Source organism: Coenobita brevimanus, chromosome 15, assembly GCF_032717465.1.
Source record: "Coenobita brevimanus isolate Jiangsu-jjx chromosome 15, ASM3271746v2, whole genome shotgun sequence".
Classification (NCBI taxonomy): domain Eukaryota; kingdom Metazoa; phylum Arthropoda; class Malacostraca; order Decapoda; family Coenobitidae; genus Coenobita; species Coenobita brevimanus.
In genome coordinates, this window is record NC_136968.1 from 2009710 (window position 1) to 2138538 (window position 128829).

The following is a 128829-nucleotide window of genomic DNA, read 5'->3' on the forward strand; positions in this document are numbered from 1 at the left end:
ACTGAAACAACTGGGCAAACCACAGGCTATAAAAATCTGCCCACGGTTCATCAAATACATATAATAACAATATTAATAGTAATAATAATAATAAATAATAATAATAATAAAAATAATAATGTCAATAATCATATGCATAATTCAGTGAGGTGTCTTTTAGGTGGCTTAGGAGGCTTGCTAAGAAATGGTGTTAGTAAATCACCACAGCCACAAAGAAGACAAGCCACTCTGACTGAACTAACACTAGACATTGTGCAACTGAGAGAAATACTGTACTACCAGGCAAAGGCAGAAAAAATTACCTGGGGAACCTTTCTGTTTATCTATCTCTAAATTTTAGCAATATATCTATTTACTTAACACTTACCTAGCAATGTGTCTATGTGTATCTGTGTAATTTTTTCTATCTATTTGAGTATTTGGCTAACTAGCAATCTATTCACTAGCTATCTATACATACTGGTATCTGTAATGTTTATCTATCTATCTGTGTACTTGTCTATCTATCACTCTATCCATGTGTATGTGTAATGTTTGTCTGTGTATATACTTAACTATCTATCAACTTGAAATAATGCTGAGTTGATGCAATAGCTTAGCAGAGAGACAGGCTAATCATGAAGAAGTGCAAGGGAAAGGTTTCAAAAGGATCTGCTACTGGTATATCTGTGGAACTTACTTACTATACTCTTTGTTACACTAACCTGGCATAAAATTACTATCTTTTAGCAAAGGGGATAATGCTAGTCATGAAGAAGTGCAATGGGAAGGATGCAGACCTGTAGTATTGTGTTATTCTACCACTGTGCTACATGAAAAAAGGCTGGTGAATGGACAAAAACCTGGGCCACGGTGCAAGAGGCTAAAATAAATAAGTAAATCAAAAATAAAGTAACATAGAAAGATTATTAAAAATCCTTAGACTCCTATGGATCACTCTCAGCTGAATAAAATCATCTGGTGTTAGCTGGAAATAAAAGACAGTTGCTCTCCCACTTACGAACTCAGAGATATGAGCTTCAAAGATAAATTTATAAAGTAGCTACTTACCACACAAAGATTCTATTTGGCTTATTGGTAGCACTCCTGAAATACTGTACATATATACACTCTGCCAGCCTAACTGCCAGGGTCTGAATCGTAGTGCCAGGAGATGACAACACTATACTCAAGTGTCCATTCACCCTTTTGTGGGCAGGTAGGTAATGCATCAAGAGTAATACCTATGAAAGAAAACTAGTAACCTGGATGTAGTGGCCTTGTTTACCACAGTGGCTGAGTAATCTGCCACAGGGTCAAAGGCTTAAGTTATACAGCACCACAGCTACATCTCACCTCCTCCTCCTCATCATCAGTCTAACCTCTTTCCCAGCCAAGGATGGTGTGAGGCACTCTCAATATCAATTAATTTCGTTTGTATGAGAGCAACTGTTTATATACTCTGACCACTTTAACTTGGCCAAAAATTTTAATTCCCCAGCTTGAATGCTTATGTGTAACAAGATATAAACACTAGAATATGGTGCTAGTCATGAAGAAGTGCTAAGGAAAGGCTATATTGGCATAGTATTGTCCGATATCTGTGAGGTGTGGGGAACAGGCCGAAAGTAAATGAAAATCTGCCAAGTTAATGTGGATGAACCAAAAAGGCTTAACTCACACCTCTGAGAAGGGTGGAGGTGGTGGCAGCAGCTGTGGGATGGCGCTTGTCAGTCCAATATACACACCATGGACACGAGGATGCACAGGATTACATGCGTTGGACTGAATACTGCACAACACGCACCCAACGGCACAATGAGGTATGAAATCACAGCTGAATATCACACAGCACCCTGAAAAAGAAAAATAACATGAAAGAACCATATCATCATCATCCTGGTCCTACCTAGGTTTAATGTAGGTTCTCAATTCACCATCATTATCTTTTCATCATCATAATCATCTCCCTCACTCCCACATAAAGACATGGAAAGGCAGGGTTCAGAAGAAGAAAAAAAACAGCATAAAAAGGTAAGAAGTAGCTACCGTATCAACAAGCCCAATGAAATGTCACACAATCACAAGTTACTTAAGCTGCAAAAAATCCTGGCTATACCTCAAAAATCTAACTGTACATACTTTACACACATCTTTATACTGGAGTGACTTGGGCAGGTGGCGGTAAAGTGGTGAGAGAAGGAATCTACCAAGTTCAATTTCAGGTTGGGACTGTTTTGATTGTTTTTTTTATACAGATGAGTTCACTGATGTTTTGAAAGACCTACTCACACATAAAATATCTGCTAATAACATCACACCATTCCTGAGTGACACAGCCCTAGCATGTACACAATACAGAGGGTGGGTGCGAGTGCTCAAACAGTGCCACGTGAAAGTGTGTGGCACAGACGAGGACTGCTGGGAATCAGTGAAAGGGTTAACAGACAAAAAATATAACTAAAAATAACTAAATAAATATCACTCATAACTGGCACTTGTGAACATGGGTAAACAAGATTCCTCCCATTCATCCTGAGGTCAGTCGTGCTTCATTCTTGCCGCCACCACGTCAAGCTACCTGGCTCTGGACGCAACTTTTACACTGGAGGCATCTAACACCTTTAATCTGGTTACATGCCTTATATTTTACTCCTGCTATCTCCATGCTATTTCATTCAGTTCAAGGGAAAAACAAACTACAGGGGTTAAAAAGATGCCTGTTGGTTTAGCGGTCAAAACTTCCCAACTGGGGCTTGTCAGGTCTCTGGGTTCAATTTCCTAGAGAGTACCCTGAATTATGACTGAAAAACCTGCAATCCCTTAAAGCCATCAGAAACCACAGACTTCACACCATCACTATTGGCAGAAACCAGCTTAGACATGCGATTTTTTTTTAAGTAACTAAAAAATAAGCGACAATGGCAGAAGTGCAGATTAATTTATCATCCGGCAGTGATAACAAAAACTGCTATAACTAAAGGATCGCTGTACTTGTATATCAGTGCCACTGCATGAAGACATTCCTCTCCATCACCACCATGATAGCAAGACACAGATATTGCCCTAATTAACCCCTACATTACTTGTACACTCTTCCCAAGTTATATTCACTTAGGTGACAGCTGCAGAAATAAAATAAATCATTGGGCTGAAAAGGTTAGCAAGAAATTTTTCTGAGCTTTACCACAAAGTTAACCCCTGCATGCTAACGATGTTTTCCCGATCTTCTTAACACAAACAGGCATGGATTTAAGGTGCAGTGTGGACCCATATGCTCCTTTATTTCTGGCATGCCAATGATACTATTAAAAGGTGGAGGGGGCAGTAAATATCTTATAAAATTGTTTGAATAAAAGAAGAACTATAGTAATAAATTCAAAGGGATCAGGTTATGTGTCATCATGAATTTCAGTTATGGTAATTCCACTAGGAATTATGCTCCCCCTTGAATTTATTTTTCTTAAGTGGTGGATCTGGCCCTGTCTAAAATAATGTTAAAGTGCATCATCATCAGCATCCAGACCTCCTTTCCATCCCAGGGTAGGGTGAGGGGTAGCACATCCAAACAGCCTAAGTTTGCCAGATCCAATGGGCCACACTTCCATTCACTCACAATTCAAGCCTCCGGAATCCTGGCTCTATCTGATCCGACAAAAACATTCCCCACATTCTGTAGCTTCATCTAAACGTAGCCAGTAGACTCAATCCGGATGCTGTCACGTTAAAAAGGGTGCAATATGCTAAATAAAATGCTAAAGAACAGTTGTCCATTTATTCCACCTACCTAATTGCTAACTTCAGCTGATTCCGTGTACTGATGAAGCCCAGGTTGGCCTCCTTTCACACAAGGTGGTAACTCGTCTTCCTCTTCCTCTCCAATGATTTTGTGAAGCGTGTTGTGATGACAGAACATGTATCATGGTGCCGGTAGGTCGCTGGGTGGATCACGACATCATATCTCCAGCTTCTTGCAAGTTTCCACTCTGGTTCCACTTACGTCCTGGATTTCTTGAGACAGTCAAACAGTTGAGGTCCACTGCGAGTGATGGAGTTGTGAATTTGTGTCCTCACTGTGTGGTACTGTGAGTTCCTCTGATATAACAGAGCCTCTTCTTGTATGATGGTTTACTGCTATCCCTACATACTGTCACTCTGCCCTCCACGATCTTCCACACGTATATTTATCTGTTAGGTTTCCTTCTCCTCCTCTGCAGGAAATGGTCTTGAGCTAAGCTAGTCATTTCCACTAGTGGAGGTGCTGCAGCCCCAGGATTCTACTTGTGATGATTCTTTTAGCAGCCTCTTAACTTGTATTTTGTGTCAGGACCAAAGCTGGCACCAGTAGTTTAGTCAAGGAAGTATGGTACACAAGACTTCCACAGGGTCATCATGCAGCTATTCTCTAGTTATAAAAGTTGTCAATATCCACCCACTCATGCTTCTGGCTGCTTCTACTACTTTGGAGATGTGACAGTTCAAGGTTGCAACGCTGCTCATCATCTATCCCAGGACTGATGTTATCTTGGTCTTGTGGTGGTTGGTGGTTGTAATGATTTCCCCGTTCGTTGTGCTCTGACGTCCATTCCAGTACACTATTTAGGTCCTCTTCAATTTTATCAATGTCTGCTGCATCCCTCACCTTCCTTCTTATCCTGGAGTCATCTGCAAAAGAGGATGCTTCAGAATATGGCTCTAAATATTCTCTGTATCTACACCTAACTCTGAAACATGACATAAGGAAGACAATATTGGCCATTTTAAATAGACAACAACTTTTAGAAAATATTGCATCAACTTTCGTAGTTATGGCTACACCATAACCTTCTGAGATTTAGTCACTTGAGGTTTGCCAAAATCTGCACTCTAATAAGACTTGATTCAGGGACACTGGCTACACCAGACTAAATTTGCTGCTAAGTGGATAGCTACCTAAAAATCAATCACAGTCATAAATCTGTTTTAAAATTTGAACCCACATGAAACCCTTACAATGATCCTGTGTGTACATGTTCTATGATCATGATAATTATCAAATAATGACAAACACTACAAATGGAATTTAAAAAAAAAAATGGGGGAATGGGGCGAGGGAGGATGGGGTCACATAATTCCTTCGCTCAGCTAGAAATATCCAAACTGTGGTGATGGGATGGGTGAGTGGGTGCCGAGGTGGTAGTGTGGTGTGGCAGGGCAGTGTGGGGGGACTTAACACTCAGTAGTCGGGGTGACATCCTGGTTGGGTGTGGCGGACTGCCTGGGGCCACCACAGCTGGCTGTGTCCAGTGCTGCCTTCTCTTCCTCAACCTCCTTCAGAGCCTCCTCAAAGTCCTGTATCGAGTGACAGCTGGAGCCTCCCATGTGAATCTATGGACAAGGAAGAAATGTGTAATTATGAAAATCAACAAAGTAAAGATTTACCTAATAATCATTATAATAATAATTATAATAATAATAATAAAATTGAACAGTACTGCAGTGCATCAAGCTATGCTTCATTCCTCGTGGAAGAATGAGTTATACTTCACTGTCGTCATCACTCTAACTTATGTAAATACTGTACACAGGCTGCAAAGACTCCAGAAATAAGAAGAGCAGAAAAGCAGAAGTTAATGTTAATAACAGAATGACTTCTGTCATCAAAGAAGTACAGTAAATGAATAAAAACACATAAAATGATTATCGCTTTCTACTTGGATCACTAGGGGTAGGTGGTGACAACTATCATCCACTCACTTGATGTGGTGCTTCCTACTTTTTCCTTCATCTTCATCATTCTTTTCCCTGTGTTTGCCCTCCTCTCTTCCTGTTTCTTCCATCCTTCCTATCAATTTAAATTACGTAATCATCTTTCCACTTCAGGTGGCTCTACACTGAGTGAAAACACTAATGGTTACCTGTAACTCAGGAAACAATTTAAAACAATGGGTGGTAACCATAGTCAAATAACAGGGTCATTTGGAGCCTACTGTGGCACCCCTGTTTACTGGGTGGAGACACAAATGTACCATCAATCTACGAACCAAACCTCCACACTCTTCCCAAACCTTGTTGTCGCAAGGCATTGTCTACTGCAAGGAAACAATGGATCATTACACGGACAGCCCTGCAGGGGTTGTCATTTGCCTGCAGTTCACGGATCTGCTTGGACAACAGTTATTCAACACCACCATCACCTTTATCATTTCACTTGTTTTGTTTATCATGGCTCCAACATGCTTGCATGCATCAGCCCTGGTTGCCTAACAGCAGTTCTCCACACTGCTACATCTCTAGCAACCTCCCTATTCAGTCCCCTATCCCTGAGGTCAAACTTTATGACCTTGTCCCAGGTCTTTTTCAGTCTGCCTCTCACAACACTACCCCCAACGTTCACACTTCTCACCTTTCCTACCCAACTGTCATCCTCCAGCCTCTCAGTATGCCCAAACCATCTCAATTTACCCCTTTTCATCACAACACTTATATTTCTCTTGCTCCTTTTGTAATGGACCAAACTGAAACTTAACAAAATAATCACTGGTCTAGCCGGGATTTGAACTCAGGCCCTCGCGCCTCATATGTGTGCACGTTACCACCAAGCCAAAGAGAGGATCCCCACTTTGCCTCTAAGCAATGCGGGCTTTTATACACCCCATTACATCAATCTTTTCTTCCCCTGGTGATTAATTTGGTCAGTTTCAAACAAACATGGTAGCGTAGTGCATTGGAGGCCACCAAATGGGGCACTGCAGACCACACCAGACAGCTCACCCCCGGGAAGTAAGGCTGTCAACATCATGCCCTCAAGGTCTCGCCTCACATCCCACAATGCTGCCAACCAATGTACTGGACCAAACTGCAACTCAGCAAATTAATCGCTGGTCTGGCCGGGATTTGAACTCAGGCCCACGGACTTCATACGTGCACATGTTACCACTGAGCCAAAGAGAGGATCCCCGCTTTGCCTCTAAACAACGCGGGCTTTTATACACCCCATTACACTTTCACCAAGTTTATGGTCATAAGGTATTCCATAATCATAATACTGATAAAGGGGTGACCAAAAACATGTCATCAAGCTGCCCTTCCCGATTCACACACCTATCTATTCCATCCCTCCATCTTGTCCAGTTTCATTATGAGGAGCCAAATGCCATGGTGCACATAGCCATGCACACCCTGCTACTCCACCCCTTCGTGCAATCCTCCAGGCAGTGATTCTTTTCTCTCTAACTAACTCTCAGCATGAATGATCAACTTCTTCCAGCCATGAGTTCTGTTGCCTTCCCCTTGCTCTTCTCCACCCTGAGTTAACTCTCTCAGATTACCCTGTAGGCATGGTCAGCTTCAGGAAAATGGGTTGCATGCCCATATACCTGGAGTTAGTCCTGACGTATAATGTGGGTCGTTTGCCCTCCTAAGACAATACACTCTCCTAGTCAGTTTCTTGGGTTACGTTCTCTCCACAAAGCCAATACATCTCAGGGTATCTTTTCTAACACTTTCTAGCACATCAGCATCAAAACCAGAACACTCCTTAGTACCCTCATAGCCACCACAAGATTTAAGCAGGATCCAGGAATTAAGTATAAGACAGCAATCAAATAATATAAATTACACAGAACTAAGTGACAGTGGAGGTACATCTCAATACAGATTGTTTACTGGTGCTAAAATGATGATAAAAGGGTAACTGGGTATTTATACATGGAATAAATGACCACCCTTAAGGAACAGCGGGATTCTACAACCTTTTCTATCCAACTCAAAAATCAGCTCTTCATATATGCAATGGGTCAACTCTGGAACTGTCTTCCCCAGTGAGTTTTTCCTTCTGTTTATAACATCCAGTATATTAAAAACAGTGTCCAGGAATCTAAATGTATATGGAACTTCAGCTTGGTATTTTTTTTTTCCCCTGAAGAGAATAACATGCAGGCTTTCAGCCTTTGGTTCTTTTATCCTTGCATAAAAAAGCGATTTTATTATGTGTGGGTATTTCCACTTCACGAAATCTCTACATATCTTGCAAACTTAACTGTTTCCCTACTCAAACATCTATCCCACAGGTTACCATGCAAGATGTCTTCTCATGTCTTCATCAGTCAACCTCTGGGCATTCTACCATCTAAATTCATACCTGTGTTCCTCCCCAGTCCGTCAGCCTCCTCCTTCCTTTCAACAAGTCCAAACCATCTTAACCTGTTGGTTTCCTTGCATCAGCTCTCAAGTATCTCATGCCAAATCTCTCTCACACCACACTATTCTCCATTTGTTCTTCACTGAGAACCTACTCTACCTCAACTTTCTCACTTGTGTTTCAATATACTGTACCTTAAATTTATTCTAGTATGGAGGTTCCCAACCTTTTCTTGGCCATTCCCCACATTTACCAGAAAATCTCACGATTCCCCCACCCTCAAAGGGGGAATCCCAACTTCCATGGGAGTTCTTCAACTCCATCAACAGCTGCTGCTGAACATACAACACAGCAAATAATCTCATGGTACTATGAAGATTGTACTATGTTTTGGCAACATTATAGAGATTTTCTCATTTCATACAGCATAACTATCAGGGGAACAAAATTCTGATCTTATGCTAGAAAACCACACATTAAAAACCAGACAACATCTGGATATAAAATACATCCTATCTACAACCAATAATGCATCAAAAATGGACGCTTGGCCCTGTCTATTTATTCCTCCCCTCTAAAGTCCAGATATCCTCCCCCAACCATTAGGGAACCTGTTCTAGATGGCAGGAGATGGAAGGTTACCAGGGTCCCTGGTAGGTACTGTCACAGGAGTAGTGTGGGGGCAAAAATCTGGTAGCTGGCTTTACACAACATTTCCAGGCAAGGACCTCTACAACACATAAAAGGTCTGGCCTAAGGCTACTACACTGGCATAGCTCGGGTGCAACAACAAATCCCTGAGACAAGCTGGAGTTGTTAGCCTTGGATGGCAGCTGGGTCAGAAAGAAAACTATGAATTCAAACCTATGGCCCTGTGTAGGGTTGTAAACAGTAAAAAATAAATAAATAAATAATAATAAAAAAATAACTAGGCATAAAATTATCATCTTCCTTTCCTGAATGTTGCGCTAAAACAGCAGGAAAAAAACTACAGTATGGTAACAGTCATGAAGAAGTGCTGTGTAAAGGATGCTGAGCCATGGTATTTTTATTTTGTCACTGATCTATGGAAATAAGGTACAAGAGAATGAAATATATCTGAAAAATTTGTTAATGAATAATGTTGTTGGTGATATATTAGTGGTGCTGGGCATGAACAAAGTACTAAAATATGTTAAAAAAATAGAATAATAATAATAAAAAACAGAATAATATTAAACTAGTGGGAGAACAAAAGCAAACCTTGGAAAATATAAATGCAAATATACCTTTATGTGGTTTTACTCAGCTCAGGAGACTCTTCATACCAGAGGGATTACAGTACATAATTATAGCCTAGTTAACTTCTTCCCCTACTTGAACAGAATCTACATGGGTTGGATATTGCTTTAACCCCTTTCCATACGTGGCGACTTCCTTAGCTGAATATCAATGTGGCTGCAGCAAGAACATAAGGTAATACAAAAGGAGATCATTGTGGTGAACAGGTTAACAGTGTACTATCAATTTTGTGAACAGATTAAAAGTATACTTTCAATTTTGTGGTGAACAGGTTAACAGTGTACTTCCAATTTTGTGAACAGGTTAACAGTGTACTTTCAATTTTGTGGTGAATATGTTAACAGTGCTTTCAATTTTGTGGTGAACAGGTTAACAGTGTACTTTAGTGGTGAACAGGTTAACAGTGTACTTTAGTGGTGAACAGGTTAACAGTGTACTTCCAATTTTGTGAACAGGTTAACAGTGTACTTTCAATTTTGTGGTGAATATGTTAACACTGCTTTCAATTTTGTGGTGAACAGGTTTAGTGTACTTTCAATTACTGTGCACCAAAGTATTTCATCTGCTTAAACATGGGAAGGAACAAAGGTATTTACTGAAAACTTTCCTATGGGTATTCCACACATGCCTGTTTTATAAGTGCTTAACTCTTTCAGTTCAGTGGCACAATGTTTTATTCTTGTCTGCTTCCGTGGAATTTATTTGACAGAGGAAAGACTTTTCAAACTGGAGGGGTTACATACAGCCTTCCTTAATTCCTTCACTAGACAATTTATTTTCATTTGACAAAGATCCCTAACCTCTTCCAGCTCAGTTGGTGGCCAAGTGCAGTCAGGTTGGAGACTGAATTTGCCTAGTAACCATGGAGACCAAATAAGAACATAAGAGAAGATAACTGCAGTAGGCCGGTTGGCCCACGCTAGGCAGCTCCTAGAAGAGTAACTGAACTATCTATCTATCTATAGCCCGACGCCCTAATCCTGCAAAGGATGGCCGCAGACAAAACGCCTCCAAGTCACTCTGTCACCCACCTTTCGACTACCCTCCCCCCAACTCACCCCCCCCTCCCTCATATACCTCTCAACTCCATCCCTCCACCTCATCCTCGGTCTACCCCTCCCTCTCCCTCCCTCCACCTCACCTACATACACCCTCTTAGTCAGTCTTTCATTCTCCATTCTCTCCACATGTCCAAACCACCTCAGTGTATTTCTCCTAATCTTTTCAACCACATCCACATCTACCCCACAACGTTCCTTCACTTCTTCATTCGTTAACCTGTCCCTCCACGTCACTCCACATGCTCCTCTCAAGTAACTCATTTCCACTGCTCTCACTCTTGACTTGTTCCCCTCTTGCAAGGTCCACGCCTCGCTTCCATACGTCAGGGTAGGGATCACAATACCATCATGCAGTGACTTCTTAACTTCCATACTCACCTCCCTATTTCTCATCACTGCTTTCAGTGTACCAACAACCTTTCTTCCCTGCTGTACCCTTTCACGTACAGTGGGGCACCAATTTTCGAGCCTAATTGGGTCCAAAAATAATGCGCGAAAGTGGAATTAGCGAAAGTTGGGGCATTGTCTTTATGGCAAAAAGGCTAATTGGTTCCCGGTTATCCTGAAGTAACATCAGATTTTCATTTTCACTTGCAATACAGTACATCAAATCACTATTGTACATTGCATTGTGAGATACAAACAATAAAAACTGTACAGTACACATTATATGAGGAGACACATACCACAGAGACCAGGTTGAGGTGTTTAATGGATGTTGGGGGTAAGTATCCGAGGCGCGTGGCGGGCTTATTTAGCCACGCCAGACGTATTGGCACCACCTCTTGCTGCCTCGCTACCACTCTCTCTGCCTCCTCAGATGCAACTTGATGCAACACTTCCACTCTGTGCTGAATTTCCATTTGTGCTAGGTTCTCTTGAACAAATCCATCGAAATCTTCATCCAGGTTAAGCTCCTCTATGGCACTGTCAGTAGGGATAGCACCGACTTTGAATGTCCCGGCCACTTTTTATCACCACCACTGCCTCCCGGCCCTCCCCCCACACCACCAGGCTCTCCTCCCACACCACCAGGCCCTTTCCCCACACTACCAGGTATAGTAGAGGCCATTGAACCGTGAGAATCCAACACAATGGAGCTAGCATGCTCGTACACAATGGCGGGAATGGGTGGACAGAGTGTTGACATGACGTCATTCAAGATGGCGGTGGGTTGCGGTCGGGCGGTGCAGGAAATTCAAAGTTCAAAATATTGTCCCAAACCCAAAATTTGTGTGCGAAAATTGATTTTTTTCAAGCAAAAGTGGAAGTTAGGGAATATTTGGTGCATGCCGCGAAAGTGGATTCCGCGAATCCTGCTGTAGCGAAAGTTGGTGCACTACTGTACTTCATCCCCCAAAGTTCCATCCTTACTCATCACACTACCCAAGTACTTGAATGCACTCACATTCTCCATATCCTCACCATCCAACCTCACTGCACACTCTGTGACTTCATTCCTCTCAAACACCATAACTTTACTTTTGTTTACATTAACTTTCAGCTTCCTCCTCCTACACACTGTCCCAAATTCATTCACCAAACCTTGCAACTCCCATTCATCTTCACTCAACAATACTGTATCATCAGCAAACAGCAACACCAGAAGCTTCCAAATCTCACCCTCATTCATTCAAGCCACCCCCACATCCACTGCCCTACCTTGCACCTCCTTTACAACCCCATCCATATATATATTAAACAGCCATGGAGACATCACACACCCCTGTTTCAGTCCCACATTGAGATCAAAGAACTCACTCAGCTCACCATCCACTCGCACCGTAGCCCTAGCTCCCTCGTACATACTCTTCACAGCACTCAACAATTTCCCCTCCACTCCATATATTCTTAATACCTTCCACATACCTTGCCTATCTATTCTGTCATAAGCTTTCTCCAGTCCATGAAGGCAGCATACACTTTCCTTCCCTTCTCTAGATACTTCTCCACTAAACATCTTAGAACAAATATCTGATCTACACACCCTTTTCCCTTCCTAAATCCCCCTTGTTCTTCTCCAACTAGCTCCTCTGTCATATGCCTAACCCTATCAATGAGTATTCTACCATATATTTTACCAGTCACACTAAGAAGGCAAATACCCCTATGGTTACCACATACTTCTCTCTCCCCTTTTTCTTTGTACAGAGGAACAATTATACCTGATTTCCAGTCCTCTGGAACACCTTCCCTCTTCCCAAGCCAATCTACACAACTTCCATATCCACTCCACAACAATCTCACCCCCATACCTAAGCATTTCACCACACACTCCATCAATTCCTGGGGCCTTTCCCAGCTTAATCTTCATCATCGCTTCCACTACTTCCGACCTACTGATCTCTTCCTCCCTCCTCTCTTTTCTTCTCCCAGCCATTCCCCAACCACTTATACTCACACTGCTCTCACTCTCTACATTCAACAAATCCTCAAAGTGCTCCTTCCATCTCCTCAATTTCTCTCTCTTCTCCACCAACAATCTATTATTCCTATCTTTCACTCCCCTACTATTTCCCCTTTCACACTGCCTTACTTTCTTTACCTCCTTCCAAAACAATTTCTTACTCTCCCTCCATTTCACACTCAGATTCCTCCCAAACTCTTCATCCACTTTCTGAACTACTAAATACCAAGAGTACCCCAGTTCGGGTGATGAAAACTAACTGCACTAGACTGCTCTCCATCTCAGCAAAATTGCCTGGAGATGACAGGAATAAATCAGTTAAATGTCAATGGACTGAAGGGCTCATGAGTCAGGTAAACTCCAACAGTAATTAAACAGATTTCCTTACCTGTTTCTGGAGCTATGGAATCCTGTGGGGTCACCAGCTGGGAATGAGGTGTGTGTGGCTTCATGGATATTGGACTGAGAAGAGTGGCTGCTTGAGATCAAGCAGACAGTGAGCCATCAGGTGACCAAGGCTGATGCATGCATGTTGGGGCTTTTAACACTGACCTAACAAACCAGCTGACTCTACGGCACTGCAAATCGTCAGTCCTGCACCCCCATCACATGCCTGGAGAAATAAAGAAATAAATAAATACAGAATAATCCTGACCCATTTTTCCACACATAAAGCAGGGAGAGGTAAAATCCAAAAATAAATAAATATATACGGCATACTATTCCACATTATTAGTCGCAAATATAACTGGGTTGCGGCCACCGGTGTGGCCTGTCACAGCATGAGGTTAAGGGCTCTTCACCACACTGTATCATGATATTTCCGTTTTTTTTTTTTTTTTTAATGGAATAATCCTAACTGATCGAAATACGTGAAAAACCTACCCAAACTGAACCTAACCTACCCCATCTAAAATATCATAGCCAAATTAAACCTAACCTTGCCCTAACTAGGTGTTTTTGCCCCCCCCCAGAACCCCCCACCCCCAACCCCGATGTCAAAACAACCCAAGCTTAACCCTGAAAGCCGCTCAAACCTTGAAAAGCAACTTAACTTAGGGAGGTGTGTTTTAGGCCTCTCAGAGACACCCTTGGCACCACTGGGGATAAGAGTTACTAACGGGTGAAGGCGGTGCATCACGATCAGAAACTATTTATGGGACAGAACTGAAACCTCCATAGACGCATGTGCATCGGAAATGGAGAAAAGGGTTCCTAACGACCCGAGAGCAAATGGCGGAAATACGAGAACCTCAGTCAGAGAAGAGAGAAGTTACATCTGCAGTGCCTTAGGTCACAATCTCAACAATTGACCTACCTTAGTCACCTCCCGCAGCCGTTTCTTCCAAACCATTAGTAATGTTAACTGGAGAAAAAAAAAATAGCATATCAGTTTCTCAGTCAGCAATGAGACTCTGAAATATAATTCTGGCGTAAAACAATAGGGCTTTAAAGGCTAATAACTGAATGAAAGGCAATTTACTGAGAAAACTTACCTCGGTTTCCTATTCAAGATGTCTGCCAGTCAGCTTGCTGCTGGGGTCGTTGTTTTTCCAGTCCTAAAATTGGGATACTTTTATTAATAATAATTCTATGCAAACGAGATAAGCATTGGCTTAGCATATTTATCAAAATTGACGATCTATTCGTAATCATGCCTTAATCTTTGAAAGCATGGGTAATCTTTTTAAGGATACAGAATAACAAAAAGCAAGATTGCACATAGCACCATCAGCTATAACTCTAGAAACCCCGGGAAACTTTAAACTGGAATAAAGTACCTTCATGATTATTACTTCCTTTCATCTATCTTTGGCTCCTTGAATGGGGATGACGTAATTTTTAATAGCTTACTCGTGCTAATACCTCACTATTTCATTCAATCCAGCAAATGCCTCTCAGTGGAGGAGTTTATTAAGGATTTATTCAACATATCCAGGTTAAAAAGTGTGTGCAAAGCCGCATAGCGTTGTCAGGAGATGGTAAGAACAATACGAATCCATCAGTGGGTTAAAAGGGGAGGGGGAAAGATTAAGAACAAGCTCTATTCTGCCGAGTGGGAGGGGGGTATTTTGACAAAGTGTGCACACCCAAACACTGCCGCCTACATTGCCACTCACTTCCCACACTCTCTCTTCCTGGGGAGGGGGGAGGGGGGAGGGGGAGAATACTTCCTCAGTATCCCTGCTCATCATAAGAGGCATCTAAAAGGGGCCTTTTTGTTTCCAATCTTTCTCCCCTTCATGCTCTTTTCATCTCTTCCCCCACTCTCTTCTAAACATTTCCGTGTTTCTTCCAGCCTTTATTTTCCATCTACTCCCATCAGGCTGAACATTTGGTTTCATTGCAAGGATAGTTTAAAGACTTCCCACACCAGTTCAACACTACACCATTTCTACATCAAAGCAGTTTCAACATCACTTTTTTCCAGCATCAGGACCACTATATTTTCCCTTTCTGCAGCTACCTTTCATTACCTTAGTTCAATATGGCCTTTGTTACCTGATTCTAGAATATTCAGTCAATCAGTACCCACATACCCTGTACTCCCACACAATCATCCACACTTCACCACCACCTGCTCCAGTTATCCCATTCTCACCCTCTCTGCCACCAGCATCCACACGCTTACTTTCATATTCACCCTGCCACCCTCATCTCCACACCTTCACTACCAACCAAACACCCTCACCCACGCCCCTCCATCCACATCCCCAACCTATCCCACACCCCAAGCACATTTCTACCCCTACCCACGCCAACCTCCATTCACCCATATACACAAACACCCAACACCTGTTCTCACATCCACACCCCCACCCACACCACAGCCTCACCCATACCGATACCCGCATCCTCACCCTGATCTCCAGTCCATCACACCCACATCCGCACCCTCTATCCACCTCCACACCTTCACCATAACTCTCAGTCTGTCAGCCACACCCATGCTCCCATTTCCAACAACACCCAAACCAACACACACACACACACACACACAACCCCCCTCACCAACACCCACATTGCCCTCAATGTTCTCATTCACACCCCCATCCCTACACCCTCAGTCACACCCACATCCCACTTCTTACACCACTACCCAATCCCACACCCCCACCCATACCCAGACTCACATCCCCTCCCACACCATACCCACACACTCACATTCCTACCTACAACCCACACACATCCATACCCTTACCCCAGCTCTCATCCATATCCTTTCCTACACTCTCACCCACACTTACACCCACCCCACCACCACCCTCATCCACACACACCCCACCACCACCCTGACCCACATTCACATCCACACCCCCATTCCATCCACATCCACACCCCCATTTCAGTCTTCTCCCCTCCACATGACTTTTTTTTTTTTTAATGCAAGAAAGAAGGAACCAAAGGCCAGAAGCCCACAAATGGTTAATGCAAGAAAGAAGGAACCAAAGGCCAGAAGCCCACAAATGGTTAATGCAAGAAAGAAGGAACCAAAGGCCAGGAGCCCATAAATCGCTCCTTCCAAGAAAAAAACAAAAACAATACAAAAGAGAGCCAAATTCAAGATCTGTTCATTTTGAGATGCCTGGACACACTGCATTTGAAAGACTGGAGATCATAGGCAGTAGAAAATACAGACAGAGGGAGACAGTTCCAGAGTTGACCTGTTGCACAAATGAAAGACTGGAAGTAACTGTACTGATGTTAGGAAATGTTAAGTTAATCATGTAGAGTTTCCGTGAATAAAAAATACGTCGCTAAAATGTATGAGTTAGTGAATAATAAACCAACTTAGCACCTTTACATACATGATATTGAAGTGCTGATGCTGAAAATACACAATAGTTGTTTTTATTGTTTATTAATGACTACATACATTTTTTACTGTGTTCATTGTAATTTCTGACACTGACATTTCTCTATCTCGAATACTGTGCTGTAACAAGAGATAAAAACTAGAGAAAGACAGAGACAGAGACAGTGACAGACAAACAGAATTTTTAAAAAGGATTTAGCATCATAGAATTATCTTACTCCATCACAGAGATAGGGGAAAATAAACTAATTACTTCATAGTAAAAAGGGACAATACCGCTTATACCACTAATACTAAAACTGTAACTGTTCCTCTGGGAATCTGATATTTCAATATACAGTATTTCATCTGAGATTCTTTTTCCTTATAATGGGAAAAAAAATTACTTTTCATTTTAGATGAAAAGAATGATTATGCAATTATCACTTACTAAGATGTGTTGGTTAACCCTTAAACCTAATGAGATGACTGATCTATTTTACTCTGGCTACTGTCTAATAATTTTACTTGCCACTGGAAAGCCTCCTGAATAAGCAAGGTTAAAGCAACATGTGTTTTATACAGTATCATTGCACACTCCAACTACAATTTTTATTTTCTAAGGGAGGAAATAAGATCTGTAATACTCAACCATCAACAGAACAACAAGTTTCGAATTAATAAAATAACTTTGCACATTTTTTTGCATTTAGTGGCAGATTTCAATTCAAAACACAAAATTACTTAGTTCTCTTCTGCATTTTTCGTGTCACAGCTAATATTTTCATGGCAACATGTATTTGCTTTTCCTGTGGAAAACCTTCAATCAACACACCAACCATATCACCAACTATTTTTGCAAACTGATCTGAATTTCCATTTTTTTGTTTAAGTATGTAGTCTATGGCTGAAATTATTGAATGTACGTATCTATCTGAATCTCTTTTTCTTTTCCTGCAACCACTTGATCTTGATGAACAGCAAGCATCTGAACTGAAGGACAAGGATGAATTGTCTGACTCTGAGGATGAGGATGGAGAAGATGATCGAGCTGGAGACTGGGGAACAAAGGTGGCTGAAGGCTGTGGCACTGACATGGCTGGAATCTGTGGTGCTGAGGACTGAAGGTGCAGAGATGTGGTGGGAATGTTGCTGTCACTGCCATGCCTGTGGGGAGGGCTGCTGATCGCTTTCCACTCAAAATCACCACAGGCTTTCAGTGTAATTGATGGCACCATTTCCTTTTCACATGCTGACTGAAAGAAACAGTCTAAATTAGTCATCTATGAGGTTATCTATGAGGCTGCAGCATGCTGTGTAAGTCTCGAGAAGTATTCCTATAAAGCAAACCAAAATGAAAAAATAAAATAAAATAAAATCCTTGGAAACAATGAATGGGAAAAGTGTGAAGTGGAAAGATGGCTGCCTGATCATGGAGGAAAAGGTGACATGGAACTACATTGTTTGCAGCCATCCCCTCTAGGATGTATCTATATAATTACAGATACAGTATACATTACAGTATAAAAAAAATAACAGCAGGTTTTAAATATTCATTTTCATTCATTACCAGACGCCATGTATCCCAAACAGGGTGGCCAAGGGCTTAGAGGTAATTGTTTTACAGGGAGGGGCACTAATCCTCCACCAACCCCACTTGACACGTAGGAAGAACGTTATGCCAACAGCATCTGGTGTTCCCAGGCGGTCACCCATCCAAGTACTAACCAGACCCAACGTTGCTTAACTTCGCTGATCGGACGGGAAGCAGTGTTCTCAACGTGGTATGGCCGCTGGCTCATACAGTATATATACAGCATATATATATGTGTGTGTGTGTGTGTGTGTGTGTGTGTGTGTGTGTGTGTGCACAGTGGAAGCCAGATTTAATGGAGGTCAATTTTGTGGAAGCCAGAAAAAAAAAAAAGCTTTTGCTTCTGGTATTTCTTGTCCTCTTTAACGGAAAATTTCTGTTAAAGCGAGTATAATTCCGTTATGAAAATTCCGTACACAATAATGCATTTGTGGGGATATTAAATTATGGGTTCAGACTGCTGTGTGTAGCACTAAGAATTAGCATAGTTTGCTAGGTTTGGGTTGCCTTCAGAAAGTACAGTACCTCCAAATACTGGAAAAGTTTCCCTTATATTGAGCCTTGGTTACAGAACTTGATTTTGCAGAAAATTAAGAATAATAGAGTGGGGTTTTGCTGAATTAGTCCTTTAAATCAGGCTTCTACTGTAAATATACTGTATATTTTCATCAATGAACTGTTGTATCTCCATAACTTCACATGGGTTTTGGATTTTATGTAGATGTACTCTCTTGGAAAAACAATGAAAAATAATGTCCTGTAGAAAGTGAAGCTTGGATATTGTTGGAAGGACACAAGTCAAGAGTGAGAGCAGTGGAAATGAGTTATTTAAGAGGAGCCTGTGGAGTCACGTGGAGAGACAGGCTGACGAATGAGGATATAAAGGAGCGTTGTGGTGTTGATGTGGATGTGATAGGAAGCGTTGTGAGGAACACACTGAGGTGGTTTGGCCATGTGGAGAGGATGGAGGGTGAAAGACTGACGAAGAGAGTGTATGTGAGTGAGGTGGAGGGTGGAAGAGGGAGGGGGAGACCGAGGATGATATGGAGGGATGGGGTGGAGAGGTATATGAGAGAGGGGGGTGTGAGTTGGGAGCAGGGTAGTGAAATGGCGGGGGACAGGGCGACTTGGAGGCGATTTGTTTGTGGCCACCCCAAACGGGATTGAGGCGTCTGGCAATAGATACATAGATAGATAGAAAGGGAGAAACAGAAATATACAGGTCCTAGTTAAATCAAACCCTCACCCACCACTCTAACTTTCTGGGTATGTAAAAATGAACTCCTGTGCTTAACAATGTGCACAGAATTGCACATACACAGTGGACCCCCCAAATGTTACCCAATTTACATCACTGTCTCTTCAAGGAATATTCACATTTTTTTTCTATTTTTTAGATGAGTTGAAGTGTAATACTTAAAGTCTTGTATGAGCTCAACATGAGTCTTGAATAGCAATAATCTGTGCAAGAGAGTCACGACTACTGAAGCATCCATTTGACCAAGTTCGTCTCATCCAGCGTCAAGTCAGGAGGGATTTCCAGAACAAACATGCTCCTAGTACACTAACAGTCATGCACCTCCAAGACAAGTTACCAGAAAGTGAAATGGGCAGTACTGGAAACTGAAAGAAAAGTCACAGCAAGCATACGCTTCCAGCCAGAGAACTTAACAAAACTCAGACCTTGAAGCAAAAACTTGAAGGGTCTCCCAGGAATTCAACATGGTCCCTGTCACAGGAAGCGGACATCTCAAGGAGTTCTGGTCAAAGGATACTGCACTAGAAGATACGCTTGTTTTACTATGAAGTACACATGTTACAAGCTCAGGGTGATGGAATCAAGAATGAAAGACTTGCTCTTTGTTTGAATACTGGTCAATGGTTTGAAGACTACCCAAGTTTGTTGCCTTGATGCTGTGAGGAACATGTTATAAGTTAAACTGTTATTAATGCCTTGAATCTGATGACATCATCTCTGGTTTATTCTTGTTACCTCTGAACAATTTTCTTCAACATAAGGGAGACTTTCCGAACAGAAGGGGTTAGATATGGCACCTCATTAGTCCCTTCAGCATGACAGGTTTTTCCTAAGGTAAATAAAATTATGTGGAAATAGCAAGTACAAACTAAGTAAGATGCTACTGAATTCAAGGCACTGGGTATTCTTCCAAAAGTTGCTGTTTTCTTTAAATTACCCAAACTGACCAAGGTGACAGACTGAATTTGAATATAAGGCCTCAGATATGCTCCATCTCTGGATTTTTCTCTAACAAAAATAAACATCAAGTATAATTTTCATCATAATACAAGCTCACAATTTGTATATGACAGCCCAGGCTTTCACATTCATAATCATTTTGAGGTGATTTTATCTTGAAAATGGTTCAGTAAAATAAACTTGTAAGCCATAGTTGCTCACTCTCTACTCCTCATCACTGATTGAAGGGAAGACATAGCAAGCGTCTCACTCTGAATAAAGGCCTGTTGTTGGTGGATTGAAGCTTTTCTAGCCTGCAGGAATAGGCAAGTGAGGTGGAGGGGCAGTAGGGGAGGGGGCAAACCAAGGATGATAAGGAATGATGGAGAGGGAGGATATATGAGAGAGGTTAGAGTTGGATGGAGGTCAAATGACAGAGGACAGGGTAATGTGGGGGTGATTTGTTTGTGGCCACCTCTTATGGGTTTAAGGTGTCTAGCTAAAAATATAAAAAAGCAAAGTAATAGTGTTATCATGATTTGTTGCTCATGCAGTCTAGCAAAGCTTCAAATTATCATAATATCAAGGAAGATCTACTCTCTCCTTGATGTGAAACCCTGTCTGCTTTGCCTTCAGTCCAGGGTACAATAAAAGGGTGAGCTAAAACCATGACTCACAAGTGAACATACTGTATTAAATACCTTTTCTTGAGTAGACAGTGACCAGCTTGAATGAGTATGCTGAAGTTGCAATGAGTTGCCCAGCAAAGATGTTTGATCATACGGCTCCCATTGACTATTTCTGAACTGCTGCAGGAAGTTGGTTTTTGCATTTTTGAACTTGTGCTGTACACCCTCTGCAAGGCGAATTGAATGTGCTTTAGGAAAATTAAACAGTATAAGTACAAGGCAACTCTTGAACCGAGCAACTTCTGATACTTTCGGAACTGACAAGTAGTGATTCTGTCAGTAACTCAGTGAATACTTATGGGCAGGATCAGAATATTATGATATATATATATATATACTTTTCATACAATAATTTAAGGCACATGTACATGTAATAATCCTATATAATTCAAGACAGTGTGATGTATAATTCAGAGTAATGTGATGACTGAATTTGTTGATTCACTGACTCACATACTGTGTGATATGGTGACACAGTATGAGAAATACTATCCATGAATTTCTAAAGAGTAGATCCAGCTTCTGTTTTTACTCACTGAGGACAATCATGTATTTAAATTTCATGGTAACAAAAAATATATATGCACACTACCACAGATCACTTTATGATCATACCCACCAGAGTATCAGCAACATTAAGTTCACAAGATCATGAAATTTCTAAAATGCACCGCCTTTTCCTTTTAAAATTCTGTACACTTGCAGAAGGGGAAGAAAAACAATGCCACAGATGAAAAAGGAGGTTCCAAGCTCTCTAGCCACCCTATGGAACTGCCATTTTTTTCTGCACTGTAGAACCTTCTAAAATGGGTTGGAGAGGGAAGCTGAACTTCCTCTCTCCTTCCTGCTGCTCCTGTGGCCTTAGGCTCATCTGGACATAAACCTGGTAAATGGTAGACTGCAGACAAAAACTGCCTTTCTGCAGCCCACCCTCCTCCTTTTGGGGGATAGGGAGGGAAGTGAAAGATAGATGGGTGACTTCACTGACTGGCTATATAGCCAGTCAGTGAAGTCACCCATCTATATCAGTGGCACTATGATGTCCCTCTCCTTACTGGTAAACAGAGTACTGTATGTGGCAGCTGCATCATCCAAACTTGTAGAGTACTGCAAACTTCATACCTCCTATAGTACAGAAAGAGGAGAAACTGTACCTGGATTAGAAAGTGATTTGCTGTCCAAAACAATACACGTTTAGTTCCAGACTGGAGCAGAGAAGCTTGATGATCTTAATTCCATGACAACACTTTATTCATCTTTCACAACACCCACTGGCATGTCATCAAAACACCTTCACACCAGTCCTGAATGAGACTGTCCTAATATGTACAGGTATCTAATAAGGACAGGATACAGTATTAGTGCCAAAGCAGTGATTATGAACAGTGTTTGGCACACAGGATTACTGGACCTTAAGGAATGGGTAGTCAAGTCTATACCCTGAGTTGGATACCCCTACAAAATAAGTATAATGGTAGCAAAAAAAAAAAAAAAAAAAGGTCCTCTAAGGGAAGAAAATACCCCCACTGTTGACCTTCACCACTCGATGAACCAGTATGAGATGAATCACTTATATGATTATGAGAAAGTTAGAACCTTTTTTCAATATATGATAGATTTTTCACATACAAGATGATTATGATTCCATACGTAGTCTCACTGGTCAATATACTGTATGACTGCTACTTACGCTCATACGACTGTCATCACAAAAGTCTACACATATGTTTGTTCAAAGATGTCCTTTCCACTCATTACTACTGGTTGTGCTAGTGTCAGTGATGGAACAAGAGTGTGCTGCTGGAGTTCAAGCAGCAAGTGAAATGCAATGAAGTGAAAAACAACCAGTCAGGAGAGCTGGAGACTTGTTTCTAAACCTCATTGGGTGGGTGACCCTTGGCCACAACACATCCCCACTGAACCTATGTTATAATTAATTCAATACATGTAGAGTACTGTATATGATAAATGATTATGTGATGAATTTTCCAACTGCATCTTCATTATAAAAGGAGGGTATGCTGTAGCTGCTAGTCAACTTGGAAGATACCCCTTGTGGTGACAGGGATTCCAGTACGATGACATCCATATTTCATTCTTGCTACTGCCAGATAATTTTATTCAGCTTGCTGGATACCTTGTGTATTGGAGGGGGTTAGAAAAAGTGTCCATTAACCTCTTCAGTCTGATGATATAATTTTTGGTATTTAATTTTTATCAAGCCACAATATGGCTATATGGCATTAAGGCAGAAGGAAGTGGGGGAAATAATTATATCTAATGTATAATGTGAAAAGAAGTAAAAAAAATTATAGTACTGGAAACAGAAGCACTGGGACAGTCACCTAGGAAATCAGTAAGCTGTGGGGGACGATGTAGTGAGGAAAGGAAGGGGAGAGCTGAGAGGTGGTGTTGGAGTGTAGACAAGCAATCAAGAAAAAGACAGTGGACAGTCATGGGGCAGTTACGGTGTGAAAATACCGGCTGAGGGTCACGGCTCACTAAATGCCCAGAAGTGAGGCAGGCACAGCCTATGCAGAGAACAAGCAAGGATAGCTTCACATCAACGACTAGGGTGGGTTGATGTGTGCTGGGGAGTAACTGCGGATTTAACACTGTGAAGTTTATTGTGAACCCGCAGGTCCCATGAGGATTGCCAACGTTCACGGAAGAGACGCGTTTGAAGAGGAAAACAATCAGAAGCAGGAATGGGACAGAGAGTGGACCTAAAGGAGAGGAGAGGAAAATGCCAGCAAGTCAGCTTGTTCATTACCAGCAATCCCGATGCAGCTACGGACCCAGCAGATGCAAACTGACTGTTTCCAAGCAGAAAGACAAAACAGTCACTCCTAAATTTAGGTGATTAGAGGGCAGGAAGATGGCAAGGTGTGTATTATTACCTTTAAATTATTTCATTCTACTTACAACAGATCCCTAGTTGTGAAGGAATTATTTACGACTCTATTGTATCTAAATCCTCTAGTTTGAACAGTCTCTCCTAACCTGATGAACAGCCTCTAAAAATCTATCCATCTATCCATTTCTAGACACATCAATTCTGAATGGGGTGATTACAAGCAAATCGCCTCCATGTCACCCAGTTCTCTGCCATTTAACTGCCCTCCCTCCAAAACATCTCCCTCTCTCAAACATCTCTCCACTCCAATCCTCCATCTCATCTCATCCTTGGCCTTCCCCTCTAAAATTACCAAGAATTAAACGAGAACTAAATCACCGGAATGAAGAGATGTCTCCCCATACGTTGAACAGCACTGTTTGGAAATAGCAGGAATAAATATAAAAGGCATCCATGTTTACAGAGTGAGGCTGGAATCATATGAAGCTACAGTGATTGGGAAATGAAATATAATCATGTTGTTAAGTATGACATAATAATCAAAGGGGATGCAGTAGAGGAGAATAATAGGAAGATGAGCACTACACTTCTATTCACCCTCTCAGCCCCCCCCCCATCTCTCTCTCTCACTAACATAAGTCTTTGCGACATAACTGTGATTAATGAAAGCATAAAATTATTCCGCTTCATGAACACCTTAGCGTTTATTGCAGCTTCTTGTATAATGCAGGTAAAAACAACAAAAAATATGACAAAGAAATACTTAACATGTATCTGGGATTTACATGTACTCGTAGTTTTAGCCCATATAATACTGTGATATATTTTGCATTTTAATAACACTACTATACCTCCTTACAATTTAATTCAGCTTAAGGGAGATCTTTTCCAACACCAGTAGTAAAGAAGTTGTAGTAGTAGTAGTAGTAATAGTGGTAGCAGTAGTAGCAGTAGTAGTAGTAGTAGTAGCACAAGTACACCACCAATTTTTTGGCATCAGATGGTCAGGCACTTTTTTTAATCAGGACAGTATTATGAGTTGGCACATGAAATACCCACATCAGTCAGACTAGTTTACCAGACAACCAAAGACAGTGTTGAGTGTAGTATGTGTTCATTTGCAATGCTTACACTGCATGTCTTGGTGGTCTATCTATCTATCTATTGCCAGTCATCTTAATCCCATAAGGGGTGGCCACAAACAAATCATCTCCATGTCATCCTGCCCCCCTTCATTTCATTACCCTGCTCCCAGCTCACACCCCCCTCTTTCATATAACTCTCCATTCCATTCTTCCATCTCATCCTTGGCTTCCCCCTCCCTCTCCCCCCCTCCACCTCACTCACATACACTCTCCTCGTCAGTCTCTCACTCTCCATCCTCTCCACATGGCCAAACCACCTCAGTGTGTTTCTCTTAATGCTTCCTATCACACGTCTTCCTATCCTATGTCTTGGTGGTGATCCCTGTATTTTGTTTGATTCTTATTTCAGTTTACTTACCCTGAACCCTAGCTATGGCCTTTAAGAAAGATGCAAATGTCAGTGGTGTGTCAAGCGTTAAACACCAGTCTATTCCAGCACAGGCAAACCACCTTGATCATAAAACTACTGCAATAATGAAACCCCTCAATAACCTATAAACAGGCATAAATGTTAATTGGTTCAGGGCCCACAAATATACACTCACTTCTTTGCCAACTGCCCAAATAATAACCCTAAGATGACTTGACAGACTGGATCAGCAATGTTTACATTAATTCTGCTACTCTCGATTGTGATCTACATGACCTTTTTCTCTCATATTTCTCCTAACTAACTCTGTGAATCAGCACTGTTATCAATGTATTATGTCTGTGAATAAGAAATTCCTAACCATCAATTTCTATTCTTGTCAATACAACACTTCTCAAAAAATTTCTTGCTCTTTTGGTTAGTTTACCCTTAAAAACCAAATCACCACTTCAGCTTATTCTTAATTACTACCACAGGCAAATCAAAAGGTTAATTTCATCACTGGTCTCTACTGATATACTTTATGAGTGAGTGTGGAGTGCATAAAGCATAATTAAGTTTCGGGGTTGTCTGCTTGTGGAAGTCAATCGCCACAAGACATGTCATTATCATACTAACCAATACAGAGCAACCCAGTGACTTACCACACTGGCTGCAAATATCTTCACATATATTTTCATTCGACTGTCTGGTCACAACAGTGTATTAACACTTGACTGGGAGGATTTAATGCAGTAAGACATTTTTATTTTGCTAAAAACAAAAACAATAAAGCAGGATAAGGCAGAAGTGTTGAAAAACTGGACCTTGGTGTTTCATGCAATGTGTGACACACATGGTATCGGTTCATCACTTGCTTATGATATAATGAAGCAAAGGGGGAAAAAAAAAACTAAAATTCTATGTACTCTGATTCGAAGAGGCAAATGAACATTAGGAAAACTATGAAAGATGGTAAAAATATTGAGCATGATCAACAGCATCGGATGAAGTGGACTTGTCTTATAACTTGATAACAAACCAGGCTCAGTTATTCCATAAAGAACTTAAATCAGAACATGAGTGTGATTACACTGAAGGAACGTGGGTCAGAGGTGTAATGCTGAATTATTATACATGACCTGCACTGGTCCCTGATGAATTATTATCTCTGACAATTGGCCTTGGTTGGTCTGGGAAAATGGTTTGTGCGGCAAGGCTCTGGAACCACAGGTGATGGAAAATTGGCATTGTACCTACAGTGGTAGTTGTAACTCCAGGCCCACCCAATTGTAAACCCAGTGGACTGCAGGCTGAAGCTGCTGCTCTCCTGCAGCCCACCACCCCTTTTAGGGCAGATAGGAGGGATATTTGTGTTACTGGGCAACTCCACTGCCCAGTTATATCAGTGCCACCACATAAGGCATCTCTCTCCAGCACATCTCTTACAGTGAACGGGTTGAACAGAGACTATATCCATCCATCCACTCCTGTTCTAAGTCTCTCCTGGGCTGAATAAAGTCACTTGGAGATAGCAAGAATAAAATATAAAATGCATGAAAGTAGAGAATAGGTTAAGTACACCATCAGTTTTACAAAAGTTTTAATATTTATTTTATTTAGACTTTATTTACTTCTTATGCACTACAACCTTCTTACATCACACTATTCCCAGCCCCCTTTACTTTCTCTCTTTATTATTTAGTTTATTATTATTCCTTTTGCTTTTCATTCCTTCAGTCTGGTGACACAAATATCTGGCTTATACTTGCTACCTCCAGATGATTTTATTCACCTTAGGCTACTCTTTTCTATCCGGGGGGTCAGGTAGAACCTCCATTAACCCCATTACCACACAATTTCTTTCTGAACATAATCAAGTAGCTGCAAAACATCCTTTAAAAAAAAAAAAAAAAAAAAAAAAAAAAAAAAACAGTAAGGGGCTAAATCCATGACAAATTACACAAAATATCCTTATAAAAAATTGGAATAAAAGACTAAGTCCACTGCAAATTACAAAAAATATATATATATATATATATATCTTTTACAAAACTTGTTGGAGTAAAGGCTACGTCCATGGGAAATTACAGAAAATATCATAAAAAAAAGAAAAGGAGTAAAGGCCTAAGTCCATGGCAAATTACAGAAAATATCTTAAACAAAACAAAACAAAACAAAACAAAGCAAAACAAAACAAAATACTGTACATTATTTCAGCAAGGGGCTAAGTCCATGGGAAGTTACAATATCCCAGTTTCCCTCCACTAACAATACTGCTTGTATGATAAACCCATTCACTCCTATCATGTACTATACAGGTAGCCCTAGTTTTAAAAGTAATTGTACATCAATCATTTGCTTAAGTGATCTATATGAAATTACATCCTTTTTACAATAAAAGACTGCCATTTTTGCTTATACAATCTAAACAAAATTACCAGTACAGCCTTTTTTCAATTTATGATCATCTATTTTGCTTACATAGTCTACATAACATTAAATCCCTTTTTAAATATATGATTTCCATTTTCCTTATAGAATCTAAATAAAATTACACCTTTTTTAATACATGATCACCATTTTTTAATACACAACTGCAATCCACCACAAAGCACCATTTTCTGACATTCAAGCTTCAGTTCTGCTTATAAGAGATCACTACAGCCACTACATCCAATACACAAATGAACAGTTATCAAAGCAGATGTAACTCAAGTCATAAAACAATGAGGTTACCTGTCCTTCTTTATTATATTCTTCAACATTATTTAACTTAATCAGTCTTATTCAACTCAATCAATTTTATTCAACTCAAGGACCTCTAGTAGTGATGAGGTTAACCGAGATTTAAATGATACCTTATTATTCAGTTTGGAAAGTCAATTTTAACGTGAAAAAAGTTATCTGGAAATAGCAAAATATAAAAGAGAATACATCATTAGACTGGTGGTGTGTGGAAAGAAGAGAAGACGGAGGGGGGTGCAAGGAACATCGTGGTGGACTGAAGAGGTGAAACAGGCTGTGGTACAAAAGAAGAAAGCATACAATGAATGGATGAGAAATAGGGGCGTGGAAGAAGTTGAGAGGCGGAAGAGAGAGTTATATGTAGAAAGAAAGAAAGAGGTGAAAAGATTAGTAAGAGAGAGTAAGAAGAAAGTGGATGAGGAATTTGGAAGGAATTTGAGTGTAAAGTGGAGGGACTGTAAGAAAATGTTCTGGAAAGAGGTGAAAAGAGTAAGACAGGGTGGATGTGAAGTTAGCAGGGGAGTGAAAGATAAAAATGGTGGATTACTAGTGGAGAAGGGAGAAAAAGTGAGCAGATGGAGAGAACACTTTAAGGAATTGTTGAACGTAGAGGATGGAAGTAATGCGAGTATAAGTGACTGGGGAATGGCTGGGAGAAGGAGGGAGGTGAGAAGACAGGAAGAAATCAGTAGGATAGAAGTTGTGGAAGCAATGAAGAAAGTTAAATCTGGGAAAGCCCCAGGAATTGATGGAGTGTGTGGTGAAATGCTGAAGCATGGGGGAGAGATAGTAGTAGAATGGATGTGGAAGATGTACAGATTAGCCTGGGAGGAAGGTAGAGTCCCGGAGGATTGGAAGTCAGGTATAATTATTCCCTTGTACAAAGGAAAAGGGGAAAAAGAAGTGTGTGGTAATCATAGGGGCATTTGTCTTCTTAGTATAATAGGAAAAGTGTATGGTAGGATACTTATTGACAGAGTTAGAGAAAGAACAGAGAAATTAGGTGGAGAAGAACAGGGAGGCTTTAGGAAGGGAAGAGGTTGTGTAGATCAGATATTCATTCTTAGATCTTTAGTGGAAAAGTTTCTAGAGAAGGGAAAGAAGTTGTATGCGGCTTTCATGGATTTGGAGAAAGCATATGACAGGGTGGATAGATAAGGATTGTGGAAAGTGTTAAGAATATATGGAGTAGATGGGAAGTCGTTGAATGCTGTGAAGAGTATGTACGATGGTGCGAAGGCTGCAGTGCGTGTGGATGGTGAACTAAGTGAATTTTTCTCTTTGAAAGTTGGGTTGAAACAGAGATGTGTCATGTCTCCATGGTTGTTCAATCTGTACATAGATGGGGTAATAAAAGAGGTACAAGGTAGGGTAGTGGATGTTGGAGTGGCCCTGGTGAGAGAGGATAGTGTTTGGAAACTCCCTGTACTGTTGTTTGCAGATGATACTGTGTTGTTGAGTGAAGATGAAGGGGAGCTGCAAGGCTTGGTGGATGAGTTTGGGAGAGTGTGTAAGAAACGGAATCTGAAGGTGAATGTAGGGAAGAGTAAGGTGATGGTCTTTGAGAGAGGTGAAGTCAGTGAATGTACAGCGAGGTTGGATGGTGAGGAATTGGAAAATGTGAGTACGTTTAAGTACTTGGGTAGTGTGATGAGTAAGGATGGAGGTTTGGAGGGTGAAGTGCTTGAAAGGGTACAGCAGGGAAGAAAGGTTGCTGGTTCTTTGAAAGCAGTGATAAGAAACAGGAAAGTGAGCATGGAAGTGAAAAAGTTACTACATGACAGTATTGTGATACCAACTCTAACGTACGGAAGTGAAGCTTGGACATTGTTGGAAGGACACAAGTCAAGAGTGAGAGCAGTGGAAATGAGTTATTTAAGAGGAGCCTGTGGAGTCACATGGAGAGACAGGCTGACAAATGAGGATATAAAGGAACGTTGTGACGTGGATGTGATAGGAAGCGTTAGGAGGAACACACTGAGGTGGTTTGGCCATGTGGAGAGGATGGAGGGTGAAAGACTGACGAAGAGAGTGTATGTGAGTGAGGTGGAGGGGGAAAGAGGGAGGGGGAGCCCGAGGATGAGATGGAGGGATGGGGTAGAGAGGTATATGAGAGAGGAGGGTGTGAGTTGGGAGCAGGGTAGTGAAATGGCGGGGGACAGGGCGACTTGGAGGCGATTTGTTTGTGGCCACCCCAAACGGGATTGAGGTGTCTGGCAATAGATAGATAGAGATAGATCATTAGACTGAAGAGTATACTTTATCCCTGAAGTATACTGAGGAGTGGCCATACACTAAATGTTAATATGTGTGAAAATACAGTACTCCACGTCTGACAAAGATGAAGAAATGAGAAAGCTATGAACAAAATATGCTTTAATACAAATGACTAAATTTACTTATATTTCTAACAGTCATTCAGTTCCCAAAGTCAGTTCTCATTTAAGTCAGGGGTGTGCTCAGAAATGTTAAAACTTTTCTACATCATCATCATCATTATCATCCAGATCTCTTTTTCCACCCTAGAATGGAGTGAGGTGAGATTTAGAAAAAGAAAAATACATTATATATATATATATATATATATATACTGTATATATATATGAGGCGTCTAGAGCCACAGGGGCATCCCCACCAATATACTGGTTTTGAGTTAGGTAGGGGAGACAACAGGTTTAACCCTCTTCTCAGTGACAGCACTGGTTGCCATACAAGATTCGGCCTTCTGGACAGTGGTAGAGGGGCTCAAAGTCACGTGGGTTTCTCCATGGTGCCGGGCAAACAAATCAGAGCAGGCAGGCATTTAAGCCACACAGCCCAAACCAATCAGCATTCTCACTCTCTGCCACTCCCCCAGAGCAGCCAATCAGCAAGCGTGTGGCCCGCCCGGTGTGACGGTGAGGCTTCCCCCCCCGTGTTCACTGAGGTGTATAATTATTACGTATTGGATTTTTACCCCATGTATTGTGGATTATTGGTGACAAGATGAGCTGTTGTTATTGGGGTTGAAAGGGGGGTGACAAGATGAGTTCATCACATAGCTACAATGAGGAGGTGGTGCCTATAACCTCTCGTAAGTGTCAGAAGTGTGTGGAGAAGTGGAAGAAGGTAGAAAGGAAGAGGAAAAGAGAGTGGTGAGGAGAGACAGCGGGAGGGGGCGTGGCACCAAGGAGGCAGAGTTGGATGTCGATCTCCTAGATGACGACCCCACCATTTAACCCCCCACTACCCCTTCTCAATTTACTTAAGCACTACACTACTTTTTTTTTTTAGTGTTATCATTTCAATCTATTATGGTAGAGGAAAAATAATAACTGCATTGATTTCAGTTTTAGTTGTCAAAAACATGAAATTACAGTAATAATTATTCGCTTATTAATATTAAGTGAACTGGAATCTTCAGTTAATAAAGTTTTGTACATTAATACATTCGTTGATGTTTTTTCTGCTATGTTTTTAAATCCCTACAATATGTTATTATGCCCACTTATAAATTGGGGGTTTGGTTTACTGCCTATTTCGTGGTTACAGTTATTATTGTTTTGTTTTTTTGGCTTTACATATAGAGCATAGGCGCTGAAGATCATTTTGATGTATAAAAGGTTTGTTTATTGCCTTCTGGTTATGACATTGCCATAAACACAACTTTAAAGCGTCATAACTCAAAAGTACATTTTGGCGCTGATGCCCCTTTGATTCTAGACGCCTCATATATATATATATATATATATATATATATATATATATATATATAACAACTTCTTCCATATAACTGGTCATGTAAACTGGAAGAGACAGGCAAAGCAGGTGTATAATTTGTCTCATTTCGTTCTATTTATAAAGGCTCCAACATGCTTCCATGTGTCAGTCTTGGTCATCTAATGGCAGCTTTCCACGCAGTTTGATCTCCGGCAGCATCTCTATCCAGTCCCTAATCCCTGAGGTCATGCTCTGTGACCTCGTCCCAGATCTTTTTCGGTCTGCCTCTTGCAACGCCACCTACAATGTTCACACTTCTCACTTTCTGCATCCAATTGTCATCCCCCATCTTCTCCATATACCCAAACCACCTCAATCCACCTCTCCTCATCACAACACCAATACACTCCAATTCCATCCTACCTATTAACTCTTCCATCGTAAACCCAGCCCCCCCAGGCCTTGCACGCAGGGACGCCTGCCCATCCACCTAATCATTGTCATTTCTGTACATCTGAGCCTGCAAATATCCTCTTCCTTTACTGCTCAGGTCTCACTACCATACAGCATTACACTCCTAACTCATGCAATCAGCAATGGAAATTTAATGAACACTAATAACTGACTGTGGATCTGACTAGACTACTTTTACTCTAACCTGGCCTAAAAATGTCATCTCTCCATCTTGAATGCTGAGTTGTGGCAACATATTAATGCTGGAATATGATGCTGATCATGAAGTGCTGTGAAAAGGATGTAGAACCATTACACTGTCTTTTTCTGCCACCCAGGTACTTGAAATAAGCTACAGAAAGATGAAATCTGGGCCATGTTAAGATGAAAAGAGTATAGGGAAAATGAACACAATAAAGTGGCTTGCTACTTACAACAATGACTTACTCTTCACGGAAATATCAATCCCTTTGAATTCACTAGCATATTTTAATGTTATTCTTGCTATGTTTAGATGATTCTACTCAGCTTTTAGGAAAGACTTTAGAAAGTGGAGGAGTTAGATGCAGCCTTCATTAACCCCTTCACCACAACACATCTCCCCATGGCTGAATAAAATTGCTTGGTGGCAGCAAAAATAAACCCATGAAATATGTTACCAGATTGCTAAAGTGCCATTTCTGGAACTTGAGAGTAAATAATAGGTGCCAGAGCCCAGAAAGGTTAATGTGCAACCTTTATGAGTAATCACAAGATGCCGGGGGGTCTACTAAGCTGAATATGTAAAAATTTTGAGTTATGAGTGCTATAAGCAGGAATAAATAGAATGGAATAGGTGCTATGAAGTATCCTAATCTGACGACAATACAAAACTTATGAACATCCCAGTACTTAACCTCTTTAAGATGGTAATGTCCTTGTTATATTTTACTCAGGCTACCACCAGATGTTTTACTGTAACTCAGGAAAGAGCTCTGGTTGTAAGAGGAATAAATTAAGCTTATGTGTAACTCCTCCAATTCTATATGTAACCCCTCCAGTCCTATATGTGACCCTTCCAGTCCTACTGAACATGTGACCTCTCCAGTCCTATATGTAACCCCTCCAGTTCTACATGTAACCCCTCCAGTTCTATACGTAACCCCTCCAGTTCTGCATGTAAGCCCTCCAGTCCTATATGTAAGCCCTCCAGTCCTATATGTGAGCCCTCCAGTTCTGTATGTAACTCCTCCAGTTTGAAAAGTCTTCCCTTGGCCAAATACAATCTTCTGAAACACCAAGAATAAAACAGTAGGTACATCAACGGACTGAAGGATTACCAGGAACATTTTCAGGCCATGAGGAAATCACTAATACTGTATTTTATATGGGTTACTGTCTGATTATTTTACTAATGAGTGGCTTCCATCCTGAAGGGGCAAATTTTCTGCTGGTATGAATGAGAGGATAAAAGAAGGCTTACATTAATGCCTTTCAACTGCATGAGGGTTGTTGAGGCAGACAATCATGTTCTGCTGAGTCCCAATCTTACCCTTGAATGACATAACCACAACTGAAATTCACATGCAGGTAGATCACTGCACACAGGGGGTGACCAGCCTGAGAACTGAGCTTGAGTCTTCCATTGGCAAGTTACTGTACTACCACGGCACCACCAGCTTTCCCATATGAATGTCATTTTGTACTGATTTTATTACATATGGACAAAAAGTAACAGCACTATTCTTTATCCTTTTTCCCATTACACTGTACCACCATTATCCTCTTTATCTTACCTTTCACTACACCAAGTCACATTCTGAGCAACCTTTTTAAAATCATTTTTGCCATCATGTCCACAATACAGTACATTACGGTAAACTTCCTCATTAAAAATCTTTGATATCTATAAAATTGATCAGGCAGGTCCTCCTAACTTACAGACCCATTTGTGTGGGTAAGAGATGAGCTATTTAACAACACATGCTGGACCCACAATGAGAAATGCCTGTGTATGAGGTCTGTTCAGAAAGTATCCTACCTTAGGCTCTAACAAAATAAGTAGCTAACCTGTTGAGCTAGGGCACTAATCCCCCTCAAAGTAGGCCACTTCTGACTTGACATACATAGCCCAGCATTCTTTCCATTGCCTGAAACATTTTTCAAAATCGGTTTTGGTCTCCTGCAGGTGCTTTGTCACATTCATCATGATCTCTTCTCTCGGATGAACTTTGCTCAAGACGTGTTGGAGTGTGCAAATTGCAATCCAGACTTTCTGAAGACTGTTATCACTGGAGAAGACACCTGGGTGTACAGGCATGACCCAGAACCAAAACACAGTCATCCCAGTGGAATCACGCAGGGTCAAGTCGGCCAAAAAAAGCACTGCAGATCCGCAGCAAGGTGAAATGCATGCCAAGTTTTTTTTTTAACTACCATGGTGTTGTCCTCGAATATGCACCAGGTCAGACTGTCAACAATCATTAATACCTCGATGTTATCTGTTGTCTTCGTGGCACAGTTCGGTGGAAAAGACCAGACCTTTGGAAAGCGGCAAGTTGGATGCTGCACAATGACAATGCCCCTGCCCATTCTTCTCAACTGACTGAGGAATTTTTGGCCAAGCACAACATCCCAGAGATCTGGCAGGCTCCCTAATTACCAGACATGGCTCTGTGCAACCTTTGGTTATTTCCCAAGATTAATAATCTGCTGAAGGGTTCCTGATTTGAGATCTGGGAAGAGATAACGATGAAATGCGACGAAGCACCTGCTGGAGATACAGAAAACTGACTCTGAAGAATGTTTCAGGCAACGGAAAGAAAACTGAGCTACATGTCTCAAGTCAGAAGGACCCTGCTTTGAGGGGGATTAGTGTCCTAGTTCAATAGGCTAGCTATTTATCTTTTTAGAGCCTAAGGTCAGATACTTTCTGAACAGGCCTCATATTTCCAGTTTAAAGGACAAGCTGCATGAAAAATATTAGGGCTATTTTATGACATTACTGATTTGCAGTGAGGACTGGCTATACTGTACAGTTTATTTTCATTTCCCTAAGTTTACAGTACTAGTTATATGGAAAAAGTTGTGATATTTTGGAAAACACCTCTGGCATATATTAAGAACTGACTCTGATATACTGCCAGCAAATACAAGATCAGATCATCATATCATCATCTGGGTCACTGAGATACATGCAACTCCCATCCACACCTGAATCCAGCTGTAGTACACTGAGTTCTCATTAAATGTCACCACTGTAGACATTCTGCTTTTCTGTTAACCTACTGAACTCAGGAATGTCACTGTTATTTCATTCTTATCATCTCAAATTTTATTCAGCTTACGATAAATTTTTCAAACGGTAGGCCTTGGAAGCAGCCATTAACACCTTCACTAGTGGAGGTCCTTTCAAAGTTGAATAAAAGTGTCTAGTGGTTGCCTGATTCAAATGAGAAATATGTCATAACAGTGAAGAGGTTAACACTCTTACACTCTTTTAAGTCACTCTAAACTGCTAAAATAATCGGACTTCAGCTGGAATAGAATAACAGAGCTTTTCTGACTGTGACGGCTTATGGTCACAGATAACTACAGAATTGCTCACTAAAATTTCAGTGTCACTGCTATTCAGTTGATTTACCAGTTTCCCTTGCTGACACAAACAATTTGTCAGGAAAACAAGCTGTTTTATTTTGCATCAGGTTCGTTCCTTAGGTATGATGAGGACTAAGTGTAATTTTATTTTTCAGATCCTCTCAATCACAACACCAACTGTATGGGAAAAAACTGTGATATATTGGAACACATGCCTGGCTTAAATGCAAGGATTGCCTGCATACAATACATCCAGTCACCACAGCATAACACTACTCCTAAATGTTCTCCTGCATGCTGTTCTGACACTGTATCTACAGGGGTAACACACTTGTGATCCAGAAGGTAAAACATTTTTGGCCCTATTTGGATCTTGTTATCTGGAGTGGGCCCAAGTCAAGCTGAATCTGTTGTATCTTTACCATCTTCTCACTACACCACTTTTTCATGCATGGGTATACAGTTCTGTGAACCATCCATTTGAACAATTCCTGGCACTGTTAATGTACATAATAACACATCCACAGCCGTTTCAGTCTGGTCATGTCTTTCTACTTTCCATTTTCACTGTCTCCAGATACTTCTAAAAAGTCCCTAACTCAGATAACATTGTCTGATGGTGTGAACCCATTCACTGCCACTGGTGTCTGAAGACAACCAACTAGGCCACTGTCATTGGCATTTTACAGAATTTAGCATTTCCTTGGTGATTCTGATACCGTATTATGTAATTTATCAAGATGTACTTTTTTTCATTTCTGTAAATTGTGACTGTGCCATATTACAGCAGTAGTCTATTGAGTTCTTTAACAGTGTTTCCCAATGATGTATCATTGCTACAGCTTGCAGCTCTTTCTTAATTTTGATTCTGGCACTGCACAAAACATATTCCTTTTTTTTTTTTTTTTTTTTTTTTTTTTTTCCCCATACTTAGTCATTTACAAAATCTGTGGCTACAGCAAGCATCTTAGTAATTCTGGTGTTGATACAGTCATGGACAAAGAAACCTGGACACTCAGGGGCTGAGCTGATAGTTTCTTTTTCCTTTTCGATTTCTCCAGTAAATCTTCGTCCATATGAGCCGTACCCCCCCATCCCCTTCCTTCCCTCACCTCCTCTCCGTCCTACCCATATGACCCGGGAAGGCTGGTCATTCCCAGGGGACAAGTGGACACTCCTCACCTCTCTCTCTCTCTCTCAATCCCTGGTATATATATATATATATATATACATATATATATATATATATATATATATATATATATCTATATATATATATATATATATATATATATATATATATATATATGGTCTTTCTTCTCTCCCTCCTCCCTCCCCCATCTACCATCTCTCTCTCTCTCTGTCTCTCTCTCTCTCTCTCAATCTAAACACTTGCTTCCATCCTTTCTTCTCCCTCTCCTCCCTCCCCCATCTACCATCTCTCTGTCTCTGTCTTATATATATATATATATATATATATATATATATGTGTGTGTGTGTGTGTGTGTGTGCAATTATTATCATAATGAATAACATGCTGTGAATTGGAAAGTAAAGATGAGGAGAATTGGCAAAAATGGTGGTAGAAGGGAGTAGGCAAGTATGATGGTGGACATTAACTGGCCCACAGGGAAATAATGACAGTTCCACAAGCTGACGTCTCGAGAGGATTTCCTGCAGTTGTTCCCTCTAAATATGTTCCAGTGTTTTAATTTGTAATGCTTATATCACAGTAAAGGCATACTTTGCACTGACATTATTATTCACTGCTACAGATTATTGAGAGAGAGAGAGAGAGAGAGAGAGATGGGGGGACAAGTGGTCACTCCTCACCTCTCTCTCTCTCGTATGCAGATCCAAAATCAGGAGGAGTCGCCTCGCATGGGCCAACCAGCCTACTGCAGTTGTTTTCTTTAAATATATTCCTAAGTTTTATTTTGCAATACTTATATCACAGTAATAAAGGCATACTTTGCACTGACATTACTATTCATTCCTAAAGAATCTTGAAAAACAGAGAGAGAGAGAGCAGCTGCGTATACGAAGAATGAAGACGAGCTTCTCATTGTGTGTGTGTGTGTGTGTGTGTGTGATAGCAGAGTAGCCGTAGGGAAGAGGGAGGGATGGGTTGTGATAAAAAAATGTAGGGAGTTGCTTGTGTCAAGGATGCACACACACACACACACACACACACACACACACACACACACACACACACACACACACGGTTCAAGGTCGGCGGATTAGTGAACTGGTGTGTATGGGGGCAGGGAAGGGGGTATGGGGAGTGCAGCCTGGCAGGTGCTATGAAGAGAGGGTAAACGGGATGGGGGGTGGGGGGGATGGGGGAAAGGAGTCGTGAACGAAGAGTGACAGACAAGCCGGGAAAAAGAGAAAATATGACATTTGCCTCGCCTCACCTGTCCAGGTTTCTCTGTCCATGACTGTACTATGCAATTTATAGGCATGCGAAATTTTCTCAATTATTTCCTGCATCAATCTGAGGTCTTATGGTTATAGGCACATGTGTCAGACATAGTACTTTGATGTTACTGATAAGAATTTGTAATTAGTACAGTATTTAAAAAAAAAAAAAAAAAAAAAAAAAAAAAAAAAAAAGAGGAGGTTAGCATGAAGTGACAAGACTTCAGTACCTTACTGGCAGTGAAAGGGTTAAGTCATCATCCAACAACCAGTGCTTTAATGCCAACTGGGAATTCAGAGGATTAGGGCTTGGCTACTCAGTCCAGATATTTAAGGTGAGGCAAACCAGCCAATCAGCCCTGAGTGGTTTTATGTGACCAACCAACACAAACCAACCCTTGGATGTAAACTTGCAAAGGCCACTTCCAGCTGGAGTGCTCAGTCCATTCAAACTAGTGATATTTACTGTATTTTATTCTATTCACATAATTTATCCAGATATTTTTCTTCATCTCAGGATAGACAAAGAAGTAGAGGGGTTTGACAGAGTATTCAATAACATCTTCACTACTAAAGGTCTGTCTTAAGTTGAAAAAATAATTATCCTTATGTATGACGAACAGAACTTAGTGCTGTAGATAAATTACTGAAATGAAGAGATAAACCAACTAGATCACCAAGCAACCATTTGTTGGTTACATGGGTACCACGTAATGTGGTAAATGGTTTCCTAAGCTACAGGAATCCATCTGTATGGTCACTTAGTGTAATCAAATGGTGATAAATAAAATGTGAAAGACATAACCACACTGAAGGACTTAAAACTTTCACAGACGGAACACATCCTGGTGCTCAGAATCAGAAGTTGAAACATTGCAGTGCAAAGCCAAAAAGTGCGTGTTTTTTCAGCTGTCAGCCACAATATCACACGAGGACCTGTCACCCTCTCAACTTCTTATTTTTATTCCATCGTAGAACTGCTTAGTGGGCATTTGTGTTTCGGGATACCATGTCTGAAAACATCATAAATTAAACAAATCTGATATCTGAATAATGACTGGAAAATACCATATGTTCTGTCATGCAAATCCATCCATCCATCATCTAATCCTATGTTGCCCCATGAGGAGCATAGCAGCCCGGGGCTACGCAAGTTGGTCCTGACATTTAAGATGAGAGTGACCAGCCTCACCCATCCCTGAGTGGCATTATGTGAGCAATAAACCCCAACCACCCCTTGGATATAAACCTACACACGCTCAATTAGATTGGTGCGCCTTCATTATCCACTAAACCACCAGGTGCCACAATTTGGTTATATGGTTGCCACCTGGCATAGGAAATGATTCCCTGGTGTACAGGAAACCACTTGGCTTGTCACTCAGTGTAGAGTCACCCACAGGCAGACGGAAGAGGAAAGAATGAAGGAAAGAAAGAGAGAAGTGGAAGGGTAAAGTCACCCATGGACAAAAGGAAGAGGAAAGAATGAGGGAAAGAAAGAAAGAGGATGAAGGAAGGGAGGAAAGGGCAGATACCCAAAGCAGCACTACCTCGAGTGAGTGGATGGTAAGGGCCCCCACCTACGTACTATACATGTAGCCAGTCCTCATTGTGTCAGGTAAGTGTTCCAAACTATCACAATTTTTTTCAACTCTCACTACAACTCAGGGGGAACTATTAAGTAAGCTTTACAGGCAGCCACGGAACTTACATATATACTAAAGGAGTTAATGAAGACTGATTTTTACCCAAGTCTTTACTAACTCCATCACTACAAGGGTCCTGTCCACAGCAGAATTACATTATCTGGCAGCAGCAGGAATAAGCATGGGGCTAACACACAAACTAACCTTGGACCTCCGTCCCATCCCCCTGCAGGGGCGCATTGGTTGGGGCATCAGTGGAACTCTCCTCTGGGGCAATTGAATGGCAGTTTGAGATTTTCGGCAGACTCGAAACACACACATCCTTCTCCTTGTCTGTGTGAGGAAGGTAGACAGATAGATATATGGACAGATGGTGGCTAGTTGGTAGTTATGTTGACAGGTAGGTTGGTAAGTTTTATATTTTCAGAACATATCACTTTTTTTTTTCCTTAATGTAAAAATGAAAGAACCAAACACTGTTACTACTCAGCATTTAAGATGGAGAGATGGCAATAATAGGCAAAGTTAAAGTGGACAGAGTACAACATACTGTATGGATGTACTGTGAATGGCACAACTGAGATGGTGTTGACATAAGGAGAGAATGACAGAGGCCGACACACTCAGACTCCTACTGTTCACTCTAAGATGACTAAAATCAATTGGCAATCACTCAAACACAATACTACAATTGTTCCAACCATAAGAAGACTAATGGTGGCAGTATTTACAACCTCAGTCTCCTATGACTCACTCTCATCTGAATAAACTCATATGATATTACATGGAATACAATACTTGACTAGTTCTGGCCAGGGCCCGTATTCTTCTTGGTTAATGACGCTACCTAACACCTTTTCCTGAGTGATTTATTTTGCTTATTGCACTTTACTTTCCCAATCTGTTACATAAATCCTTCCTATATCACCATACTCTGCATAAATAACATCTATCTATCTATCTATCTATAGCCTGACGCCCTAATCCCGCAAAGGGTGGCCGCAGACAAAACGCCTCCAAGTCACTCTGTCACCCACCATTTGACTCCCCTCCCCCCAACTCACCCTCCCCTCCCTCATATACCTCTCAACTCCATCCCTCCACCTCATCCTCGGTCTACCCCTCCCTCTCCCTCCCTCCACCTCACCTACATACACCCTCTTAGTCAGTCTTTCATTCTCCATTCTCTCCACATGTCCAAACCACCTCAGTGTATTTCTCCTAATCGTTTCAACCACATCCACATCTACCCCACAACGTTCCTTCACTTCTTCATTCGTCAACCTGTCCCTCCACGTCACTCCACATGCTCCTCTCAAGTAACTCATTTCCACTGCTCTCACTCTTGACTTGTTCCCCTCTTGCAAGGTCCACGCCTCGCTTCCATACGTCAGGGTAGGGATCACAATACCATCATGCAGTGTAACTTCCATACTCACCTCCCTATTTCTCATCACTGCTTTCAGTGTACCAACAAGCTTTCTTCCCTGCTGTACCCTTTCACATACTTCATCCCCCAAAGTTCCATCCTTACTCATCACACTCCCCAAGTACTTGAATGCACTCACATTCTCCATATCCTCACCATCCAACCTCACTGTACATTCTGTGACATCATTCCTCTCAAACACCATAACTTTACTTTTGTTTACATTAACTTTCAGCTTCCTCCTCCTACACACTGTCCCAAATTCATACAAACAGATATTAACCCGCCGCGTGCTGGCCGACTTGGGACCTTCATGGCACCCCAGTGCCAGCCTTTCCCCCCCCCCCCTAGATAGGTTAGGAATGATGAGAAAACATGGAGAACAACCATAACAATACTTACAGAGGCCTAAAAGGTCAATTTTGAGGTCGAGTCTCTCTAGGTGCCACCGACACCCAGCGAGTTGAGGAAGATCTCTGTTTTCTTCATGGCTAAGTATCCCAAAAGAAAAACACTCTCGGACAGTATACAGATGATGTGGGAACTGTACCCATGCATAATTATGTGCAGGGAGCACTACAACATTTGAGTGACTGAGTGGAATTTTTCCAATGATGTTCATATACTGCAATTGGATTTTCTAGTTTTCACATACGGTAAGTGTTTGCCCACACGTATATATTTTACATTTGTGTCTTTTTTTCTCACAACGAATTATTCTTGCACACTGTACTCACTATGTGTGTCTTTTCTCAAACAGAAAAGACATATTACTGTACACACGTTATATATGTAGTACTTACACTGCACTTATTATTATGAAATCACTTACACTAATTTATATATACATTACAGTTACTTATGAAATAATTCACAATGATTTATATATACATTTCATTAACACCCATAGGCATCTTTTTTCACACATAACACAGGTTTCTAAAACTTATAAGTGGATGAGGGTGTGATACTCCTCAAAGCATGGGAATGGGCACAACCCCACATCACACGCCACCTATGCATACCTGGTGTCCTTCCACTGGGTCCGTGGCCATGCTGTGCTGTGCTGGCAGATGTGGCACCTGTGCTGGGGAGTCTTTTCTGTGCCTTGTGCAGTGATAAGTTAAGGAAGTGGCGTTGGGTGAGGCATGGGAGGTTGTCACCACCACGTGGATGTTGGTGAGGCCCATGATCACATCCATGGGTGCCAAGCAGCTACCTACACAGCTCTCTGATGAACTCCTTGAAGGTCTCGCTGGTTCCCGTGGTGCTGGTGTGGAGGAGGTGGACATTCAGTATTGTTATATCCAGAAGATGAAAGAAAAGTTTCTTGTACCATTTCATCATGGGCCTGGCACAGTCCACACTTGAAACCATGGCATCAGACTGGTCCACTTGTCACATGTTGATCTTAATCAATGACAGCCTTCAGCTTCAAATGTGAACCCATTTCTCACTGCGGGTGTCCACCGTCTTGGTGAGGTGCATCAGGGGGCGGTGAACTGTCGATAACAGGTTCACCTCTCAGTTGTGGTGCCAGGTGGTGGAAAGGATATTGTTCACCAGGTAAAACACCACCTCTTTCCTTTGCAGCCTCTGGCCCACCTGTACCATGTGCTGACGGGATTTCTTTACTGTACCGCAGATACCTGTCTCGGGCTGGTGCAAGTACCGAGCAAGAATAGGACCAGTGTACCAGTTGTCCAGGTATAGGATGTGCCCACGATGAAGGTACTTCTCCATCATCGTCTTCACCACCGCCTCTGACAGTCTGACTATTCTACCTTCCATAATGTCTATCTGTGCACCTGTGCACAGGACTATGTCATGCACATACCCAGTCTTGTAGTCACAGACGATGAAAATCTTGAACCCAAAGCGGTGTCTCTTGCTTGGGACATACTGCCTATAGGCAGTTTCCCCTCCATAACATGAGACTCTTGTTTGTGACCAGGTCTCTGTAGGGAGAGAAAGAGGCAGAGAACTGTGCCCTCCAGTCATCAAACACGAGCCTAATCCTCCTCATCCTGTCGGTGTTGCCAATGCTGCTGGGGTCCTCAGTGTTGAAAAAATGAAGGCGACGCCAAATGGTTTCCTGTAAGCCAAGAAACCATTTACAATGCTGGGTGGTAACCATATAAGCAAACCATACGTGCTCCCTACGTGTCAAGTGGGTTGGTTGAGGGTTAGTGCCCCTCCCTGTAAAACAAATAACTCAGAGTCAAATGGCCACCCTGTACGGGATTATGGCGTCTGGCAATAGACAGATAGATAGATAGATAGACTTAGTACATACTGGAACCTATTCCGCCCAATAACTCTTCTGAAGAAGGGGGTCGACAGTCCAGTACGATGGCAATTGATTTTTCTTGATAGTCCCATCAGGAGAAGCAAGGCCAGGAAGATGTAAAATTTGTCACTCATTATGTCTGCATCGATGAGTCGGCTGTGGGGTTGTGCCATGGCAGAAAGCGGCATAGGTGTTACAGAGGAGAACGATTCTCAATATTGGCTCTCGTAAAAAAATTCTTGAAGAAATCAATACTCCTTGAGGTGGGAGTCAGCGGCGGCACAATACAACCTGCTGTATCACCGCCTGTCAAGGGGTGAATGATGGGAAAAAGAATGCTCTCATCTTCCCACGCCCACCTGACTTCATCCCCTCCTTTGGTTTCACCATTATCACCAATAAGGCCACCTCCATTGTTGTTGTCTGGGTGGGGAGGAAATCGGTAGTAGGTTGGGGAACAGAGCTTGCCTCATCTTCCCAACGACTCGTACTTTTCTTCCCCCTACCTTCTCCCTTCCCTTTTACTTTACCTTTTGCTCCTTTTCCCACTGTCTGAGGCTGAGGGAAGGAAGGGTAGGGAGGGTGTGACGAGGGATCGTGGGGAGGTTCAGATGCAGTGGAGGTGCTGGGTTGGGGAGAGGCAGCGCAGCGTGGGGCTGGAGGTGGCGGGTATCATCGTAAAGCACTGCTCACCATGTACTTTTTACTAAATACTTCTTCCCCACTCCTCTGGGTTTTCCTGGGTGATCCTACCCATGAAGGCAGCCGATATTCACCTGAGGGGTTAGCCTCGTATTCCTCATCGCTAGAGAAACTGTCTATAGAGTGACAGCGGTGTGGTGAACTGGGAAGTGGTGGTGGTGGTGCTGCAGGGTAAGATACAGCCACGCAGACAGCCATATACCTGCCTTGCTTGGGGATGGAATCTCATCCTTGCTGCTTGATTCTGTCTCAGGTTGGACGTAGTCTCGATCAGCAACATCATCATCAATGGGTGAATCACTTTCTCCATCACTGGGGATATTCAGAAGCTCATCAGTCTCATGTGGGGGAATACCGTAATGCGCCATGGTGCTCACTCACTCACTCACAAAGAAGGACTGAGTTGGCGGGGCCCCACACGGGAGGAGGAACGCAGTGATGACTCATGGCATGGATATTAGGCCTAGACAGGCGCGTGAGTATCTCTAGCAAATATCTCATGTCAATATTGAATTTTTGAATTCTGGCAAATATCTCGTGCCAATACTGAATTTTTAAATTTTGGCAAATATTTCAAATTGATGACATATACATACATCGCTGGCATTTTGTGCATATGCAGGGCCTGACATATATATGTGTCGCTGCACCAGCTTTATCCAAAAATAAATTGTTAAGGAAGAGGCGTTAAGGAGCCTCCTTACCCAGCAAAAATACAAGCTCATGAGAAAGTTGGAGGTGTAAGGAGGCTTATGGATATGAAAGTACACTCACTCCATCTGATGAGGACTTGTTTACCTTACTCTGAACACTGGCAGATGATTTTATTATGCTTACAGTAGACTTCACACAAACTGGTGGGGTTATATAAAGCCTTCATTAACCCTTTCACAACAAGAGATCCTGCCTAACCTACATCATAACATCAGAAGGTGGGGAGGGGGGGGAAATCACTATATTAATGTCTTCATCTGGAGATAGCAGAAAAACAAAATCACAGTGAATAAGTCAAACTGTAAATGTAAAGAGCAAACTAGCCTGAGACTGAATTTGCATCATTATGATCAGCAGTCCATCATTCTACCACTAGACCACAACCACACCATACTTAACTCTGCTGAAGTAGTAACACTCACAGGCTCCCATGACTCACTCCTAGCTAAATAAAATCATCTGGTGTTAACTGGAATATAACATTCAAGTTCCTAACCTTGCTCATCCAGGGGCTCAAGTTTGACATCCACCTCTGCTGCTGGTGCTTCTCTGCCGGTCTGAAATGCAAACCACGGTATTTAGTTTCACTCGTTTATCCCTTATTTGATTGTTACTGGCTCCTCAATTTGACTACATTTAGCTTCCTTATTTAATTCTTACTGGCTCTCCAGTTTGACTACATTTAGCCCTCTTATTTAATTCTTGAATTTGACTAGACTTAGTTTCCTTATTCAATTCTTACTGCCTCTCCAATTTGACTGCATTTAACTCCCTTATTTAATTCTTACTGCCTCCCCAATCTGATTATAGTTTGCCATCAATTGAACTAAAAATGTCTCATATTCATCAGATTATATTAACATGTTACAGCGTTATGATGATGGAAAGTTACGAGAAAAAAAGGTTGAAGGATGATGATAATTCCAACAACTAACTCCATGTTCTAGAATTTCTAGGCTTTGCCCAAACTTACTTCGTCATTGCACCATCATCCTAACCACCCAGACCTCTTTCCACTGACAGACTGGGTGACACAGCGTCCAGAAACATGGAAAGTACTTACACTGGAAATATATTAACAATATGTCTTGTGAATGGGGCTCAACATTTATTTATTCACCATTTAAGCTCTACCTCACAGGCACATACTGTATTTGTTTTACATTTTTCTTTACAAATACAAATGAAAGCCAAACCACAATGAAAGACTGGGCTGAAGCTTTGTACAGTACTAACTGTGTGTGTGGCTGCATAGTCTGCTTGGTAAATCTGATCGATTGTCCTATTCTATCTATCTACAGCCCGATGCCCAAATCCCACAAAGGCTGGCCGCAGACAAAACGCCTCCAAGTCGCTCTGTCACCCACCATTTGACTGCCCTCCCCCTAACTCACTCCCCCCTCCCTCATATACCTATCAACTCCATCCCTCGTATACCTCTCAACTCCACGTAGGTGACGTGGAGGGAGGGAGAGGGAGGGGGAGACCGAGGATCCATTGTGAGTTGTGACTTGTAGAAATATTGGTTGGCAGACAGACACAGGTTAGAGCTTGAAATCTTTATTTTCTCTAATATTTTAGGCTCTATGTAACCCAAATATTAGGAAAAATACAGAATTCAATCTCTCTCTCTCTTTCATCCAACACTTGCATTCTGGTTCAACACTGTACTTACACTGTGTGGGGCTGCATAGTCTGGGACATAACACTCCGGCTCAACTTTCAGGCAACACTCCAACATGTCTGCAACAAAACATGATCACTGTTTTACAATGTCTAACTAAACATCGGAGCAGTTCAGCAAATTAAAGTAATTCAAAATGTGCACTGTAGAAGAAATGTGAGTAAAACATAACAGAAGATGTGAAAAGTATTGAGAAAAAAAAAATTAAATGCAGTGAGACAATAATGTGGGGAGCTGTGGTGGAAAACAATAAATAAATATTAGCATCACCATCACCAAAATGTGATAAAAATAAAGTCTGATCATTAGTTAACTAGTTGTTATTCTGAAATGATGAAAATGTCAAAAGTTCATGTGAAAAAGTTCATTGGTGTGCAGGGCAAAAAATAATTTTATACTGTACATGAAAGAAGGAATATCTACTAAGAATGGAGCATATATATATATATATATATATATATATATATACAGTAACCCCTCCAATATCCGGATCAGTAGAGCCATAGGCAGGTCCGGATAGTGGTCCTGTCCGGATATTGGGCCCCAGCTTATGGACTTGTACTTATGGACCCTAACTCTGAAAAACACCTATACAACTCCCTCTGGACATGCATTGCACCTATTTAAGACCCAAATCACACCAATAAGGGACATAAAAGACTGAAATAAATGCAAAAGAACCATAAAATGAGGTTTTAGAGGTGAGTTTATACAATATTAAACATTCTGGGTACTTACAAGTCCCTTGGTCTTGGACTGGTTTGAACCGCCAGTTTGCAGTCCACAGTTAATCCTCTGCACTCTAAATTCTAATTTCTTAACACTGCACAACACCGTAAATTCCCGTGTGTTCTAGTGGCAAGGTATTGCAGTTTATTCACTGTTTATTCACAAAAAACAAGCACCTGTGGCTTGCACTGTTATGAGTATCTGCTCTCCATCGGAGTTAAGCTGTGACTGTTGATGTTGGTGGGGTAACAGAGTTGCCAGATCGCAACAGCCACATTACCAATCTCCTCAACTTTCATTGTCAAATATAACTTTTCATTACCAAATTCGTAAAGCTAGCATATATTCTTCACTAATTATATATACAAGTGGAAATACATGTAATCACTCTCCTTATAACTAACACCATGTTGATTATTTTCACACTATGTAGGGTAGCAGATTAATCAGAGAGAGCAAACAATCCACTATCTCCATCCTGTGTATCCTCATACATGTGAAAAATCCATTTGGTAATGCATTATTCTAATTCATTACCAAATGAATTTTTCATTACCAAATTGGTCCACACTTGGTAATGAAAAATACCAAATGGCAACCTGACAGGGGAGGGGGGAGGGGGAGGAAGGAAGGGGTGAAGGGACCATGGTGTAACAGCTGTTTGGCGCCAGGCGGGAATTTCAAATTATGGGAGGGAAAAAAGTCAGATTTTTTTCGAATTTTTTGCGGTTTTTGGCCCATTTTGGGAATATTGGATCCCAGGAGGATTATGTCCGGTTAGTGGGGATGTTCGGATATTGGCCGTTCGGATATTAGAGGGATTACTGTATATATATATATATATATATATATCCATCCATCCATCATCCAATTCTACGTTGCCCAATGAGAAGCGTAGAAGCCCGGGGCTGATATTTAAGATGAGTACTGTATATATATATATATATATATATACACGAGGTGTGTTCAAAAAGTATCCGACCTTAATTTTTCGTGCATAAACAAATGAAGCTAGGGAGGCGTGATTTGGTGCACGTATGTAGGTGATCCTAATGCGCATGCGTGAATTTTTTCCCACCAGCAGAAGCTGTCATTTGACGGCAGACCGCCGATGAGTGAGAAAGTGAAAGTGAGCCCCGTCGGATTTTCTTTTTTGACAAAATGACGGAAAACCTTGAACAACGCTACTGCATCAAATTTTGTGTAAAGCTTGGCGATTCCCAAGTGGAAACGATCTGCAAGATTCAACAAGTCTTCGGGGACGAAGCAATGGGCAACACACAGATAAAGGAGTGGTACGCTTCAAAGATGGCCGCACATCAGTGGAGAGTGAAGCACGTTCTGGTAGGCCCTCAACATCCCGAAATGAGATCGTCATTGTCCAATTGAGGACCCTGGTGATGCAGGATTGTCGAATCACGATCAGAGAACTTGCAGACGAGGTGGGCGTCAGCATTGGATCCGTTCATTCCATTATGAAAGACGATTTGGGCTTCAGGAGTATCTCAGCGAAGTTCGTACCAAAGCTGCTAACGATTGAGCAGAAGCAACTCCGTTTGGAGATCGCACAGGACATGCTGGAGACTGTGAACAGCGATCCCAACTTCCTCAACACAGTGATCACTGGCAATGAGTCCTGGGTTTATGGGTACGACCCAGAAACCAAGTTGCAGTCATCACAATGGAAGCATCCAACATCCCCGAGGCCAAAAAAAGCAAGGCAGGTCCGCAGCAATGTCAAAGTCATGCTGACCGCTTCTTCGACTCCAGTGGCGTGGTTCATCACGAGTACGCACCACACGGCACAAGCATCACCAAGGAATATTACCATGAGGTTCTGCGTCGCCTTCGTGACGCTGTGCGACGCAAATGGCCGGACCTGTGGGCAGAGGGCAATTGGCAGCTCCATCACAATACACATCCGCCCATTCTTCACATTTGATACAAAGTTTCCTGGCCAAACACAACACACCTGTGCTTCGTCAGGCTCCCTACTCTCCCGACATGGCTCCGTGTGACTTCTGGCTTTTCCCCAAGCTGAAAATGCCCCTCAAAGGGACCAGATTTCAGTCCAGAGAAGACATCATGCGGAATGCGACGGACCAGCTAAGTGCCATCCCAAATGAAGTGTTCCAGCGCTGCTTCCAACAGTGGCAGAACCATTGGGAGAAGTGTGTGGCAGCCCAAGGGGACTACTTTGAAGGAGATTAGTGTACGTTTGTTGTATCTGGATACAAGTATTTTTTATGAACAAAGGTTGGATACTTTTTGAACACACCTCGTATATATATATATATATATATATATATATATATATATATATATATATATAAATCCACTACAGGTGGTAAAGGCATTATAAATATTTTTTTGCTGTTGTTAACCCTTTATTTCCTGGGACATCTTTGCTTTACTCTTGCCACCTTCTGACAATTTCATCCAGCTTAGGACAGACTTCAAACTGAAGGGACTTGGTACAGCCTTAACCAACCCCCTTCAAACAGGACAGGCCTTTCCTGAGCTGAATAAACTCATTTGGTGGCAACAAAAATAAAGCAGAAAGGACATCACTCAAAATCCAGGTCTTAAAGGTGTGAGTGAGATGTGTTGCTGCAAGTCAGAGTGGAGCTAAGTGGAGTGGATCTTGCTGCATTTTTTTTTTTTTTTTTTTTTTTTTTTTTACTGAAGATGAAGAGGAAAAAAAAAAAAAAAAATCCATACACCAGACTACAGGTGTCCTCCATTCATAAAAAATCACTGAGTACTGCATTGGACAGTGGTGTTAGCCAATTCTAGTACTTTTTAACTTTCTGAACTACTGTATATTTGTATCATGCTAGACCTCAGGATTAAACTATTTACTTTTACACTTTTAGTTATGTTTATTTATTTACTCAAATTAGTTATCATAAAGTATATTTTTGGTGTTTTTTCTTTTGGAGGGGGGGGGGCCTGCCTTCTTATTCTTTTTAACTCTAATTTTAAATGTGAGAACTATATCATGTGAACTTCAACATGAAAAACAAAAGCGGGAAAAAAGCAACATATAACAAGGGCTTACTGTACAGCACAATGGTGGAGAGGGATGCCTTCAAGTGATGGCACTGATAAGATGGTTTCAAAGTTCAGTTACACATCCCTCAACTCCCTCCTTATTTCTAACAGAGGAGGATGGTGGATTGCTGGAGAAGGGCAACTCCAGCCTGCAGTCCACCAAGTTCACATTTCAGATGAAGTAAGATGACAACTACCACTACTACTAACACTGTGACTATGAACATCTGAAATGTGGAGGGATGTCTGGTATGAGGAAATTCTATCTATCTATCTATAGCCAGATGCCATAATCTCATAAGGGGTGGCCATTTGTCCTTGAGTTAGTTGTTTTATGGGAGGGGGAAGTATATAACCGTCCGCCACCCCACTTATTGACATGTAGGGAACGCGTATGGGTTGGTTATATGGTTACCACCCAGCACTGTGAATGGTTTCCTGGCATACAGGATAGTTACCATTAGGCTTGTCACTCAGTGTAAAGCAACCTGACAAGGAAAGAAGAGTAATAAAAAGTGATAGGAAAGATGGCAGAAATAAGAAGAGAGGAGGGCAGACACAAAGAGAATGATAAAGGTCAAGGGAGAAGTAAGCAGCACTTCATCAAGTCGGTGGATGATGGCTGCCACCACCAACAAAACCAGAGTGCTGAATTTATTACTCAGCTTCAGTACCTGCACAAAGTCCTGGCTGTATGTTCATCTCCGTAAACAGCCGTTTCTGCATGCGCTTCCTGGCCTTGGCCTTGTCCCTTCGCCGCTTCCTGGCATAGGCTCTCCGCATCTCGGCCTCCTCTGGGGTCTCGGCAGCTCTCCTAGCAGCTGCTTGTTCCCGCGCCAGTTTGCGCCGCAGTTCTTTCTCTCGTGGGCTCTCCATGGCCCGCCTCATCCGGGCATAATCCCTGTGGGCTCGTCTCTTCTGATCTTGGCTCTTGGTTTTGCAACGCATTTTCTTGCCTCACGCTCTTCTCCCCCTACCTGCCAATATAACAACTTAGCTCATAAGCTAAGTGATGAGCATAGTACAGTAATTTCTGTTTCCACAGGTTGGGTGTAATACTGAAATATTACCGTACTGGTTTTAGTCACTGGTGATAAAAATTAGCTTTCTGATAATTGTGATCTGCAGTTGTGACTTCTAGATATCATCCTCTGATTCAACCTTAACCTAATGTATGTTAACCAATACATCAACTAACTAACCTAACCGCACCTGATCTATTGCCATCTTCCACCCTCTCATCGCTCACCGCTGTTCAAGCACATCACAATAAAACTTCATTATTAATATTTACTAGCAAGCACAGCCTAATTCATTGCAATTAAAATTAATATAATGTGATGTCTGTATACCAACGGGCAAAAATCTTGATTCTATGATTGTATGAAAGCACACACACACACACACACACACACACACACACACACACACACACACACACACACACACACACACACCATCTATCTACTGCCAGATGCCTAAATCTCGTAAGGGGGGGGGGCCACAAAGTAATCACCTCCATGTTGCCCTGTCCCCAGCCATTTCACTGCCCCACTCCCACCTCACAACCCACTCTCAAATATGGTACCTCTCCATCTCATCCTTCCATCTTATCCTTGGCCTCCCCCTCCATCTCCCCCCTCTGCCTCACTAACATACTGTACACTCTTCTCATCAGTCTCTCACTCTCCATATGGCCAAACCACCTCTGTGTATTTCTCCTAATGTTTTCTGTCACATCCACATCCACAACACAACACTCCTTCACTCCCTCATTTGTCAGTCTGTCTCTCCATGTGACTCCACATGCTCCTTTCAAATAACTCACATCCAATGCTCTCACTCTTCACTTGTGTCCTTCCAACAAGGTCCAAGCTTCACTTCCATATGTTAGAGTTGATATCACAATACAGCAAGCCCTCACATAACGCAGGATTATTGTAACTAGAAGGTCCCGATTTATGAGATTTCTACGTTATAGGGCTGAATGTTTACATGTTAAAGGGTTTCATGGTACTTCAGCCAGCCCCATGTTCCAACTTTGGGGAATGTTTTTTTTTTTTTTTTTTTTTTTCAGGACATTTACCTACCTAATAAAGACTTCATTACATACAAACACTAGAGGATTCCTCACCTTGAATGGAACAAGTTCTGGGCTTGCTGGGGGAAGGTGGGGTGGGGTTCCATGGCCAAAAAAAAATAGAGAAAAGATCACACACAGCATATGTGCAGCCAAAGGAAATGGAGAGGGTAGGCTCAACTGGGGCAGGAATGCTCAGTGGACCGTGATGACACCCACGCAGACATGTGACAGTCATACCCAGTACATCACAGGCTGAGGCAACCCATGCTATGATTATCATAGTATCACTGGCCACGTTATGTCTCTTCCCACCATGTTATGGCTCTATTTTACTACGTAATGGCTGTCTGAACCATAACTTGGGGCCTCTGGCCACGTTATGTCTATCATCACCATGTAGCCCTCTTACTGTGTAATGTCTCTCATTTTAGCCTTGCGACTATATTTGGAACGTTGTGGTGTGGATGTGGATGTGATAGGAAGCGTTAGAGGAATACACTGAGGTGGTTTGGCCATGTGGAGAGGATGGAGGGTGAAAGACTGACGAAGAGAGTGTATGTGAATGAGGTGGAGGGGGGGAGAGGGAGGGGGAGGCCGAGGATGAGATGGAGGGATGGGGTGGAGAGGTTTATGAGAGAGGGGGGTGTGAGTTGGGAGCAGGGCAGTGAAATGGCGGGGGACAGGGCGATGTGGAGGCGATTTGTTTGTGGCCACACCGAACGGGACTGAGGCGTCTGGCAATAGATAGATAGATAGAATAGAATTTTGCCTTCCGTGTTATGTGAGCTTTACGCTATAGGATCATACGTTGTGTGAGAGCTTGCTGTACTGTCGTGCTGCGACTTTTTTACTTCCATGCTCACTTCCCTGTTTCTTGTAACAGCTTTAAAAGAACCAGGACTCTTACTTCCTTGTTGTACCCTTTCAAGCACTTCACCCTCTAACTTCCATCCTTACTCATCACACTACCCAAGTGCCAAAGGAGAGGCAGTGGCTCAATCGGCAGAGAGGTGGCCTGCAGTCCTACCAGACCCAGGTTCAAATTCCGGTTGGGGCAGGGAACAGTTTAAGAATTTGAATTTCGTAAAATCAGACTTTACTGACTTACCAGAAGACCTGCCAACATGTCACAAAAATACCCTCACTAATACCCATACACCAGTCCTGTATGAGACAGCCCTGGCATGTATTCAATATGGACAGTGGGTGTTGGCACCAAAGTGGTGACATATAGAGGTGTATGGTATGTAGGAGGACTACTGGGCATTAGGAGCAGGCTGTGAAGCCTATGCCCAGTCGGACACATAAAAAAAATAAAAAAATAAATAAAAATAAATGGACTAACATTTTTCATTTCCTCCTAATCCAACCTCTCTGTACATTCAGTGACTTCATTTCCCTCGAAGACCATAACTTTACTCTTCCCTATATTCACCCCTAGATTCTGTTTCTTACACACTCTCCCAGACTCATTCACTAAGCCTTGAGGCTCCCCTTCATCTTCACTTAACAACACAATATCATCTGAAAACAACAGTACAGGGAGTTTCCAAACACTGCCCTCTCTCATTAGGGTTGCTCCAACATCCACTGCCCTACCTTGTATCTCTTTTATAACCTCTTCCATATACAGACTGAACAACCATGGAGACATGACATATTTCATGTTTCAGTTCAACCTTCAAAAAGAAAAATTCACTCAATTCACTGTCCACATGCACTGCAGCCTTAGCACCCTCATAATACTCTTCACAGTATTCAACAGCTTCCCATTTACTCCATATATACTTAACATTTTCCACATTTCTTGTCTATCCACCCTGACATATGCTTTCTCCAAAGCCATACGGTACACGCTGCATATACTATCTATCTATAGCCCAATGTCCTAATCCTGCAAAGGGTGGCTCCAAGTCACTCTGTCACCTACCATTTGACTGCCCTCCCCCTAACTCACTCCCCTCTCCCTCATATACCTCTCAACTCCATCCCTCCACCTTATCCTCGGTATCCCCCTCCCTCTCCCTCCCTCCACTTCACCTACATACACCCTCTTAGTCAGTCTTTCATTCTCCATTCTCTCCACATGTTCAAACTACTCCAGTGTATTTCTCCTAATTTTCTCTATCACATCCACATCCACTCCACAATGTTTTTTCACTTCTTCATTCATCAACCTGTCCCTCCACGCAGTCCACATGCTCCTCTTAGGTAACTCATTTCCACTGCTCTTCACTTGTTCCCCTCTAGGAAGGTCCACGCCTCACTTTCATATGTCAGGGTAGGGATCACAATATATACCGGTACTGTCAGGCAGTGACTTCTTAACTTCCATACCCACCTCCATATTTATCATAACCGCTTTCAGTGAACCATACACACACGCATAAAAAAGTTCGTTTTTGTGCAGTACTGACCCCAGCACCAAAACAGTACCACAAAGTCTACCCGGCAGGCATTACGGGAAGGGTACTTAGAACATAATTATATTTACCTTATTTTCGTATTGTCTTTCCTCCTATTTCTTAACTTTTGGTTCTTGACGTCTAGTAGTACTTCAGAGTACTACTTCTCAGCCTGGTTGTTTCTTGGCAAAAACAAGGGGGAGGGGGAATGTCGTCTTTTTCTGGTGTTTGTGTAGAGTCTTGGAAATTCACTATGGCGGAATTTTGCTGCCCCAACTCCTTCCTGAATCGGATGAGACGTCCTGGCTGTCCAGAGCACCGAAAACTTTGACTGATGAGACTGTGTGGAGGGAAATTGATAATTTGACAAACCGTTGGCTATGTTTGTTATTGTTTACAATGCCTGGGTCGCTTCGCTTCCCTTGCGCTTTGTAGTACTCAGGCGCTAGTCCATTCTGCCTAGCATTTACATGCATTAATATCCAGTTCTTGTACTGGACGGGATGTAGCTAAGATTTCAGAGATGAGATGGCCAAGCCTAATTGTGAGATGGCCCAAGAAGAGCTTCTTAGGAGGTTACAGGGGTTATCCCTCAAAAATTGGGGGTGGCCACTAGGTTGGCCAGGCATACGGTGCCCAGTGCTAGGGATGAGAGACTGGTCAGTGCCACCCAAGTAATCCATGGATGTGTGTTTAGGAATATGCTGTATTCAACCAGCTGCTGCAATATATACTTTTTTTTTTTCTTAGAAGGAGCTAAATGGTATTAATGCTTATCTATACGTTGACCTAACGTTATTGCTTACCACTGAACACTGTTTAATAACGAGTATAAAATGTGATACAAGGGTATAATAGGCTTCATTCTCAAATTCCAGACAATTCACAAAATAATCTGTAGCATGTAGCCTATGACAGTCAGGGATTTGGGCGGGGCGTGGGAGTCGTACGCTCCCCCTCCCCCCCACTTTTTTCGACAAAACATGTTGCTTAACGCCCCATCCCGACGTTTTCTGGGCAGTGGTACGCCCCAGTCCCGACATTTTTAGACCTTTTTTTTTTTTTTTTTAGGCTCAAACATTCGCTTTTGGTGAGAAACATCGAAAATTCATAGAGAAATCGCTCACCTGAGGTTTAAAATACTCGATCCAGGTACGAGTACCTCCTTACCTGACTGGGTTTTCTAACAGGCTGGCACCAAAGAAAACGAGTTCTATGGGAGGGTAACTATTTTATCCACTCATAAACAGTATTTATTTATTTACTTGGTACGAATTTATATGTAGTACAAGAGTATATTGGTTTTCAAACAGTATTATAGGCATTATAAGCATTGTTTCACTCACTAACTCATCACCATTCATGACCTTTTTTTCCCACATTACCTGATCATCATTTCTGACTGTTTCTTCCTCTAATGCTATGTAAACTTTGTCCTCCACATTGTCATCGATTGGGGAATCACTTTGGCCCTGAATGTCTTTATTGGCCAGGTCACTGGTAACAGGTGAATTGCCGAGACAATGGCGTGCAGGGGGGGGGAAAGGTTATGCGGTGTAAGGCATTGTCCCTGCTTGGCATCTTGTAGAGGAATAGAGGAAGGTGTCCCGTGTATACGTGCCAAAAATCACTCGCGAAATCACTTGCGAAAATTGAAAATTGTGCAAATTAGGGACCTTGCAATGTTGCTGCGTTAATTTACGTCTCCGGGATATGAGTGCACATCATGTGAGGACATGAATTCATGTCTCTGGGATGGGGCAGGTTAAAGAATGGCTCATTTACACAGAGCAAGTAGAGAGGCAAGTCAAGTGTGCAAGTAACTTGCTACAGGTTACTTGCCTTGTGTAGACATATACTTGCCGAGAAACTTTAGCAAGTCAAGTAAGAGGCAAGTTGCCAGGCAAGCTGAAGGGCGAGGCAAATGAATAGCCAGCAGTTCTATTTTGAGGCAACTTGTTTTCCTCCCGCCCACCACTGGCAAGCTACTTGCCACTTAGTTCAGTTGCAAGACAGGCATTGTGCAGAACATACGCATTTTGTTTATTGCTAATTGTGTTTTATACGGTACTCTCAGAAATGCCTGCAAGGTGGTCTGAGGAACTCACATGCAAGTTTGTGATGCTGTATAAGGAGCATGAGTGTTTATGGAACATACATACTGAAATACACTGAAACAGGCAGGCACGGCAGAATGCACTCAATGACATATGTGTGAAAATGGATATGGAAAACTTTGGGATAAATGACGTAAAGCAGAAAATTAAAAGTTTAAGAGCAACATTTCAGCAAGAACAGAATAAAATAGAAAAGTCAGAAGGGTCAGGTGCTGGCACTCAAGATGTTTATAAGCCTGCAATGAAATGGTTTCCACTAATGAAGACATCATGAAACAGGGAGCACTGAAACAAACGTCACAAAGCACTTTGGTAAGAACATTTATTTATCACAAGAGCTAGGCCATATTACATGATAATGATATAATGCTTGATAACATAGTACAGATATTATTTGACAGTGAAAATGCAATGAGATTGTCATTTCACAATATGGTAATGAAATACTCAGTGAACCATTCTCTCCTGCCATGACAGTTTGCCTTCTGTTACAAAATACCGTACTGCTTATATGCATCTCTGATAGCTTTTGCATCTCTTGCATTGTGATTACTACCAACAAGTTACACTACATAGTCCTGTAATTGGTGATCTCCAAGTTCCATGAACCCTTTCACCTGTGGTAGTATCATCTACATCTACACAACCATGTGGTAAATACTCATGACTTGCGTTGCATCTTAACCAGTTATGTAGCGTACATGCTGCACACACTGCCTTGTCTACTGTATCAACACTGCATGCAATAGGGCTTTCAAATACTCAGAATCTACTAACTAAAATCCCAAATGCATTTTCACAGTTTGCCTGGCTCTAGACAGTCTATGGTTAGACTTTTTCTTCATAGCTTAAATTCATTCCTGAGTAGGGCATCATCAAAAAAGTTTTGAGCGGGAAAGCATCATCCCCTACAATGAAATGTTCACTTGGAAGCATGTTGTTTTGTAGCCTTTGAAACAGAACACCTTTGGAAACCCCTCCATCAGATATATACAGGTCCATTACATCCAGTATCAGTATATCTAACACAATAATCATCAACTAAGGCCATCAGAATAATGCTTTTGTTTTTCTTGTAGAAGGTGCTGCCACAATCAGGAGGGGTATGAATATCAATGTGCTTGTCATCCAGTGCTCTGTGACATTTAGGAAAGTTCCATTTATCACTAAAACCTCTTTCTATGTCTCTCCATGCCTCTTCTGACTCTGGTACCTGTAAAGAAGGCAGAGAGCATAGCTGTATAATAATTATATTATTGTTAATTTATAGTGTACATTATAACACTATAAGTGTCATATTTTATGCATTGCAGGATACAGCAGCTGATACACCAGGAGCAGATGACCATGGTATTCAAAGCAATATAGGAGAAGGTGATTATACCAACATTCTGTACATTCCCCACAATCTGAAAACATTGATGGGCATTCAAAGCCAGCAGTATCTCTGCAGAAAACAAGATCAAGGAAACAAATAGGTGAAGTAACAGCAGCCATAAAGAAGCTTAACGAACTAAATAAAGCCATCAGTAATCCTAAACAAGTTGATGATGAGTGTGAAACATTTGGAAAACATATTGCAGTTCAGTTAAGAAAATTAAACCCTGAACACTGCATTTTGGCTCAAGAGGATATACAGCAGGTGCTGACAAAGTACAGCCTTGCAGCACTCTCATATCACGGTTCCCCATAAAAACTTTAGTGGTCTTGTGCGAAAAAGAAAGAAAAACTATGTTTGTTTCATATCCTGTCATGGTATAGGAAATTTAACCCTTTCAGGCTGAGTACTTTATTTTTTTCATTCCTATCAGATGATTTTATGAAAGGGTTATTGAAGGCTATATTTAACCCCATCAATTTGTAGAAGCCCTCATTAGCTTAATAAGTAAAGCTAGAGAAAATATAATAGTCATAATAATGGCGGGTTTTTATTTTTTTCTTGCCACTTCCAGAAGGTGGTAGATGGTAGTAACCATCACCCACTCACATGAGGTAGTGCCGCCTACTTCTTCCTTCACCTTTATCATTCTTTTTCCATGTCTTCCCTTCTTTCTTCCTATTTCTCCCATTTTCCCCATCACTTTTTATTACCCTTCTCTCTACTGCAGGCAACTTTACATTGAATGACAAGCCTAATTAAAATAACCAGAACCACTCCAACTGTGACCATTGATGAGCAACACAAAACTAGGAGCCACCACCGAACAGCTGCAGTACGCATGCACGAGCCAGAGGGATACAGGCAGCCAGGGCATACACCCATCATAAGACAGTCTAGCCTAAAATTGCCACCCAGCCATCATTGCCGCCCCAACCACCTGTACCAACGGTGACAGGTCACGGGAACCCAGCAACTTAGTGCCTCCTAGAGGTGGCACAACCAGACTTGCTAGATGTGTCCTGGCAACACCTGTGCTTGCTAGAGGCATCTCGGCGACGAAGAAGGAGTTCCAGTATTCCCCTGTACTTGCTAGTGGCGGCTTGGCAATGCAGATAGAGTTCCTGAATTTGTTCTCACCCCATGGACACACCAAGGCTGGTCCGGGGACTCGAGGGTCACGGCACCCCCTGAAAACAGGCCGACTGCCGCCCCCTCCTCTGACCTCTGGAGTGGATTCTCCCCCTTCACCCCCTTTCCCGTACACTGCTAGACCTTGCCCCCCTACCCCTGGAAAAGGAATTCCAGGCTCAATAATGTAAAACTTGTTGTCCTGACTATTTTTGGCCCCTTCTAACTTCACTGCCAGACCCACTCTGGATACAGATCACACCACTCTATCCCCAGGTTGAGAGAAAGAGACAAACATCAGGCCTCCACTCTTCGGAGCCAGAGTTGTAGTCCATCCCTCCCTTAACCCTACCTTAAATAACTCAGTACACCACAATACCCCTTACAGACATAGAGACAATCCTGGCCCCGTCCATTTTTCCAGAGAAACCCAGGCAGTGAATGCCAGCATTGTATTTGGACATAACCTCCAGACCACCCCTCCCAATTACCCTCTCACCCCAAGTAACCATTTCCTACATATAATTATCCTCACATTGTATGTACAGAGTCCTCACATATAACAAACCTTTTGTACTGTCACCTTGAGTTTATTTGTCTATCCTGTACTCATAAGGTGTGTTGAATCTTGCTTTGGTGTTCCTCCCTGTTTAGAACTACATGTGACCAAAAGTACTCCAGCATAACATTAATGGCTTCCTGTAAGCCAAGAAACCATTTACAGTGTTGGGTGGTAACTGTATAACCAATCCATACATACGCACTTGCTACATGTCAACAAATGGGTTGGTGGAGGGTTAGTGCCCCTCCAGTGAAACAACTAACTCAAAGACAAATCGCCACCACCTACCACAGTGGTGGTAGGTGGTGGTGACCATCATCCACTCACTTGATGTAGTGCTTCCTACTTCTTCCTTAGCCTTTATCATTCTTTTTATATGCCTGCCCTTCTCTCTTCCTATTTCTCCCATCTTTCCTGTCACTTCTTATTGCTTTTCTTTCCTTTACAGGTGGCTTTAAATTGAGTGACAAGCCAAATAGTTTCCTGTAATCCAAGAAACCATTTACAACGCTGGGTGGCAACCATATAACCAAACCATATGTCCTCCCTACTTGCCAACAGGCGAGTTGGTGGAGGGTTAGTGCCCCTCCCCGTAAAACAAATATGGCCACCCCTTACGGGATTATGGTGTCTGGCAATAGATAGATAATGCAGTATAATTCTAATATTCTGTTTATGTTAACAAATGAGTATGTGAATTATTCTGATGTGCTACACTCACTTCACTTTCTATCTATCTATCTATATGGCCGGGTGCCTTAATCCCATAAGGGGTGGCCACAAAGAAATTGCCTCCATGTCGCCCTGTCCCCTGCCATTTCACTGCCCTTCTCCCAGCTCACACACCCCTCTCTCATATACCTCTCCACTCCATCCTTTCATCTCATCCTTGGTCTCCCCCTCCCTCTCCCTCCCTCCATCTCACTCATACACTCTCCTTGTCAGTCTCATTCTCCATCCTCTCCACATGGCCAAACCACCTCAATGTGTTTTTCACATTAACTCTGGATAAAACTACTAACTCATTCTGAATGCTGAGTTGTAGCAAAAGATTATTATTATTATTATTATTATTATTATCATGGCACTCATCACCTACTCATTAGTGTAGTGCTGCTCTCGGGTGACTGTCCTTTCCTCCCATCCTTCATCTTCTGTCTTTCTTTCCTTCTTTCATCCTCTTCTGTCTGTGGGTGACTCTACACTCAGCGACAACCCAACTGGTTACTTGCACACCAGGAAACCATTTACAGTACTCTGCTGGAGGTAACCATATAACCAAATTATGGCACCTGGTGGTTTAGTGGGTAATTAAGGTGCTCCAGTCGGATTAAGCCTGTGTAGGTTTATATCCAATGAGTGGTTGGGGTTTATTGCTCACGTAATGCCACTCAGGGATGAGTGAGGCAGGTTACTCTCATCTTATATGTCAGGACCAACTTGCCTAGCCCCAGGCTCCTATGCTCCTCATCAGGCAATTCAGAATTAGACGATGATGATGAGGATTATTATTATTATTACAGGTAATATTATTTATTCTCCATCCACTCACTCGATCTAGTGCTGCTCTCGGATGCCTACCCTTTCCTCTCTTCCCTTCCTTCCTCTTCTGTCTTTATTTCCTTCATTCTTTCCTCTTCCTTCTGTCTATGGGTGACTCTACACTGAGTGACAAGCCTAACTGTTTCCTGTACACCAGGAAACCATTTACCGGTACTACCTTGGGTGGTAACCATATAACCAAATTATGGTGCCTGGTGGTTTAGTGGGCAATTATGGCACCCAATTGGATTAAGCTAGTGTAGGTTTATATCCAAGGGGTGGTTGGGGTTTATTGCTCACATAATGCCACTCAGGGATAAGTGAGGCTGGTCACTATCATCTTAAATGTCAGGACCAACTTGTCTAGCCCCAGGCTCCCACGCTCCTCATGGGACAACACAGGATTAAATGATGATGAATGATTATTATTGGCAGCAGCAGCATTGTACCCCTATACAAAAATAAAGGTGAGCAAAGTGAGTGCAAGAATTATCATGGCATAAGTTTATTGAGTTTATTGCGTGTGGTAAGGGAGGTATATGGAAGAATTATTATAGAGAAAGCAAGAGAGATATCAGAAGTCCTGGTGAGTGATGAACAGGGTGGCTTTAGGAGTGGCAGAGGATGCGTGGATCAAATATTTGCAGTAAGACATAGCAGAGAAGGCTTGTGAGAAGGACTGTAAGGTGTTTATGGCATTTATGGATCTGGAAAAAGCATATGAATAGGTGCCACAGTCCAAATACCTGGGTATGGTGATGGAAAGGAGAGGAAAATGTGCAAAAGAATTGGAAAGTAGAGTGACAAGGAAGGAAAGTAGCTGGTGCAATGAAGGCCTTGATAAGAAACTGAGGCTTGAGTGTTGCAGCTGCACGAGGCTTACATGAAGGAGTGTTAGTGCCAACCTTAACATATGGATGTGAGACTACGGTGTGGCATGAAAATAAAAAGTCAAGAGTGACAGCAGTGGAGATGGGACTGCTGAGGAATGTATGTGGAGTACAGAGAGTGGATAGCATATGAAATAATGTGATTTGTGAAAGATGTGGAGTGTAGAAGTCTGTGGACACCAGAAATGAAGAGAGTGTGCTGAGATGGTATGGTCAGGTGGAGAGAGAGAATAACAACAGAGTGGTGAAAAAGGTATATCTGAGCAAATCTGAAGGAGGGAGGAAGTGAGGTAGGCCAAGGAGAAGGTGGAGAGATATGGTGGATGAGTGTGTGAGGAAGAGAGGTTTGGAAGTGGGTGAGGCTAAGAGACTGACAGGAAATCGAGCTGGCTGGATGAATATTGTGAGGAGAAGTGCATGATCAGGGATTTGGCATTCCTTTTTAACATGACAGCATATCGGATATGTTTATGTGAGGCTACAGAATGTGGTAAATGTTTTTGGCGTATCAGATAGAGCCAGGATTCCGGGGATTTGAATGATGAGTGAATGGAAGCGTGGCCCATTGGACTGGGCAAATTTGGGCTATCTGGACATTGCTACTCCTCACCCTGCCCTAAGGTGGGAAAGGAGGTCCGAATGATGATGATAATGAAGTATATTAGTATATTAGACTGCCATAAATCACTTAATCATGGCAGTCTAATATACTAAGAAAAATAACTGAAATATATAATTTAGTTTTACTATAATTTTATATTTCCCATTCATTACTTTAGACAATTTCCTAATTTCATAAAGTCACCTATTGTTAGTCAGAATAGAATAAGTAAAGATATAATTGTAGTGGATGAGTAACTAGAGATGATTTTTAACCCACTGATTGTGAGAAATATGATCCTAAACTTATTACAATCCTCTAATGGTATCCAGAATAAAAGGACGCTGATGTCGTGGTATTGAAAGGGATAAAAATGGTTTGTGTTTGCATTTTTGCATTTGCAGAACTGCAAATTTCAAGAATGTTGTGGATTTGCGGTTGCAGAAGGGAATTTTTTGAGTCTGCGGATTTGCATTGAGGAATTGAATTTTCGTTTGCAGTGCCCACCTCTGGTACTTAAGTCCAAGTACTTAACAATGTTGTACTTAAGTACAAGTACATTTCAGCAAGTTATTTAGGAAGAGAAAAGAGTGTGTAGATCAGATATTTGTTCTAAGATGTTTAGTGGAGAAGTATCTAGAGAAAGGAAAGACAGTGTATGTTGCCTTCATGGACTAGGAGAAAGCTTATGACAGAATAGATAGGCAAGGTATGTGGAAGGTATTAAGAATATATGGAGTGGAGGGGAAATTGTTGAGTGCTGAGAAGAGTATGTACGAAGGAGCTAGGGTTACGGTGTGAGTGGATGGTGAGCTGAGTGAGTTCTTTGATCTCAATGTGGGACTGAAACAGGGTTGTGTGATGTCTCCATGGCTGTTTAATACTGTATATACATGGATGGGGTTGTAAAGGAGGTGCAAGGTAGGGCACTGGATGTGGGGGTGGCTTTAATGAATGAGGGTGAGATTTGGAAGATTCCGGTGTTGCTGTTTGCTGATGATACAGTATTGTTGAGTGAAGATGAATGGGAGTTGCAAGGTTTGGTGAATGAATTTGGGACAGTGTGTAGGAGGAGGAATCTGAAAGTTAATGTAAACAAAAGTAAAGTTATGGTGTTTGAGAGGAATGATGTCACAGAATGTACAGTAAGGTTGGATAGTGAGGATATGGAGAATGTGAGTGCATTCAAGTACTCGGGGAGTGTGATGAGTAAGGATGGAACTTTGGGGGATGAAGTGCGTGAAAGGGTACAGCAGGGAAGGAAGGTTGTTTGTTCACTGAAAGCAGTGATGAGAAATAGGGAGGTGAGTATGGAAATTAAGAAGTCACTGCATGATAGTATTGTGATCCCTACCCTGACGTATGGAAGCGAGGCGTGGACCTTGCAAGAGGGGAACAAGTCAAGAGTGAGAGCAGTGGAAATGAGTTACTTGAGAGGAGCATGTGTAGTGTCATGGAGGGACAGGTTGACGAATGAAGAAGTGAAGGAACGTTGTGGGGTGGATGTGGATGTGGTTGAGAAGATTAAGAGAAATACACTGAGGTGGTTTGGACATATGGAGAGAATGGAGAATGAAAGACTGACTAAGAGGGTGTATGTAGGTGAGGTGGAGGGAGGGAGAGGGAGGGGCAGACCGAGGATGAGGTGGAGGGATGGAGTTGAGAGGTACATGAGAGAGGAGGGGGTGAGCTGGGGGGAGAGTAGTCAAATGGTGGGTGACAGAGCGACTTGGAGGCGTTTTGTCTGCGGCCACCCTTTGCGGGATTAGGGCATCAGGCTATACATAGATAGATAGATTTTTTCTCAGATTTTAGGAAGTGAACCCAGGCCCACAGCAGGGCCTTATGTGGGTGAAGATCTGCCTGCAGGGCAGTAAGAGCTGCCCAGAGTGCCAAGTGAGTGAAGCTGATCAGAAGTGAGCCCACTCACTGGTAAAGGTAATGATACAAATTTAGATAAATATAAGTTTAATTGATAATCCAGAATTTAATAATAAAAAGGAAATTTGTGATACAAAACGTAAGTGTGGTACTTTTAATCTTAAAAAATATGGAAGACAATTATATTTCTCTTGGCCTGCAATTAAATTATTGATACAAAACATAACTGTGATACTTGCAGTCTTTATTAATAGGAAAGTAAAATATGTTTTCCTTGGTTTGCAATTTACAATTAGTTAATAAAATAAGAAATGATAATGGCAGATATTTAAAAGCTAATCAATATTTAACCTCATCCTGTGTGGGCCCAGGTGGGGGTGGGGGTGTTTTTAATGCCCACACTGAAAAAAGCTTCTGATAGCTAAAAACTATCAATGAGAGAAATTTGCTACTTGGCATAGGCTACCTCACATTTATCTGTCATGTTTAACACCAAAATAATCCAAAGTTGACCAATAACTTTTTATCTTATAATTTCTGAAGCCATATTCCAACAAATTTTGTTTTTTAGGTTGATGTACAGTTAGCTTCACCAAACAACAAAAGCCCACACAAGTTTGAGGTCAGGTCATGGTCAACATCATCAGTCAATCTCGGTATATGTCCATCACAATATCTGACTAATTTCAATTCTTACTTACGATAACGCACGGCAATTTTGGCATACTTTCTATTAGGAATACAACTGTATGACTATTAAAAAAAAATTAAGTTTTCACTAAGTCACTAGAAGTCAAGTGTAGTCACGTCAGGTCACTTTTGGAGCATGATATACCAGCATCACACTACTTGCAGACTGCTCCGAAATTCCAGTAGTATCTTCTGGTAATCTGAAGTGTGTCCATATGTCAAAATGCTTAGATAATGCCATGATGCCACTTGGAGTGTTATAAATGATGACTAAAGAAAGACAACTACTGAAGTGAGAGGTTGCAGACAGGAAGAAAGTAAACATTCTGGTGCCTGTTTAGGCTTGAAGTGTGTGCACCAGAGTTGCCAGATAGGACTAGTAGCAACCGTGCTTAAGTTATTATTATGATATGAATTAATTTACAGTCAGTAGAAATAAATACTATAACTTATAATAATCAGTTTAAAGCCATTGACAAAGCAGTTATTGTCACTTAATTATTTAAGCAATGTACTTTACATGATTTTACTGTACTTGAAAAGTACTTGAAAGTGCTGTACTTGATTTTTTCAAGTACATTTGGCCCAAGTACAAGTACACTGATTTTTTTTTAAAATCCCAAGTACAAGTACACAAGATTCTGTACTTAAGTCCAAGTCCAAGTCCAAGTCCAAGTACTTGTATTTGGCCCCAAGCCTGGTGGCAGTAGTAGTAGCAGTATTAGCAGCAGTAGATGTATTAGCAGTTGTTGAAGTAGTAGTAGTACCACTGCATATAAACTGAAATGGGACATGAGGCTGCAGCACTGATCTGGCTGATGACCCTGCCTCTAAAGGCAAAAGACTTCCATTTCAACAAACACAAGTTTATTGAAGCCATAGCCTTGAGGTACAGGTGGCCAACAGAAAACATACCTCAACAATGTGCCTGTGGCAATATCTTTGATGGAAACCATGTAATGGTTTGCAAGAAGGGAGGTTTTGTGTGCATTCTACATGATGAAGTAAGTGACCTCACTGTGAAAATACTACAGGAAATATGTCATGATGTCACCAAACAGCCAGCTCTGTTCCCTCTAGTTGGTGAGCACTTCATCCACAGAACAGCAAACATATCAAATGATGAAAAAGTGGTTGTCAGCATGAGGTTTTTGGACATGAAGGCAGAAAGCTTTCATCAACATTAGGATATTTGATCCTATGGCTGCGTGTCATTGCGAATTGTCTTTCAAGGCTGCACAGAATGAACATGAAAAAACAGAAACTATCACGAGAGGAAACTTTCACTGACAGAACACTACCTGGTGCTGAGAATCAAAAGTTGAAACACTGCAGTGCAAAGCCAAAAAGTGCCTGTCTTTTCAGCCGTCAGCGACAATTTCACATGAGGACTTGTCACCCTCTCAACTTCTTATTTTTATCTCATCGTAGAACCATTTAGTGGGCATTTGTGCTTCAGGATACCATGTCTGAAAATATCATAAATTTACAAAATCTAACGCCTGAATTACGTCTGGAAAATATCACATGTTCTGTCTTGCAAATCAACGTATATGTAGCCAGTCCTCATTATGTCAGGAACGTGCTGCATACTACAACAGTTTTTCCAACTTTTACTGCAACTCAGGGGAAACTATCAAATAAGCTTTACAGGCAGCCATGGAACCTAAATATATACTAATGGAGTTAATGAAGACTGATTCTTACCCAAATCTTTACTAACTCCACCACTACAAGGGTCCTGTCCACAAGAGAATTAAATTATCTGGCAGTAGCAGGAATAAACATGGGGCTAACACACAAACTAACCTTGTATCTCCGCCCCATCCCCCTGCAGGGGCGCATTGGTTGGGGCATCAGTGGAACTCTCCTCTGGCGTAACTGAATAGTAGTCTGAGATTATTGGCAAACTCGAAACACATGCATCCTCTTCTTTGTCTGTGTGAGGAAAGTAGAATGATGGATACAGTATATGGATAAATTGTGGCCAGTTGGTGGCTATGTAGACAGGTTGGTTGGTAAGCTTTAAATTGTCAGATGATATGACATACAGTTTTTTAATGCAAAAATGAAACACTGTTATTGATTAACATTCAAGATAGAGAGATGGCAATCTTACACCAAGTTAAAGTGGAAAAAGTACAATACGAGTATAGGGCTATGCAGTGAATGGGACAAATGAGGTAGTATCAGAATGAGAGAATGGTAAAGGCCAACACACTCAGGCTCCTACTGCTCACTCTAAAGCCCCTGTCACACATACGTGACTCAAGGGCCAACCGCGGTGTGACTCAAGGTCGTGTTTTAGTTGGCTCCCATACCTCCCTGACTGGCCCTGAATCTGCTCTGATCATGACTGCCTAACGACTGCGTCAAGACTGCCTCATGACGTCCTCAAGAACGCGACAAGGTCACAAGGTGACCACGAGACGATGGAGCTACGAGTCTTCAAATTTGAAATTTAACGAATTTTTGTCAGCCACGACTGTGACACGACCGCCCATGAATGCAAGACGACTGCGTGACGCATTTGGGGAATGCACTCCGACCCCCCCATGACCAACCCATGGGGTGGGGCATCACACCTGGATCACCAATGACACCCAGTGTGGGGCAGGGCACCACACCTGGACCACCAATGACACCCAGAGCATCACCATGGACCTCTCTTGTGTCTAGTCAGTTGACGAGGGACACGCAGTAATAACATTTTTTTTGTCGGTGACAGCATCACGACACGCAACGACCGCATCATGACGCATCCAATTGAGCTAAGACTGCTTCACGACCAACGTACGACACTCCCGACTGCAACGCAACTGTGACACGACTTTTGGCAAGTCGTGAGGCCCGATGAGTTGTCCCAGCAGCTCACGAGCCCTAAAGAATCCGGGCTTTGTCGGCGAATCAAGGGACGTTCGATGAAAAAATGCGTTGCGACCTTGAGTCGCACCGCGGTTGGCCCTTGAGTCGCTTGTGTGTGACAGGGGCTTAAGATGACTAAAATCACTTGGCAATCACTGAAACAGAATACTACAATTGTTCCAACCATAAGAAGGCTAATGGTGGAAGTATTTACAACCTCAGGCTCCCATGACTCACTCTCATCTGAATAAACTCATATGATAGTACATGGAATACAATACTTGACTAGTTATGGCCAGGGCCCGTATTCTTGTCTGGTAAGGAAGCTCCCTAACAACTTTTCCTGAGTGATTTATTTTGCTTATTACACCTTACTGTCCTATTCTGTGTTATTTCAGTCATTCATACATTGTCATACTGTGTGCAGATAATGTGCAAAAGGATATTAACTAGCCATACCAAAAAATAAACTGCTGAGAAAGAGGTGCTAGAAAGCCTCCTTACCCAATGACAATATGAGCCCATGAAGTGGTTGGATGCAGAAGGAGTCTTATGGATATCAACACATACTCACTGCATCCAAGGAAGTGTTTTCTTTTTTCTCTTACTGCTGAGCACTGGCAGATTATTTAATTCATTCAGCGAATATTTTTCAAACTGGTGGGGCTGGATACAGCCTTCATTAACCCCTTCACAACAAAAGATCCTTCCCATACTAAGTCATACCATAAGGAAATGGGAATATATATATATATATATACTATATATATATATATATATATATATATATATATATATATATATATATATATATATATATATATATATATATATATATATATATATATATCCCACACCATAACAAACACACTTAAATCACCTCATGCACCTCACTATCTCACAAACACAATCATCTATGTATAATCTGAACAAAGATCTCTGGGAGCATTCAGCTGAAGTGGCCAGTGTTTTGCAGTCCATTGGGTTCACATCCTCATACGCCTGGGATGAAAACAACATAATATAAATGATGTCTAAAGTCTGAAAGGATTAAGACTGATTACTAATGGGCAAACCTAAAAAGACGTGGTGTGAGGTTTTATGTAATGGCATCATATTAAATGGAATGACCAATGGTAGTGGTCCAGTAGTTGGGGACACAGTCTTGTTGCAAAGCAGGCATGTTCAATTCAGTGCTTGAACAGGAAGCAGTTTACTGATTAGAATTCTGTTAAAACATATATTACTAATCTTCCATAATATTCATAATGCAATAAAAAAGTCACTAACACTATTAAACAAGCCTTGAATGCATATGTATTTCTTATGGACAAAGGGCAATAGCACTGAAGTGAAGACATGTGAAGGCATAAAGTGCAGACACTATATTCAACAGTGATGGATGGTATTTAATGTCCAAATAGTGACATGAGAAAGTGTGTACAGGCAGCTCTAGTATGTACTATATTCAGCACAGACAATGGGCATTAGTGTTCCGCTGGCAACATAAGAAAGTGTGTGGACTCCAAGAGTGCTGGAGATCATGGTGCATGTGTGCACGTGGGCATGCATGCGCACCCCTCCCCCCCCACACACACACACAAAGTCAAGCATCCACCCGGTGATCAAGGTTTACACATGCTGGCAGGACAAAAGCCTTCACTTTCTGCAACCTGAGTACAAACTAATTACATTATTTCATTCTTGTTTGTACCAGGCACTTTTATTCATCATTCATTCATCATTCAATCCTACAGTGCCCCATGAGGAGTGTAAGAGCCCAGGGCTAGGCAAATTGGTTCTGACATTTAAGATGAGAGTGACCAGCCTCACTCATCCCTGAGTGGCATTACGTGAGCATTAAACCCCAACCACCCCTTGAATATAAATCTTTACCAGCTCAATCCCACTGGAGTGCCTTAATTGCCCACTAAACCACTAGATGCCAAAATTTGGTTATATGGTTACCACCCAATACAGTAACTGGTTTCCTGGTGTACGGGAAACTGCTTGGATTGTCACTCAGTGTAGAGTCACCCACAGGCAGAAGGAAGAGGAAAGAATGAAGGAAAGAAAGACAGAAGAGAGAGTGTAAAGTCACCTGCAGACAGTAGGACCAGGAAAGAACGAAGAAAAGACAGACAGAAGAGGAAGAGTTCAGCTTTATGAGAATTTCTTAGCTGGGGTTAGATACAGCCTACATCTATACTGTATTAACATCTTGATTTGGAGACAACAGAAAAAAAAAGTCCTTGTAGTGAATGGATAAAATAAAAACTGTAAATGCCAACTGCAAACCAGCCTGGGACTTGGTCAGCAGTATCTTTCTGCCACTAGAGCACCACCACCCCCACACTAACCTTGTTGTTCCACAGACTTAAGAATTAACTTAGGCTCCTATAACTACAATCATCTGGTTGGAATATAACATTTATGTTGTCCTAACCTTGCTCGTCCAGGGGGTCAAGTTTGCTGTATGCTGCCTCTGGTGCTACTCTGTCGGTCTGAAATGCAAAACACTGTATTTAGCGTCATTGGTTACTCCTTATTAAATTTTTGCTGCCCCTTCAGTTACTAGTTAGCCATTAACTGAGCTAAAAGGGTTTACAGATATTTGTCAGATTAGAATAACATGTTATAGTGATGATGCAACCCTGAGAAGGTAAAGAAGTTTTAATTAGATGACAGAACAATGACTGCCTGTACATTCTGTCTGAGCTATCCCCAAACTAACTACATTATTATCATCATAATCATCATCAACACCCAGATTTCTTCCCACCTATTGACTGGGTGACATAATGTCCAGAAACGTGGGAAGTAGAGCTGGAGACCTAGTAACTGCGCATCTAGTTCACTTACCATTCAAACTTTACCTCACAGTCATATATTTTTTTTATTCTTTTCTTTGCATTTGCTGATAAAAAACAAACAGAATAAAAGCCTCTGCTGAAGATTTGTATTTACGCTGTGTGGGGCTGCATAGTCTGGTGGTAAATTTGGTTCAATGTAGATGATCCTCTGTGACAAGCGGAAACGTTGGGTAGGAGAGGGAAATGGATGACAACTTGAATCCTTTATTTTCTCTAACATTCTGGGTTCTGTGTACCCAAAATGTTTGAGAAAATAAAGAATTCAAGCTCTCCACCCCCCCCCTCTCTCTCTCACCCAACATCTCCACTCTGGCTCAGCACTGTACTTACACTGTGTGGGGCTGCATAGTCTGGGTCATAACACTCTGGCTCAACTTTCACGCAACACTCCAACTTGTCTGCAAGAAAACATAATCATTGTTTTATATATAATATTTATTTATCTCTAGGAGCAGTTTTGTAACTTCAAATTGTAGAAGATATGTGTGTGTGACATGTAACAGAGAAAAACATATGTGAAACGAGAAGTGAAAAGTACAGCACAGTGAGAAAAAATATGAAATACGGTGAGATAAGAATGTAGTGAGTAGTAGTAAAACAACAGACACACAAACCACCCACCCATGCACACATACAACCCACCCACCCATAAACACACAGAACACATCCATTAACCCACCCACCCTCCCACCCACACACACACAAAGTCAAGCGGCCACCAAGTAAGCAAGGCTTGCACATGCTAACCTGACAAAGGCCTACACTTTCTGCATCCTGAGTACATTTTAATTATTTCATTCTTGTTTGTACCAGGCATTTTTATTCAGCTTATGTGAGAATTTCTTAGCTGGGGTTAGATACAGCCTACACTTATATTAACATCTTCATCCAGAAACAACAGAAAAAAAATCCTTGTAGTGAATGGGTAAAACAAAAACTGTAAATGGCAACTGCAAACTAGCCTGGGATTGAACTTGCATCCCTATGGTCAGCAGTATCTTTCTGCCACTAAAGCACCACCACCACCACACTAACCTTGTTGTTCCACGAACTTAATAATTAACTCACACTACCATGACTCACTCCTACCTGAACAAAATCATCTGGTGTCAGTTGGAATATAACATTCAAGTTGTCCTAACCTTGTTTGTCCTGGGGTTCAACTTTGATGTACACCGCCTCTGGTGCTTTGCTGCTGGTCTGAAATGCAAAACTGTATTTAGCATCATCAGTTATCCCTTATTTAATTTTTGCTGGCCCTACAATTAGACTAGTTAGCCATTAACTGAGCTAAGAGGGTTTACAGATATTTGCTGGATTAGATTAACATGTTATAATGATGCTGCAGCCTTGAGGTAAAAAATAAATAAATAAATAAATCAGATGACAGAACAACGACTAACTCTATATTCTGTCAAGTCTATCCCCAAACTCTCTTCATTATCATCATCGTATCATCATCAACCCCCAGACTTCTTCCCATCTATGCACTGGGTGACATAATGTCCAGAAACATGGAAAGTACCTAAGTTGGAGACCTACAAACAGCATGTATAGTGAAAAGAGTTTAACACTTACCATTCAAGCTTCACCTCACAGGCACATATATATATATATATATATATATATATATATATATATATTTTATACTATCTATCTATCTATCATCCAATCTCTTCTTTGAATTTGCAGATAAAAAGCAAAACAGTATAAAGGCCTCTGCTGAAGATTTGTATTTATACTGTGTGGGGCTGCATAATCTGGGTGGTAAATCTGATTCAGTGTAGAGAATCCACTGTGACAAGTGGAAATGTTGGGTAGGAGAGTAATATAGGTTAGATCTTGAATTCTTTATTTCTTCTAACATTTTGGATTCTGTGTAACCCAAAAGTTACAGAAAATTAAGAATTCAAGCTTTAACCTCTCTGTCTGTCTGTCTGTCTCTCCCAGGATCTCCATTCTGTTTCAACGCTGTACTTACACTGTGTGGGGCTGCATAGGGTGAATCATACCACTCCGGCTCAACTTCCAGGCGACACTCTAGTTTGTCTGCAATAAAATACATTGTCTAGTGAAGACTGTATAGCTCCGGTGAAAACAGTGAAGTGTAGCTGGCAAGCACTGTGTAATTATCTGGTGAATAAAGACCACGAGCTTGAGAAGCCAGTGTTTATTTACCACGCCTGAGCCAATCTTGTTGTTGCACAATGAAAGGCTGACCACTGGAAGAACAACTCACTGGGCAATGTCCTTCCTATACTGAACTACTACTGTTGGAACCCGCGGCAGTGTGGGACGGGGACGTAACAAAACAATAAAATTGGACTGAAGAGGTTAAGCAGTTCCAGCTGTATGGCCTAGTCCCACAATATCCTCAAAGCTCTGATATTAACAGGAAAAACAAATGCAGAACAAAGAAGTCAAAATACAACAAGGACTTATTATATGGTGCAATGCTGAAGAGGAACGCCTTCAAGTGGTGGCACTGATATAACTGGATGGCTTCACTGTTCAGTTACACATCCTTCAACTCCCTCCCTATTCCCAACAGAGGATAATGATGGACTGCTGGAGAAGGGCAACTCCAGCCTGCAGTCCACCAGGTTCACATTTTATATGAACCTAAAGGTACAACTACCTGTACTAACATAATTATGAACATCTGAAAGGTGGAGGCATGCCTGGTATGAAGAATTCTATCTATTTAGAGCCAGAAGCCATAATCCCCAAAGGGGTGGTCATTTGTCTCTGAGTTAGTTTTACGGGGAGGGGCATTAACCCTCCGCCAAACCACTTGTTGATACATAGGGAACACATATGGATTGGTTATCACCCAGCATTGTACAGTAAATGGTTTCCTGGCTTACAGGAAACCATCAGGCTTGTTACTCAATGTAAAGCCATCTGAAAAGGAAAAAGGGGTAATAAAATGTGACAGGAAAGATGGGAGAAATATGAAGAGAGGAGGGCAGACACAAAGAGAATGATTAAGGTGAACGAAGAAGTAAGCCGCACTACATTCAGTGAATGGATGATGGCTGCCACATTTACCATAAATTTTTTGCACAAAGTATAAATCATCCATAATCACCTGGAGAACAAGCATGAGAGTACGATACAGTACGGTAGTTCTCTCACCTTAACTTGGCCAATGTTTTCATCCTTCTGCAGCTTATTTCACATAACTAAGTGGCAGAAATAGACAATGCTACAACCCTACATTGTTTCCTTTGCACTTCTTCATGACTAGCATTATATTCAAGTGTACATTTATTATTACAACTCAGCAGTGATGATGGAGAAGTGACAATTTTAGGTCGTTAGAGTTAAAAAAAAAAAAAAAAAAAAAAAAAATGAGTTCAGTACTCCTTGAAAGCAGTGATAAGAAGCAGGGAAGTGAGCATGGAAGTGAAAAAGTTACTACATGACAGTATTGTGATACCAACTCTAACGTATGGAAGTGAAGCTTGGACGTTGCTGGAAGGACACAAGTCAAGAGTGAGAGCAGTGGAAATGAGTTATTTAAGAGGAGCCTGTGGAGTCACATGGAGAGACAGGCTGACAAATGAGGATATAAAGGAGCGTTGTGATGTGGATGTGATAGGAAGCGTTAGGAGGAATACACTGAGGTGGTTTGGCCATGTGGAGAGGATGGAGGGTGAAAGACTGACGAAGAGAGTGTATGTGTGAGGTGGAGGGGGGAAGAGGGAGGGTGAAGCCGAAGATGAGATGGAGGGATGGGGTGGAGAGGTATATGAGAGAGGGGGGTGTGAGTTGGAAGCGGGGCAGTGAAATGGTGGGGGACAGGTCGACGCGGAGGTGATTTGTTTGTGGCCATCCCGAACGGGATTGAGGCGTCTGGCAATACATAGACAGAGATAGTACTCCACCCAAAATTAAGAGGTTAAGGTAATCATCTTTTTCAACATGTTGCTCCTAAATTATTCGGGCTAGAAGGCTGCAGTTTAGGCTATACCAGCTATTGATGTATGAGAGATTGTTTGTGTAATACTTTCATTGAATTTGGTTCATTAGATATTTATTTAGAGATTTTTTTTGTCAAAAATTTCCAAATTTTCTACAAGATATAAATAGGTTCCTAAAGTAATGCATAAAATTTGTCTTGCTATGTGGCAAACTAATCATAAAGAGTTGCTCTACAGTTTCTCTAATACCTTTTTTGATATTTGCATTAGAAGAATATGTGATTTTTTTTTTTTCTGATGAAAATCTAAGAGTCTTATTTTACCAATTTCCTAGATGTTTGGTAAACTCTGTACACCAAACATATCATTATACAAACATTCCAATGACAGAATTTATAGTAAATTTTGTGGGCTTTCCACTGGTACCTTTATTTTTTCTCTTGCTTTATTAGTTTAGGAGCTAATAGAGTTCAAAGGTTAAAAACATATGTTTTCTGAAAATGACTGTCAAAGTTTTGAAAATGTTTCACTTTCTTTTTTCTTCTAGATTCCCTGTTTTCTTGTACTTAATATGATTACATATGATCCTCTAAAGTATGAGTTTTGCAGGTACTTGGTCCCCTACCATTACTGGGATACCATTCACATTAAAGTGAGGGTTTCAGAAGGTACCACCTTCCTCCATGTTGCCAAGTTTACAAGCTAGAAACTGTCAGGGGCATACTCACTCTCAGCTTTCTTTTTTCTTCTTTCTACTTCTTGTGAACTTTGGAAAGGACTGTTCAGACTCCAAACTCCTTAGAATTTGCCTTTCATGTTTGGAAATACCAAAACCAAGATGAGTCATGAGGCAAGATGCTACATAGCCAAAGTTGTGGTCAAGGCAGGAGATCTGGGCTGCAAACCTGACTCGATAAAATCCTGCAAATTTGTGCTTGGCACATTTGATCCACAACTTACTGTGAAGAAACTCATTAGAGTTTTGAGCTCTACCTTTCATGCAGCATTTGAGGTCTTCTGAAGTGAGGTCATTGTAAACATCTCAGATTCTTTTTCTTAGTTCTGGAGGTATTCTTGTGAGGTACCCAGGTTTCACAGAGTGCTTCCTTGGCTCCTTCCTGGTGAACTTTGCTTTCTGGTAAAAGCCCCAAGGGTTTTCCTTATATGGGCAGATGTTGTGCAAATGCCTCTCATCAGTGGAAATAGCATGAAAGTACAATGCCATGATTGCATTCTGCATGTCACTGAAAGATGAATAAGGGCTCTTATCTCCACAAAGAGCTTGCCAATACTATCCAGTCATTTTGCTGATGATGATGTCCATCAGCATACCAGCACCTCCATGGTCACTCCTTCACACCTACTTGCCCTTCTTGGTGACATGAACAGTAACTGCCTCCTTCTTGAGTTTGCAGAGACAAGTTCCCAGCCATTTCCTGACATGGGTCACACACGCCTCGCTGATGAAAGGGATGTCATAGGGATCGGGGTTAGTAATAGCATGATAAATGCTCGAGTTCTCATAACCAATGAATGTGGTGTACCATAAGCCAAGCTGGTTATTTTGGCTCCACAACCGTCTTGCAGCTTCAGTTTCCATTGCAACAGCTGTTCCATTGAAGTTCTTGTTGCATGATGACATGTGGTTTTTCATCCAGGTGTCAACCTCCTGCTTACTACATGTCTTCTTCTTTATGCACACCTGGCATGTGGAGAGGACCTCAAAATCCACCACCAGTCCAGAGTCAACCTCAATGACAAAACCAAGATCAATGTGGGAGGTGTGGTCGTGAGTCATCCAGGTGCCACCATAGTAGACATCAATGTCGAGGAGACCTGTAGCTGGATCAGGGACAATGGAAGACTTCTCGTAATGTCTCATGAGGCCTTGGATACCTTTCTCCATCACTGACTTGTAGTGCTTCTCCATGTAGTTGTAGACAAAATTGGCATGGCTTAGGTATGTCCCAATGCTCAGGGTGCCAAATCCAAGAGATGATGAAAGCCTGTTGATCTCACCCGCCCTAAGTTACTGTTCAGGGACTCATAAACGGCTTTCATATTCGTCTCCTGGACTTTTCATTTATGTTTTTTTTTCACCAACTAGTTTCTTGTCTTCAAAGGAGGTTTTCTGGCAGGAAGGTGTTGTACAGGTATGGGTAAGACAGCCACTGCAACAGTGTGACTTGTAGGAGGCCACAACTTCTCCCCCACAGACATTACAGCACCACATCTGCAGCAAAGTCTCATTCAGCTGGTTCATGGTGATGATGTCCTTTTGTTCAGTGTCCTCAGGAATATTCTCTAAATGCCCAGCAAATGGTTCTCTTCTTATATGAAAAGTTGTTTTGGGTGAAGTGGGGGGCTGAGGGTCTTCAAGCAATGAAGCAGAGGGCTGAGAATCTTGTGCTGATGAAGCAGAGGGCTGAGGATTTTGTACTGACAAAGTAGAGGGCAGCGAGTCTTCAGGTAATGATGTAGGACCCCATATTATATTTACAAATCATAACAGATCGATAGATAAATAGACAGATAGAAGCAGGGAGTCAGATGATGAGAAGGTGTTGTGTCTGCGAGAATCAAGCAGTGCTAAACATGCTTACACACTCTTAACACTGAGGAAAGCTGACGACAGCAGCCAGTAAGGAGATGATGCAGTTAGCTGTCAGCAGTCCTCTCATGAACAAAGACCTAGTCCATCCACGAGGAACACACGTGACACACCCCTGCTACACCAGATTTTAGGAAAGAGAGTTTAGAAGGAGACAAGCGACCCTAGAGACAGGTCACGGGAGAAGGGCTTAGCGATTTGAGAGAGAGAGACAGATAGCGAGACAGGGAGGTAGCTACCCGGGACTTATACTCGTTCCGTGTGAGAGACTTGTTAATATTTCCAAGACAAATAAAAATAGTCCCATACTATTCTTTACATCTCCTGTCACTACATGACATTTGGTGGGGAAGCTACTACAAGATATAAAAGCCGCTCGACCACAAGTCTAAAATATACTTCTCTACAAGTAACTACAAAGTCTTATGACAATGAGGCAGAAGGCTCAGGGTGTTCAGGTAATGAAGCAGAGGGTGATGGAGAAGGAGGTGTTGAAGAGCGTAGTGGTGAGTGGCGTAGGGCTATAGGTGCAGCTGGTCAAGAGACAGATCCCTTTCTGAGTTTCTGCCACTTTCACAGGTTCTCCCCCCCCCCCGAGCAGCTCTTCTAAAGCTGTCATGCTTTCTCTTCGGCATGCTGAAGGGGTGGGAGGGTAATGGCAGAGTTTGAGGGGTGAAAATCCAAACGAGACTGGTGGGAAGTGGGTATAGCCTAGGTTGGGGAGCACCAAGCAACACACCCTCTCTCTCACTTGCCTCTTGGCTGCACAGCATACAGTATGCAGATGAGATTAGGGTGGGGGAATGAAGATGCCAGATGTCGCAAGAAGGAGTATTTAGTAGATGATTTTTCTATTAAAAAAAAATAATAATAAAAAAAATATATATATATATTTATTTGTAAATTTTGCACAAGGCTATATTGTGATGCATGTTGGAGCGATGAAGTTGCACCTGTGCGCTTGATATGGGTGTACAAAAAAGCAGTTTTAAAACACTTGCAGTATACAATTATGAATATGATAATACAGGTACTTCACACAGAGACAAGAGGAAGGATGCCACAACTTCCTAGAATTCCTCAGAATATTAGAAATTTCACGTTTATTGTCAAAAATGAAGACAATGACCTTAATACTAGGATGTGATGCTAGTCATGAAGAAGTGCTATGGAAAGTCCATGAAGTCATAAGGTAATCTATCATTTTGCCACTGGGCTTGGTGAAGTGCTCATAACAAAGCAGTGATATGGAAAGGCTGTAAAGCACTGAAAGAGAGGTAGCCATTGGTATACCGGTAATTAAGATTTTCTTACATGTAGCTTCAGTGGGGTTTTAATTATTTGGCCAGCAGTAGTACTATTGCCTTATTGTACCACTGAGCTGTAACAGGAGAGTAACATTACAATATGATGCTGGTAACAATGGAATGCTATGGAAATATTGTACAGCCATTGTATTCTTGTATTCTACCACAGAGCAATGGGAAATAAGCTGCATAAAGATGGAAACCTTGGCCAAGTTAAGATGGACCAACTTTCAGCATAGCCAAATATTCTTTATCTGTTAATACCTTTGAGCTGACAGTGTATTCCATTTATTCTGGCAAATGAACCAACACTTAATGCAACTTCAGATATACCCCTAGCACTGTGCGAGTCATTGATGGCTAATCTAACCCCTCCAGACCCCAAAATCTCTCCTGAGTTGTAAAAATTTATCTGAAGGTATCAATAATAAGGTCAAAGTGTTGAAGCCATTACTCTGTTGTAATACCTGCACAAAGTCCTGGCTGTATGCTCATTGCCATAAAGAGCCATTTCTCCATGCTCTTCTTTTCCTGGCGCTTCCTGGCCTCGACTCTTTCCCTTATCCGCTTTCTGGCATATGCCCTCCGCATCTTGGTCTCCTCTGGGATTTCAGCAGCTCTTCTAGCAGCTGCCTTTTCCCGCACCAGTTCGAGTCGCAGCGCTTTCTCTCGCGGGCTCTCCATTGCCCGCTTCATCCGGGCATAGTCCCTCCTGGCACGCCTCTTCTGGTCATAGCTCATCGCTTTGCGACGCATTCTCTTGCCTCAGCCTCTTCTTTCCCTGCCTGCCAGTACAAAAGTACCTTCAGCTCATAAGCTAAATAATGAGCAAAGTAATTTAAGTTTCTATTGGTTATGTGTAATTCTTAAATACGGTACTGCTGGTTTTAGCGAATGGTTACAAAAAATTAGCTTTATGATATGTGATCTGCAGTTGTGACGTCTGGATATCATCCTCTGCTTTAACCTTACTTAAACCTATTGCAGCTTAACCAATGCTAGTATATCAACTAGTTAACCAAACCACACCTAACCTATTTTTTTTTTTCTTCTTTTTTTATGTGTCCGACTCTGGGCATAGGCTTCACAGCCTGCTATCAAGGCCCAGCAGTCCTCCTACATACCACACACCTCTACATGTCACCACTTCAGCGCTAACACCCACCGTCCATATTGAATACATGCTAGTGCTGTCTCATACAGGACTGGTGTATTGGTATTAGCGGGGGTATTTTTACGACATGTTGGCGGATCCTCTGGTAGATCAGTAAAGCCTGATTTAATGAAATTTAAATCCTTAAACTGTTCCCTGCCCCAGCTGGGATTCGAACCTGGGCCCGTTAGGACTGCAGGCCACCTCTCTACCGATTGAGCCACCTTGCTATCATCCACCCTCTTCTCCCTCACCAATGTTTCACTACATCATGGGTTATAATACAATAAAAGATAATCTTTAAGGAGACACAGGACCACATTTTACAGTTTCTTCTGCTTTTCTCCTTACCTTAGATTAAGGCATCTGGCAACAGACAGATAGATGGATAGATTTTCATGGGATTCTTCAAGTATTTTCTTACTGCATATTCATTTCTTTTTTCTTTTCTTTTAAAAGTGGTGACAAACACTTAGAAAAGCAGTGTTTGTTTACATTTTGTGGCACACAAATGAAATCACTCTTATCAGTGCCTATTTCTCCAAATTTAACCTAAATTTTTGTAACTTAACCCAATCTTACTTATCCTAACCTAATCAAAATTATCCTTATCTAACCTAACCTATCCCTTATGTAATCATATTTTCCTTGTTTATTGATGGATCCTTTCAAACAAGAATATGCACTTCTCTACACCTTTACAAAGCCACTGAATCTGTTCAAAGATATATATACTTACCGGTATATATATATATTTTTAAGAGGTCATCCTATGTCTGCTTAAGGATTACCAAACAAAATTTCACTATTAATATTCAATTGCAAGCATAGCCTATTTCATAGCAATAAAATCTGGTACCGTACTGTAAACATAATGTGATGCCTGTATACTAACTGGCAATAATCTTTCCTCTGCCTCCATTTCATTATCTGCAATCAACACCAAATCATCAGCATACAACATCTCCCACGGGAGTTCATTTCTGAAGCCTTGTGGAAGGGCTTCAAGAACCATGATAAACAACAAGGGGCTCAAGACAAACCCCTGATGCACATCAACATCCACAAAAAACTCATCACTCATCTCCATTCACCCTTACCTGGGTGCGAGCACCCTCATACATAGCCATAACCACCCTAACCAGCCACTCCTCGATCCCAAGCTTCCTCATTGCCCACATCACCACCTCCCTAGTTAGGGACTCTGCCAAAAGCCTTCTCGAAATAAACAAAAACAAAGTACAGTTCCCTCTTCTTTCCTATAAATTTCCTGAGCTGTCGAACAATGAATATGAAATATACAGAAAACGAATTGGAGGAATATCAACTAAATTGGTAAGGTCCTTCTACTGCCTCAAATAGAGTACCGGTAAAGTTACATTTACCGCAGTTTGGTGCTCACATGACCCGAACTGTGCCCGCTGTATTTGTATCAAATTAAATTATGTAACTATCTAGGTATCGGTATCGGTAATCCATATCACCGATACTGGCCAACAAAGCAATCGGTATCATATCGAAATCTATCACTGGTATCGCTCATTCCACAACACACCACTGGCTTTTGTTATTGTTTACAGCGCCTGGCAGCCTGGGTCGCTTCGCCTCCTCTGCGCGTAATGGCGCTTGTCCATTCCGGCTAGCATTTACGTGCATATTTGTCTCGTTTTTGTACTGGCGGGTATGTAACTAGAATTTCGAAGATGGGAAGTCCGGGGTGAAGCAAGAAAACCTCGTTAGGGGTTATCCCTCAAAAATTGGAGGTGGTCTCACACACACACACACACACACACACACACACACACACACATATATATATATATATATATATATATATATATATATATATGTGTGTGTGTGTGTTCATCTGTCCATTCCGTTGCCGTTTTTATTTGTCTTTTGATGTCGCTTTTCTCTTCCTATATCTTGTTGCCTAATAGCGTTATGGCTTGGCACTAGGATAATCAATCAATCAATTCTTCTCTGTTCTAACTCTGGAGGCGTTCTTCTCCGGGCAGTCCTCTCCTGACCGCAACGAAGTACAGGTCTACCACCCCTGCCGTCTCCTGCTGTGCCAGGAACAGTCACACACATACACCACATGTTATCACTGATGCACCCATAACTTCACAAACTGTACCTTGTTTAAGTATCCTCCTCTCTCTCACTAATCGTAGTCACGTACCTTGTTCCAACACAAATACTATGTAATTCGCCTCTGTGAACCAATTGTGAATGTGCTTGATACAGTGTTGATGAATGATGACGTGTTAATACATCTTGTTAGTATACTGCTCACTCTTCCAGGCTGAGTTTATTATCACCCCCATTGTGAGCATCGAACATTTATAAAGTCGCGAACCTAACACGCTCATGCGCTATACTCTCGCATAACAGCTCACCACATGCCCGACACGCGCCACACATTAGCAACCTCTGCTCATAAAAACCGCTGCACATTACTCCCAGTCCTTCATATATCCAACAGGTTAGCTTTGGAACTGTCTCCCTCTGTCTGTATTTCCTCCTGCCTATGATCTCCGTATTTTTGTACTACTAGACCTGCTATCTGACCTGGCACAATGCGGTTCAGCTCTGGAGAAGCCCAGACATTCCTCCTCAACAAGTGAACTGGCCTGATATGGTTCAGCTCTGGAAAAGCCACAAAGTTTCCCTAGTACGGACTGGCTGCTGCGAAACACCATGATAACCGGACTGACCGCTTTCCCTGTGCTTCTCCTTCCACGCCCCCTCAGTCCCCTCCCCCCTACACCTGGAAAAGAGATCCCGGCAGCACAACGATGTACCCTTGCTGTTCCAACTTTCTCGGATTCCTTTTAACCTCTCTCTATGCCCACTTTGGGAACAATACACACTAACGTCTGTCCCCCAGGTCTTTAAGGAAAATTAGATATCTGGTTCCCCACTTTCAGAACTATTGTAGAGTCGAAGTCTCTCCCTTTTGGCGCTTTGCCTTCCAGATAGACTTTTAACAACATCCTGCAGCACAGACATCGTCAACTCCTGAATCTCCCCCCTTTTTCTGGAGTATAGACTGTGCAGTGACCTCCCTAGTACACGTGGAGTAGAGACCCTTTCAGGTCTTCAGATTAAGACCCCATACCCCAGACTGACCTTTCCCTCATACTGCCTGTGTGTCTCAGGCTGAACATGCCAAAGTTGTAACTAGAGCGTAAGGATAACAATAAACCTATATTACTGCCACTCTGAGTTTGCATGCTCACCTTGTACTATTAGAGTGTATCATCAGTATGTCCAAAGAAACCAAGTCCATGCCAGCATAACAATTATCATTAATTAGGCTAACTACTCCCCCTTGCCCCTAGCTAAACCTGATCCCAGAAGAAGGACCCCAACGGAAATAGGCCGCAGAGGCCCTATTGGGTTATCCTTGGCTGGTTTCAAGCATGGCTTGTACTCTTAAAAACTTGTTCAATGTTTACTGTGCCACTCTGATTATATATGCCAAACCGAATAAACTTATTATTATTATTGTCTGTCCAGGCATCTCGAGATGAACGGTTCTTGAACTTGGCTGTTATCTTTTTCTTTTCTTTTTTTCTTGGTGGGAACAGTTTGCAGGCTCCTGGCCTTTGGTTCCTTCTTCTGTGCATCAAATAAAAAAAAGTTATGCATTTTGTTTCTTTTTTACAGCTTTCTCTTTCCTGACACTGTTTCCTTATCAGATTCTGTACCTACTCTCTCTCTCTCTCCAACACATTCTTTACGAGATAACTGTGATTAATGAAATCACAAAATTATTCCATTTCATGAACCCCTAAGAATTTATTGTAGCTTCCTGTATAATGCAGCGAAAGAAAAAAAAAAAACGTCTCTGGGATTTACATATAGTTTTAACCCATTTCACACTGATGTATTTTTTCATTTTAATCTGGCTAATAAATTATTTTATTCAGCATAGGGGAGATTTTGCAGCAGTAGTAATACTGTTGCAGTAGTAGTAGTTGTGGTAGTAATATTAGTAGTAACAAATAGTAGTGCAGTTGCAATGAAGTTTTTAAAGTTCTTAAGGTCTATTTTGAGATGAAGAAAAATTTTCTGGATAAATTATCATCATCATCACCATCATCATATAATCCTATGTTGCCCCATGAGGAGTGTAGAAGCCCGGGGCTAGGCAAGTTGGTCCTGACATGTAAGATGAGAGTGACCAGCCTCATTCATTCCTGAGTGGCATTACGTGAGCAATAACCCCAAACATCCCTTTGATATAAACCTGCACAGGTTCAATCCAATTGGAGAGCCTTAACTGCCCACTAAACCACCAGGTACCATAATTTGGTTATGTGATTACCACCCAGCATAGTAAATGGTTTCCTGGTGTACAGCTAACCATTTGGCTTGTCACTCAGTGTAGAGTAACACATAGGCAGAAGAGGAAAGAATGAAGGAAAGAAAGACAGAAGAGGGAATGTAACGTCACCCATAGGCAGAAGGAAAGGGAAAGAACGGAGGGAGTAAAGGCAGAAGAGGAAGGAAGGAAGGAAGAGAGGAAAGGGCAGTCATAAGAGAGCACCACTACATTGAGTCAGTGGATGGTGAGTGCCCCCACCTACCACTATAAATTATCTGAATAAAATAAAATACAGTAAACATCACTGTCTGAATGGACTGAGTACTCCAACTGGATGTGGCCTTTGCAGGTTTACATCCAAGGGTTGGTTGGTCACATAAAACCACTCAGGGCTGATTGGCTGGTTTGCCTTACCTAAAATATCCGGAGTGGGTATAAATATTAATACTGTATACTATTTACTCTTGCACGTGAGAGAACATACCCAGGTAGGCCTTAAAAATAACCAGATTTCACTAAATCTGTTTTCTATGTAGCCAGATGAGAGGAAGAGTTCCTGAAAAGGCCTGTATTACACTGGGGAAAAAAAAAATCTTTAACACAAGATAATAGATAAATCACTGAACTGAAGAGATTAACCAACTACACCACCAAGCATCCATCTGTTGGTTACATGGTTGCCACCTAATGTAGTAAATGGTTTTCTAGGCTACAGGAATCCATTTGTATGGTCATCTGGCAAAAGTGTCATGAGAGGGTGATGAATAAAATATGAAAGATGAAACAACACTGGCAGACTTAAAATATTAACTGACAGAACACATGCTGGTGGTCAGGATCAGAAGTTGAAACGCTGCAGTGCAAAGCCAAAAAGTGTGTGTTTTTTCAGTTGTCAGCCACAATTTCACAAGAGGACTTGTCACCCTCTCAACTTATTATTTTTATTAAATTGCAGAACTGCTTAGTAGGCATTTGTGTTTCGGGATACCATGTCTGAAAACATCATAAAATAAACAAATCTGATAACTGAATAATGCCTGGAAAATACCACATGTTCTGTCTTGCAAATCAGTGTATATGTAGCCAGTGCTCATTATGTCAGGAGTGTGTTCCAAACTATAACAATCTTTTTTCAACTGTTACTGCAACCTAGTGGGAACCATTAAATAAGCTTTACAGTCAACAATGGAACTTAATAGGTACTAAAGGAGTTAATGAAGACTGATTCTTACCCAAATCTTTACTAACTCCATCACTACAAAGGTCCTGTCCACAGCAGAATTAAATTATCTGGCAGTAGCAGGAATAAACATGGGGCTAACACACAAAATAACCTTGGACCTCCGCCCCATCCCCCTGCAGGGGCGCGTTGGTTGGGGCATCAGTGGATCTCTTCTCTGGGGCAACTGAATGGCAGTTTGAGATTTTTGGCAGACTCAAAACACACGCATCCTCCTCCTTGTCTGTGTGAGGAAGGTAGACAGATAGATATATGGACAGATGGTGGATAGCTGGTAGCTATGTTGACAGGTACGTTGGTAAGTTTCATATTTTCAGGACATAACACTTTTTATTTTAATGCAAAAATGAAAGAAGCAAACACTGTCACAGTTCAGCATTTAAGGTGGAGAGATGGCAATATTAGGCCAAGTTAAAGCAGACTGAGTACAATATACCTTAGGGATGTACTATGAATGGCACAACCGAGATGGTGTTGACATGAAGAGAGAATGGTAACGGCCAACACACTCAGGTTCCTACTGCTCACTCTAAGATGACTAAAATCACTTGGCAATCACTGAAACAGATGCTAGCATAACAGAAGCCTTCATTTTCTGCATCCTGAGTACAAACTAACTGTTTAATTCTTGCTTGTACCAGGCATGTTTATTCAGCTTATGAGAGAGTTTCATAGCTGGGGTTTGATATATCCTAGACCTATAATAACTCGTTCCTCAGAGAAAATGTGTTTTGATGTACCCCCATATGTCACTTGCAAAGACACGTGATGCACCGGAACCGCGCCCATGATACGCTGGGACACCCGCTAATGAATTCAAGGGCAGGGTGGCTCGGTAGTAGAGTGTCAGACTCAGGACCGGGGGGTTGTGAGTTCGAGCCACGCCCGGTAGCTGCCATGCTGGGAGGGGTAGTGCCCTTGGGTCACCTAGCAGGGCTATATGATCTAATAAGGTCTCTCTACGTGTCAAGTGGGGTTGGTGGAGGATTAGTGCCCCTCCCTGTAAAACAATTAACTCTAAGCCCTTGGCCACCCCGTTTGGGATACATGGCGTCTGGCAATAAATGAATGAATGAAAAGGTCTAGCTCGGGGGAAAATTTCCCTTTTCCCTTCTCGCTAATGAATGGTTAGCATATGGGCCTCAGGGTTGCCCGGCAAGGCTGTTTCTGAGGACCTTGTAATGGCAACGGCTCTATGTTCTGACAACAAAGACTGTGACGAAGTTCTGACAAATTCTGATGCCATAAGATATGTCATGACCAAGCTATGCTTGCACCAATGGCTTGCTTACTGATCTATGACACAACCTCTTTTAGGCCAATCAGTATTTTATTTATTATATCTAGTGATATTGTACTATGTCTTCCGCAGACATAGAGGAACAGTTACACCCCTCAGCCTACCTGAAAGGGCCACAGTTACCACGCACTTAACCAAGAGAGAAGATGCCCAGGATATTTTTCTCTCATGGTATCTCTGGCGGAGTCCCATAGTGATGAGGCATTTATTCCTCATGATGCTAGTGATTTAGATGTATCAGATGATGATGCAAAAGTATCTGATGTGTCAGTTGATGAAAGTGATGCTGACTATGATCCTGAAAACAATAGCGAGGTTGATGTGAGCGAGGAAGAGGAGGAAATCAGTAGTGAGATTAGAGATGCAACTTTATTGACATCATTAGACCACTATTTATTGCCCATAATCAACACAACTTACTAGATAAAGCAATAAGCCATTCATATGTGCATGACACTTTTTTTTCAAGCCCTTGTGTATAGTAGTTACCTGGGTAACAGTACTTTAGCATAAGATATGAAAACTTTTATAATGAGTTATTTTATAATTATTTTTTTTACAATACTAACAGCACGTTGGGCTTATGTGTTCATCAGTATACAAACAAATCACAAAGAGCGAATAGTTTGGACGTGGAAATAAAACATACAATACCCCTCGCACCACGGGAGGGGAAGCTTTCAGGCTGGTATGGCAGGTGAACGTAGTGTTTACGTTTGGGGGGGAAGAACAGGTTAATGTCTTCATCTGGAGACAACAGATAAAAAAAAAAAGTCCTTGCAGTGAATGGGTAAAACAAAAACTATAAATGGCAACTGCAAACTAGCCTGGGATTGAACTTGCATCCCTATGGTTAGCAGTATCTTTCTGCCACTAAAGCACCACCACCACCACACTAACCTTGTTGTTCCACGGACTTAAGAATTAACTCAGGCTCCTATGACCCACTCCTACCTGAATAAAATCATCTGGTGTTAGTTGGAATATAACATTCAAACTGTCCTAACCTTGTTCGTCCTGGGGTTCAACTTTGATGTACACCGCCTCTGGTGCTACAATACTGGTCTGAAATGCAAAACACTGTATTTAGTGTCATCAGTTATCCCTTAGTTAATTTCTGCTGGCTACCCAATATGACTACACTTAGATCTCTTATTTAATTCTTGCTGGCCTTCCAATCTGATTACAGTTAGTTGACTGGATTTGCAGATATTCCTCAAATTAGATTAACATGTTAGTGATGTGGCAACCATGATAAGGTTTACATAACAATGACTAACTTTCTATGTCTAGTCTAAGCCCAAAGTCACTTCATCATCATCATCAAAACCCAGACCTCTTCCCACCTATGGGTCTGGTGACATAGTGTCCAGAAACAATGAAAGTAACTAAAGTGGAGACCTATAAACAGCAACACTAGTGAAACGGGCTCAACACTTATTCACTCACCATTCAAGCTTTTCCTCACAGGCATACATTTAGATTTTCCTGAACAAATACAAATAAAAAGAAAGCAGAATAAAGGCCTCTGCTGGAGATTTGTATTTACACTGTCTGGGGCTGCACAGTCCGGGAGGTAAATTTGGTTCAATGCAGATGATCCATTGTGACAAGTGGAAATATTGAGTGGGAGAAAGAGACTGGTCTGAACTGGAATTTTTTGTTTTCTACAAAATTTTTGTTTCCGTGTTGGCCAAAATGGTCGAGAAAATAAACAATTCAATCTCTCTCTCTCTCTACAACCCAACATCTCAACTCCAGCTCAACACTGTACTTACACTGTGTGGGGCTACACAGTCTGGGACATAACACTCTGGCTCAACTTTCACGCAACACTCCACCATGTCTGCAACAAAATACAGTATAATCAATGTCGTATATAAAATATTTAAATATCCCTAGGAATAGTACTACAAAATCAAGTAAGTTAAAATATGCATTGTAGGAGATATGCATGTGAAATGTAATGAAGAGAAACACATGTGAAAAGAGCTTTCTTTCCTTTATTCTTTCCTCTTCCTTCTGCATATGGGTGACTCTACACTCAGTGAGAAGCCAAATGGTTTCCTGTACACAAGGAAACCATTTATTACGCTGGGTGGTAACCATATAACCAAATTTTGGCGCCTGGTGGTTTAGAGGGTAATTAAGGCGCACCAATTACACTGAGCCTGTGAAGGTTTATATCCAAGTCTTGGTTGGGGTTGATTGCTCCCATAATGCCACTCAAGGATGAATGAGGCTGGTCACTCTCATCTTAAATGTCAGGACCAACATGCCTAGCCCCGGGCTCCTATGCTCCTCTTGGGGCAACATAGGACTGGATGATGGATGGATGGATGAAGAAGCAAAACGTACCACCACACTAACCTTGTTGTTCCAGGGACTTAAGAATCAATTCAGGCTCCTATGACCCACTCCAACCTGAATAAAATCATCTGTTGTTAGCTGGAATAAAACATTCAGATTGTCCTAACCTTGTTCGTCCTGGGGTTCATGTTTGATGTACACCACATTTGGTGGTTCTCTGCTGGTCTGAAATGAAAAACACTGTATTTAGTGTCATCAGTTATCTCTTATTTAATTCTTGATACCTCTTCAATTTGACTACACTTTGCTCCATTATTTCATCCTTACTGGATCTCAAAGTTATGGATGTTTGTCAGATTAGATTAACATGCTAGAGTGATGTCATGACCAGAAGGTTAACAAAAAATAAATAAACATAACATAAAGATGATATAACTAACTCTATTGTCTGTGTAGTCTACGCCCAAACTCATTTCATCAGATTCATCATCATCATCATCACTACCAAGACTTCTCCCCACTATGGATGGGGTGATGCAGGGTCCTGAAACATGGGACGTACCTGCAGGAGACGTATTAACAGCATGTCTAATGACGAGGGATTCACACTCAGTAACTCACCATTCAAGCTTCACCTCACAAGGCTACACAAGCATATATTTTTTTTACTTTTCTTTACATTTGCAAATTAAAAAACAAGACAATATAAGGGCCTCTGTTGGGGAACTGTATTTACACTGTGTGGGCTGAATGGTCGGGGCAGTAAATTTTTTTTCTTTGTTGATGATTCAATGTGACAAGTGGATATGCTGGGTAGGAGAGACAGGTTAGACTAGGAATTCTCCTTTTTCTCTAACATTTTGCATTCTGTGTAGCCCAATATGTTAGAGAAAGCAACGAATTAATCTCTCTCTCTCTCTCTCTCTCTGTCTCTCTCTTTCTCTCTCTCTCACTCTCTCTCCCAACATTTCCACTCCAGCTCAATACTGTACTTACACTGTGTGGGGCTGCATAGTCTGGGTCATAACACTCCGGCTCAACTTTCAGGCAACACTCCAACTTGTCTGAAATAAAATACAATCACTGTCATATATATAATGTTTAATTAACTCTCATAACAGTTTTGAAAACTGAAGTGAGTCAAAATACCCAATGTAGGAGAAATGTTGTGAAACATAACAAAGAAAAACATATGTGAAGAAACGTGAAAAGTACAGCACAGTGAGGGGGGAAAAAAAAGTGGGTTTGCAGAAGGTTACTGCCCCTCCTCATAAAACAACTCAAAGGCAAACGGCCACCCCTTATGGGACTATGGTGTCTGGCAATAGATCGACAGATGGATAAACAAGAATGTGGAGAACTATGGTTAAAAGAAAAAAATGTGATGAAAATAAAGTCTGATCAAGTTTGGGCATGTTGAAAGAACAGAGGATTACAAACGGGTGTAGAAAGTGAGGAGTGTGAACTTCAGGGGAAGGGTTGCGAGAGGCAAACCAAAAAAAGGACCTGGGACAAAGTCACATAGTGTGACCGCATGGATGACACTGAAAAGTGATGCTGCCAGAGATCAAGCAGCATGGAGAGCTGCCATTAAGTGAATAAGACTGATGCATGAAGGCCTGCTGGAGCCTTTATAAACAATATGAACTAATATGTTTACTTAGTTATGAATGGCATTTTGAATTGTTTAAGTGTGTAAAAGTTCACAGGTATGTAATGTGGAAATTACCAAAATTTTCTAGATGAAAGAAGGAATATCCGCTAAGAACGAAGTATTAAAAAATAAATAGATAAAAAATAAAAAATAAAAGTGGGAAAGGCATTGGAACTTTTTTTTTTTTTTATTATCCCTTTGCATCCAGAGACATCTTTTTTTCACATACTCTTGCCACCTTCTGACAATTTCATTTGGCTTAGGACAGACTTTTCACACTGAAGGGGTCTGGTATGGCCTTAACAAACCCCCTACAAACAGGACAGGCCTTTCCTGAGTTGAATAAAATCATTTAGTGGCAGCAAGAATAAACCAGAATGGACATTACTCAAATTTCAGGGGTTAATGAAGAGTGTGAGGTGTGTAGCTGCAAGTCAGAGTGGAGCTAAGTTCTTCCAGTGTAGAGGGACTTTTTTTTTCATACAAAGATGAACAAAAGAAGGAAAAACAAGTTAAATTTTTAAAAAATCCATACACCAGAGTACAGATGTCCTCCTTTCATAGAAAATCAGAGTGCTGCATTGGACAGTGGTGTTCCTCTAGTACTTTTTGACTTACTTAACTATATTTGTATCATGCTAGACCTCTGCATTAAACTATTTACTCTTACACTTTTAGTTACATTTACAGGTATTTAGTTAAATCATCAAAAAGTATATAGTTCAGGTGCATTTTCTAAGGCTGCTGTCTCATTCTTTTACTCTAATATAAATAATGAAATCATGTGAATTTCATTGTAATGGCAATACAATCTCATTCTCATCAACCACAAGAAGATCAATGAACCTCCAGACATCTTAGTCAGCTTTGGGGAGACCTTTTGAGCTGGAGAGGTTGACAGAGCCTTGAATTACCACTTCACTACACATGGGTGATGGTGACCATCATCCACTTACTTGATGTAGTGCTGCCTACTTCTTCCTTCATGTTTATCATTCTTTTTCTGTGTCTTCCCTGCTCACTTTATATATCTCTCATCTTTCCTGTGTTGCGATGGTTTGGGCATATGGAGAGAATGGATAATGAGTGATTGGTGAAAAAGATAACTAGATCTGATGTGAGAGGTGTAAGGCTGAGAGGAAGACCACGAATAGGATGGATGGACAGTGTGAAGAGAGCGCTGGATGCGAGAGGGATGTCTGTTGAGCAAGGAAGAGTGGCTGTGCGTGACAGAAATAAATGGAGAGAAATTGTGAATGAATAAGTGATGACGCAGCCCTGAGGGGATATTCTCCCGCATTTGGTCTGATCAGCTAGTCAGGTCAGGTGCGGGTAAGGAGATGGGTCTGTTATGATGTGGCAGGGGTAAACCAGTTCTGCTGTCGGGCCCTGCTGCGGATGTCACTGATTGCATTGCGCAGTTGACCCTTGTGCGGTGTGGTGCGGTGAGGATCTGTCCGTTCTCCCCTTTGGGGCTAAGATGCGAATGAATGTGTTTGAATGGATGAGTAAATGGGGAGTGTGTCGTCCTGTCTCGGCTACCTCCCTTTCCTTGGGGGAAGCAGCCTAGGTATATAGATAGATAGATAAATCTTTCCTGTCACTTTTATTACTCTTCTTTCATTTTTAGATGGCTTTACACTGAGTGACAAGCCTAAGGGTCTCCTCTAAGCCAGGAAACCATTTACAATACTGGGTGGTAACCAAATAACCAACCCATACAGTACGTGTTCCCTACAAGTCAACAAATGGGTTGCCAGAGGATAGTGCCCCTCTCCGTAAACAACTAACTTTAAGACAAATGGCCACCCCTTACAGGACTGTGAGGTCTAGCTGTAGACAGATGGACGGAGAGACAGAACTGAGATGAATTCTTTACTAAACGGGTGAGGCCTTTCCATATTTTCTATTGAATGGAGTCTTTCAATGGTTACCGTACTTGTTAGTGTATTATTCCTGGATTACCACAGTTACTGCGCATTTTTTTTTATAAACTCACCGTACCTCTCAACACTATAAATGAGGATTTGGAATGCATAAATATTTCATCAACGTCTGCCTGTAGCCAATGATATTTAATGTTCCTAACATGCATTTTTACATTTGAAAGCCGACTGTCAAATGCATGTTAGGTAAGGTTGGATAGGATTTGGTTTGGCTAGGTTAGGTCTGGTTAAATCATTAAGTTTCCCATTACTTTGACATGGGATACACTGATGCGACCAGTCCAAGCAATGGTTGGTAAACAACACAGCCAGTCGGAGAGATCTTTGGTAAACATAGCCGAGGGTGCCCTGACCACTTCCTTAAATACCCCCAAAAGAAGGGATATTTTGTCTTTTTCCAATCACTTCTTGCAGTCACAATTCAACACTTAACCATCTGTGTTGCTAATGCACCAAATTTATTGAGATTGTGAGTTTGTTATAATACTGTATTAGAGGAATCGCCGCGAACATTTGATGAAGAATTACTGAACAAACTACACAAGGCCTTCCAAAAGTTGAATAATACAGTCTGACTATCACAAGAATAAAACAATAAAAACATATCACACAAATAATACTTGAGCTTTCCTTCTTTCTTCACTGGCTCGTTGTTAGTGTTATACAGGTCTCCATTACGCTCTGTGCAAAACACTCCCACTGTAGTGTCTATACCACTACCAGCAGGTGTAATGGTACAATCAACTTTACCATAACAATTTCAGCACACTAAACTTTTCACTGACTTAACATAATCACTTTTCTTGATAAGTATTGTCACTTTCCCACTTTTAACCACTTTTTCACTTTGAAGAAAGATTCTTTTTCTTTTCTTTGCACTTGAAACATGCGATCCAGCAACAGGTGTTGTGGTTGAGGGTCCAGGACATGGTAGAGTGGTAGCAGTTGTAGCAGGCCGATCAGCTGATTTCTTGGTGCCTGCTTCTTCTCTCTCACTCCATCTGCATATCTTGCTCTCCTCCATTATTTCTCTTCTGTCCTTACACCTCTTGTGTCTCATAAGCACCTTCTTAGAATGACAAGGCATACTGGTTGTAAAGAATGTCACTCAGAACAACAACAGTATCAGAATGAAAAATAATGCCGGTAATCCAAGCAAAACACGCTACACAATGCTTGTGGCAGGACTGGGGAGGCAGGGAACAGGGGGGATGCAGGCGGGAGACTGTTGTTACCGTCAGGATCAAGAGAATTACCTCACTGCTCCCCTATTCAACAGTTCCCTTGCCTACATCCTGCTTACACTCTCTGTAACACCTTAACCACTGCCAGCCTGTCTTCTCTTCCAATTTCCCATCAACTGCCATCAACCAAAAGAAGATAGCTAGAGCAAAATGCTGACTACAGATTTACTGTATAAACATGTTTACCATTTGCTCCTCCACATGTTCTTCCATCTAGAAGCAAGTTGTCAATGAACACAAAATTCTGAAGCAGGGTACAATGACCTGTACCCCTTAAAATAATTTTACTCAGCAACTTTAGAATATGCACAAATACATAGAGAATATAAATACAAAATTCATTACCTCTCTAATCAGGACAACTAATGTCTCATGTTGGTGAATCACGAATACAACCAGTTAAAAAAACAATAAAGATCATTTACGGTATTGAACTTCATACATGTCTGAAACTTGTGATGTCTAACAAACTGAGCATGCAAGGTTGTTAATAAACATCATAAATGCACTCACCATCTGCAGCAGGAGAGCTGAGTGTTGGTACTGCTCCAGGTTTAAATTTTTTCAGTGATGGAGGCTCTGGTATGCCAAGCAGCTCATACTTGAGGTTCCGTTCGTATGCAGTTGTCTCAAAGTGGCGACTGCATACGTAGGAGGTGGCTGGGTTAAAATTATCATTTCTTTTGCAAAAGGTAACCCACTTCATCCTCCATTTCTTGTCTTTTGGAAATCTATGGTAATTTATGTTGCACCCTTTAGCTTGCGATTTCCTGCATCCAGTCACAGCACAATGAGAAGGCATGATGTTAAGGTCACCCATCAAATTCAGGAAAACAGTGCACACGAGAACTGTCTGTACAGGTAGTCAGGAGAAGGCTGGCGGGGTGATTTTAACTCAACATAGCTGGAAATCCATGCTGGTTCTGACGTAATTTTTTCACATGTTCTCGATTAGTGGCCACGATGATAGAAAACGTCACGTTGGTACAACTGAAATAATATATATTAGATATGAGTATTGCAAGAATACATATGAATAATGAAATAAAACATACCTTGACTGATATGTACAGAAGTTAAATGGTAAATGTACCAAAATAAATCTTCAGTTCATGCCGAAATATATCGGAAGAAAAGACAAATAAATTTATCCACACCTAACACATAATAAAAAGAAACTATCCATATAACTTTTCCATTCATTTGGCTATCCCTACAAGATAAAAGCATACATACAGATACAGCTGACATAAGAAGTGATGGCAGAGTATCCTGAAGATTTCCATCAGCGATAATGCACACACTTTTCCTTATACTGTACAGTATCTTAACAAGGTGAAACCCATTATGTAAAACTGTTACAGAAAAACAATAAATAAATGCTAGAGTACCAGAATATTTTAATATTGTAGGAGGCAGTGCATTAGTTACGATAACAGGGAATCCTAAACGGAACTAATTGAAATTTCAGAGCTATCACTCAGGGGCAGTCAGGAATAATTTGAGGTTGAAATCTAGTATCGCAACAAGCAATAATGTTTTGGTAGCATAAGACGTTAATGAAAAGTGATAAAAGAAAACAATTAAAAACAGTCATTATTATTTATAAAACTAATTTCCATTACAATACTAGGGAACAATTTTTATCTATCTACCTATCTATAGCCAGACGCCTTAATCCCGTAAGGGGAGGCCACAAACAAATTGCCTCCATGTCGTCCTGTCCCCCGCCACTTCACTGCCCTGCTCCCAGCTCATATCCCCCTCTCTCATATACCTCTCCATTCCATCCCTCCATCTCCTCCTTGGCCTCCCCCTCCCTCTCCCACCCTCCACCTCACTCACATACATGCTCCTAGTCAGTCTCTCACTCTCCATCCTCTCTATATGGCCAAACCACCTCAATGTATTTCTCCTAACATTTTTTATCACATCCACAGCCACTCCAAAATGCTCCTTCACTTTCTCATTGGCCAGTCTGTCTCTCCATGTAACTCCACATGCTCCTCCCAAATAACTCATTTCCACTGCTCTCACTCTTGACTTGCATCCCTCCAACATGGTACAAGCTTCACCTCCATACGTTAGAGTTAGTATCACAATACAGTACTGTCATGCAGCGACTTTTTTACTTCCATGCTCACTTCCCTGTTTCTTATCACTGCTTTCAAAGAACCAGAGAATAATTCAATCATTTATTTCCATTTCTGCTGTCTCCATGGACAACAATAGAAAGCAGGAAGGCAGCATATGTTAGTAGGCTATTTTGAATGGCTCAATCAACATGCACAAAAGGAGATAACTTTTACTAAAAAACATGCAATTATTACACTGCATTTGGCTAACTTTCCATCAAGAAAAATCTCTGGAAGATTTAACATAAGCCAGAGGACTGTCACTGCAAGAAATATAGAGAAAGAACCTCGAAAATTTACCACGAGTCAGAGCTCTTTGGAGAATGCCAACTTCTGTCATAGCCTAGTATCCTCAGAGCATAAACGGCTGCCAAGAGTAATAAAATGCAGAGGTTTATAATCAAATCACTAAGTTCAAAATTTCCAAATCAGCATTTTCCTTTTTAAAAAAATTAAAGATATTACACATTAAATGATGGCGCAAAAAGTATGTGCTTTTGCACTGCAAGAGATTATTAACTCATGTTTTGGTCCTCTTCACTGCCTAGTTTAAGAGAAAAGGGTAAAATTTGTCATACCTCCTTACAACTGAAAATAATTTAGCATCAAGTGGGGATGAAATAACTAATTATAATTATCATAAGCCAAAGGAAGCCAAGGAATAAAAGGAAGAATGGGCTTGCTGCTACTGCAGTAAGGTATCATTCCTAAGAATAAATTCATTGTTTTGGCATCCATGTTGTAATATCCTCACCTTAGCATTTGAAAATAGGGTAGTGTATTGAAGTCACACAAATTTTCTTTAAACTACAGCATCTGTATTTGAAATCCTGGGAAGCAAATACATCAGGAACACTGGGTTATACTGCATTCCGTGCATGGAGTAATACATTACACATTTATTCAAAATGAGAAAGTGTTAACTTCTGATGTATCACTATCCCATGTAATTCATTCTACAAGATTCTCAGCGTGATATAATATATATTTCATTTGATATGATGTGATGAAGATACAGAATTCTTACTTTATATTCACTAAGTTTTCAATGGATGTATAGCAGTGCAGAATGACTGAAGCAATCTGATACTCCGCCATTACTTCTTGGGGCAACTGTACAGTAACTAACCACAAACAACAGTAATCCCTCGATTGTCCAACATAATAGAGCCAAAGGCATGTCCAGAATGTGGATCCATCCAAATAAAGGACTTCTCCCCTGGCCCCCCTTTTGTGCATAACCTAACTCTGAAAGCCACTGTAAAAGGCCACTACAGTACATCATACAACACTTATTCCTGTTGTTTTACACTACTCTATCTGGTCAAGCAGATCTATAAACCATAGCCAATCAATTACCACATTATGTAGGGGTGAGTGGGCTAGGTCGTACTCCTGTAAGATGTGGGAAGTCAACCATCCTGCATCAATCTTACCAAGGATCTCTAAGTTCTTCTCCAGAGTCATCACTACCCTCTTCCTTTTCTGTGGTGGAGGGGCCATTATCACACCCCAGAAAGAGGCATGCACGAAATAGCACGGCCTGAAGCTGGCAGGGAACAACCAAAAAAGCCACCACATGCGCCACCATAACAACTGTATGAGAGAAGCTGCTCATAACAATCGACGCGAGGGAACTGGGAACAGCTGGGGGGGTCTCTGCCAGAAGCTGGATGAAGTACAGAGCTAGGCGGCATGGCACAACTGGACTATTCCTGCCCGGACAGCTGAAAATGTTCGCGAGGCCATAAATAACACCCGGGCGAATGCATTTCTCCGGATAAAATGGAAAATGTACGTATAGTGGTTTAATACAGCCAGATCACAGCATCCACGTTACAGATTGTCCAGATAATGGATGTCCGGATAAATGGGGAATTACTGTACACCAGTTTATGAAATCTAATCCGCGAAGTCATGCTGGCCATCGTACTAAGCCAAACTCGTTTTTGCAGTTCACTTACATGTGATTTACTGCAAGAATAGCATTTGCTTCCTGAACACTTTTAAGTAAATATGACTGCAAGTGTTTGGCATTTGCCTTGTGAATAAACTGCCAAATAATAGTGTAGCAATGATACTGCTGGCCGGGTGCAGGTAGACAATGGCCCATGATGTACAGTATTCTTGCTTGTTTTTCATGAGTGTATTATACAGTATACAAACAATACTTTTTCAATGACTTATCGATGATAGATATAAATAATAATAATACATGTTAATGCCTCCTGACCATGTTAAAATCTCCTTTACTGCACAAAAGCCACATAAATGGTTGGTGTGGTAATTTTCCACACTGATGTGGCAAGATGTCTGTCTCTTCTGCGTCTAGGTATGTCACTCATTTGTTTTTCCACAATAGCGGACGATTTCCACAAAACGGCAATCCATTTTCAACTGATGCAGACTGAACCACTGCAGGTGACGTCACAGTGCACAACTAAAGAATGTTAGTATGAGGTCGAGGAGACCTGGTAATTCTATTGATCTTTTCCTCGACCTGGTAATTCTATTGATCTTGGTCACCACATTCCTTTGTGAGTTAAAAGTTCCACTAGTCACCATAGAACTAAAAGAAACTGGAAAATTAACTAACAAATTCCTATTAGAAAGTACATATTTTTGTCTTTATTGACATCATCAGACACACCTACGTGGATGTTTAGCTCTTTAAATATGCGCTGGGAGATTTAAATCTGACGATGCCATGCTATTTTACTCCCGCCTAACATTTCCTGGGAGATGGTGGTGGTAGTAGTAGTAGTAGATCCCTAGGCAGTCTGGCCGAATAGCCCCGAGTCCCTAAGGATGGACACGGCCAAGACCAGGCTTTCCCACGGAGCTCTCAGGGAGAGTATGTTGTGCTGCTGGTGCAGGTGATTGTGCACAAAGCAGTCTTCCATAATGTGCTTATGGTATGGAATGCTATGTTGCATCCTGGACAGGAGTCAGTGACAGAATCATCCAGCCTCTTCTGATACCTCAAGAGGGCTGGATGATGACCGTGGTGCGATTTTTTAATTTTTCATATTTTTCAATTATACAGTATAGACTTTTTTTTGCATCTGCCCCATTAACAGGAAAAACAAATGAAGAATATATATATATATATATATATATATATATATATATATATATATACAGTCAGACCCTTACTTACGAAGGACTGACTTAAGAAAAATCCGCAGATACGAAAAATGTGTGTATACGTGTGTGTAGAGGGGAGGGCGGGTCAGTCATAGCAAGGAAGGATGGGGTAAGGTGAAAACACTGACAAGGAGGTGAGGTGATAATTTATGTTCAGGGAAGGGTAGGGGTCAAGTGGAGGAGTGGAGACAAAAATGGGATTTAATCTGAGAGAGAGAGAGAGAGAGTTCAGTATACTGAGGGTTTACTACTGTGTGTAATAAAGCCTATATTGTTACAGCACTACCATTTATAATGTGTGGAATAACAACTGCAAAATAGGACCTACATTATAATGAGATGAACCGACTGTCAAAATTATTCTTCAGTTTAATGTACAAACATATGCAACGTACAAATCATTTCGTAAGTGGTTATGAAGCACAGAACATTGTTAATCAAATGGTACTTCACTGTCTTCACAATACAAGCTATACTAGACACGAAAACTGTATTAAAACCTAAATATTACTGCAGTTGCATTGTAATGTGTCCAACAAAGTTTTGTCATAGCTTACAAGCTTACTTGGTATTGTACATCAATACTGATGCCACTGTAATGCAAATATGAATATCATAAGGCATTGCCAGCAACACTTGTTCAGTATGTAATACTGTCAACTAATGGAAAATTATTCTAGCAAAATTTAAGGACGTGTACAAAACACAACCTACATTGACAGCCAAACATTTTGTAGAAAACTCAAATATTTTTTAACAAATCTCACAGCCACTGTTATTGTTGTACTAGGGTTTGTTAATACATTATTCATTGTTTTAAAAGTAAATCTACCCTAAATAATTGTTAAATGAGATTCTCAATGCTCAAGTCCCACTCAAGCCCACTCAGAGGCGGTTCTGACTGAAGGGCATTGGTTTCGCCTGTGGGAGACTCAAGCCTTGATTATGCATATTGTTTTTTGGCAGATGTTTCTCAAGTCCAACTTAAGGCCGACTCAAACCCCACATCCGGCTCAAGCTTTGTTCTTGCATTTGGGCTCAATAAAATATATAACCTACAGGGCAAATCTGGGCTGTCTGGATGTTGTTACTCCTCACCCTGCCCTAGGGTGGGAAAGAAGGTCTGGATGATGATGATGATGATGATGATGATGATGATGATGATGATGATCTAATGGTATCAATAATAAAATCAAAATGCTGAAGGCACTGCTCAGCTGTAGTACCTGCACAGAGTTCTGGCTGTAGCTGCATGTTCATCTCCATTAACAGCTGCATCTGCTTGCGCTTCCTTCTCTTGCGCATTTCCCTCTCCCGCCTCCTGGCAAGTGCCCTCCGCATCTCGGCCTCCTCTGGGGTCTCAGCAGCTCTCCTGGCAGCCTTCTGTTCTCGTTGCACTTTACGCTGCAGCTCTTTCTCTCGCGGGCTCTCCATGGCCCGTTTCATCCGGAGATAGTCCCTCTTGGCACGTCTCCTCTGGTCATGGCTCTTCGTTTTGCGGCGCATTTTCTTGCCTCACCTTCTCTCCCTGCCTGCCAATATAACAATATCTTGAACTCATAAAGTGAGTGATGAGCATAGTAATTTCAGTTTCCATTGGCTGGGTGTAATGCTGATATACCACAGTAAACTCCATCATCGCAAAATCAGGCGCTTTTGCTCGGCTTTATTAAAACATCTGGCAAAATTAGGCAACATGCAGCTCAGAAACGGGAAGCAATCGGCAGTACTGTGCACTTTCTGGCAGTGAGGTGTATCATCTGGATCAGATAAAGGACCCAATCGGCACAGGCAGACCACACAACATGCCAGCCATTCACAATGTGTTGTGGGAGCAGCCCACCGGGTGTACAGAGCCTACCGCCGCTCTCTCAGTCTCTCCTGGGACGCTGTACAGTGAGGACGTATCTGTGCTCTGCTCTTGTGACCCATGTGGTGGCTAAACCCTAGTGCTGTGACTCAGGCTGTGGCCTCCCATGCTTCACTCGCTGCTGTGGTGCTGTAACTAACTCTGAGGCCCCTCAGTGCTCTGACTACTGTAGAGTGAAGACATATCTGTGTGTATCTACCCTCCACTGATGCCAACGCTAGGTGAGTACAGGATGATTATGATTATAGTGTATTATGTACTGTATTACTGTGGTACTCTATTACTGTAAGTAATCCCTCGATTATCTGGACATCCATTATCAGAATGATCCATTACTTGGACGGTGTGATCTGGCTGCATTGAACCATTATACTATATACACATTCTTCCATTTCATCCAAACAAAATGCTTCTGTCCGGGTGGAAATTATGGCTGAACAAACATTTTCGCCTGCCTGAGCATGAATAGCCCAGTGGCACCACTCTGTCTGGCTTAGTTCACCCAGCGTCTGCCAGAGCGTGCATGCCTCTGCCTCAGTTCCCACCCTATGACTGTGCTTATCAGATGCTCCGTACGGCTCTCTCTTGGATGAACATGGCTTTTGTGGTGGTGCCCTACCTGCTGGAGGTATTGCTAGTCCTCTCATCCTTTCTTCCTCACTGAGGACTCGGACTGTGACTACGCTCCTCAGTATATGTACGCCACTAGAACACACAGAATTTGTATGCCACTAGAACATATAGGATTTACTGTGCAATGCAGTAGCATCACCAGCCACAGTACTGTACTGCAGCTTTACCTGCCAGAGCCAAGGAGCGAGCAGGCTATGAAACACAGCGCCCTTCTATGTATCATGAGTGTTCACCTTGATTTTAGTCTAGCGTACTGTACTGTACCATGATTTTATTCTATTTTACCATTATTTTATTCCATTTCATAACTGTGTTTTGTGGGCCCACTGCATTTTTCTTGTGTAGCCGTTTTTTTTCATGTCACTGCAGTGTATGGCCCTGCAGTGGTGATTGCTTGTTTGTGGTTGATGGGTCTGCTTGACCATGATAACTGTTTGGCTGTGGTTTATAGGTTTGCTTGACCAGACAGAGTAGCGTTAAATAACAGGAACAAGTGTTGTACGATGTACTGTAGTGGTCTTTTACAATGGCTTTCAAAGTTAGATTAAGTACAAAGCAGGGGGCTAGGGGAGAAGTCTATCATGCAGATGGATCCACTTTCTGGACATGCCTTTGGCTCTGTTGTGTCAGATAATTGAGGGATTACTGTATATGTACTGTATTGTATTTTATGCTTGATTTTAATCTTTTATTCATGGGTAATACTGTAGGAAAGTTTTTGGGATAGTGAATCGAGATGGATATTGACACATTTGTCCAGCTCAACACCAAATGGATAGCTGATTGGGAGTACCTATGCAATATCCAGTGTTCTGTAATATCCAGTGTGGGTGTTGGCTGAATTATGCTGGATAATGTTTGCTGTATTGGTTTTAGTAAATGGTGATAAAAATTAGCTTTTTGATATGTGGTTAGCAGTTGTTGCTCCTGGATGTCATCCTCTGATTTAACCTTACTTAATCTAAGGTATGCTAACCAATACATCAACTAGCTAACCTAATCACACCTAATCTACTGCCATCTTCCACCCTCTCATCCCTCACCACTGTGCCAGAATATCACAATAACATTTCACTATTAATATTTCCTGGCAAGCATAGTCTATTTCATAGTAATAAAATCTGATATAATGTGATACCTGTATACTGACTGGCAAAAATCTCAATTTCTATTATTGTATGGAAGCAAAAATTCACACACACACACCAGGCCTATATCCAGACTTTTTGAGCAGGTGGGGGGGGGGTCTTTTCTGCTGAATCTGGACCTGCATAGCAGCTGGCTGGTCAATGGTCTGCTGCATGCTTGCTATGGGGGTCTGGGCGTATGCATAAGCGACGTCGAGAAGCAGCACAAAACTCCTGAACAACGGAGAGTGTCTTTTTTTTCACTGATATTAAAAAAACAAACCTTCAGAATGTGAACCTTTAGGCAGGTGAAGAGGGGGTCATCCGACCTCTCATTCTCCCCCTCCCAGCTACAGGCCTTCACATACACACACACACACACACACACACACACACACAGAAATGCATAAAATGTACACTTTTGTGCAATACTGATCTCTCTGGTGATACCTCAGCACCAAAACAGTACCACCAAGTCTACCCTGTAAGGTAGACATTACAGGTACTTACAGCATATACAGTACAGTATTTACCTTATTTTTGTACTGTCTTTCCTCCTACTTCTTCATTTTTGGTTGTCAACGTCCAGTACTTCAGGGTACTGCTTCTCAGCCTGTGAATGGAAAAATGTACGGTATGATAAGTTCAACTATATGGTAACAGATGAGAAAAAAAAGGAAGAGTTTGACAGTTCTGATCATAACTCAGCGATACTGTAGTTAGTTTTGAGGGAAAGGAAAAGATGGCTTGTTACAGTGGAAATCAATGGAAAACTAAAAAATGTTACTGTATAAGGCTGCTGAAGTATCATCACAACTGTTCACAGAGGAGGTGGGGAGGAATTTAATATACGAAGAGGTGCATACTATAATGGAACTTAATGGAGTGATAAAGCAGGTGGTAAATCAGATACTTCAGAAAACGCATAGAAGAAAAATCAGAATAAGTAGTGATAAAACAGAACCACCCTCGGTAAATGAGGAAGTATGAGAGGGAATAAAAGAGAGAAAAAACTACACAGACAAAGAGAAATGAGAAGAACAGAGAAGAATATGAAGGCTCTGGAACAAAAGAAAATGGTGCAGTGAAAATAAGAGCAGCTATAAATGTGAATGAAACAAAAATGACCAATGAAATAAGAAAAACAAAAGTCCCATTGAAAGTTGAGTGAAAATAAAAATAAACTAAGAACGAAATCAAGTAATGCAGGTAAAGAGCTTCAGATATATGATGATAATTGAAACATACTGAGTAAACAGGATGCAGCAGAGAAGATCGGCAAGTTCTGGGAAAAAATAAACCGTATAGGAAACATGAAAATGGAACATTACCTACCGTATGGTGATACTCGAGTTTGGGGAGGCAATGAACATGATTGTGTGCAACATACATTTCAGGAAAAGAGAGAGTAGGTTTATTACATACAAGTCTGAGGGGAAACAGCAGTCAAATAGATTATTTTCTGGTCAGGAGGGCTGATAGGAGTGTAGTTAAAGTTATAGGAAGTGAGGAGTGTGTGCAGCAGCACAAATGATTGATTTGAGACATGGCGCTTAAAGAATGAGTGATAAAAAAGAGGACTTACGTACCTAGGAGGAAAATATGGAAGCTGAAAATCCATGCAGTAAGGGATGCCTTCTATAGCATGATGAGGAGAGTGGTGGCTGAACAGGGAGCCACTGACAGAGGCATTAATGAACAGTACAGAGCCCTCAAGAACAACCTCCTTAGAGTTACTGATGCAATATATGGTTGGACAAGAGGCCCACCACGACATAAGGTAAAGTAACTTGGTGGTGGGATGAGGGGGTGGAAGCTGCAGTTAAGAAGAAAAGAAGCCTTTTCCAGGAATGGAAGAAGGGTGGTAACTGGATGGAATACTGGGCTGCCTTGTGTAGGGATAGAAAAGAGGTATACAGGGTGAAGTCTGAGTCACAGAGACTTTTACCTGATAACCTAAATTGTGTGGAAAGGAAAAATATGCTATTTAAGGTGGCAAATCAGGTGAAGAGGGATAATTGGGATATTATAGGTGAGCAATGTGTGAAGAATGATGAAGGAAGGGAAGTGATGAACAGTGAGGGTATTAAAGATGCATGGAGAAAGCAATATAGCCAGTTGTTGAATGAGGAGTTTGACTGGGATAGGGAAGGTTTGGAGCCAGCAGATCCAGTGTCTGGCCCTTGGCCTTTGATTGATGCTGTTACTGTGAGTGAGGCAATGGGCAGGATGCAGGTGGGGATGGCAGCAGGTGTGTCTGGGTTGACTGCCAAAATGTTGAAGGCCTCAGGAGATACAGGGGTAAGGCTAGTTACTGACCTGATAAATATGATTATATATGAGTGTGTTGTCCCAGATGATTGGCCAAAGAGTGTACTGTAATTGTAAAAGTGTGCAAGGGGAAAGGTGATGCCCTGGAATGAGGAAGTTACAGAGGTATAAAGCTTTTAAATCAGACAATGAAGGTAGTGGAGAGAGTTCTAAAAGGTATGATTAGAGAAAGAGTGAATATTGATGAGATGCAGTTTGAGTTTATGCCAGGCAGGGGGACCACTGATGCCATACCGGTACCATATTCATTATTCGACAGCTTTAGGAAAAATATATAGGAAAGAAAGGGGAACTGTACTTTGTTTTTGTTGATTTGGAGAAGGCCTTTGACAGAGTCCCTAGAGAGGTGGTGAAGTAGGCAATGAGAAAGCTTGGGTTGGAGGAGTGGCTGGTTAGGGTGGTTATGGCCACGTATGTGGGTGCTCGCATCCAGGTAAGGGTGAATGGAGATGAGTGATGAGTTTTCCATGAATGTTGGTGTGCATCAGGGGTTAGTCTTGAGTACCTTGTTGTTTATCATGGTACATGAAGCCCTCTCACAAGACTCCAGAAATGGACTCACGTGGGAGATGTTGTATGCTGATGTTTTGGTGTTAATTGCAGAGAATAAAAGGGAGGTGGAGGAAAGATTTAGGAAGTGGAGAGATGGTGTGGGGCACAAGGGTTTAAGAGTAAATGCAAATAAAACAAGAGTGATGATATCTATGGTTGGTGGCGGTACTGTCAAAGAAGACATGCGTGTATGGTGGTAAGATCTCTGAACTGCAAATTGGCAAGTTGTAGGCTAAAATAATACCGAATTATTTTACAACTTGTCAATATGCGGTTCAGGGATATTACCACCATAAATGCATAATAAGATACCTAAGTCAAAGGAAAGCATTCTGCTGTAGCTGGTTAAGTTAGGAGCAGTCTGTTTAGTTAGGTTAACCAGTTGTGCAGTATATTTTTCTGGTGGTTTATGATGCAATTTGAGTGATTTTTGCCTTCTTTTTCTTGTCAGAAATGTTTCATTCCACCTCCTCATCCAGTCAAAATTAATGATCGAAAAAAAGGCAAAATGAAGCATTTCCAACAAAAATGAAGGTCAAAATCACTAAAATCTCATCAAAAACTACCAGAAAAATATATATACCGCACAACCTGGGGGGTGTATTGGTAAGTTGTATGAATTTACCAAATTAGGCTTGGTTAAATTAGATTAGATTAAATCATTAGATACAGGTAAGCCAGGTGAGGTGAGGTATAATTAAACACTTAGCTGAGGACAGTCCCTTCTGTCATTATGCTGACAAATCGAACAAGTTGACACAGCAGAACAACCAAAAACAATAAGAAAAGATTCAATAAGAAACGTGTATTTACCACCTCAAAAATAATCAGAAAATTATAACAGACTCTCAGGAAGAACTAATTTCATAAAGTGCTTCCACTGCTTCAAGTAAACCATATGTATACCCTTACAACACATATTTACCTTATCTTCGTCTAGTCATTCCTCCTACTTCACTTTTGGTTGTCAATGTCCAGTATTTCGGGGATAAAACTAAGGGGAGGGCGGAAGTGGAGGGCGAAGTGGTCTATTTCTGACGTTCGTGTGAGGTTTTGGAAATTCACTATGGCGGAATTTTGCTACCCCCACTCCTTCCTGAATCAGCTGAGACGTCCTGGCTGTCCAGAGCACTGAAAATGTTGAGTAATGAGGCAGTGTGGAGAGAAAATGACAATTTGACGAACCGCTGGCTATGTTTGTTATTGTTTACAGCGCCTGGGTCGCTTCGCTTCCTCTGCACGGTGAATACAAACCGGAGTGGATGAAACAGAAAGAAAAAGGAAAAGAAATTTTATATATTTGTTTCGAACCCCCAGATGCCATTAGAAATTTAATCCTTTCAGTACACTTCCTACCAGGCTATACCCAACCCCTTAAATTCGAAAAATCCTCATAACCTTTAATTAAAAAAAAAAAAAACTCGAGGAAATATAATAAAGTATATATAATAAAGTATTTAGAGTTATATGTGGAAAGGAAGAGAGAGGTGAAAAGATTAGTAAGAGAGAGTAAGAAGAGAGTGGATCAGGAATTTGGAAGGAATTTGAGTGTAAAGTGGAGGGACTGTAAGAAAATGTTCTGGAGAGAAGTGAAAAGAGTAAGACAGGGTGGAAGTGAAGTTAGCAGGGGAGTGAAAGATAAACATGGTAGATTACTAGTGGAGAAGGGAGAAAAAGTGAGCAGATGGAGAGAACACTTTAAGGAATTGTTGAACGTAGAGGATGGAAGTAATGCGAGTATAAGTGGCTGGGGAATGGCTGGGAGAAGGAGGGAGGTGAGAAGACAGGTAGAAATCAGTAGGATAGAGGTTGTGGAAGCAATGAAGAAAGTTAAATCGGGGAAAGCCCCAGGAATTGATGGAGTGTGTGGTGAGATGCTGAAGCATGGGAGAGATAGTAGTAGAATGGATGTGGAAGATGTGCAGATTGGCCTGGGAGGAAGGTAGAGTCCCGGAGGATTGGAAGTCAGGTATAATTATTCCCTTGTACAAAGGAAAAGGGGAAAAAGAAGTGTGTGGTAATCATAGGGGCATTTGTCTTCTTAGTATAATAGGAAAAGTGTATGGTAGGATACTTATAGACAGAGTTAGAGAAAGAACAGAGAAATTAGTTGGAGAAGAACAGGAGGCTTTAGGAAGGGAAGAGGTTGTGTAGATCAGATATTCATTCTTAGATCTTTAGTGGAAAAGTTTCTAGAGAAGGGAAAGAAGTTGTATGCGGCTTTCATGGATTTGGAGAAAGCATATGACAGGGTGGATAGACAAGGATTGTGGAAAGTGTTAAGAATATATGGAGTAGATGGGAAGTTGTTGAATGCTGTGAAGAGTATGTATGATGGTGCTAAGGCTGCAGTGCGTGTGGATGGTGAACTAAGTGAATTTTTCTCTTTGAAAGTTGGTTTGAAACAGGGATGTGTCATGTCTCCATGGTTGTTCAATCTGTACATGGATGGGGTAATAAAAGAGGTACAAGGTAGGGTAGTGGATGTTGGAGTGGCCCTGGTGAGAGAGGATAGTGTTTGGAAACTCCCTGTACTGTTGTTTGCAGATGATACTGTGTTGTTGAGTGAAGATGAAGGGGAGCTGCAAGGCTTGGTGGATGAGTTTGAGAGAGTGTGTAAGAAACGGAACCTAAAGGTGAATGTAGGGAAGAGTAAAGTGATGGTCTTTGAGAGAGGTGAAGTCAGTGAATGTATAGCGAGGTTGGATGGTGAGGAATTGGAAAATGTGAGTACGTTTAAGTATTTGGGTAGTGTGATGAGTAAGGATGGAGGTTTGGAGGGTGAAGTGCTTGAAAGGGTACAGCAGGGAAGAAAGGTTGCTGGTTCCTTGAAAGCAGTGATAAGAAACAGGGAAGTGAGCATGGAAGTAAAAAAGTTACTACATGACAGTATTGTGATACCAACTCTAACGTACGGAAGTGAAGCTTGGACATTGTTGGAAGGACACAAGTCAAGAGTGAGAGCAGTGGAAATGAGTTATTTAAGAGGAGCTTGTGGAGTCACGTGGAGAGACAGGCTGACGAATGAGGATATAAAGGAGCGTTGTGGTGTTGATGTGGATGTGATAGGAAGCGTTGTGAGGAACACACTGAGGTGGTTTGGCCATGTGGAGAGGATGGAGGGTGAAAGACTGACGAAGAGAGTGTATGTGAGTGAGGTGGAGGGTGGAAGAGGGAGGGGGAGACCGAGGATGAGATGGAGGGATGGGGTGGAGAGGTATATGAGAGAGGGGGGTGTGAGTTGGGAGCAGGGTAGTGAAATGGCGGGGGACAGGGCGACTTGGAGGCGATTTGTTTGTGGCCACCCCAAACGGGATTGAGGCGTCTGGCAATAGATAGATAGATAGTAATAACTTTTTTATTCTTGCTACTTCCAGATTATTATATTCAGTTTTGGAAAGACCTATCGTATTGAGGGGTTCCTGAAATCTCTCCCAACCTTAATAACATAGTGAGAGAGAGAGAGAGAGAGAGAGAGAGAGAGAGAGCTGATGAAGATTAGATACCAGTAAAACGCCTTTGTCGGCAAGGTAGTACGAGCTAGGCCATTTTAATACGAAAACATTACCTGAAATGTAGCCTTACACTCCGAGGATGCCTAGGATATATTAATGGCTATCTACCTATTAAGTTTCATGCCTTTACAACAATGCCTGTGGCTCTCTTTCGAAGATTTTTGACATGCTGTACTTGGCGCGTGTCTCGTGCCACGTGCACCGCCTGGGTGTGATGAAACCTGTCAAAAACAAATCTTCAAGAATTGGGCAATCATATGGTGGAAACCACCCAGTGATCGGCCCCGTGGTTGCTGAGATATCTATCTATCTATATACCTAGGCTGCTTCCCCCAAGGAAAGGGAGGTAGCCGAGACAGGACGACTCACTCTCCATTTACTCATCCATTCAAACACATTCATTCGCATCTTAGCTCCAAAGGGGAGAACGGACAGATCCTCACCGCATCACACCGCACAAGGGTCAACTGCGCAATGCAATCAGTGACATCCGCAGCAGGGCCCGACAGCAGAACTGGTTTACCCCTGCCACATCATAACAAACCCATCCCCTTACCCGCACCTGACCTGACTAGCTGATCAGACCAAATGCGGGAGAATATCCCCTCAGGGCTGCGTCATCACTTATTCATTCACAATTTCTCTCCATTTATTTCTGTCACGCACAGCCACTCTTCCTTGCTCAACAGACATCCCTCTCGCATCCAGCGCTCTCTTCACACTGTCCATCCATCCTATTCGTGGTCTTCCTCTCAGCCTTACACCTCTCACATCAGATCTAGTTATCTTTTTCACCAGTCGCTCATTATAAGATATAAGCCACTAAAAAATCTTTACGGTCGGGCCGGGTCGGGCCGCTCATTTGTGAGAAAATGCCACAACTTGACGAGAGACTCGAGAGCGATTCGCCCTGGCTCGTAATGAAGGAAAATAAAACACGGTATGAAACAACTGATAGATATGTATTAACACAAAATATAGTACTAGTATTCTTTTTATATTAATAAATGAATATGGGAATTATTATATGCTACACTGTTCACTTTAACTTGGCCTAAAACTACCAACTCATCCTGAATACTGAATTGTGGCAAAAGATTATATTATTAACAAGGTAAAGATTGGAGCATACGCCATGAGGCACTTAGCCGCTGTGCTCATCTCCATAACATAGGCCTTTGAGCTTGTAGCGGGTTTTTCTTCCAGTAACCTGGGATACAAGGGCACTGCATCATCCAGGTCACCACAGTTACCTGCCCTAAGTGTTACCCTAGGTGTTACTCTGTTACCCTAAGTGTTACTCTAAGTGTTACCCTAAGTGTTACCCAGGTAATCTTCCCTACGGACCCACAGAGAGTGGATGGACACCTGAGCCAAGTGACCCCAGCTCAGGATTCCAACCCTGGCGCTGTTAACGGCCGCCACCTTCCCAGTCAGCGATGCTAACCACCCAGCCGCTGCTGAGTAGCAGTAGTAACAGTAGTACCGTAGTAGTAGTAGTAGTTATGATGATGACGGTAATAATAATAATAATAATAATAATAATAATAATAGTAGTAGTAATAGTATAGTAGCGGCAGCAGTTACTGCTGTTGTTATTGTTGCAGCCTCAGGTTCATCAGTAACGTGCACCCAGTGGACACAACAGGTTACAGTTACCCTCCTCCAGTCCACCATTAACCTTTAGGGGGATAGGCAGGGAACTGAGGGGCGTGTGTATAGCCAGGCAGCTCCACCGCCCCGTTAGATCAGTACCATCACGTGAAGGCGACCCTCTCCATGCCAGAGTAATAATGGTATATGGCGCACTTCTCCCTAACACCTCTCCCTAAGCGATTTATCCCGCTCATAACACCTCACTATCTTTTTTTTTTTTTTAATCTAATAAACTTATGTCGATATTTAAGAGATATAAAAAAGATACAAGAGTGTTAATGGATACGGAAAATAAATCGCTGAGGAAGAGGTGTTAGGGAGCCTCCTTTGGCACTTACAATACTTTTTACTACAGTAAGGCCGAGAGAGAGAGAGAGAGAGAGAGAGAGAGAGAGAGAGAGAGAGAGAGAAATGAGGAGTAGAAAAAGAATAATACGCCATGAGAGAGAGAGAGAGAGAGAGAGAGAGAGAGAGAGAGAGAGAGAGAGAGAATATGATGAAAATACGTCAGAGAGAGAGAGAGAGAGAGAGAGAGAGAGAGAGAGAGACAATATGATGAAAATAGGTCAGAGAGAGAGAGAGAGAGAGAGAGAGAGAGAGAGAGAGAGAGAGAGAGAATATGATGAAAATACGTCAGAGAGAGAGAGAGAGAGAGAGAGAGAGAGAGAGAGAGAGAGAGAGAGAGAGAGAACACCACTATACAGGCGGGGTTCATGGATACACAAAGCCAGTTTCACCTTCTGTTTCACTTTCTCATTTTGTTTCACATTCTCATTTTTCGTTTCACTTTCTCACTTTCTGTTTCACTTTCTCATTTTCCTTCTCACTTTCTGTTTCACTTTCTCACTCTCTTTATCACTTTCTCATTTTCTGTTTCACTTTCTCACCTTCTCTTTCACTACTATACGGAGCGGGGATCACTTTCTACTTAGTTTGTTAAGTATATGGACTGTCATTTGTCTTTTACTATAATATTAAAGCCAGTTTCACTTTCAACTACGAAGCCTGTTTCACTTCCGGCTTCATTTTCAACTACGAAGCATGTTTCACTTTCGGTTTCACTTTCAACTACGAAGCCTGTTTTATTTTCGGTTTCACTTTCAACTACGAAGCCTGTTTTATTTTCGGTTTCACTTTCAACTACGAAGCCGATTTCCTTTTCGGTTTCAACTACGAAGCCTGTTTTATTTTCGGTTTCAACTACGAAGCCGGTTTCATTTTCAGTTTCACATTCAACAAGAACTATGATCACTTTCAGTCACATTCACTTTCGGTTGCAGTGTAGTAAACAGTTGGCATCACTTCCTCCTTCACTTTCTCCTTCACTTCCTCCTTCACTTCCTCTTTCACTTTTTCCTTCACTTCCTCTTTCACTTTCTCCTTCACTTCCTCCTTCACTTCCTCCTTCACTTTCTCCTTCACTTCCTCCTTCATTTGCTTCTTCATTTCCCCTTCACTTTCTCCTTCACTTCCTCCTTCACTTTCTCCTTCACTTCCTCCTTCACTTTCTCCTTCATTTTCTCCTTCACTTCCTCCTTCACTTTCTCCTTCACTTCCTCCTTCACTTTCTCCTTCACTTTCTTCTTCATTTCCCCTTCACTTCCTCCTTCACTTCCTCCTTCACTTCCTCCTTCACTTTCTCCTTCACTTTCTTCTTCATTTCCCCTTCACTTTCTCCTTCACCTCCTCCTTCACTTCCTCCTTCACTTCCTCCTTCACTTTCTCCTTCACTTCCTCCTTCACTTCCGCTGGTGAGGACGTCAGCTTCCGCCTGTACTGGAAATGTGGTAAGAATGAGTGTAGTCTCTCTCTCTCTCTCTCATTTGCTTTCTCTTTTATTTCTGTTTACCTATAGATGTGAAATACAGACAAAATTCAGTGCTCTCTCTCTCTCTCTCTCTCTCTCTTTGTGCGAGTTAGGCAGTGCACTTATCGCCTGCCCAGGTCATACCTCATTCACTTATTTATACAGATATTCTTTCTACTTCTAGGCGAATTTTTTGACTTAGAAGAGGCATTTTGTAATGAAAAGGTTTACTGTGGCTGCATCTCCCCCCCCCCCGTTTGAAAAATATATCTCAAATTATAAAAAAAAAATCAAGCCACACTAGAGTTTAAAATATGTACCGGGTTTCACATACGTACGGGTAAGGAAACTCCCTAACACCATTTCCTAAGCGATTTGTTTTATTACACCTTACTGTCCTCTTCTGTGTTACTTGTATTCTTCCAACATGACCATACTCTGCATAAATATCGACTATCTATCTATCTATCTATTGCCAGACGCCTTAATCCCGTATGGGGTGGCCACAAACAAATCGCGTCCATGTCGCCCTGTCCCCCTCCATTTCATTGCCCCGTACAGAAAATAAAATAAATAAAAATAAAATAAATCGCTAAAGAAGAAGTGTTAGGGAACTAACTACCTTAACCGACTATAAGACCCGGGTTCGTATTCTCGGCGGTTAAGGAAGCACCGTATCACCTCTTTCTTACCGATTTACTGTATTTATTTTTGGATACTGCTGGCTAATATCGATTTGTACGCTATTTTATGCAGAGTACGGTGGCAGGAGGACATGAAGGAGGAAATGAAGGAGGGGGTGAGGGAGGAAGTGAAGAAGGGAGTGAAGAAGAGAGCGAAGGACGAAGTGAAGGTGGAAGTGAAGAAGGGAGTGAATAAGAGTGCGAAGGACGAAGTGAAAGAGGGAGTGAAGAAGGGAGTGAATAAGAGTGCGAAGGACGAAGTGAAAGAGGGAGTGAAGAAGGGAGTGATGGAGGGAGTGAAGAAGAGAGCGAAGGACGAAGTGAAAGAGGGAGCGAAGAAGGGAGTGAAGAAGAGAGCGAAGGACGAAGTGAAAGAGGGAGCGAAGAAGGGAGTGAAGAAGAGAGCGAAGGACGAAGTGAAGGTGGAAGTGAAGTACTATATATATGGCTGATCACTAACCTGACATGGATTTAGCAGGTCCCCCACACGCACCCCTACTGCCACACCACCTCAGAGGCGATGGATCTTGCCAGGAGTACAGGGAAATGTCTGTCAGTAACTGCAGCACATCTTCACGTGTGGTTGTGCTGGCGCTGTTTCCCCTCGTTGTGTAGATGGAGTTGGCTAGTAGTGTGAGAACCTTGATGGCATAAGGGATGTGCTCGGGCTGCCCCTGTCTCACCTCTTGCATTAGTTGGTCAAAGGGGTCTGACGTCAACAGAGTGTGTCCCCAAACTTTCCTGATGTGACTGATCATTTCTTGGACATTCTCTACCATTTCTTCTGCCTCGAACTGGATGCTCTTTGAAACATACTTGATCTGTTTCAGTATCTTTTCTTTCTCCAGAACGGCAGCTTTGTACAGCTGCATCATGTTGGGATCATTGAAGAGTTCCTTCTTCGGGATTTCTACAATCCTTTCCTCTTCTTGTTTGTGTAGTGACACTGGGTGGCCACAGTGTGATGCTGGGCATTTTTCAGTTTTGTCATTGACGAAGCGACAACTCCTATTCAGTGCATTACCTACCCCTGCCCCCAACCCTGCAAGTCCCCCAAGGGTTCCTCCTACTACTGCACCCACCATAGCATTCACTTTTGGCAAAGCAACAGCCTCTGCGGTGCCCTCATAAGTCCAGTCCACATAGTCACCCACCACTCGGGTGAATCTCTCTTTTGGAGAACAGAAAACACACGTTCGGTTACACTTGGGACAGTTGTGGGAGTGGGAACCTTCTTCTGTTTGCTCTCTGATCTTTGTCTCAACTTCTCGTTCTTTCTGATAGCCTTTGTTTATTTCTTCCTTTAGCCTACACTCTAACAGTTTGATTCTGTTAATATCAAGTGCTGCAAGCAACCCAGCAAACTTCAGTATACGGGACTTCACTGGCTTCAGAAATCGATCAAGAAGTTCCCTGTATTTCATATCACGCAGAACTTTGAAGCTAACTGGCTCGGCCTCATGTAATGCAGAGAAAAAATGGTTGAACTGCTCCTCCCAGATCTCCCATCTTATAGCCAGTATCTGTTGTTGTCTCGCTCGTCGACTTTCATTCCAGTTGTGAGGAGCAAAGACAACGTGATTGTCAAACTGGAGGATCGTCTTGAATTCCAGCCCTGCCTCCCTCATCACCAGGCCAACTTTGGGCTCTTCGGTAGCGTGGGTGGCAATGATGTTGGTGATCTCTGGAATATGGCGCCCTAGCAGCTGGATCACCTCCTTCACTATGTCCTTTTGGAGCTTTGAGCATCGGTTTCTTGTGGCGTTCGCAACAATACCCAGGCAGTGCAAGTCTTCAATGTCGTGGTCGTACGTGAAGAAAGTCTCCAGGCCGTTCATGATTAATTTCTGCTGCTCGAGGCCCCTCGTGTCAGCCAAACCAGGCGTGTCGATGATGACCAGGTGGGAGTCCTGCCTCATGCCCTCTATGTGGCGGATCTTGAACACTGTGATGGCGTCGGTCTGGCTCTGCGTTGACTTGCGACCGTCATCGTCCCCCTCGACAGCTCTCACACACAGACGGAAATCATCCTCGAAGTTGACGTTGTACAGGTAATTAATGATGGCGTCGACAAACGTGCTCTTGCCGGCACCTGTCTCACCCGCCAGCAGCACACACTTGGTCCCCCGGCCGTCACCTCTGCACACTCCCATGGCACTGTTCCCTCCCATGGCACCGCCCCCTCCCATGGCACTGCCCCCCCCCATGGCACTGCCCCCTCCCATGGCACTGCCCCCTCCCATGGCACTGCCCCCTCCCATGGCACCGCCCCCCCATGGCACTGCCCCCTCCCATGGCACTGCCCCCTCCCATGGCACTGCCCCCTCCCATGGCACTGCCCCCTCCCATGGCACTGCCCCCCCCATGGCACTGCCCCCTCCCATGGCACTGCCCCCTCCCATGGCACTGCCCCCTCCCATGGCACTGCCCCCTCCCATGGCACCGCCCCCTCCATCACCCACACAAACAACCCGCGTGCCGTTTTCATACGTCTTTTCAATGGTGGTGTGGAGGCGATATAATTTGAAGCCATGTTCTTCACTGACGTATGTGGCGTGGTGTTGTATCGTGCTGGATAGTAATGAACGCCTCGCCCCATCCATTGCCTGGCTACTATCCACTGCCTGGCTACTATCCATTGCCTGGCTACTATCCACTGCCTGGCTACTATCCATTGCCTGGCTACTATCCACTGCCTGGCTACTATCCATTGCCTGGCTACTATCCATTGCCTGGCTACTATACATTGCCTTGTGCTCCACTGTGTACGCTGCTGCTTCTTTTCTTCTTTTTTTCTTCTTCTTATCCTCTTCTTCTTCTTCTTGATTGTTTGTTTATGTATTAATTTGTGTTCTTCTTTTTGTTTCCTTCTTATTTATTTTCCGTTTATTTATTTTGTTTTCTGTTTGTTTCTGTCTTCTTATTCTTATTCTTTTCTTCTTCTTCTTCTCGTCTTCTTCTTTCCTTCTTCTTATTCTTCTTTCCTTCTTCTTATTCTTCTTTCCTTCTTCTTATTCTTCTTTCCTTCTTCTTATTCTTCTTTTCTTCTTCTTCTACTAACGCCCTTTCTTTTTCTTCTTTTTCTCTTCTTCTTCTTCTTCTTCTTCTTCCTCTTCTTCTCCTTTTCTTCTTCTTCCTTTCTTCTTCTTATTCTTCTTTTCTTCTTCTCTTCGTCTACTCCCTTTCTTTTTCTTCTTCTTATTCTTCTTTTCTTCTTCTACTAACGCCCTTTCTTTTTCTCTTCTTCCTCTTCTTCTCCTTTTCTTCTTCTTCTTCCTCGTCTTCTTCCTCTTCTTCTCCTTTTCTTCTTCTTCTTCCTTTCTTCTTCTTATTCTTCTTTTCTTCTTCTCTTCGTCTACTCCCTTTCTTTTTCTTCTTCTTCCTCTTCTTCTTCTTCTTCCTCGTTGTACTGGGGTGTATTATGCTATCCTGATATGGTCAAGTGTTGCACCACCAACCACATCTGCAACACAGCAAGAGAGATGTTGCAGTATTGTTTCCCCTCCCCCTCCCCCCCCTCTCTCTCTCTCTCTCTCTCTCTCTCTCTCACACACACACTCACACACACACACACACACACACACACACACACACACACACACACACACACACACACACATACACACACACACACACACACACACACACACACACACACACACACACACACATTTAGTCTCTCCTCTCACTCTCTCTCTCTCTCTCTCTCTCTCTCACACACACACACACACACACACACACACACACACACACACACACACACACACACACACACACACACACACACACACACACACACACACACACACACACACACACACACATACACAGGAAAAATATGCGTTAGCTATATCTTTTCTTTTTTCGGTAGGATTCACTAGAAAGAAAGGGATGGACAAAAGGCCCAGTCTGCTGGTGTGGGCGTGGGTGCGGCAGTGGGAGCAGGAAATGAATAAATAGTGCAGGATAAACATGAATAACGGCTCAGTCTGCTGGTATGGACGTAGGAGTGGCAGTGGGAGTAGGAAATGAATAAATGATGCAGGGTAGACACTGATAACACAGCTCAATCTGCTGGTGTGGGCGTGGGTGTGGCAATGGGAACAGGAAATGAATAAATTGTGCAGGATAGACATTCATAGCACCTCAGTCTGCTGGTGTGGGCGTGGGCGTGGCAGTGGGAGCAGGAAATGAATAAATGATGCAGGATAGACATGAATAACTGCTCAGTCTGCTGGTGTGGGCGTGGGTGTGGCAGTGGGAGTAGCATGCAGGATAGACATGAATAACAGCTGAGTCTGGTGGTGTGGGCGTGGGTGTGGCAGTGGGAGCAGGAAATGAATAAATTGTGCAGGATTAGGCGCTGATAACACTAAGCCGTACACGCAACACACAAGAAATCGGCCAGGGGAGTGGAAAGAGGAGGGTTAGGTTCGGACCCGCTGTACTTAAGAAGGTATATAATTGTTATGCTGAGTGTTTTTAGGTCGACTTCTCGTCCTAAAAGCACTAGCGACTGAGCGGGGCCCTCTTTCCGGACCGGAAGTAAAGCACCCATAAAGGAACAGGACATAAAAACCAGGCAGTATACCTTAACACATCTATTGCCTTAATCCTACACCGTTACAATACAACACAGAGTGATATTTGATATACAGGAGACAGGGACACAGAGTTAACCTTTGACACCACAATGCACAGTCACACTTAACACACGATATAATGCATGTACACTAATGTCCTGAACTATATGTATTGATACCCGTATTTCATCTTTAGGCAGAATATATATTTAGTTGGAAGCAAAGGGAATAAACAAGATTAAGAGTCCGTGGGGGGAATGCTACTATATATAAGACAGGGTGCGGATCGCGACTCTTGATGTAGTCACTTAGTAGCGGCGGCACTTACACATAGACTTTTGACTCGCCCGCGCACTCTAGTCTCCGTTCACAGTTACTGAAAGTTCTTTTACTTGGGGACTCACACAATTACTATAAGTTCTCTTACTGAGGGTTTAAGTCATTTTCTGTTCTGCCGGGTATCGAGTTCTTATAGACTAATAGTAACTGTCACTGGCTTTACACTGGTCTCCACTCGGTCACTGTTCACTGTTATTTCCCCTGGTGTGTTCTCGGTACAAGGGGCGTCACTATTTACCTGTACTTCCTGGATAGAGTTCACTCCGTAGTATGGGCGTGAGGGGAGAACCCTAAGGGGACCCGGCCTGCAAAGGGCAATACACTACCCGCAGGGGAGTCACTGCCCGGGTCCTGTTCGTCGGTGAGGTGCAGGGAGGCCCTCCTGTCTGGGGGCCTCGACCTGAGAGGTGGCCCTCGGGACTGGGGCCGAACAGCTAGAGGAGGCGGGCCTGTCGCCTCTGGCTCCGTGGGGTGAGGGAGCCTGGGTTGCCCTCGTCTGGAGTCTGCTGGTCGGGCCTGGGGGTCCTGGGACTGCGGTCGCCTATAGGGAGAGGCGCCGACAGGGTTGGGCTGCGGCACCATCTCCGTCTGGTGTCTGGCAGGAACAGAGATCTCCCAGGTGTAGAAGGTAGGTCCGGTATCGGGCCTTGCCACCACTCTGGCGACACCTCCGGGGCAACACTCCCGGATGGTGACGAAGGGCTCCCACAGGGGGAAGAGGCAGGAGAAGGATTCACGGAGTCCGTGTCCTCTCCGGTACGTACTGAAGCCGGAGCCTCGGGTCGCCTTACCCTGGTACGTACTGCGGCGGTGGCCGCAAGCCTACCCGTCGTACGAGGAGCAACTAAAGGGTGTACAGTGGCCGCTCCTTCCCCGCCACGTACAGTGGCCGTCGGCGCGGTGTTGCTCCCGTAGTAGGGAAAAGCTGTAAGTACTGAGGCCGTAGCCAAGGGCCTCTCTACCCTGGTACGTACTTTGGCTGTAGCCAGGAGCTGATCTTCCCGTAGAGAAGCAACCGAAGGGCGTACAGTGGCCGCTCCTTCCCCGCCACGTACAGTGGCCGTCGGCGCGGTGTTGCTCCCGTTGGATAGAACAGCAGGAGAGGGATGCACAGAGGCAACTCTCTCTCCGGTGTGCACTAAGGCCGTAGCCGAGGGTCTCACTACCCTGGTACACACTTTAGGCCGTAGCCTTGGGCCTCCTGCCCTTGAGGGTGTAACAATAGCCGTCAACACGTGTTACCTGGGACTGAATCTTGTTCAGTTCCAACCCAATTCTGGTGACGGCTGTCCCGCTCTCAAGGTCGTTGCCTTTTCCTGGTCACCTGGTGTTTGGGTAGTTGGGGGGGAAAAGGACTCAGGACAGTAGTGTCCCGGTGACCCTCTTGACCTGGGTCACTAGCCCCACCGTTGTGTCCTCCTGGGGTGGTGGTGTGGTAGCGGCTTGGTGGTGGGGTGGGGGGTGGCGGGGTGGGTGGTCCGGCGGCGGGTATTTTGATAATCATGGTCCTTGGCCCTTTGTGATAACGTATCTTACATTATATAATTTTTCCTTCTCTCTCTCTCTCTCTCTCTCTCTCTCTCTCTCTCCATTTCCCACTCCCACTGCCACATCCACGCCCACACCAGCAGACCAAGCCGTGTTTTCGGTGTGGATGAGGTGGATGATGAGACAAATGGATGATGAGTGGACGCGGTGGATGAAGAGAAAGGAAAAAAATGAATGAAGTGTATAAACAGAGTGAATGGAGGATGACGGGTAGATGAAGAATGAATAAGGAAGAGGAAGAGTGAGGTGCATGTAGAGTGAATGAAAAATGGGTGCAAATGAAGAGAGCGATCTGGAAAAGAGTGAATAAGAAGTGGATGAGGAAAGTGAAGAATGGGTGAAGAGTGAGGAGGATGAATAGGGGTAGTGGATGGAGTGAATGACGTGCGCGAAGAGAGCGAAGTGCAGTATTGTGACTTTACGGATTAAATATTTCGAAATGTTGTATAGCGGTAGTATTATATTTTGAAATTAGGTAAGGTTAGGTTCAAAACATAATCTATCTATTGCCAGACGTCTTAATCCCGTAAGGGGTGGCCACAAACATATCGCCTCCATGTAGCCATGTCCCCCGCCATTTCATTGCCCTGCTCCCTGCAGTTCACACCCCCCTCCTTCATATAGCCTACCTCTCCACACCATCCCTTCATCTCATCCTTGGCCTCCCCCTCCTTCTCCCTCCCTCCACCTCACTTACATACGCTCTCCTTGTCAGTCTCTCACTCTCCATCCTCTCCACATGGCCAAACCACCTCAGTGTGTTTCTCCTAACACTTCCTGTCACATCCACATCAACACCACAATGCTCCTTCACTTCCTCATTGTCAGTCTGTCTCTCCATGTGACTCCACAGGCTCCTCTCAAATAACTCATTTCCACTGCTCACATTCTTGGCTTCTGCCCCTCCAACAAGGTCCAAGCTTCACTTCCATACGTTAGAGTTGGTATCACAATACTGTCATGAAGCAGCACACAATGCCTTCCCTGTATAGCATTTCGAAAAATTGAATCCTCAATGCCGAGCAAAATAAAAAGTGAATAAAGAGTGAATGACGTGGGTATAGAAACTAAAATGAACTAAGAATGAAAGAAAAGTGAATGAAGAACAGCAAACTTACTAGTGAATGTGTTCGTGTGGGCAGGGTGGATGAAGGAGAGTGAATGAGTGAATGGCTGCACACGGCAGATAACATTCTTCCTCGCTCGTTCTTACATACTCTAGACAAACTTTCAGACCCTCCCGTCCGTTATTTTAGCTTATTTTACTGATTTATTTATTTATTTGTTCATTCATGATTGATTGACTGAAGTAGTTATACAGTCATTGGTTGCAAGTTTGTGTATGTCGTAAAAAAATAGTTCTTGTCCTTATGATGGCATCACACCGCCTTATCAGGGGGGTACGTTCATATAGGGTTGGTGAGTGATGGCAAAAACACCCACCAACATGTGCGACACCTCTCTCTCTCTCTCTCTCTCTCTCTCTCTCTCTCTCTCTCTCAACTTCACTATTCTCTCAACTTCACTGCTTCTGTTTATTTATTTTTATACATGTCCTTCAGTGGAACACTTTTTTTTTTTTTCTTAAATTGGCTTGAATTGGCAGTATATTTGTTAGCGACTATGGCTAGGCTGTGGAAGACATAGGCTAAGATGTACATAATACAAGCGAGATATGCAGTGCTGAGTAACGTAATTAATATTGCAATTGCCGATAAATGTAAGATAGACTGAAGGATAGCAACTATTTGTATGTGTAGTTATGTAATGAATGTAATGCTTTCTAGAGCTTTGGTACAAATTCAGGATATTCACGAAGAATAGAAACTAACACATTTCCATTGACTAACCATGAGATTTGCTCTGTCAGTGTAATAAGGTTTGGATTTCTATACGTAGCATTAAGTGGACATTCCATAATATAGTGATGCAGTGTGTGTGCTGCCGGTGCCCCACAAACTGCACGAGGAATGGGGTCATCTCTAGTGAATTCCCAATACTTTTATGCCGGTAAGGTTAGGGTGGTGTGTTATATCTGGAGGTATGAGCTGCATGTGCTTTCAGTGCATCGGATGGTTGATATACATCGACTAACTATATCAACCTGTGGGAGTAGTAGACAGTAATTCATATAGAGCTCCCTTACTTTCAGTAGATTAATAAACATCTTTAGATAAAAGTGCTACACAACCAAGTCCCTCTGTAGAATGTAGTTCTGTCCTTGTAGAAGAAAGACATTCAGGGAGTCTTTTGAGGTGACGGTGTCCACGTACTTAGACTTGGTTCCACTAGACGACCCGTCACAGTACATGTATACGGTACACACTGCTGACCACTGATTGTCTCCAACTTGTCCATGAAGAGATAATTATTTTCACAAGGCAGCAGTGGTTCTCTGTATCCACAGTCACTACGTGGGGGACTACAGGTGGCCCGACCTGGTACCTGTATTATGTACATTAATACAAGAATTTGGTACATAAAAGTGGTTCAAGAGTATGTGCATAGTACTTGTTTGGGGGCGAACGATTTTGTTATAAAATACAGCAAGGAGTGTCTGATTATGTGTTCTACCCCGTAATTAGTCATTCTGACTACTGTGTACGTGATGTAGTTGCTTTTGTCCTAGTTATAATACTTGGTAGTTCCAGTTCAGCCAGCATTACCTCAGGATTTGTTGTCTTGGGACTACCCAGCACAATCATCAAGGCCTTATTTTGTACAATTTCCAGTTTCTTAAGGAGGTTCCGACTATATTGTACCAAGCCTGGGGATGCGTAATCTGTCAAGGATCTAACTACTAATGTACATCCTTCTAAGAATTAGGAAGCCAACTCCTCTTCCCCGGTTACCTGCAAAACTCGCAATGGAGCAAGTCTAGTGAAACAGTACAAACGTAATCCACAAACTGGAGAAGCTGAGAAACAAACGTAATGGAGAAGTTAGTCAATGAATTGTGGGGGTAAAAATGAGCTCATTCATCTTCCCGGCATTTTTACAGAGCCGGATCCACCATTTTGGGAAAGAGGGGGGAGGGGGGGTGATTCTTCGCAGACCTACCTCCTAATACATTAAAACTCAAACACCAAAAATGTTGTTGTTCATTTTACTTGTTTAAATCTTAGGAGTGCAACAGCATAAGCAAAAACAGACGCAACAAGATATTTAATGCATATATTTTTCTAAATAATCACTCTTCTTCCGAAAATAGGGGAGTGGCGACCCCCACGCTCCTTCCTAAAGCCGTGTCTGTCATATAGGCTACATGCAATATATATATATTATTTGGCAAATTAGCTGAAATTTGAGAAGGCTGTCTATCATACCCTTGTATTACATATATTATACTACTTATTAAATAATCACATTATAGGTCTTATAACTGGAACGAAGGTTGGCCGTTAATTCTAAATTAGCTTTTTATTATAAGAAAAAAAAATGCATATATTGTAGCAGCTGGCTTGAACAGGACAGGCTGCATCCGTCCATGGAGTATTGAAGTGGCATTGGCCACCATATGTCAAGGCAGACTGGCCCAACTTGGCCTGGCCAACCTAGTGGCGCACCCTCAGTTATTGAGGAATAGCCCCTGGAGAGAGAGAGAGAGAGAGAGAGAGAGAGAGAGAGAGAGAGAGAGAGAGAGAGAGAGAGGTGTTGTGCTGGTGGTTTTTTGCCATCACTCACCGACCCCATACTGTCCCACAAATACGGCTTTGCAATGCCATCATAGTCTGTGGCAAGCGCTGCAATGCTGTGCCTCTCACTATACCACTCTGGCGCTGCTTCTCTTTCTTGTATGATACGTGTTATGAATTCCTTTACATTTTACTGCATATACTGTAGCCTGTCTAGTTAGTGTACAATACTACATCTCTGTATGCTGAAGGGCGTGTGGCAAGAAGCAGTTTTATTATTATTATTATTATTTTTATCATTATTATTATTATTATTATTATTATTATCATCATCCGGACCTCCTTTCCCACCCAAGGGCAGGGTGAGGAGTAGCAATGTCCAGACAGCCCAAAATTGCCCATTCCAATGGGGCACGCTTCCATTCACTCATCATTCAAGCCCCCGGAATCCTGGCTTTATCGGATACGCCAAAAACATTCACCACAATCTGTAGTTTCATATATTGTATCCGACAGAGTCAATCCAGACGCTGCCACGTTAAAAAGGGGTGCCAAAAATCCCTGATCATGCACATCTCCTCACAGAATTCATCCTGCCAGCTCGATCTCCCGTCAGTTCCCTAGCCTCACCGACTTCCAAACCTCTCTTCCTCACACATTCATCCACCACATCTCTCCACCTTCTCCTTGGCCTACCTCGCCTCCTCCCTCCTTCGAATTCGCTCAGATATACCTTCTTCACCACTCTATTGTTATCCATTCTCTCCACATGACCATACCGTCTCAGTACGCTCTCTTCAATTCTGGTGTCCACCGACTTCCTCACTCCGCATCTTTCACGAATCACATTATTTCGTATCCTATCCACCCTCTGTACTCCACATACATTCCTCAGCAGTCCCATCTCCACTGCTCTTACTCGTGACTTTTCATTTTCATGCCACACCATAGTCTCACATCCATATGTTAAAGTTGGCACTAACACTGTTTCATGTAAGTCTCGTGCAGCTGCAACACTCAAGCCTCTGTTTCTTATCAAGGCCTTCATTGCACCAGCTACTTTTCTTCCTTGTGTCACTCTACTGTCAACTTTTTTTGCACATTTTCCTCTCTTTTCTATCACTGTACCCAGGTATTTAAACTCTCTCACCAATTCCAGTCTCTCTCCATTCACTGTTACATTGCACTGGGAGTCACCTTCTCTCTCAGTAACCATCACTTTACTCTTTTCTACGTTTACTCTCAAGGAACGACACTTACAGACATCAGCAAAATTCTGCACTAGCCTACCAATTTTTTGTCCGGTACTTGCAAGCAGTACTGGATCATCAGCATACAACAAATTTGAGATATTCCATCCATCACCAATGCCATCCCTCTCTCCACTACTCGTGTTTTCACTTCTATCATCACCCCATCCATATATACATTGAACAACCATGGGGACAACACAACCTTGTCGCACGCCCACACTGATTGTGAACCATTCACTTAGATGCCCATTAACCCTTACACATGCTTCACTACCATCATAAAAACTCTTGACGGCACCTAACAGCTTACCCTTTACACCGTACATACGCAAAACTTTCCACAATCCTTCTCTGTCCACTTTGTCATATGCTTTTTCCAGATCCATGAATGCCATAAACACCTTATGGTCCTTCTCACAAGCCTTCTCTACTATCTGTCTCACTGCAAATATTTGGTCCACACATCTTCTGCCACTTCTAAAGCCACCCTGTTCATCACTCACTAGGACCTCTGATATCTCTCTTACTTTCTCCATAATAATTCTTCCATATACCTTCCCTACGACACTTAGTAAGCTTATGCCACGATAATTCTTACACTCACTTCGTTCACCTTTATTTTTGTACATGGGGTACAATCACAGCCTTTTTCTACTCTGCAGGCACAGTTTCACTCATCCATGCCTTCTTACATATCTCCAACAAGCACTTCATTCCATTCTCTCCACTACATTTAAGCATCTCGGCATACACCTCATCAACCCCAGCTGCTTTCCCATTTTTCAGCCGCTTCACAGCACTCTTCACCTGTGCGAGTGTCACGTCTCCTGGAACTGCATTCCTTCTCTGCACACCTCCAAAACCAATCATGTTTACAGCCGCTCTGCTCTCTCTATCCCCATTCATCAGGCTTTCAAAACATTCTTTCCATCTGGTCCTTACTTCATCTCCATGGGTTAATAATCTACCACCTGCATCCTTCACACCATCCCATTTCTTTCCACTTTCACTTCTACATTTCCGCACCTCTTTCCAGAATAACTTTCTATTTTCAGAGTAGTTCGCATTCATTTCTCTTCCTAGATCCTCATTTACCTCCTTCTTTTTCCTCTTCACTAGTCTCTTTACGTGCATCTTGCTCTCAGCATATTCAGTTCTTATTCAGTTATTATTATTATTATTATTATTATTATATGAGAAATAGGGAGGTGAGTATGGAAGTTAAGAAGTCACTGCATGATGGTATTGTGATCCCTACCCTGACGTATGGAAGCGAGGCGTGGACCTTGCAAGAGGGGAACAAGTCAAGAGTGAGAGCAGTGGAAATGAGTTACTTGAGAGGAGCATGTGGAGTGACATGGAGGGACAGGTTGACGAATGAAGAAGTGAAGGAACGCTGTGGGGTAGATGTGGATGTGGTTGAAAAGATTAGGAGAAATACACTGAGGTGGTTTGGACATGTGGAGAGGATGGAGAATGAAAGACTGACTAAGAGGGTGTATGTAGGTGAGGTGGAGGGAGGGAGAGGGAGGGGTAGACCGAGGATGAGGTGGAGGGATGGAGTTGAGAGGTATATGAGGGAGGGGGGAGTGAGTTGGGGGGAGGGGAGTCAAATGGTGGGTGACAGAGTGACTTGGAGGCGTTTTGTCTGCGGCCACCCTTTGCGGGATTAGGGCGTCGGGCTATAGATAGATAGATAGATAGATTATTATTATTATTACTATTTAGACATGCACGAATTTGTAACCAATGATTGTATAACTAATTCAGTCAATCAACCATGAATGAATGAATAAATAAATAAATCAGTAAAATAAATATAATAAGCTAAAATAACGGACGGGAGCTGAACGTTTGTCTGCGAATCTAGATTATGCAAGAACAAGAAAGGATTATCTTATCTGTTGTTCGTGGAGCAGGCACACACTCATGCATTCACTCTCCTTCATCCACCCTGCCCACACGAACCATTCACTAGTAAGTTGATTGTTATTCATTCACTTTTCTTTCATTCCTAGCCCATTTTAGCCTCTATATCCGCGTCTGTCTATATCCTCCGATCTATCTTAGACCAGCAACGTTCAGCAACCACTACGCTACCTAGCAATAGCCGCAAGCAAAAGTACTTCCCTGCCAGTGTAAGGGAAAAATACTATTACCTACGGCTGAGGGTCATGTACAGATTGTATGATCAGCTAAATAGTTGTGACTGTATGAAACGGTGAGAGAGAGGTGTAATGTCAGACGATGTGTGTGCCTTCTATGTTACCTAGCCATAGTTGCTGACAAATGTGCACCGCTTCAAGCTAATGAGAGAAGAACGCTACTGTGTATCAGTGAAGAATATGTATATTCTATATGTACAACTAAAAGTAGTGTAGATCTGAAAAGGAGTGTTGTGGTTTTTGATGGCGGTGGAGGGTGTTGGCCATCACTCAACACCCCGCTGATAAGGTGGTGCCATGTCATCACCCTGGGCTAGGCCTGGTAATATCATGTTTACTGTATTCCTTTAATACTCTAATACTACCCCTTACTCCTGTAGGTAATACATCTTACGAATGCCTGTGTATTTTATAACATATAGTATAACTGACATAAATCAGTGGGCGTGTGGCTACACCCAAATATATAACCACGGTGTGGCCACACCCATGAATGTACAATCCTTAACTGTATGTAATTGTTTTGGCTGAAGGTGTGTGCAAGACCCACCACCTTCTTTGTTGTATAAGCACTCTATATACTGTTTACAAAAACAAATAATTCAAATTCTATATCCGCGTCATTCACTCTTTAATCACTCTATTTTGCCCAGCATTATGATTTTATAGAGTGCTGGATTTAGAGTTCACAGATTCAGTTTCTCGAAATCTTATCTAGGGGAGGCATTGTGTCCTGAACCTGACCTAACCTAAATTTCAAAATATAACACTACCGCTATACAAGAATTTCAAACATTTAATCCGTGAAATGAATCCGGGAATCCAAAAAATCACAATGCCGTACTTTGCTCCCTTCGTTGGCTTCCTTCACAGCTCATCCACTCCCCACTTCACCATTCATCCACCTCATCCTTCGCCCATTCTTCAACTTCTTCATTCGCTTTACCTTCACCTCATTCACTCTCTTCATATTCACCCATTTTTCATTCGATTCTTCATGCACTCCACTCTTCACCTTCTTCGTTCACTTTATCTACACCTCATTCACTCGTTTCCAATTCACTCTCTTCATTTTCACCCATTTTTCACTCATTCTTCATCCACCTCACTCTCTATCTTCTTTCTTCATCCATTCTTCATCTACCCGTCATCCACTGCCTCCTGTTCATCCACTTCATTC

The 128829-nt window shown here is 42.1% G+C and overlaps 2 protein-coding genes and 1 non-coding gene across 3 annotated transcripts; all 3 read right to left on the reverse strand.

The window, feature by feature from the left end:
* Positions 1–18325: 18325 nt before the first annotated feature.
* On the reverse strand, positions 18326–18444 carry LOC145390797 (5S ribosomal RNA). The gene has a single exon (XR_013895711.1). It is a non-coding gene; the product is annotated as a 5S ribosomal RNA (ribosomal RNA).
* Positions 18445–39216: 20772 nt separating this feature from the next.
* LOC145390589 (uncharacterized) lies at positions 39217–48949 on the reverse strand. Its single transcript, XM_080265400.1, has 5 exons — positions 48871–48949; positions 46834–46901; positions 45655–45715; positions 40228–40356; positions 39217–39390 (listed from the first exon to the last, which is right to left on the reverse strand). Exons 1-5 carry the CDS (start codon positions 48947–48949, stop codon positions 39359–39361), a joined length of 369 nt encoding a protein of 122 aa, XP_080121526.1. The 3' UTR covers positions 39217–39358.
* Positions 48950–57793: 8844 nt separating this feature from the next.
* LOC145390591 (uncharacterized) lies at positions 57794–101458 on the reverse strand. The gene is made up of 11 exons (XM_080265401.1): positions 101179–101458; positions 90823–90890; positions 89994–90051; positions 89295–89362; positions 88524–88581; positions 71974–72041; positions 71217–71274; positions 67715–67843; positions 59555–59898; positions 58258–58443; positions 57794–57847 (listed from the first exon to the last, which is right to left on the reverse strand). The coding sequence occupies exons 1-11, from the start codon at positions 101456–101458 to the stop codon at positions 57794–57796; spliced, it is 1371 nt and encodes a 456-aa protein (XP_080121527.1).
* Positions 101459–128829: the final 27371 nt, after the last annotated feature.

Excerpts from the sequence above, each read along its gene's own strand:
- LOC145390589 (XM_080265400.1), bottom strand. The coding sequence starts at position 48,949 with ATGACGATCTCATTTCGGGATGTTGAGGGCCTACCAGAACGTGCTTCA. Across the intron at positions 45,716-46,833 it reads ACTATGCAGCCCCACACAGT|ACCGGCAGAGAAGCACCAGC; the intron begins GTAAGTACAGTG and ends TTTGCATTTCAG. Across the intron at positions 40,357-45,654 it reads TGAGCCCCTGGATGAGCAAG|ACAAGGAGAAGGATGTGTGT; the intron begins GTTAGGAACTTG and ends TTCCTCACACAG.
- LOC145390591 (XM_080265401.1), bottom strand. The coding sequence starts at position 101,458 with ATGCGCCGCAAAACGAAGAGCCATGACCAGAGGAGACGTGCCAAGAGG. Across the intron at positions 89,363-89,993 it reads TGAACCCCAGGACGAACAAG|ACATGGTGGAGTGTTGCGTG; the intron begins GTTAGGACAATC and ends ATTTTGTTGCAG. Across the intron at positions 67,844-71,216 it reads TGACCCCCTGGACGAGCAAG|ACAAAGAAGAGGATGCATGT; the intron begins GTTAGGACAACA and ends TTCCTCACACAG.